This window comes from Amblyomma mixtum, chromosome 7 (assembly GCF_055824585.1).
Source record: "Amblyomma mixtum isolate Tamu chromosome 7, ASM5582458v1, whole genome shotgun sequence".
NCBI classification, from domain to species: Eukaryota; Metazoa; Arthropoda; class Arachnida; order Ixodida; family Ixodidae; genus Amblyomma; species Amblyomma mixtum.
This window is the reverse complement of record NC_143018.1, coordinates 6,452,832-6,574,727: the sequence shown is the minus strand read 5'-3', so window position 1 is coordinate 6,574,727 and position 121,896 is coordinate 6,452,832. Positions and strand designations below refer to the sequence as shown.

Sequence of the window (121,896 nt, the reverse complement as noted above, 5' to 3'; positions counted from 1 at the left end):
CTGTGGCACACGTGCAGAGGGCAAAGTTCTTGTCTAGAACACGTTCTTGGCTTGTTTCGGGCTGAACACGCGATATCTATAGATAAAATTTGGTTAAAAATGGTCTGGATGTAAGCATGGGCAGTTAAACTTATAGGATTTCATTGTCATTTTTTGACTTCCTGGCCGCAGCGGTTTTTGGGAGGTGCGGAACAGACATTTCGCTCGTTCCAGACATGCGTTTTGCCCTCTGTACAGCACACAACCACGGTGGTATGCTCAGGACGTAGTCGCACAGCTACTGAACCGCATGGAAAACTCGGTGGGCAGCGATTCCCGTAATTCACTCCAGACCCGCGAAACGCACGTAATTAAATATAATTTGATGAGAGCTTTCCTACAGTGTGCACTGATATACGCCGATGTGCCATGACCTGATCGATGCGACAGTTGTTTTGGCGAGTGACGGTCTGCGAACGGAACAGGGAAGGAGCCATGAAATGCATCGTGCATACCAGAGAAGGGTTCCGATGTAGTGCATGTCGGGAGGCATTCTTTAATTGCTCGCCAACTCTTTGCGCCCAGCGACAACAAGCACTTGGTCATTGGTCTCGTCGCCCTGTTCGCCTTCTGCCTGCTGGTCTTGTCCGTAGTCCTGATGCTCGTCTACATGAACAGCGGAAAGCAAGCCGTCAATGAAACGGCGTACGGAAAGTGGGCCGTCGTCTCCGATGCCAAGGAGTGCGCCGGCGTCGCCAAGTACGTGCATCTGGGCTTCGGGTCGGGTCATTTTCCTCTTTGGCCTCCGTTTCCGTTTCTTTTTGTTTATTGTTTCACGGATTCTCTCCGTGTAGGGGGCAGGGGTAAAGGCAAAATGCCTGACAGAGCCTCTGCGCCCCCACAGTTCAAGGCAGCATGACGTGTCATTTACACACATATTTGCTAAACATATTTTCAACACACAACAGAAAGCAATAAAAAATTCAATTACTCAGATCACATGTCTTCAAAGCATTACTTTTTCTTGAACATGATAGATTTTGAAAAGGCAGAGGATACATATGCAATAGGTATTATGTAATAACAAAATTGGCTTACATCAGAAGCCGATCAAAGAAAAGAAAAATCACAATTCATTGGTCCGAAAAATAAATAGCATATGCATTAAATAGATCAGTACATAGAAGCATTTCAGAAAAAAAGAGAAACAAGGTTTAGACTGATGTGCAGTGTACATGCTGAAACATTGGGAAATATATTTTACAACCGAAGAGAGAAATAACGACATAATATAAGATAAATAATAACACAGAAATAACATAACATAATGCCACGTAGCTGAGATTACATGTGTTATCAGGGATGAGCGGAAGTTAACAAAAAGAGAATGCAATGTCACTGCCCACTAGTAGCTTTTTATAGTTCTTTTTGCAGTTGTGGAAGGATTGTGTGTATTGTACGTTAATGTGATCACTGTTTAATATGTTAATTGTTTGATAGTTCATTGTCTGCCTTCCGTAATTACTTCTTGTTTCCCTCTGCACTCTTCCTCAGAGGCGGTAGGCACTGGTGTAGAGGGTGCAGCAGGTGGAGGCTAATTAGTAGACACAGAAAAGATAAACATCCACACTCCATTAAACCACGACCAGTAAGAACTAGTAACGTTCACGAACACTCCCTTGCCCCAACCACTGTTAAAACAAGTACTTTTAAATATAGTTTTCTCCCTAGAACGGTTGACGCTTGCAATTCCTTGCCGACACATGTATTCCACTGTGAAGATTTTTTTGGCGAATTGTAATGCCTTTTTACAAACCAAATTGTGCGAACTTGCGTTTTTTTTGTATTTCGTACGTTTTGTATGCTGGTGGACGTTGTATGTTTTTCGTTCTTTTAATTCCATGCAAAATGTATGTATTTCACTCCTGCTTCAAGCATTGGCCTGCAGTATTTAGACATAAAATCATAAAATAAATAATTGTACTACAGTAGCGACAGTAGTGTAGCAGCAGTAGTAGCTGTAATTTTGGTCCATTATTCGGAAAGGAAGTAAGGAAGGATGGAAGGGATTGGGGAGGGAGGAAGGAAATAAGGAAGACAGAAAGACAGGGGTGGAGGAAAGACGGATGGGAGGCAAGATGGAAGGAATAAGGAAGGAAGGCAGGCAGGAAGCAGTTTATGCAAAGCTACGCGTTCAGTATGAGATAGTTCACTATGGTAAATATGTGCTTTACACAAGCACAAGCCACGCGAGTGTCGCGTCCAATCGTAGAAAGCACTCAGTTGCTCAGAACCGAAGTCAGAGCTGGGCGGAAGTGATGAATGCGAGTCAACAACGACGAACCGCTCTTACGCGCGAGATATTCAAATAATTATGAGCCTGCCTTATACAAGTTCCCTGTCTCGGGGATGCTACTTGGCTGTTTCTGGATGCGCTACGCATAACCGCCAATGGGCTTTTGCCGACGGAGCTTTTTCTTTACACGAACAAAAAAGCTCTAGCTCCACGGGCGTCACCGAAATAGTGAATTTCTTTGCGTTCTAGGCAGGCAGCTAGCTTGACATCTATCACTGCATTGTCGAGTTCAGACAACTCAGATGCTGAAATCCCAAAATCAGGTCCACAAATCTCGATCTCACGACTCACATCTGGTGCTTGAGGGTATCCAGAATATTATTTCTTCTCGACATCCGTGCTCTAGGAGGTTTTGCACCTTTCTACCTCATCATCATCATGCATAATCATCGTCAGCCGGTGCAAACGTTTAATTATTCATGTTTTCAGGGCCGGGAATCTGGCCTATTTTCGTGTATGTATGCGTACCAGCAGCGGCAAACAATACACACACTTCACTTTCAAAACTCGGATGTAAATGATATTGTGCAGAGTCGTGGATTACACTGCGGACGCGGTGAAGCAGAATACAAAAGTTGAATTTGATTTCAACAAAATAAAACGTATTTATTTATTTGTGATACCCTCAGGGTACAAAGTACATTTCAGAGGGGAAGGGCAGTTGATAACAAGAAAAAGTAAACAAAGCACAATTCATACGAAACTATAGAACAACTGAGGCAAGATGAAAAGAAGTGAGCAAAATTAACTCGTAACAGATTAATAAAGTAGTTTAATAACAATACTAGTAGGTGGAGAACACAACACTACAATAAGATACAAAAGCGATCATTATGCAATCAGAGTGGTAAATTGAATTGTATCAGTGATGCTAGTTAATGATGCGGGTAGGGAATTTCATTCTTTAGAGGTTAGCGAAAAATAGGATTGCGCACATGTCACTGTGTTACAATGAGGCACTGTGACCTTTTGTTGATGATCACGACGGTGAGAAATGATCGAACGGTGCCGGTTGAATCCATCGAGAGCGAAGTTGAAAATTATAGTAGAAAATCTAATTTATACGCCAGTTAGCCATCACTGGCGTTAATGTGAAAGTCCTTCCATGAGGCCCGGATGTTGCCGGCCTTTGACGAGGTGCTCTCGTGTGCAGGGACATCTTCGACAGGAACGGAGGCCTGGGCGACGCCGCCGTCGCCGTGCTGCTGTGCATGGGCGTCACGGCTCCCCATCTGGTTGGGCTCGGCGGTGGATTCGTCGCGGTCGTCTACGACAAGTCAGTCATGCTCTCGAACACGCCGAGATTTCTCTGAAATTGACAAAAGGGAACAAAGGCGGCACTAAGGACATAAATCCGCAGCATATTTAAAGGCCCGTGTCTATCTGACCTTCAGTAGGCTTTTGCCTATCGACTGTCTTTAGACGAAACAGTCCTGAATTAATGTGTACACTCGGGTGGGGCGGAAAGAATCCATCTGAGTAAAGCGCGAAACAAACAGGAACATGAGACAAGTATTTGCCGCGAGCACGTCTTGCGTCGTTAGCCCTCAGATCAGAAAGAAAATTTTAATCAGGTTTAGGTTTAGGTTTATGGGGTTTAAGCTCCCAAAGCGACTAAGGCTATGAGAGACGCCGTAGTGGAGGGCTCCGGAAATTTATCCCACCTGGGGTTCTTTAACGTGCACTGACATCGCACAGCACACGGGCCTCTAGAATTTTTCCTCTAGAAAATTTCTAGAAAATTTTAATCAAAGAGTAAGCTCCTAAACCTACACATCGTCAGTAGAAGATCTGTAGACCTCGGCCTGTTAGACTTTCAGTAGACTTTTCTATAGGCTACGTCGCTGCTGACGAATGTCTAGCAATTATGCCAAGCTATATATATATATATATATATATATATATATATATATATATATATATATATATATATATAGCTATAGCTTATAACGAGCCCCTCATTCCCTTTCCCTTGTTTGCTTAATTGCGAGGGTCTCGGTTCTGGCAGCCCTGACGCCATAGGAAGCAGAGGGTTCTTACACAGTTTCCACCCTCGCCGTTCGATGACGTTCTACGTCACATCAGCGGTAACTCAGGACGTTCTACGTCCGCCGCTTAAGAACGTGGGTGGCGCTGATGAACGCTCTCAAGGTTAGGTTATTTGTAAACATAAATACCCCCGATTTGACAGCCATCGCCGTAGCTCAGCAGTAGAGCACCGGACGCGTATTTCGGAGGTCGTGGGTTCGGTTCCCACCGGCGGCATGTGGTTGTTTTTTCTTCTGCTTTTCTAATCAATTAGCTTTAAGCGTTAACATATTAAGTAATATTCTAAATGAAACAACAGCACAAAATAAATAAATTCAAAAATCCCCTCTGTCCCTTGGTTTCTGTGGCTGTTAGGTTCTCTCTCATATATATATATATATATATATATGATTATTGGCTACCTATAGATTGTCGACAGACAGTGAATATTCTATGTCTTAGGTATTCAAAAGAATTTGTGGACGGGAGTCTATGGGCTTCCTAAAGGAATTTCTTGTTAAGGTAAATGTCCGAAAGGCGGCACTGAGGACAAATGGAATTTGACCTACATATTTGTTTATTAACGCGTTATAATGGCAGTGAGGCAACTTTCACAAACTAAGACACAAAGCTCTCCTGAGGCATGAAAGGACAAAAAACGAGAGACAGGAATAGCTGCTACTCGCTGTTTTCATGAACAAAGCTTGGTGCCCTCAGACGCACTCTTGTTTAGTTTGCGGGTTACGTAGGCTAGCCCACATCCTCAGCCGCTCCCTTTATTGATCACAGAGCTTATTATTCTTTCGACGATGCACCACGAGTCTGCTTGGGTGGGGAAAAAGATATTTCGCTTTCAAATACCAACTCTTACAAAATAAATAATACGTCTTTTGCTGCCTCTCTTATCTCGCAGCTCGAAAAGATATGTTCGGGCCCTGGATTCGCTCGGAATATCCCCGGCCGGCGCGACAGCCGACATGTTCGGATCAGAACAGCGATCGTCAAAACACGGCAAGTTACAGCTGCGGGAACGCTGCTGAACAATGGGAAAAGAGAGACGTAGAGTCGTCCTGGTTTTGGAACTTAAGCGCTACGCAGTGCGGCCTTCCGTTCTGTACCGTGCTTCGTGTGAAAAGATAGACTTTTAGATACCTTTAGCATAGCGCGTACCGATACCGGTGCAGCTTACTGCGTACTGCGAGCCTCCACTGCACATGCCCAGGCCGCCCCGAGGGCGCAAGATAGCGCCACGTTCCCGTCAACAGTGCGCGAGCCTGCCGCGCCGAAACCAATCAGCGTGTGCGCAGTGGCGGGGCGCGGTACGCGGTAAGCAGTGGCGGTAGCGGTACGCGCTCTGTTAAAAGTGTGTAGTATCTGCTTTTATAGTTCAATGCGTACCGCCTCCTTGCGAATTAATGACAACCTATGCGAATTAATGCGAATTAATGACATCCTAGTTGAAATCAAGAAGAGATGGGCACGGGCAGGGCATGCAACGCGAAGGCGGTGTAACCAATGGTCGGTAAGGGTTCCAAGAGAAAGCAAGCGCACCCAGGGATTGGCAGAAGGTCAGCTGGGCGGACGAGATTAGGAAGTTTGCTCGCATAAGGTGGCCGCAGATGGCCCGTGAGCGTGAGATGGGCGGAAAAAGCAATCGCCTTGCAGTGAACGCAGTCAGGATGATGACGACGACCATGGTTTCCGCCCAGGCGCCAAGGCTCCCATCGTGCCGGGGGCCCTGGCGGGCTACCATGAGCTCCACAAGAACTTCGGCAAATTCGAGTGGAAGGAGGTGTTCGCGCCCGCCATCCGGCTGGCCCGCAACGGCTTTCGCATCGGGCCCCACTTGGCCGCGGCCCTCTACGACGGCGCTCAGGGCATCGAAGCAGCCTCGGCGCTCAAGTGAGCGCTTAATTCAGGTGCTGCTGTTGGCAGCTCTTACGTGGGCGTCAAGACTTACTTTGTGGGTTAGCCAAGGTACGACCAACTGTTGACAACAGCTAAGCGCGAGAGATAGCGCGCAAGAAGTACTCGGCTCCGGCGGATATCCTCAACAGAGAGCAGGTCACCACGCTCAGACGACTACAGACACCTACCCAAGCAAAGCCATGTATCATAACATATGACCGAACAGATACGCGAAAGAGTGCGTGTAGTGTGGGGGCTACGCCACAACGTACCACGCCACCTGGGGCTGTAAAAAAAGCTTTTTATTACCAAAGATAAATAGCCCTAGTCTAGAGCAGCGGGAGGCCATCCTGGCTGACTCCGACCCGAGCACACAGCTTATGCTGGTGACGAGGGCCAAGGCAGCAGCGGAGGCCAACGGGATCCTGGAATAGGGAAGACCGACCACTGAAGCTCCACATCTATCTATCCCCCACCCCTACTCCCTAACTCTTCCTTTTGCAACAATAAATGTTTTTACTACTAATGCTAGGCCTAAGGACGACATAAATCAGAACCTTCGTTTAATTATAGCGATTTGTGCAGTTTTAGACTACAGACGATATATGTCGCAAGAAAATGGGCGCTGCCTAATTTCGTTCCGTCATCGGGCAACCATTGCGTGCACTTAGGTTCTTCGGTTCCGAAGGCTACCTGCACATGTCTGGCAAGCGCTGCTCTGACTTTTGCAGGGAATAACGAGCTTGCTGTGCAAAAACTTTTGTGCGAATTGGCAGAGGGTGTTTAGTTCAGCAGGCTGTTTATCGTTATCTGATTCACCCGCATTCAACAGAATATGGCGATAAACGATCAGCCTGCTGCGCGCATTTTTAGTGCGCGAGCAGCAAAACCCCCAGTCTCATATTTCGCTGACCTTGGTCTGTCCGAAACCCCTCTCCGTGACCTCGAGGTACCTCGGCAAGGGCAACCTGCGTCTAAAAAGCCCCGCCGGTGGCAGACACCAGCCACCGCCGGGGAGTGACGCATCGCTTAACCGCTGCACCACTGCGCTAGGAATGATATGAGGACTCCCAGCGATCCATGAATGTAGAGAATGACATATTCCGCATATATGGGCATTGACCCATTGACGTTATCGCGTTATACCCTTAAACCGAAGCTTAAGTCCGGTTTCTGCGATCTTTGTCCGAATTTGGCTGCATTGCGCTTTGGCCTTTATTGCGTGTCGCCTTTTTTTTTGCGCAAGTGCTGTCGTTCTTAGAAAAAATACTCGTGTAAATGAAGGCTTCAACACTGAGGTATTAGCTCTGTTTAGTACTGCTAAAATGTTATAATCGACTTTGCATTAATTTATAACGGGCCCTTTATTGTGCCCATATTAATTTATCTTGCACTGACAACGTGGCTTCCGAAAGAAGAGTGCACGTTGGTCAAACGCCGGATTAAGTACTCAGCATCGTTCGGCTATAGGCCATGGCAGGTGTAAGACAAAAGAAATCGCGAAAGAGTTCAGGTGTCCTTGTCGTAGTCACCCGAAATTATCGATAAGAAGGCGCATGGGTTCCCACAGTAGTAAACGTGTGATCCATGCGTATTATTTCGGTGCTCCCAGTTGATAATACTTTTATTTATTTATTTATTATTCCTCAAAGGTCCACAAGGACATTACATGAGGGGTGGGCTGACAAAATTCGATTATTTTGGACACAGATGATCTTCGATGGCGGATTTGAAATGGACTGGGTTGATGATGGTCGCCACCTCGGATGGAAGGCCATTCCAGTCGTTGGCTGTTCTAAGGATGAAAGACTGCTGATATGTTACAGTACGAGATTTCTCGAGGTAGACAGCGTTTGGGTGGGAGTTACGGGATATCCGTTGAGCGCGTGTGATACGGGGGGCATCGTGGTTAAAGGTGTGAAACAATCTGCGATACAAGGAAAGACGGGCGATTTTGCGACAGCAGGCTAACGTGGGAAGACTGAGCTGGGATTTTAATGCAGAAACGCTAGTGTGATAAGAGTAGTCAGAACAAATAAATCTGACAGCACGGTTCTGGACAGATTCTAGCATAGTGATAAGGTTAGCATTGAAAGGATCAACCGCTGCACATGCAAACTCAAGTTTAGGACGTATAAAAGTTAAGTAAGCAAGAAGTTTTATGGAACGGGGAGCTAATGATAAGTCACGCCGTAAGTACCCGAGAGCTTGATTTGCTGAATTAGTAACATGATGAATGTGATGGGACCAGGTTAAATCTTTACTTAAGTGGATGCCAAAGTATTTGTAGGAGTCAACTGATATGATAGGAATAGTGCTAATATTGTAAGTATTATCCTGGTGGTTGCGACAGCGATGGAAAGAAAGAATACATTGTGGAAGTTGCGTACAAAAGTGTAGATATCTGACTGTATAGGTGTTCCGATATGGGAGCTTATGCGCACCGATCATGGCGGCCGTGTGCTTCTCCCAAGGTCCCGGTTCTGGAGCAAGAACACCAACTCACTGCTCCGAAAAGGCGAGAAACTGGTGCAGCCCGAGCTGGCCAACATGCTGGAGAAGATCTCGCAGCAGGGCGTCGACTACTTCTACAAGGGAGAGCTCGCCAAGGAGATCGAAAGCGTGGTTGGTGCGGCCGGTTAGTACAGGAGCACGCAGGCGGTCCAGGGTGACCGCACCGGGCGGGTGAGATCTTTCTAAGAATAATAAGGCGGAAGCCTTTAATGCCTCATCGTTGTAAGCAGGAGCTGTCGACAGAAATGTCACGCTTTTTGAATTGGTCGAAACGGTCGTGACGTCACAGAACGCGAATTTCAAACGGGGCGAACTGTACTTTGGCTAGTAATCATGCAACCAATTAAAGGGATGGCATAGTGATGCTCCAATTAAGTGGGACTGAGCTTAGTTACTTAGTTAATTAACCAATTAGCTTAATTAACCTTTCTAGTCAGGCCAGATAAATAAATAAAACCGAGTAGGAAATTGGTCGAGTTTGGGAATCGAACCAGGGTCTCCGGAGCAACGTTGCTCCGGAGTGCAAGACGAACACTCTAACCACTCCACCATGCCAGCTCGATGGTTTGAAATGAACAGAGGCGCGTCTAGTGGATACGGTGTCTTCATTCAATCCCATCTTCCTCCCTTCCCATTACGGCGAGGTTCAGGTGTCCACCGAGATTTGCGAGACAGGTACATTTTCTTTTCTCAAAAACCAATTTACAGACGAGCAAGGTGTAGAGCCGAACGGGCGATGGCGTTCTGTGGACTCCCTGGCAGCGCAGCAATACGCTGTCGCGTTCCACTTTTAGAGGCGAAGCTTAATATCTTAACCACACATCAGTGACACAAGCAGCAACACCACGCTTAAGGCTTCCGCCTCACCAACAAAGTGCCCCTTGAATTTTGCACCAATCGAAGCACTTCTTGTTCGTCGTCGTCACCCTTCTCATCATCGTCATTCTCATAACCGCCATTATCAGTCAGGTGAATGGCGCTGCAGGACAAATGCCTTTTCCAAATGATCTCCAATTATAAACGTGTTCGGCGCCAACCGCCGCCGCTTTATATGACACATCAAATCTGCTACTCTCGCCTCTGTTCGTGACTCTTCTAAAGTCCCTTGACTACGGTGCCTCGATGCAGCGTTCCTTTGTTAGGGTAGTGACATCTCCGCTGTGTTGGACCAAGGCTCATAAAGGTACATCAAAAAATACATTTTCGGAAATGAGAATTTTCGCTCTTTTGACACAAAAAGCGTTGAGTACTGCTTCCAGACATAGAAATCAGATTAAATTTTAGAAACGTTTTTTTCACTGCAGAATCCGGCGAGGCCCTTGCGGTTCAAAATGACGTCACATGATCGAACAGCGGGTGCCGCCACCCTACCAGAGGAACACTGCATCGATACACTCTACCTTGACATGTGGTTAAAAATGACGTCACATGATAGAACAGCGGGTGTCGCCACCCTACCAGAGGAACGCCGCAACGACTCACCCTACCCTTGACATGTGATTAAAGATGGCGTCTCCCAATCGAACCGCGAGTGTCACCGCCCTGCTAGAGGAAACCCTACCCTTGACATGTGGTCCAAAACTGCGTCTCCCGATCAAACAGCGGGTGTCTTCGCTCTATGTAGACGTCGCCAGATACAATACAAACACCTGTATAGCATGTGTTGCCGCTCCTCTCGTGCTACCCTACTCAACGCTTTAGTCTCCCCCTGCCGCAGAAGAAGTTACGATAGCGCTGGCCATCGGTCACTCTGCCACTCGCACAGCCCTTAGCGACTCCAAAAACGCCATCCGAAATTACTCCAGCAACTTCGTTTTCCCTGCCGCGGCACGCATCCTCAAATACTGCGTCCCTCCGCGACCGATCAGCCTAGACTGGGTTCCTGCTAATGCTGGGAACTCCGGGAGTCGACCACTTAGCCCGAGGTTTTACGAGTCGGGCGGCCGACGGGCCCTCCTCCCTGGATACCCTGGCGTTGGCTCCCCAGACCTACGCTGAAGTTACCAACCTATATGTACAGAGAACAACGCCGAATATACAACCCCACGCATTTCTTGGTTCTGCGCGGTCTACGCTGGTGCAACACGGCGCCACGCTGACGGGTGAGCTTGCAGTGACGTCACGCATGACGTCGTACGTGCTCAGAACGCAATGACGTCGCGTGTGGCATCGTAGTATATCATGCGCACTCTACTACGGAAGAAGACAATAATTAACAATATCCTATTCGCCACTCTGTAAACCACCGTCGGCGAATATCATGTTAAAAAGGGGTAACCGTCCTGCGATTTTTTAAAGGAAAACTGAGTAGTGAAAACATTTGTGTCGCTTAAAGCTTCCGTCGTCAGCCATTGATCTTCCTAAAGAGGCTTGCCGGCTATTGTACGCGTTTTTGAACGGCCCTTTTAGCCCGCGTATTTCAAGAATGAAAAACTAACGTAAAGCTGTAGCCGCTGTTAGATGAAGCAATTAGAGTGGCTATGAATGAAGTCATCCAACTGAAAAGGTTACGAAAAAGTCTCTGGGTCTTCTATACTCTGCTTGGCCCAAATTACGTTTTCCTCGCCTCGGTACACATTGTTACCCTGACAGATCATGGTCACCATTATTGTTGACCAGTGCAAAACAAAATATTAAAAGGCGGTGGTCCCAAACAGCCCGTCTTAGTTTTCATTTCTTAGGCTGTCCTCTCCGGAAGCCAGTGAGCCACAAACCGGGCCCGAACATTACAGCAGTTCCGCATCGATTGCATTCGAACTTGCTTCACTTTTTTGCCTCTCTGTGATTCGATGAAGTGACCGCACTCTCCGCGTCACCTGTTTGTCGTGTGCTGAAGCCAACGATAGCCCAGCCTTGGCGTCACTCGAGCCAGTCGCAAATGGCGAAGAAAAAAAGAAATAGAACGGTTATATCAGATCCATGTTGGAGCCGTATTTTGTTACGATTATTAGAGTGATAACATTAAAAGCCCCCCCCCCCCCCCCCCCCCCCCCCCGCCCCATTGATCTAAGGGGTGTGACGTCAGAGATGACGCCATCGTCTGAAGAAAAGGCGGGAAATATGGCGGGAAAATCCGCAACGACCCGGAAGACCAGCGACGACTCGCGCTGAACTGTAATGAACTGCCGGACTAGGAGGTCCACCTATCCTGGCTCGATAGCTGTATAGCTGGCAACCGGAGATATAGGTCTTTGCCCTGCTATAGACGTGGATAGGCTGCTGCTGATCGCTGCTGGTCGCTTCTGATGGCTTCGGTTATAAGTAGGGCCCGGAGCGTCAGGCATCTGCCTAAACAAGCCTATAAATGCCTAAACAGATGATTTTTGCATTTGCCTGCCTTTTTGTCGTTTTTTAGGAAATACTGCCTATTTAGCTGTACTTCTTGCCTATAAATGCCTAAATCCGGTATTTCGGTCCTCGGTGCCGTTTTTAAATTTTGAGAATCTGCTAAGTATGGTGAAAGGCGCGCGCCGATGGACGCACAAACGGCGCCGGTTTCGCCAAACGTTTTTCTTGTAGTGTAACTTGAGCGAAGTGTTTTTCTAGAAGTGTAGCAAGAGGCGTGTTTGGAAAGAGACCTGACATGCATAGTGCAAACTTCTCGACATTGACGGCAAGCATGACAAAGTTGGAAATGGCAGGACTGTCATAAGATGAATCATTGACGGCAGTCGCAGAAGTACCAGCAGCACTTCAGGGACTGGAAAGAAAGGGCGCTACTGCTTGTTCGAAGATGAAACAATTGGTACAAAAAAATAGAGGCCTGTAAACAATGTCCTAAATCAGATACTTTCTACGCGGAAACGTATGGCCACATTACACAAGGGCTGAGCCACTATCAACTCTCATGTTTTAGGTTCGCGCAACTAACTTCATGTGACGTCGAAAGAAGGTTTTCAAAGTACAAAGCACTGCTTAGCTCAAACCGAAGCAGCTTCAAATTCGAAAACCTGAGAATGGGCTTTATTGCTTCAGTTGAGGACTGCGTACGCTCCGTGCTTGACTGACGAATTTTGTATTAACAAAAAAAGAGTGTTATTCAAAGCGCCTATTTTTGCTTTATAGCGCTTATTTCAATATTTTTTAGAGCCTAGATGCCTGCCTATTTCGGGATTCTTTAGTGCCTAAATTTCCGGGCCCTAGTTATAAGTACGAACTTTCGGGCGGAGCAGCCGTCTCTCATGATTACTGCGACCGCTGTCTCCGCAGGGGGCCTAATGAACTCCACCGACCTGGCCGATTACAAGCCGTCCTGGGTGGACGCCATAGGCGTTAAGACGAAGACTGGAAGGTACCTATACTCTGCTCCAATTCCCGGATGTGGGGTGATACTCGCCGCAGCGGTCCACCACGTTGAACTGAAGCAAGTACTCGATACTATGTTATTTTCCGCTCCAATAATGAGGGGGTTATGGTGCGTGGAACTTGACCTCGCGTCACTTGGGCTCTGAAGGATGTCGTAGTGGAGGGCTACAGCTGACATGGCACGGCACACGGGCAAATTTTTGCTTTGCGTGTATGAAAATGAGGCCTACTCTGCTGGGGTTGGTCTCGCGGCCTGATACTCGGGAGCCGGCCGATTAATCACTGAGCCGTCGCAGTCTGCATGGTGTGGCATATGTGCTATGGAAGGATGTTGTAAGTTACGATGACGTTTGACGTCAGAAGGGGCTTTGGTGTCGTACGGTCGAATTCCACTCAAGAACTTTGATAAGTTAAGCCTATCCATCTTCGACCCTGGTAAGAGAGGAGCGAGGCGGGTAGTGATTGAGTCAGTCCTTAATTGGGTGTGGCGTGGCGGACTCTTTCAAAGCAAACGATTTATAAGCACAATATCTCCGGTGTCCTAGTATACCCGAAGTCTGAAAACTGCCGCGTTTACCTGCTGCATCCAGCTCAGGGGAAGGCAAGTCAATAAGATGTAGATCTGGGCCACTTGCTGGCGCATCTTCAACACAAAGGGCTCAAAAAGACAAACTCAAATGCATAAGGGGCGGCTCGAACAAAAAGATAAATAACTTCACCCGAATCCATTGTGCCCCCCTTTTCAAGGCATAGAGTTAGTAACAACAAGCCTAGAAGTTCACATTAAAGGATAACATGCACTCTTAGCATCTGCACTTCGAGGCGAAGAGCGAAAATCGTATAGAGCAAGGATAGAAAGTAACGAGCTCAGTTGAGCTCTCAGAACGACCCTGCGTGATAAGCCGTCAATGCGTTAGCTGCACTTAACGTTGGATTTTTTTTTTTCGTTTTGCAGACGCGTCTTTAATGAAGAAACAGACGGCCATAGTATTCCACGAATGTCCAAGGAAAGGATTCACAGGTTGGAGCATATCTGTCGCCTCAACCCGCTTTGCTGATTGGTAGTAGGTCGTGGCTTATCGGTCGTGTTGATTTCCTACTTCACGAGTACCGGTGCGGACAAAAGTAAGCGGAACACGCCACTGCCCTAGAACATTTTTCACGCCTTGCCGAATTGAAATTACCAGATGTGGTATGTGCACGCTGTTGCGCGTTCTCATGGACAAATAGTGCTTGTTCACTTCCGATAGCGAAGGAGTGGCTGCACTTGGCATGTTACTTTTACTTACGTCCGCACCTGTACTTCGGAGCTTATTCAAAGAGAATATCAGCTCTTATGAAAGCATACGTATTTAATAAGGGGCGTCTTTCAAAGAAATGGCAGGTCGCGGGAGTACCAGTTTCAACGTTCTTCTTGACGTTCAAGCAAACAAATATCTTCAGAAACATCGCTCTTTCAATCCCAGAAAATCTGAACAAACGCTTCTAGTTTGCACGGCTGCCACCATGTGTCGCGTGACGCTGAACACTCAAAATCAGCGCGGGAATTTTAAATATTGATTGCGTCCAATTGATTTCCTAAGACAACTCGGACAGGAATGCTCTGACGTAGTCGTGTATCCTGGGGCCGACGTTAAGATGAAGCAGTGCGTCTAGCACAGCCCTGTGGTGGACATTATCGAAGGATTCGGTCAAATCCAGCGAGCGAATGACTCTCGTGCTCTTCTTATGTTCTGTAGCCAGCACGTCGTTGGATAGCCTAAGCATCGCATCTTGATCAGACACATGAGGCCTAACACCTAAAATTGTATGCGGGAAAAGGTATTCTTCTTGCAGGTAGTTCTGGAGTCAGTTTAGAGCTACGTGTTCTACGAGCTCACCTAAACACGAGGTGAGTGAGATCGGTCGCAAATTTTCCAGGGCTAGTTCCTTACTCGGTTTTGCTATCAGCGTGGCTTTCGCGTGCCTCCAGTACTCCGGCAGTTCGCTCTTCCTCCAACACTCAGTCGTGTACTCCGTAAGATAAGCTGTTGTACCGTTGTCCAGGTTTCTTAGCGTCTTGTCGTCCACGCGGCCCTTCCCAGGGGCCGAGGCAGTGCGGAGCTTTAGCAGTGCGGCTCAGATCAGCCTCCTCCGTTTCGCCCTCATCCAGAGAGGAGTTTGGGCTCCCTTTGTAGCTTCGGAGCGGATTCTGCACCTTATAGGTGTAAAAATATCTGGATATCACTTCCTCGATTATTTCTTGATCCGAGTTTTGCTAATTTCATTCGTCTTCTTCATCTTGAATTAGATAAGATAAGAAGTTTATTTAGACAGGTACAAGTGTCTGGGAGAATGGCGAAAAGGCAGTGAGATGCCTGACAAAGCGCCATCCCCCCCCCCCCCCCCCCCCCCCCCCACCTCCCAGAAGTTGACACTTGTTCAGACAATGCAGTACGAGCACCGGCACAGCCCACAGAGAAAGCTTCAAAGACAACTTTAACATCTTATTTAAAGAGCACATTATACAAGTGAAAAGGCATTCTGAAAAAAAAAGGAAAACTTCTTTAACATGTTTCTTAAAACGGCATAAAGCACAAGTCTAAGAACTTAAAAGACAAGCAAATATGCAAAACAGGGTTTACATTAAAAAAAAACAAAAAAACGCTATCAGTCTAAGTTTGCAGTGACAGTAAATAATCAATTAAGATCAATTAATTAATCAATTAAGAAGTTTGCGGGAATACGGTGGCTGCAGCTGACAGAGGACAGGGTTAATGGAGAGACATGGGAGAGGCCTTCGCCCTGCACTGGTTGAAGTCAGTCCGATGATAATGATTTCTGTTATAGTTTTCTGATACTTGTGCAATCGAGATATACCGCCGGAGGGTCTGTAGCTCTCAGACCAAACTCAGTGGGAGGCCGCCGCGCTGCTCAGCTCGGATCCGGAAGTTCAACTTCGAGTCACGAGAAGGGCCGTAGAGGTCGCCGGATGGCATCGCCGGTCGGCCACCTGGCGTCCGGCCTAAGAGGAGGCCCACCATGGAGATGGAAGAACTGCCCCTTTTCGTGACCCCAATCTTTCTGAAAATAAAGTTGCCCTCTCTCTTTTCTAAGACCATCGGAAACAGTCTGAATTGCTTTGCAGCTCATGTCCTGATTGACTTAGCAAGGCAATGTCATCAGTGAATCGCAGATTACTTATAAGTATTCTCCTTTAACTCGTATCCCGGACTGTTCCCAATTCAGGCCTCGGAATACCTTCTGTAAACAGGAGCTGAATAGCATTGGCGAGATCATGTCTCCCTGCCTGACAGCCTTCCTTATTGGAATTTTATTGCTGACTTTACGGAGGACTATGGTAGCTGTGCAGTCGTTATAGATATCTTCCAATATTTGCGCATAAGACTCTTCTACACCCTGATTGCGCAATGCCTTCATGACAGCTGAGGTTTCCACTGAGTCAAACACTTTCCAGTATTCAATGAAGGCTATATATAGGGGTCGGTTACATTCTGCGCAGAAACTGCATGCCACGCATGAATCACCTGTCATGAAGAGTAGACATACTGAGTTCTGCTAAGAGAGAATCGTAATCCTAGAAAAGACAGCGACCAATATACCTGTCATAAAGGATGAGTGTGAGCTCACGCTGATCGCTTTCGATTTTCTTGCGAGAGCTGACAGAGAGGCTATTCCAGGCTACTTACGAGAATTCAAGACGTGGTCTCACGAGAGCTCAGTAAAGAGTGCGCAGACACTCGTATCGACGAAATTTTTCTGTTAATCTAGAAATAAGACCAATATGTCTCAATGCGCGCAAGACAGTTGAAGATACATGCATTCGGAAATCAAGCCTCTAGTCAACAATAACACCAAGGTCCCGTACATGGGCAGCGAGGGGGGAGCAGGGGACATTGAAATTTGCTGGAATATAAGGTAGCCGCAGCTATTCTGCAGCGAGTTTGCCCTGGAGTGGACGTAGATAAAGTGGCGTCGATGACTTTCTTATCTGCGCAGTTTCATCGAGAGGCTTAAGCTCGCCCTCGCCCGGCGACCCGACCTGGGAGACCAGACGGATGTTTTGCTGGTAGGTCTCGCAACGCGAGTAAACCTGGCTCGGCGATTTCAGTGGAGAATAGTGGGTGTCGCAGAAGTAGTCCTCACTTGTGCAGCGTTCAATTTGAGCTGCCGTTGACAAGGAGACCTTGAGGCAGCGCGCCTCCACATTCATTTCCTTGAACGCGACTAGCTTGAAGTCAATGCTCAGATCCCACCCAGATGCAGTTGTCACCGATTGCTTTGCGATGAGGACTGCTGAAGTCTTCATGGGGAGTCTCTACTCAATTCATGCTTCAGTAGGGACGCACTCAGTGCGTGTATTACCTAAGGACGGCAAGCATGTGTGAAGACAGTAATGTGTACTACTATTACTATTGCTATTACTGTTGCTATCACTATTACTAATTACTAATATTACTATTACTTCTACTGCCGCTACTACTACTACTACTACTACTACTACTACTACTGCTACTGCTGCTACTGCTACTGCTACTGCTACTACCACTACTGCTACTACTGCTGCTACTACTGCTACTACTGCTGCTACTACTGCTACTGCTGCTACTGCTGCTACTGCTGCTACTAGTACTGCTACTACTGCTACTACTACTGCTACTGCTAGTACTGCTACTGCTGCTACTACTACTAGTATATTGCAATTATGTACTTCCCTGCGAGGAGAGGGGCCTGTACTATGGAGCAACGTTTTCCTCCGGCTCTGTACATCCCCTGCGCAGAAGCAGGAGAGCATAATGGACGCGATAATGAGCGAGGATTCCAAGCTGAACGGCACGGTTCCCATGGCTCAAGCTTTCGACTACGGGTTGCGCCACGCGCCCGAGGAAGACTTCGGTGGCGCGCACCTCTCCATCCTGGCGCCCAACGGAGACGCGCTGTCCGTCACGTCGAGCCTCAACGGCGCGTGAGTTTGCCGGCCAAGCATGCGCTATCGCTATGAAACGCGTTGAAGAAGCGCAGAAAACGGGAAGTAGAGTGACCATTGAATCAAGACTGCAAACGAAGTCAACTTATTGCGGGTGAAACACTCTATCGCGTGTTGCGTAAATCAGAGAAAATCGAAAAAAAAATTCTCTCGGCCTAACCGCACTTTTGTTCCGGCTCAAATTTCGCCCAGAGGTTGCATTTGGCGGTCAGTTTTGTTTTATACGACATTTAGATGGGGCACTTGCCTGAATCGGTCAGAATTATTTGGAAATCCCCATCGTCTGTGGCGACGGCAAACCAAAACCGAAAGACTTTGCAGCAGTGGTACCCGTGGCGCCATCTCGCACCCACCGGAAAAACTTAGATATGCTAAGTTGGTGAGCAAATTATCTTCGCTTGGTGCTCTCTGCTGCGAAGCAGCGCAAGACATCATCGAAAATGCGGTCGTACAGCGATCAAGAGAAGGCCATGCCCGTGATTTGGCTATGCGAGTCCAACCCCTCCCCTCCGCCCACCGGAGGGCTCGTTTCTCCAGTGTGTGCGAGATGGCGCCACGGGTGCCAGTGCTGCAAAGTCTTTCGGTTTTGGTTCCCCGTCGCCACAAACGATGGGGATTTCCAAATAATTATGACGGAATCAGGCAAGTACCCCATCTAAATGTAGTATAAAACAAAACTGACCACCAAATGCAACCTCTGTGCGAAATTTGAGCCCGAACAAACGTGCGGTTAGGCCGAGAGAATTTTTTTCCGATTTTCTCTGATTTATGCAACAGTCGGGGCTGTAATGGACAAAAGATTACATGATTAGTATTATTCATTCGCCTAAGACATCTGAAATTCAGTTCAGCGTGTCGACGATATGCCGCCTCATCTTCGGTGGCTTCTCGGTGAACTGGTTCGTCTGAACGCGCGGAAATTAATTTTCCATCGCGAACCCACATTTCGTAAGCTTTTTGTCCCGTACATGAATCCTTAATGTCTATCCCAGTTCCGTGAAGAGGTAAAACTAAACTTGATATGTGAGCGCTTAAGTATTGGCATTTATTTTGGTAGTACTTGTACGCTCCCATATTTGTACGCTGCTTCCCTTCGCAACTTAAATTGCAAAGGGTGGGTGACTCAATTGAGTGGGCTGAGAAAACCCAGGCCTTAAGTGATATTCACCTGAAGCGACATCTTGGGCTTTGATTCGTTTTTTTACTTCCTTGGCACTGACTACTTACATCGCTGTCGCTCCTGAATCGTCACTGATGTGAGGTCGTGCTCTTTGTGGCATGCAGACTTCTTCGCAGTCTTGATGATTGTGCTTTGTACTCATAACTAGTAATTACCGAATAGAGCTCGTGTACCGCCAAATTTCGCAGCGCTGTTACCAATATCCTTCAAGAGAAACGAGCACAACTATCTTACTGGTACTTAGCAATGGGGCTGAAACGTGGAGGCTAACGAGAAGGATTCATTCCAGTTAAGGGCAGCCCAGCGAGCTATGGAAAGAAAAATAATAGGTGTGTCGTTAACAAGCGGGAAGAGGACATAGTGGACGACGGAACAAATGCGAGTTAATGACATCCTAGTTGTAAATCAAGCAGAAGAAATGGGCTTGGGTAGGGCATGCAATGCGAAGGCAAGATAACCGATGTTTTTCCCTTCTTCTCTCGCAATGGTAAAAGCGTAGTAGCGCAAAAAGACGAGAACTCAGAATGAATGAATGAAAAACTTTATTGTACTACAAGGGTTCTTTCTCAAAGCGTAGGTGGAGCCCTCAGTCCAGGGCCCCAGCGGCCTTTGCAGTCTTGCGAGCCCTGTCGATCAGCTTGAGCTGCTCTTCAGGCTTCGAGCTGGGCAGCGCAGCCTCCCACTGCTCCGGTGTTGGTGTGTTGTTTATCGGCGCTGCCTGCATTTTCTGACAGGCCCATGTAACGTGGTAAAGCGTTGGGTGCTCACCGCATAGCGGGCATTTGTTGTCATATGTGGTAGGATAGATTTTACTGAGTAAACTGAGATTGGGGTATGTATTAGTCTGCAGTTGTCTCCAGGCAACCGACTGCTCTCTACTAAGGTCTTTGTGGGGAGGAGGGTAGGTCCTCCGGAGGGCTCGTTGGTGTTCTAAGATGGCTCCATACCGTCTAGTGACTGCGTTTAGTTCTCCTTCTGTGCGCGCCTCCCGGTTGGTGTATGCTCGGGCGTTGGCGTCCGCACATTGGTTCCCTTCGACAGTCTCATGGCCTGGTGTCCACGTAATGAAGCATCTCGTAAAGGTGATTGTCCTCGCCTTGAGTATTTGAATGGCTGCAGTGGATATGCATCCACTGCTGTACTTTCTGCACGCCTCTTGCGAGTCTGTAATGATATGTGCATGGGGCTCGTCACTCTGCTGGGTGATGGCGAGTGCAAATGCTGCTTCCTCAGCCTCGAGGATGTTGTTGGTTTTTATCGAAGCGCAGTTGATTTCCCTGAGCTGGTGATCCACCACGCTGGCTACCGAGCCGTGTCGGTGTCTGTATGTTGTTTATTTATTTATTTATTTATTTATTTATTGTACCCTCAGGGCCCGAAGGCATTACAGAGGGGAGTGGGAATACATTTAAAATTCAACCTAAACAGCAACAACAAGGAGAGAAAACAAAAATAAACCAGGAATACACAAATAGTGAAAACACAGGAAGGCAATGAGATTAGAATGCAGTGGGGATATATTAAAACAGTGTGTAGACAGTGAAAGGCAATTTTTATACAGTAATAAACGACACATACTCGGAAAGAAACATTAAGGACTTTACGAAATGCATTGTTATCAGAAATACCTGCGATGTCGTGGGGAAGGTGATTCCAGCTGACACAAGTTCGGGGTATGAATGAGTCATGAAAACATTTGGTGTGACAAGATGGGATTCCAACTTTATGACGGTGATCAATGCGTGCTGATATGTAACATGGTCTTGACAATAACTTAGGGTTGAGAAGGCTGTTGTGGTAAATTTTATGAAAAAGACACAATGAGGCTATTGATCTGCGGTGGGAAAGAAGTGGTAGAGACAAACTTGATTTCATGGCGGTTACACTGCTTGTTCGGTGATAATTAGAAAGAATGAAACGGCATGCGCGGTTCTGCACAGCTTCCAAATCTGAAACGAGTGAATCGATGCCAGGGCTCCAGACAGATGCAGCATATTCTAACTTGGACCGTACCAATGTTTTATAAAGTAATAATTTTATTGAAGTAGATGAACGTGAGAAATTTCTGCGAAGGTACCCAAGCATGCGATCAGCGTTATTTATTATGTATTCAACGTGAGTTTTCCAAGACAGGTTACAAGAAACATAAACACCCAGATATTTATAACATGACACGGTTTCGAGAGACACGTTGTTAATGTGATAAGAAGAAGGGGCATTAGAGAGACGAGAAATGCGTACATGTTTACACTTATTAATGTTTAGTTGCATGTTCCAAGTAAAACACCAGTCAAGAACCTTGTTAATATCGGATTGAAGACAAGAGACATCATTACCATCTTTAATTTCGCGGTAAATAACACAATCATCGGCAAAAAGATTAATTGAAGAAGAAATGTTAGCCGGTAAGTCATTTATATAGATGAGAAAAACGTCAACAACGTTGACGTTGTTGCGTCAACGTATAATACGTCTTTTGCCCCGGCGAAGCTTCTTTCGTGGAATTCGGATGTTGCCTTTCTTCTCGCCTTATGTATATCTGGATGCATGTTTTTTGGAATTGGACTGATCTCAATGATCCTCCTGATTTCATCTGGAACGCTCGCTGTGCTATTGATTTCTTTCAAAGCGTCCCTCATGCCCAGCAACCGCAGCGTGTTTCTGCCTGTTGCGGACAGCATCAGTCTTGTTTTCTGCGCAAGAAGGTGGGCCTCGATATGTTCTTGTGCTATGTTGTTTATGCCAAGTTTAAGGAATTTCTCCGTCGAAGTGCTGACCGGCAGTCCGAGAGCGCATTTGTATGCTTTTCTAAGAATTGCCTCTAACTGCTTCTTTTCTTGCTCAAGCGGTGTTTGGTAGGGGACGCCGTATAAGGTCCTACTGACCACGAGGGCCTACCCGCCGCGGTGGCTCAGTGTGGTTACGGCGCTCGGCTGCCGACCCGAAAGACGCGGGTTCGATCCCGGCCGCGGCGGCTGAATTTCGATGAAGGCGAAATTCTAGAGGCCCGTGTACTGCGCGATGTCAGTGCACGTTAAAGAACCCCAGGTGGTCGAAATTTCCGGATACGGCGTCCCTCATAGCCTGAGTTGCTTCGGGACGTTAAATCCGAACAAACCAAACCAAACCACAAGGGCCTGCACTAGCCTACATGTGTCTTCCTCCTTCATACCTCTTCTTCTGTTGGAAATTCTTGCAATCGTCCTGGTGATCTGTGCTGTGGTATTTGCTAGCTGTCTGATCGTGTGATCAATACGACGGTTGCTTTGGATCCACATGCCGAGGATTCTAACTTTCGATACTTCCGGAACCTTCGTTTCCCCTGTGTAGATATCTATGGAGTTTTGCAGATCATACCCTTTTCTGTAGACTCTGAACTCAGAAAGACAGACGCACACAGCGCTGAGTCCTCGTCTTTCTGCGCTACGCTTTTACCCTTGCAATATGATCCACCAAGCCCAAGCGTCTACCTTTCTTCTCTCATTCCCTCCTTTATTCCTTCCCTTACGGCGCAGTTCAGATGTCCGCCGAGATGCGAGACAGATACAGCGTCATTTCCTTTCTTCAAAAACCAATTTCCAATTTCCTTATCGGGAACAGACTGGATTCCAAGGGAAGGGAAGCGTACCATCGGGCGGCAAAAAGTTAGGTGGACGGATGAGATAAAGCCGTTTGCGGGGATAGGGTGGCCGCTACTGGCACAGGACAGGGTTAGTTGGTGAAGTGCTTAGGGGATTTCCCCAAGGTGTAGTAGATTTGTAATCAGAGAGTAATTACTCATTGGCACCAACCCAAGCGCAGCCGTACGGCTACGAAGGAAAGCTAGACACCTTTGTCAGAAACCTCGTAGTTAAACAAAAATTCGCCATGGTCCGGGGTTCAAACCCGGGACCACCGCTTCACCGCAGCAGTCGCTCTACCAACTGAGCTAACCGAAATGGCAAGATCATGGTAGGGCGAGAGAGGATTAATCACTCGAAGTGGGATCAGTGTTGGTCAAATGGAGAGACATTGGGCCTTTGCCCTGCAGTGGGAGTAATCAGGCTGATGAGGATGACGTCCAAAAGCTGCCTGCATAATGTACCCGCTTGTGAAACAAGGAGTTGACACTTGAGCGTTATGTATGCGCTTGCGGCACCCAGGTTCGGCAGCATGTTCGTCACCCCGTCTGGCCTGCTGCTGAACAACTACATGGACGCATTCGCCAAACCTGGTCGCCGCTTCGACCTGGACGCTTCGCCGGCCAACCTTCTAGGCCCTAAGAAGCGGCCCATGACCTCCATGGTGCCCACCATAATCACGGAGGGCAAGACACCCTCGAACATCTTCGGCATCTTCGGCGCCAGTGGTGGACTGGAGGGCCTCTCAGCACTGGCACAGGTCAGCTCATCATCACATCACTGCGTGCTTGAGAAAGTCCACCCCGAATAAAACGTCTTCAAGCCGCTAGGATTCAGTTTGAGCACAGGGCGAACGAGGGAAAGGGTCCCTCCATCCTTCTGGATGCATTCAAACTTAGAGCTGCCGAACTACAAGGTCCGAACGCAGAATCCTGTGGGCTGAAGACTTTTGACGGAGGCTTCACAAACACAATTTGAACATCTGTATAAGGCGGCACACCGGCCAGCAGTACAGACGGCATTTGACTGGCCGTTTTGCTGTTAGTGCCGCAGTAGCTGATATGGAGGTAAGCTCTGCAATTGAAGTTACCAATGGCCACTGAACAAAAGACGCTGTTCACTGCTTGACGCGCTGCTGGCATCTCAGTACCGTTTTGCGGTCATATTGCAGGTTTACAACAGCGTGGAGGGGAAAAGAAAAGTATTTTTTGTTTAAGATACGCACAAGCTTCAAAAATGAATATTGTGCGAGGTGGGCGTGTAGAGGACGCAAAGCAGTTCGTCTTTCATTGTGCACTAGGTAGGTATGCAGTCCAAAAGTATTGAAGTTATAAAATTGCACATCTGGTTGAAATGGACAAGTGCAATGCTAGAAAATATGATGTGGGAACTATATTACTCCAGAAATAATTATTGAAATCGTTTAGAGAGGAATATTCTAAAAGAGGGAGATTTACAAGAGGACAGAAGGTGCGATTAAAAGTGACGTCTCTTTGTTTCCCTTTGTCATAAACGTTTATGATGTCAGGAAAAAGCGTACCGTTCTTACCGGAATGCCGCTAAGCATAGACCATATAGCGAAAAAAAAATATGGCGGTAATGTTAGAAGAGATTATCTTCTTTTGCTGCCATCCTATTATAGTAGCTTGCATTTTCCTGCCATTTATGATCACCTCTAGCGTTTTTCTTCTGTTTTTTTTTTTTTTGTGAGAAGGAAGTGCACCGTCCTCTGACACACGTAGCTGCAGCGGAAATTCTCCTTCTTTGATGACTGAAGGCCTAGAGTTTCTTAATATTACCTAGAGGTAAAGCTGCCTTTCATCCACCATGGATGCCGGGCAGATGAGGTTTCGAATTTGGCTTGGCTTGTGTTAAGCGTGAAATGTGGATTCAGCCGTAACAGTGCGACTCTTCTTGGGGCAAATCTTGAATAAATGTCGTGAAAGTTTCCACACCAGCGTAACACTTGTGCTAAACTCATTAAAGAAGTGAAGAACGCACTATTAAAATAATTTCAATCACGCGCATACGAAAGCCTCGCGGCGCATTTGCTGATTTTGAGGCAGAATTCTTGTTTTCAGCCCACCACTAGCCTAGCCTAATTATATATCTCGTCTTCCCGGCATTCCTGGCGGTGCCCTTTAATAAACTCGCACGGACGGTGGGGCTAGCTTTTGCTCTACACTCCAAACGCGAATACACCTATATATGGGAATAAAAAGGAAGCTGTCCTTAGCGCGCACCCTTTTATAAAAGAGTGTGCGATAGAGGACAATTTACTCCCTTTTTACGCCCTTCTGTTCCGGGTGTAGGTAATACTGAGAGAATCTATGATGGAAGCAGGTTCGCTTCAGCCGCTGTTGTTGTCAGACAGGCGAAACTTTCCGTGCTTCGGTGCGATGCATTACTTGCCGGCGCACGACTATTCGACGTTCTTAACAGCTAGTGAATCGATAGTCCAGTCGTTAGCCGAAGGAATGCCTCGCTAAACCACTGATGCGATCAAAGTCACGAAGTGAGGACCGCTTCTGGTAATAAGCGTACTGTCTATGCGGCGTCTAGCGCGTGTTCGCATTGGGTAGCGGGGATGCGGCACAAAACCAGACACAACTGTCGACGCCACGTTCAAGTTGCCGGCAACATGTTAGCGAAAAAACACTCAAAGGCACACAAACTAAATTTAAGTGTTCTGTCACCTAGTCCGTTGTCGGCAATATAAGCTATGCCAAATTTATACGCTTGTGATGTAATTCCCAGTTAGTTCAAGAAGTCGATCTTGGAGTCTTGCGTGCGCTAACTTTGCGTGGCGTTTGCAGCTGATCACCTGCCTGAGGGCCTATCCCCTGTGGCGGTGTGTCCGGGACGACGTCCGCATGCAGCCCACCTTCCGGGAGACAGTGAGCGGCCTGGTCTACGTGGACGGGAAAAACTCCGCCTACGATCCGGTACACACGCGGGCTGTGGGGCACACCGTATTTATTTTGCTGGTGAACCTTCATTCCAATTGGTTAGGCTACAAGATTCTTCACAGCGGCAGTTGTGTCGGGGACTTCCTCTGGTTACACGCTGTCGCAGCAGTGTACAGTGCAACTTCCGCTTTCAGTGTTCTGGCTACAGAGAATGTTGCACAGAAGAGCCGAAATACGCCACTACGGAACAGCATTGATAGCAGTGCGTCCGGAGCGGTCGTGTGATGTAGGGTGCTCCACTCCCAGACCACTTTTGACTGTGCCGCCATGCGATCACACCTCCCTCCCGAAGGAGGACGAAAAAAATGGCAGTTGCAACGTGTTAAACCGTGTATGACGTGCGAAAGCACTTGGTTTCGAATTAGCTTTACTATTGCCTAGACATTGCCCTATCTTGTCACATCACGTAACCAATCAGGTACCAGCACACTAATTAAACTTCCATACCACGTGACAGTTTGGAGTATCCACACAGTATACTAGGAAACTTTTATACCACGTGACCATTACATAGCATCACCGTACACAAGGCGATTTCTATAAACTTTCATACCACGGGGCCTGGCAGTATCGTCAGTCTCCCATTTTATTTAAACTTTTCATGCGACGTGACCATACAGTAGCCAAAACATCTCCAAGACAATTTCTTTTGAACTTTCGTACCACGTGCACCTTCCCCTAGCCACACCATATCCAAGTAATTTCATCTGAAAGGCCAAAGAGATGGAAACGCCGCGGCCAATCAGAAAAGTGAAGCTGGGGAAGAGCTGTGGGGAATCGTAAAGCGCAATCCAACGACGTGTAACACGTCAGTGGTGGTGCTAGCTCTTTTGTCGGTCAGTCCCCCTGTGTGAAGGCTTCGCCCTCCGGAGTCCACCTGCCGGTAAACACGGACTCCTCAACCACCCACCCAGACAACCCCTAGAAGCCTCGCCGTACCACTAACCGATGGTGAAAGCAAATTCAAAGACGCAGACGGGTCACCGGCAGACGCCAAGCGGACTCTAATGCTAACGCATACACCGCCGCATGAATCGCATTGTTCGTCCGTTACTTTTCAGAACGCAGGTGTTAGGCACCCGTTCCTGGCTTGCGCCTTTTCGTTGACGGCGTAACCGGCAGGGCTATAACAAACTAAAGAGCGCGGTGAAGGATTGAAGTTTTATTTAGCAATGTTCTAATGCTAAGGTTTTTGGCTTGGTTCGCGTCATTACTGAGTGCTTCATGGCATCATTAATCGATCAGAGTTTGCTTGGGGACGTCAGCGCTTACGTTCCACATTGCGACTAATAACCGTCTATTTCTCTTCAAGCAAATAGCGTACGCGTAGCTCAATGCCGATTAGTCGTGTCGTTTCTTCGCACAGTGCGTAAACGGTCACGGAATTTTCAGAGCGATACTTTGTCGGGTTTACAATGATGGGAAATGAGGAGCGGGTTAGATATGCCATATTCTTCTTCGGTCATCTCTGAGCGACAATCTAACCCCTCAGTGAAATGAGAATGATGACCGATGAGAAGAGGGCCAACCCTAGTTTCGGCTCCAAATAGAGGCGCATATGCCGGCAGTGGTGCATTACATAAGTTCACATGAAAAAGCGAAATACTATATTCAAGAAATAAGACAGAAATGAATTCACAAGGAAGTGCAGGGGATATGTGCTATGTGATGTTTAACGTCCCGAAGCGACACACGGACTGTGAGGGAGGCCGTAGTGAAGGGCTGCAGATTAATTTACACACATTGCACAGTACCCAGGTGTTTTTGCATGCTGCAAAGCACACGTGAAATGTTTACTGGGCGAAATAACATCTCTTAAACCATTGATATCAGTGATAACGTAGCTGTGTGAGCAAATAAGCTTCTAATTAAAAAAAAAAACATACATGATCATGAGGGACTTTTACCGCCCGTTGCGTTCCCCCCTGTTCTAGGCGGCGTTGCTGCGGAAGATCGGCCACAAGGTGGTTCTGCGGACCCTGAAGTCGACTGCCAACGGGATCATCTCCACAAGCAACCTCAGCTGGTATGCGACCAGTGACAGCGTCCACAGCGACGGGGCCAGCGCAGGCCGCTGACATTCCCCCGCCTTCTCCAACTGGTCGCAGACGCCTGTCAACCATGGGCGTTTCCGCGAGAAGCTCACTCGCCCTCCACTTCCGTCGTCTTCACACTGGAAAGAACTGCAACCATTGAGCAAGACATATCTAAGATTTTTAAGCGGCGTATACGCCGCTTAGTATGCAAGTTGGGTTTGGATGTAGTGCGACAGAGACGACAAAACACAACAGATGGACGGGACAAGCTGTATACTGGATCGACTGGTGACTCACATGTATATTTTGCTTTTCCCCGCCTGTGCGTGATTTTTGTCAACTATTTCCTTATTGTGTATTTTTCTTTATTACTCCTCTGTGTGGACTCCCTGTACGAAAAAGGGTTAACCAGCGGTTTTTAGTTGTATGTTCTCCTTATTTGTTTTACGCTTCATTTGTATCATGAAGCTGACTCGGTGGGTTGGATACTCCAAGCATATTTTGTTTAATTTTGCGCCTACTGTACAAACATTAAAATATTGGAACAGGCATTGCTACCTTGCATCCACTGAAGGCGCCATTCGGCATACATGCCTGCCTCTACTGTGCTCGTCTCTAGGCCTTGGAAAAGCTGTTTGTCGTCGTTTTAAGCGCCTGCCGAATCTTCTGTTGCAATATTGTTGGGCAAGCGACTACTAAAGCACTCCCCAGGTAGCGTGCGAGAAAGACAGAGCTCGTCCGTAGCACTACGCTATTATGGACAGTAAAGCGGCAAAAATATTAGCGCCCGTGAGCGATCACCGGAGATAAGTATTCGCAACTCTGGGCGCAGCAGTTCACGGACACCTCGATAGCTAAAGTTATCGGAGTGTTGGCAAACCGCAACAGCTGAATCCCTTCAGGACAGTGAACAGCCGAGACACTTTTTTGGTCGCGCGTCATTCGACCGAGAGGGCTTCCGAGTTTTAAAGCTATAGCATTGGAGTTGAGTGGTCGTCCCACCAAAACCCTGCCGATGTCCGGTGTCACAAAATTCGCTGATTTAGACAGCTCATGTGATCTTTTGACGTCATCACAACCTGGCCACCTTGGCAGCTGACAGCCTAGCCACCGGACTGTGAGCATTAGTTGTCGTCGCACGAAAACCCCGCCGATGTCCTGTGTTACGATTGGTCGAAAGAAGTCACTTGATCTTGCGACGTCACCACAACCTGCCCTCCAGATTGTGAGCAGAGTTGTTCGTGACGCGTTACAAGTAATTGATTACTTGTAATTTTGTAATTTACTAATCACATTTTCATGCGGTAATGTTCCTAGTAATTCAATTAGTAATCCAAAAGAAAGCTATCAGGATTATCGCAGGTGCCAGTTTTACTGCCCATAAGGCTGAATTGTTTATTAAGTATGAAGTAATTCGTGTAAGTGTTTTTCTTGAGTATAGCCTATTATACTATCTCAAATTTTCTTCACTATCAATATGTAATTTTTTGCTTAATATCGCAATGTTAAAGCCCATAGAAAAGTATGTTCAAACCAGATCAACTGCAAAATGGACACTTCCACGCGCTAGAACTAATTATGGTAAACAAGCACTTAATTTCCTTATGCCTATTGTTCTAAACAGCTACGAATCTAACCCGCTTAGCATGTATAACCTCCGACCACATGATTAAAAGTGTACTTTGTAAATAATATTCCATAACTTCTTTTCATATATTGTAGTTTGTGTATGTATCGGTGTCCTTTTCCCATTTGTCATCAACCCAGCAGTGTATAACTTTTAAATGCATTTGTTCAGTTTTAATTGTTTTTTCTAGTTTCAAACTGCATCTCTGTGTAGCAATCCGTTCAATCGTAAATATTATAAATTATTTCTATAGTGTGCTCATATGCGACCTGCCACCGTTGTATGTATGTGTTTATTATTTTGTAATGGCTCTTAGATGAGCCACAGGCATTTTCAAGCTATTTTCTTTAGCTTTTGGCCTGTGGCTCATTCTAAAGACTGTATGCACATTTGTGAAATAAAGTTTGGATTCAATTCAATTCAAAAATTCAATTCAATTCAATTACTTTTTCTGTAGTTGATTATTGGTAATCAGTTACTGTTTTTTCCAAAAACAAGTTGTAAAACGTTAAAGGTTTGAGAACAGCAACCCGACGTTGAACACTGGTGCTAGCAGCCATGTTTCCTTTGTAACAGAGCGACAACGGACCGGCTGTGAAGCGGCATCGGGTGCGGTCATGTCCGGACCACAACCGGGTCACGGCCGTCTTCTACGGCAGTTTTCGTCTCGAGGAATACCGCGTGTCCGCTCTGTAGGCACCTCCCGTTATGTCAGATGACACTGCAACTTGCCGCCCTATGCACGAAGCTCGCTGGATTCCACACAAAGCACGGAGCAACAGCTAAGCATGGCGCTTCGTAGACACTGCAACGAAGCATTGCTCAACCACGAGCTGGTGCTCAAGAAGTTCGTACATTATAATTCCGCACTTCCCTCCAGCGCATCCTATGGGGGCGAGGGCGTTTAGTGTAGCTTCTAATCTTCAAAATTAACAACGCGTGACAAAATATCAACCAAGCCATAGTAGTTCATAATCTCTCGGTGAATTTTTGTTTTGGCAATGAAAGTTGGACTTCAAAAACGCATTAGTTAGGGCTGTAATCGACTACTGTAATGAGTCACAGAGGTCAATTACATTCTACTCTTAAAGTCAAGTTTTTTAATTCACTTCGGTTGAGAAACCACCTTGCAACGCTTGTCACCTTTTTCAATGACATGTCTGATACTGAACAGAAATGTAGTGCAGCGGCGGGTGAAAAGGATTAACAAAAATTACCAACGACCGGTGCGGCGTGAAAAAGAAAGGAAAAAAATTGAATTCTCTGCAGGCGATGACTTTCTGCTGCAAGGCCGAGAAGGCCTTCCACTCTCGTTATTGGCGAGTTCGCGAACTGCAGCGCCGTGATTTGCGATCGCTTAGCTCCAGCGCGCTAATACTCTTTGCTCGCTGCTGTACCTTCGATCTGCAATAAGAAACATGGAGAATGGAGCTTGTGAGTGAAAAAAAAAATGGCCGATTTATTCTTTCATTTCAGCGATAGCAAGTGACGGCCGTCGACCATTACAAGCGGAACCTCCACTGACGTCGGCCTTTACGTGCTAGTGACCGCTGAAGCAACGACGGCCTTACAAGGGAAGGCCTTTCATCGCCCACAGGAAACAGCTGTTCGCTTTCTTTGAATTGAACCGCAGGCTAAAACAAGCCGACCGTTCGCCGCACACTGTGTAGTCCAAAATCACGAAGCGGTGGCGTGCAGACGAACCGCTCCACAATGTCAAGGGCCCTTTTCCGAATGGCCGTTACCTTGTGCGCGAGAGATAAAAACCCCTGACGTTTGCTAAAGAGACGCAATCGTCTTCGTGACATCTTCGCCGAACTTCGAGAGGTTCGGTCCGGTATCGGTCGATTGCAATCACAAAGTCACTACAAGAAAGCGCTGTCCAGACGCCGCCGGCCAGTAGATAGCGGTTCATCCAAGCCCCGTCATCAGGTAAGATCTCGGCGAACGCCGCAACTCCGTAGACATTTGCGAACGCGCACTGAAAAAGAAGCGAAGCCATGCAATGGAATATAGATACACAAACGGTTGTAACCATGACTTTTGTCTGTCTAAATTGCAACTGACTTAGCTTGTTCTGCCCAACGAACAAAAAGCATCGTGTGCGCTTTCTAGTGAACTTCGGATTGTTCTCCTTTGCATGTCGCGAAGTCCGCCTCGATAGTTAACGTGTCTACGTTTAAAATGGTGACATTGCACTAACCCTCTTAATGATGCATAAAAGGATCACGCTAAATGGAGTAGAGTCGAGTAGAATCATTTATTGGCAATTCAAAATGGAGATCTAAAAAAAAAAAAATCGGCCCCTTTGTCAAGCAGTCCTTCCAAGCGAAGAGGATTTAGACGAAACCGGTTTAAAAACTTGGTACAGTTGTTGATATTAATGTGTTCGGTTTACATAAGGATAGGCTAGAAGAAAAAGATATGTAGAGTGCAGTAAAACAGTTTGTGCCTCTTATGTCCGTTTGGCGCCTCGTAGGATAGGGCTGTTGAAATTATCCTCGAGTAACGAAAGCCGCTCGTGAAGCAAAATAAGCGATACAATTATAACGGAAGCTATCGTTCCCACTTGGGATTTAGGAGCGCTCAGTATCGAATTTTGTTATGCCATACGTAATTATGACCAAGCAGTTACATTTATGTTTCGGGTCCGTCCTCCCTTGACTTCACTCGTAAATGTCTACTGACGTACTAGAGGCAGAGTGCGCTACAGCGCGCACACTTGTACTGAGGTGGCTATTCATTGTCTTTATTGCAGACGACAAGAATGTTCGTGCAAGTGGGGGCAGTAGTTCTGCTTGCTGGTAAGTTTAGCCCACATCATCCCATTTGTGTAAAGAGGGCAGCATACAGCTTAGGGGAAAGTGGAGAAGAACGCATCATTTTGTTGCTTAGCGCCCCCTAACTTTCAAATGAGCAGTTGTATTAACTTGATAGTTTGGATGGTACGACCGCCATATATTTCGTACAACTGAATTTAATTTTGACCTGATTGTTTTTTTAAAAGCAGATAAAACATTGCGAAGCGAGGCTTGATGGATGAGAAAGCGGTAGAAAAAGGTCGAAATTCTGCGCGCGAAATATTTCAAAATTGCGCAGCTCAGTCAACCTAGGTCGTCAGTTAATGCAGTTAATTACACTCCTTTATTTTCCCCCTTCGGGAAATGCAGAGATAATTATTTAGCCGCAGGGTATATGTGGGGCAAAACGCGACGCTGTGGTATTCTGCAGGGACTAAATGAATGTAATGCCTTTGCTCCTGGCTGTGAAACTCTACTCCTGTTACCCCGCTCTTTAGGGTGACCCGAATGTACAAAATGAAGACAGTGAATGCTGACTTGCGAGCAGAATATATGAATAGAGTTTTACAGAGATGCAGCAGCGCTGATACCAGCAAGCGTTTCGGTGTTTCCAAAGGCACCCATCATAGAACAGTGAAGAAAATAAGGGAATATGAAAGACTGAAACTGTTCAAGAACTGCTGCTAACTTCAGAAGCGCGCTCTGTGCGGCTGGTATGCATGAGTAGCTATTTGACAACACCCTGCGACAACGGAGCAAGCTCTGCTCTGTCTCTCCTCTACTGTGATATTCAAAGCCTCGTGTTTACGCGCTACGAATCGAACCAAGTCGCGTGTTCATTCAACACAGCTCAGCGAAGGAGCAACAACTGAGACACTAAAACAGAAGAAAGTTGCGATGAAGGCACGAAATTCAATGACGTCGCGTAGCCAGGTTACACGCAGAACCCGGCAGTAGAACGGAGTAGACACGTGGTACAAAACAGTGGCCTGTTCTAATACAGTGCCAGTCACTTAAATAGGCTCACAACGGTTGTCTGGATACCCACTGATGATGATGATGATGATGACGATGCATTTTTATGGAGCAAGGGCATCTGCGGCCAGAGAGTGCCATGGCGCAAGGAGGGGTCGGAGACCCGGTCCTCAAGCATTTAACCCTAACGAAGCCGAGCACCAGACCAGGGGAAAGCTTGTACCCATTTTGTCACCGGCGGCACTGGGGATCGAACCCTGCACCTCCCGGATGTGAGCCGGATGCTCAAACCACCGCAGCCCAAGTGCGGGGGCCATTGGGAAAATTGCGCGTGCCTCATTGCGTGGGCAAAACGCGACATTTTGAAGCTTTAAATTTCATTAAATTTTCCAGCCTTCCTTTTCTGGTGGCCTTTTCATATTTGGTGATCGTGATGTCAGGACGATAGGGAATAATTCGGCAGCATTTTTTTTTATACCTGCAAATAAAATGATTTGAAATATGTGTCGCGCTTCGCCCCACTCTCACTTACGAACGAAGCGGGTCTTGAATTCTGAGGCCACTCGAGGGCGGCATTAAATGGTCATCAACGCGACCGCTTGTATTCCTTAAGCACAGCAACCATTATATCGACAGATAATAACGGCAGCAGTACTTGACCAAGAACAGGATGCGAGGTGTTGGTCGGTTCTCTGTGGTTGCAATTTTATTTCTGGTACGAACGACTGACAGTTTTCTCGCTTGCACTTAACGCGCGAATAATGCTGACAGTACTGTGCACATCGTTTATTTGAACTGTCTTCGAAATGCGCACTGTGTGCCGGGTTCACTGCTTAGCGGGTTAGTGATTGACCCAAGCTCTTTGTTTCAAATATTTGAAGGGATAAAACGGATGACGCGAAACGTCGCAATACCACAGAGTTAAATAAGCGCCCAAATGAACATGTACTCTAGATACGAGCGAAAAATGGAGTATTGATAGCCTCTGTACTTGCAAGATGACATTACGGGATGAGACTACATTTCGTTGCTCCAGAGACCGTTGCATTTCCATACACACGAACTCAGGCTCGTCGCTGCCAGCGCCTTGCTGCACGGGTTCAGCTATCGAATCACTTGATGGTGGAGGAGCTGGGTATCTCGAGAGGCTGTATCTCAAGAACACATTCTCCATAGCTCGAGCCGCTCATCTATCGGTGCCGCCTCGGTACTCTCAAAGGCTGCAGCTTTCTCTGTCGCAGCGGATGTGACTTAAAGATATTCGATTAAAAAGTCACCTTAAAAAATTCCACCCAGCACATTCGTGCTTTTCAGTTTCGCTTGTGGGGTGCGAAATGCAGGTTACAATAATAGTTGTGGTTGGTTGAGTTGTACATCCTCAACACAACTCGTTTCGTTAGTACTGTGATAGTGAGTAGCTGGAGCAGCTACAAGGCGTAACCACTCCTTTATTCCTCATGTAAATAATAAAAAAAAACTGGGACACTTAAGCTCCGCCGTAAGGGTATGACGCGATGCCGTTAACGAGTCCTTTGAGCTGCCCGGGGCTCATTTTGCATATGGCTTCGCAGACATGTAGAGTTCTGTGTATTTTTAAATTTCTTTTCGTAAATACCTTTTGTATTTTTTTATTTCAATTTCTCCTCTTTTTACCGCAAGACACACAAGGCCCTCCTTTTAATCAAGTAGAACGAACATTCATCTGTGGCCGAGGGGTAGTGCGCACGGCTCACTGCCCAAATGGCCAGCGGTTCCAGTACCGGGTTCAACCATTTTGCTTTTCGGCGCAGCTGCTTTTCTTTCTTCAGAGGCGCTACGTAATGGTGGTATGACGTCCCTGTAGGCCAGGAACTGTGTAATGACGTCATCTCAGTTGTGCTGTGCGATCGCTGCGGGGAGTTTGAATAACCCGCGGGAGGTCACGCGGTTCTGACGTCACGGACCTCTCGACCAATCCGAATTCTCTCGGCACTACGCCAACAGCGACGGCGCTAGTTTTCTAGCTGAACGGGACCATTAACACTATCGCATTAACCACTTCTGAAACTCGGGATGATCTAAGAGTGAATTCGGCGAAGAGCGTTGGGGCGGCGATAAATAGGTTATACTTTCTTGACACCTTTAGGTTTACAATAGACCTTATGCAAAAGTGCTGCCATCTACCGGAAGAAAACCGAAACAAGCAAGCGACGCCATGTTGGGGGCTTGTGGTCATGGAGTCAACGTAGTTGCTTGGTGCGGACCGTGTGCGATCGCTTTACTTTAAGTTTTTTATTTTAAGAGCTTTTGGTGGCTTTCGTGTTTTCTTCGGCATGGAGAATGCAGACACGGATGGTACAGCCGTGACAGTTAGCCTCCTGCGCCCACTAGCTATGTTCCTCAGGAAGTCATTTTCTGTGAAATGCTTTCAGCAGATGCGGGCAGTCGCAATGTTGAACGGGGAATCTCTCTTTATGGCGATTAGTCATGCTTTGCGCATGTTCAGCTCATCTGGGATGCAGTGGAAAGACACCTGCAAAAGAAAAACGCACAGTAAAATATGCTGCATAACTGGAAATATTTTTTTTTCTGCATTTGGCTCAATGCATGCTTTGCTAAACATTTTGTTTACATTGGAACTAAGAAGAGATTTTGTAATGTTCTTCTGAAAACTGCTGCTTAATGGACAATTGCAAGATAACTTCGTGTACCATGCTACAGTGAGGTTAATTATCTGAAGTAAGTCAGAACAACAATTAGTCGAGCTTTAGGGACGAGACGTTATGAGCTGTTTTCAAATTTACATAAAGCCTAAAATGCCTGGTGACAGCATAGCCACCTAGTGGCTACGGCGTTGTGCTGCTGAGCCGAAGGACGTGGGTTTAATCCCGGCTGCTGCAGCCGTTTTTCTGATGGAGGCGAAAAACGAAAACGCCAGTATATCGAAGTTTCGGCACAGGTTAAGGATCCCCAGGTAGTAAACATTAATCCGATGCCCTCCACTACTGCGCGCCTCATAGCCCAGGTGTAGCTTCGGCGCCTAAAAATAATAATAAACACGACCTGAACATCTGTGTTGCTCGCATTTCTGCTCCCCACGATTCGTATTCGGCAAATTAAGTGATCGCCCGACCTTGACTGGCGACGCTGCACTGTGGGTCATACCTTGGAAAATACGATCTTCACAAAATACGCGACGATCGAACAGCTGACCACGAACGGTAAATGATTGATTTACGCTACCTACTACGTACGCAAGTCACTGACACGGGCTACGCGAAGGTCCGTTGCGGATCCGTTCGCCTGTGACACTTCCCAAATTTAAGATTGCATAAGTCTTGCATAAAAGCAAACCGAAGGTTCAGGATAAAAAAACGGGCACATGAAGCCGAGCGGTAGACGCAAAACTAATCCCGCGTGAGAAACTACTAGCTGACCGACGCAGTGCGCCGTAACTGCTAGCAGGCAGGAGCGCTCCTTGGCAAATACAAGATGAGCAAACATCCGACTTATTAGCCTTTTTAGTTCTGTAAATGTTATTTCCGTTGCGACTTCGTCTACGATCTGATTGTTAACTCTCGAAAAGCACTCGACATCCGCAAGAGGCTTCCTGCTGCCTCGCATCGTGCTCCAGGAGAGAAATAAAAAAAGTGCACGAAGCTAGCACTCCTACCTTGTTTCCTTGGTTATCCGTGAGTCCTCTTTGTGTACAGCAAGGTACAGAGTAATATTTGGGCATCTTGGACGACGATAAATGCCAGCGTGCGCGTCGCTATTCCCGCACTGCCATATAATGCGGTATCCGTAAGCCCCCAACATGGCGGAAACGCGCGCGGTCAACGCAAGGGGGCGCCAGTTTTTGCATAAGGTCTATAAGGATGAGTGTGCCTCCAAAACAATAGTTTTTGGAAGAAGCTATGGAGAACTTCACTACTACACAGCAGGGTTCAGCTGGGACAGAAACGTCCTAGTGTCCCACTGCTGCAGTCCTCACTCTCCGACGACGTTCTTTATTTTGAGGTCGCTGCAACAACTGTGCTATCATGTGTGCTATGCTCACGCTGCTAGCATTAGTTTACGCAGCTACGCAGAGAGGGCGCCACAGATCCGTGGAATACGCGCTAGTTTGCGTATGGAATGTGCCCGGAGCGGCTGTTTACGCTAGTGATTTGTGGCATTTTAGCTGCTTTATGGAGGCATGGATCCAGGACCTTTTACTATAGTGTACTAGAATTAGGAGTAGTGGGTCGAGGGAAGGCGGCGGGCTGAAGCTGTTTGCGCCGACGCCGACAGATGGCGCTGCCGCTCCCTTCACCTGGCAAGCGCGCGCTCGCTCGCAGCAGCTCGGCGAGTAGCGGGTGATCAGGCAGGTATGCTCCTCAAGTTATTCGGGCTCTACGAGGTTTAATTTTACATCAGACATTTGTGGAAGAAAGGCAGATAGTCCTCTCTTGTAAAGTCATAAACGTTCCGTGTGACTTATGGCTGGCGAGCGTTCACTGTAGCTCACATAGGCATGTGAAAAGTCTGCATTGAAAATATATACAAAATGGCTTTATTTGCAATAATTCGCAAATATTTCCGAGAAAACGCAAAGCCGCACTGGTGGAATTGAGGGAGCCGTGGACGAAAGCAACACCATCGTAGTTCCAAAACTTGTGCAGTGCCCAGAGCTCAGATGGTTTAGGGACTTCGCTTAGCTGAAACGCATAATTCTCGCGAGGCTGACATAACTCCGCTGCTTCGTCATTCTGGGACGTAGTAATCGGTGATATATCCCCTTGTGTGCATTGCCTCTTGGCCGACAGGTCGCTGGGCACTTGCGAAGACGTTCTTTTTCTTGCTTGCCTCTCGCGCGAGGGCTTTTTGGACAGATATCGCTGCTCCAATGCCGCAGTTGTGAATTTCACTCTGCAATAGTGAATGAATAGTCGGACACTAGCCGTTTCTCTACGCACTCAAGCCCGACTCGGGTCAGCAGCTTTAAGCCCGAGCCCGGCCCGGGCCCGCCACTTCAGGCCCGGGCCCGGCCCGGCAAAAAAGATCGTGTCCCGGCCCGGGCTTTCGGGCCGGCCCGAGCCCGTGCAGTGCACTACTTCGGAGCAACCTTCACTCCACTGCAGCCGGTCCTACATCCAGGAGCAAAACAATAGCTCCTCCGCCGAGGTTTCCTCATCTCGTAATATCATGGGCTGCACAGCGCAGGAGAGGTGAAATCAAGACGCACATGAATTAACGTATGGAGGAAAAACGCTTGCCCACGACGATCTTGTTGAAACCAGCGCGCGTACCCTACGTAGATGCGTGCACGTGCTAAGATTGCCGCGCAAAGTGTTCCGTTTCTCGTACGGTCAGTGGATGGCCCCTACCCGTTTCCTGGAGAAAGTCACGGGGTACACTGAATTGTCTTCCGACAATGGAATTTGGGGAATTACAGCTATGTTAAACAGCATAACAGAGCATGACACACTGAAAATGCACTCCAAGTCAGAGTGCGCTCCCCGTGTAACAAGCCGGCGCCTATCGCAGCGAGCTCCGGAGTATGAAGGGGCTGCCAAGTGAAAGGCGCAGCAGCGCCGCCGCGCGGCGGCCCGAGATTTCGGCGCCGCCTGCTTCACGCGCTCCGCTGGCGCGGAGCTTCGCTCGCTTCACTACTCCTAATTCTAGTACACTATACTTTTACTATGCATGCGAGGAGCAAAGCGACACCAAAAGAAAGGATACAAAGGCGGATGGGTGCAATGACAACGCAGTGTCATCTCATAGTGCGAAGTGTGCGACCTAATAATTTGTTATTTTGCGGCTTCCTGCTAACCCTGCAGTGACCGACATCCTCACTTGAGCGATCCAGTAGCGTGAGCAAACATTTTTGTAGTGTGCGCGTGAAAGAGAGCAGGGGACCAAATGAGATTGAATCTGTGCTCTCTGTGAGCAATAAACGACGCTTCGGAGCTGGGGTGGTGGTAACAGTGCTAGTAGGGTCGGGAGGTGATCAATGTGGGGTCCATGATCTGTGCTATATACATTCACCACGCAACGCTGCAGAGCCATGCGGTGTCATTCGTACGGCCATCAAAGTAAAATCCACTACACCCTTGCACCCTTGCTGCGGTCATTAACGTCAACAGCTCAAGCAAACACACAGCGGACTCCTGCGCTTACGAATATTCTCCGTAAAGCAACATTGGGAATCGCATTCGCATAAGCACATTAGCTGCTAAGTGCAGTATATACAGGAAGCGTCAAAGGTTGGCGCTGGGGCAAACGATACTGATTTCAGTAGGTGCAGTCTTTAAGGTGCCTCCAAGGTTGAGTAGATGTTTAACAAAGCAGTAGCGTCTACCCAAGCGCAGCCATTAGAAAGAAATGCTATAAAGCTTCCACAGAAAGTTCATAGTTCAAGGAAAATTCCTTCTGGTCCGGGGTTCAAACCCGGGACCATCGCCATACCAGGGCAGTAGCTCTACCAACTGAACATTGGACCCTAAACATTGAATCAACATGTTCTCGCTTGGAGTTGTCGATTAATTTGCTCTTTCCATACCATATGCTAGCCGTCCCGGTTAGCTCACGGCTGCCCCAGTTAGGCGCTGGTCCCGGGTTCGAACCCCGGAGCAGGACGCTTTTATCTCCAACTACTAAGTTCCTGTGGAAGCTGTATAGGTTTGTTTCCTTTGTAGCCGTATGACTTCGCTGGGGAGCATGTCCGTAATTACTCCGTTATTATAATAATGACCTTAACTCTATCAATATTATATGCCCACTTCTCGTATGGAAGGCATTTGTGTCTAAATAGTAACATACGCGTTTGGCGTAGATGGCTTGAGGAGGTCCGCGACTTCCTGTTGACAGGCATACACGCACGCTGAGAACACTCGTTACAGTAGCAGTGAGAGCTGCGACGGACAACGTGAGCCTAGATTAAGACAGCCTGCCTTTTGTTCGATATGTACCTGCATCGCATAAGTGAGCATCTTCACGCGCCAGCCCACATACACTCTTCTTACTCTGCCCCATGACGTCATAGCCTGCGCGTGGGCCAGCCCCGGGCACATCGACTTCGTGGTCGATCAGGCGTTGGCCGGGGCCGGCGTGGACGTGCTGCAGCTTCCGGACATCTCGTTCGACGTGGACAACCAACACAACTGGACCTTCTCGGGATACGTCGAGTTCCACCTGCATAATGGCACCCTGGGAAACTTGCGCCGCAGGGTACGTGCAAGACACATGTGGGGGATTTGCTTGCTTACTAAAGGGGGGACGCTAGGAGAAAAGAAGTTGGCGTGTGTCGAGGGGGCACCGCGTTAAATCCCAGAAAGGTTACTCTCACCAAAAATGTGGCCTTTTATATGCCAGGAAAGACCAAGATACAAAAAGAAACAACAATGAAATAGAGGTGTCGCCATCACCGGCAGATTTAGTAAGTAAAATGCGGGCGCCGACACCCATTTGCGCGCGGATCTCAGAGGCTGCGTTACAACGCCATTCAGTTCAAACGGTGACAACCTGTCCTCTTCGGTAACGACGTCACGAGTTTTAATGGACTGGAGGAAGATTTTAAACGAAATTTTTCTCAGCGATAATGGTCTCTTTTGCTGCTGGGCCCCCAAAGAGCTGGTGAACAGTTTTTAGATAGGTCAGTATAGTATATGCATGGAGTTGTCCTCTGCGTACCCGTCGTGTCAAAGGAGAAAGAAAACTGTGAAAGCTTGAGCGGCGAACTCATTGGTGTCCCCAGAGAAAACTACTCGACAGGCGGTTAGAAAACTGCAGGCGTGCCTTGGCGTCTGCAGCGTGCAGCGGTCGGGCTGCATTCATTCGCCCATCGACGCACGGACCGTCCGTGTTATCTCCATTCCTTCCTTCTCTCCGATCATCCTCTCCCTCGCGGTGGATTTGAAGTGTCCACTTAGAATTAGATATGTTCCGCGGCTTCTTTTGCATCCCGACGTCCTCTTCAGTAAACCACCGTATCTTCTTGGCAAGGTGAAAGGCCCCACGAGTGCAGACAGGGCGGAGAAATTGGCGGCGTTGAAGAATAGGGTCTTATTTATATACCCCTGTCACACCAGCAAATTTAATGTCATTCGAACCTAATGTCATTCGATGCATCGAATGTCATTCGGTCTCTTTCGGTGCTACACGGAAAAAATAATGTCATTTGAAAACGATGGCATCGACGATCAGTGAAAAAAAAAAAAAATAGTCCAACTGAACGACATCAGCACGCATAAAAGATGCTTGAAATTGTTGTGCAGTGTTTCAAAAGCGAGTGAGAACATATCTGTTCCGTATTATAAGCTTAAAATATTATTTGCGGCCATTCTGCACCACTGTAGCCATCAAAAGCCTAGCCAAGTACAAAGTCAACCACGAATCCGATAAATGTAAACAAACAAAATGGTTGACATGGCGGCGCGCGGACACGCGCGGAGCTTGGAAATGTCTTCCAAAAGGTGAACTGCTTAGTTACGTCTTTAAGTACCTTCGAGCTTAACGAACATGGCACGCCAACCAGCAAGAATCACGCATCCCAAAATGACCGACGGTCGCGGGAAAGACGCTGCTTCACGCTCGGCCGCTGCTGTAGGCTGCTGAGACTGAGAGTAATAGCTATCCACGACAGCCTCTAGTGTGAACAGATTCACACCAACATTAGCTTTTTTCAGCAGAACTAAATAAATGCACTTTCTAGGTTTGGAAGTGTGCACATTATTTTTTCGCGTCGCTTGTTCCTGCTGCGTATCTGGTGTCCAGAGTACGCATTCGGTTCGAGATCGAATGCGAATGAGTCACTCGATGGCGAATGTCATTCGAACCTAATGATACATGTTCCCGTGTAGCAGTCGATTAATGGCATTAGGTGTTAATGTCATTCGACTCGAATGACATTAAATTTGCTAGTGTGACAGGGGTATTAGAAGCCAAACAGCGAATTAAAAAAGCCAAGTCACACAAACAGGGGAAACTGCAACTTTGTAGCTGGCACGCAGAAACAAACTGCGAAGCCTCACTTATTCGTTATACTAAATATTTAACGGTGCCTCACCGACCTGCCAACTTGTGCTTCCGGCCCAGTGTAGTGCAAGGTTTTCACTACGGCTGAAACAGTTGCAGTGACAGAGATTGTGGGGCGGCCATTTCCTGTAACAGGACTTAGACCTTGGTTAACCAATGGCATTTCAGTAGTGGGTGGCTACTGCCGAAGTAATTCGTCGGACCCAGCACTACAGTAAAAAGAAATAATTTATTATAGCATATGCAGTGCTCTCCACATTACTCAGAGCGGTCGCTTAGTAGCTTTGGCGTGCGGCTACTGAGCCGTGGGATCGAAATTCGATCAAATGCAGAAACGATGCCGTGCTGTGCGATGTCAGTGAGCTTGTTAAATAACCCCAGCAGGTCGAAATAAATGCGCAGCCCTCCACACAGGCGTCACTCGCAGTCCCATTGCAGCATCGGGACTTCAACCCACTCATACGATAGCCTGCATTGTTGTCCACATGAATACCCCGATCACTACGCTGATCTCACTAATCAGGCGTCGGTGTCCTTTTGACTCGATCTCTTCTGCATGACGCTTCTGAAAGTTAAGCCTATCACAGAGACGCGGTTAACAAAATAAAGTTCCCGACAGCAGCTGTCACATTAGCATGGTTGCCGCGCAATCTAAATAGATCGCTTGCGAGAAGCTAAGCAAAAACGGACAGCGGACGAAGTTGCATGCAGACAAAGCGTTGGAACTGAAATTTGAAGAGCTTCGAACTTCTCTTCTTGGCTCGCAAGCCGAGAGGAAGTTTGGTCACTACTTGCTGCAGGTGAACTTGTAACTTTGCTGCTAGGAAAATGGAAAAAGTTAGCGCAGCGTACTGTCACGACTGAAATGCATATAAGAAGAATTATTGCCAGGAATGAACGAGAATCTTCAAGTAGCAATCTCAGGTTCTGTTTTTTTGGTGATAAGAGTACGCATTTTCTTAGGAACAACAGCGCTGAAAAAAGTGTGCCTTAGTGCGCATTAGACAGTTTACTACAGCGTTGTTGTAGCACACGGGAGTTGTGAACTGTGAATTATATGAAGTGACAGCGGGAGGAAACAGAAACTGTGGGAGAAAAACATCACTGCTGAAAGTTATCCACAGCACACTCTGGCGTATGTTTTCCAGTTCTATCGTTCCTAAGGCCCTCGACCTGTTATCAGCACCGAATAAAAATAAAAGACAATGAAAACTTCCGGTATGTGCTACGGAAAGAAAAATTATAGGTGTAACGTTAAGAGATCGGAAGCGGGCGGAGTGGGTGAGAGAACAAACGCGGGTTAATGATATCCTAGTTGAAATCAAGAGGAAGAAGTGGGCTTGGGCAGGGCATGTAATGCGAAGGCAAGATAACCGCTGGTCCTTAAGGGCAACGGAGTGGATTCCAAGAGAAGGCAAGCGTAGCAGGGGGCGGCAGAAAATTAGGTGGGCGGATGAGATTAAGAAATTTGCGGGAATATGGTGGCCGCGGCTGGCGAAGGACAGGGTTAATTGGAGAGACATGGGAGAGGCCTTTGCCCTGCAGTGGGCGTATAGTCAGGCTGATAATGATGAACCGCCGGCTTGCGGCATTGCCCTTCCCAGCGCAAGTTCGCTGGTGCATTCATCACAAAAACCTCTCGCGTGTTCAGGATAGCCCCCGCGTGAATGCGCTTCGAAGTGGTAATTGTTGACACGCATGCTTTTCTTCCCGAGTATAAAGCAGCCTCCTTGTTCACGCAGGTGCGACGAGTGGGCGACTGCGGCCTGCGCGGCGTCCAGGACGCCGGCTCTCCGCTGGTGGAGATCTGGTGCAACTTGAACCTGCGCGGCGTGGTAGCCAGATACGACGTCCAGGTGATCGTCGACGACCGGTCAAGCTCGGTGGCAGCCGAACTGCTTGTCGACACTGGCAATGTCTACTTCAAGTTCGAATCGAGACAGGATAACTGCACGGAGTGTACGTGACGATGCGTGCGGACAGCTTTCAAAGCTGAAGCGTTATTACTTGCTAGTACTACCCACCATTCCCTTTTGCGTCCACCTGTTTCTTTCACATTGATGTGTAACTTTATCCACGGTCCTCGGAAGTTTTCCAAAAAACGTCTTGGTAGTCGGCGCAGTAACTGCTCGATTTCCCGTGCGTAAAGGCCATTACCTTAGTATGTGTAGCTACAGAAGTCTCCCGCGATCACCTGCCAGCTAATGAGAAATATATGGTAGGGCACCGAAGACCCCTTCAACGAATTCTTGTTCCAAGAAAAAATTATTTCCGTGCCTCTTTCTGGTTATGTTCATGGTTGCTTTGCAGCAAAAGACGCATTTGCTTGCGAAAAAGTTTGGCTTAAAAGTGAACCATTTCTTTTCTGTCCATCCGATTGATACTCGCGATGTAAACACCAAAAGAGACTCCATGATAACTGACTATATAGAAGCGAATGGCGCTGTAGCACGGCCTCACGGATTGGAGGCATCTGTTGGCGTCACCACAGTTTGCTTGCGAAAATGACCGCTGGTGGCGACACCTGTATTTCAGTGTGTGAACATTGTTTTAGCTTATAAGAAGTCAGTTTTTGGTGAAAGTAGCGTCTTTGTCATTGGAATGTGGTAATCTTGGATAAAGGCAAGCACAAATTTGTGCTCAGTGTCGCTTTAAGGTAGCAGGGTCGGGGGGAGGGGGAGGGGTAAGTGCTGCATAGTTTTTGCGACTGTATTCACCTGGGAGGCAGGCAGGCCCTGGATGCTGAAGACGTGCGGTGCAACTATTTTGTTTCACACCATGGGAGAGCGAAAAGTCTGCGAGTTGTTTTACTCCCATGTACAAAAAGTATATCGAGACAAGGGTAAAAGATTGAAAAATGTAGTGTATCAGCCTGTTCCACTGTGTGTAGAGGGCTTGATCCTATGTACAGTTGGATTAAATATGAAAAGGAATACACAGTTTGCACAGAGGAACAAATTTTATTGTTATTTCTGCATTGTAGTTGAATATATTGTCGGTATATTTAATCGAGAAGGAAACCATGTAGCAAAAGATAAAAACTCTGTCGTACCCAGAACTGATGGACAAGCTCATTTTTACCAAGGGAAGTTGTTTATGAACGTCACATCATGACATATCGTAAAATTGTAACACAGGAGACATCCGCAGGTCCCTACTCGAGATGCTTGCAGTTTATTGTCAAAAACACACCCCGTCGAATTTCTATGGCGGTCTTAACTACTCACCCGCCGCGGTGGCTCAGTGGTTATGGTGCTCGGCTGCTGACCCGGAAGACACGGGTTCGAACCCGGCCGCGGTGGTTGAATTTCTTTGGAGGAGAAATTCTAGAGGCCCGTGTACTGTGCGATGTCAGTGCACGTTAAAGAACCCCAGGTGGTCGAAATTTCCGGAGCCCTCCACTACGGCTTCTCTCATAGCCTTAGTTGTTTTGGGACGTTAAACCCCATAAACCAACCAAACCGTCTTAACTACTCGGTGCAAGCGTGGGAGAAAATTTAAAAGCAAGATTTTGCTGCGCGTCGGAATGTTATGGCATTCCGATCAGTATGTTAATAACAGCATCTTACGGCCTTCCAAAGTTGCTTCACAATTAAAAGTGATGGCCGAGAAAGTTGGATTTGTTCTCGCTCAGACTTGTAGCATTATTATTGGTTGGCTACTCACAGCGCGTTGCCTTTCAAATTGTTACATGTACGCCCTCCACCATTTTTAATAATAACACGTTTTGCATAGCTAAATGCAACATGTAAAATGCTTCTCTCTACTACTCCGCATTGCTTGTTCGCGCAGAATTTCAACGCATTTCGTGGCAATTAACAGTTCCTTTTCTCTAATAACATGTTAGGATGGAGTAATTGCTTGGTTTAGTCAGAATTGAACAAAAATTTGCATTCCCTGCAGCGAGAAAGCCCAATCAAGCATCATACGCAGCAGTCGTCCTGATCGATCTCGCTTTCTCTGGATAAATGACCACTATAAAGCGGAAGTTGCGGCAATCATCTTTTAGGGTAATTTATTTTAGGGTAGATGCACCGCAAAAATCAGTGCAGCGTATGCTGCTTGTTTGGCTCCTTGTCGCAGCAGACGATGCTGATTGTTTTTCTAATTATTTTCAACTGAATCAGGCAAATAATATTACAGAAAAGGGGCCATTAAATGCCACGTCATGCATTAAATTACAGCACGAATAAGCAAGCGCTATAGCCGAGATAAGCATTTTACGCAATGCATTTGATAATGCAACAGCTGTTATTATTAAAAAAATGAGATGGTGTAGACTGGTACATGTAGCAGTGAAAGGTTTTATTTTTTATGCGAAGAATATTACTAGAGGTACACTACAGCCCTTCGCCGTGGTTACGCGCCGTGCACACACCACGTGGTACAGTGACGTCACACCACGTGACATACCACGTGACACATGACGTCACGACAGAGGAAGACGGGGGTCCACCTCGCGCCGTCGCTGTGGTTGCACCCCGTGCAGACCACGTGGTACAGTGACGTCACACCACGTGACATACCACGTGACACATGACGTCACGACAGATCGCCGTCACGCGCTGGGAGAGGGAGAACGATGCCATCGCACAGACGCCGGAATGTCCTCGAGCGGCATTCCCGTGCATTTCGAACGCGCGTTCACACTCGGTGTAGGTGAAACGGTTGGTTGGTTTATGGGGTTTAACGTCCCAAAGCGACTAAGGCTATGAGAGATGCCGTAGTGGAGGGCTCCGGAAATTTCGACCACCTGGGGTTCTTTAACGTGCACTGACATCGCTCGCTCCACCGGGCAGGCAGACGCGGCTTCCGTGGCAATCCAGGCGCTCACCCAACGCGCGTCTCGGGGTTAGTCGGCGTTCCGCTGTAACCATGCCGTTGTCTTCCCCCACGACGAAGGCTTCTAGTGGTTGTATTAAAATGACCAAGTATTCAACCAAGGAAAGCCATGTATTACCAAGCCTAGCCACCAATATGCTTCGCATCTGACTAGGCTTAACCTTAGCTAAGCCTCAGCCATTTTTTTTAAGTTTTTCTGAATAGTGGAGAAGCCGAGACATTAATGTCGCAAGAAAAGCAAATCTGCTCTTTAAACTTTTCTTTTGAAGTCTAATAAGAAATAAACAGCTTTCTTTAAACCAGTTCCTAACATTTCATGGAGCATCAGTTACAGAACCCGGCTGAGCTCAGTGTCTATTACATATCGGCAGAAAGTTTTGGATGTATCCGCTTTAATTCGCAAAGAAAGTGACTTGCACCTTATCTGGAGCACGCAAGGAGAGACCGATGTGCGTCGTAAGCAGAATTTCGTTGTGTTCATTTGTGCACCAAATCTGCATATTGTACTTCTGGTGGTGGTGTCGGAGACCTCCACTACGGCACCTCTTTCTCTCTTTCGTCTTCCACTCCCACCTTTCTCCTTTGCCTTGTGGCGCGGTTCAGGTGTCCACCGAGGTATGCGAGACAGATAGTGTTCCATTTCCTTTCCTCAAAAACCAACCAACCAACTTCTGATGCGTTTCATCCGCCAAGTACGCATCACAAAAACTAAACAGATGCGAAGCCCACAACTTCCTTCGTCTCATCAACATCGCCTTGCACGTATCTTCGCAGGTTCGCACTTCACGGACTTCCAGGTGACTGACGTGTCCGCCAGGCTGAAGCCCCTGGGCGTGGCCATGGACTACGCTCCGGACGTGATGCAGCAGTTCGAGAGCGAGGTGGTCGCCCGCGCACCGAAACACATCTCCTACGCATTCACAGCGGCATACAAGCGGGCACTGGCGGAGAGGATCGCCACACTCAAGGCGTCGGACTTCACTGACTGAGCCCAGAGGGCGCTGGACAAACTGTTCTGGATAAGGAAGAGAATATCAACATACCGAACGCAGCCCAATAAAGCCGCTGACCACATTTTACATTTTTTTCCGCGATTATATCCAGGACGGCTCATTGTTGCAGAGTGGTACTGCAAAACGATATAAAAATACCTATTCGATTCGATTCGCGAATAAATTCTTCGGTCTTTGGTACTGCACAAGTACAAATGTAAAAGTAGCTACACTGACAGTTTGATGGCGCACACACGCATGCACGGGCGCGCGCGCGCGCGCGCACACACACACACACGCACACACACACACGCATACGCACACACGCACACAAACATGCACGAGCGGAGCAATATGCAAAAAATCAACATCAAAATGGAACAACGATGACTTAACAAATTGAAGCAATTGTGATGTGTATATGGAAGGGAAATGTATTTTACGTTTTACTACTACTGCGTGGCCGCGGTAATTGTCGCGTGGACATCGCTGGCACCAAAGATGTGTCGCAACCCCCTCAAATGATAAATGGTGCAATGCGAAGTAGGAATAATGATGGGGACTGTCAGTACTGTGTGCTCTGGCGTGAAGGCAGGCATTGCAGAGCATAGTGGGTAGCATAATCGGGATTGTCATCAGCCAGGTTTCGTTTTATAGGGGGCAAAACACTCGCACTGTCCACCAAGGCTTTCAAATTTTAAGATGAAGATCGACACTACCCTAAGCCGCAGTGTGAGTGCCGAGATCGTCACGTTGGAAGATTAAACGCCCTAGTGGGTCCGAAACCTTTCTCTAAACAGGAACGCCTCCGTGATCACAATAGTCAGACGCTCCACACTTTTGCAACGGGACACTCTACCATAGCCTGTTTCGGGTTCAGAAAGACGGGTATTTCGTGTGTTTTCATGTGTCGCAATGCGAGCAGCTGAAACACTCATGGAGGTGCACAGATGGTGCGTTTGTGCGCCTCCATTCACGGAGGTGAATGATTCCTTCCCCAATTCGTTATGCATCCACACAAGGAGGAGAGCACTATTCTCTTTTGATGACCGGAGTCGGGATGAATGCAGAGGATCCAGATAGGGGAACCAGAATCGCCGATTTGGCTTATCATTACTCTTCTAATGAACCTGGTTCGAATTTGGCGCTTTACTTTAAAGCTGCATTGAATGTACTTCGAAGTCGGTTCGTGCATCTGGTTTAAGCTGGCAGGTGTTGGTATAGTGTGTGACTGAAGGCTTTCAAGTTCTGTTCGCATGTTGCCGAGGCATTGACACTGGATTTCCAAATCTGAAAGATTGGTTACTTAGGGCGGGCAGCGTTTTATCAGTTGATGCTAGTTGGTTTTTGAGACGTTGTACTTCAGTGATGAGTTGCGATTGACCCGCTGTTAACTTCTGTAGTTCAGCCAAAATAGTGCCACTATTACATGGTCCTGGGTCAGATAGCAGTAACAATGCGCGGATGATATCTGCACATTCAATAGCAGGACAAAAGCAACACTGCGGGGTCGGCAGCTGTTCCAGGTAAATATTGCTTGTTTTTTTTAAGAGAAAAGGGGATACTTATTACTAAACTTCATTGCGAAGGTAAGCGTGTTAGCGACGTGTGCAGGGGCACATCCTCAGAGCCCACAGTGCGCGGGGGGTGGGTATCACTGATTTATAGGTGATGTACTCCAGGTTGTCGGTGACGATCTAGTTGCTGCTGCTCGTCCGACGGTCCAGTTGTCGAGGGGGGTGTTCCGAGGTTCTGCAAATATCGGTGTGCAGGGGGCAGGAAGCCATGTCGCCATCCTGAAGTGATGACACGGGAGCCAAGGTGATGGCCGGCGTGTCAACCAACAAGGCCAGCAGGAGAGCACAGGCAGATTCTGGCGAAAGCCTGCATTGCAAAGGTAAGCGTGTTAGCGACGTGTGCAGTGGCGCAGCCGCAGAGCCCACCCATTCGTGTTAAGTCTGTGGGCGGCAGTACACATGAAAGCATGCACGAATCACACGCACGCGCTTGAAGAAGAAAGTAGTGACGAAGAGGATTGATATCTTATGCAGCTGCCTGAGTGCACTTGGGAAGGAAATAAAGTTTGGCTCACAAGTGCTGACTCCGTACGTGAATCGATTCACTTTGAGACCGCCAGCAATCTTCAAAGTGGAGGATGCGTTCTTCCCGCTTCTTGTCTTGAACAAAATCATTAGCGGAAACAGCCAAGGGAACTCTCTCGAATACTTTCGAAGCTCAAAGTTAAGCCAGCGCTTGCGGTGCTCTTTCGAAGTTCAAAGAAAAATACAAACACAAAGAAGAAACCAGGAGAGGTACGCCAGGTGCGCGCTTTCCAAACTCTCGAAAGTGAGCGACCCGTCAAATAAATTTAAAATCGCGATTTGTTGCTCTCAGGCTCCTGGAAGAAATAGCAGTAACTCTAGCGCGAGGCGTTGTTTTTTCTTCGACTGACACTGTTTACATTTTTCTCTCGTCTTGGTTAGCTGTTTCAAGCGCACCCAAAAAATTTATTGCGCGAGCTGGTTCGCTTTCTCCAGATTATAACACCTTTCTGCCTCCTAGGATGTGCGCAAGACGGCTTAGCTCGCAGAATGTAAGTAAATGAAAAGAAAAAACGAAGTTATTCTTGTACTTTACCTTCGCCGTTTATTGCTGCCTTAAACTTCTCGTTCACTTGATGGTGAAAGGAGGTGCTCGTTCGCTGTAATCAATTGCGAACGTTCGCTTATCTAAGAGAATCTTCCTCTTACTCCATGACGCTGTTTACTGCTTCTGCCAGGCCAGCATGCGTTTACCAGTTTTATGAAGCTTTCATTTCATTGTTCTTTTGTTGTTTCACAATTCCAACTCTTTCTTCCACCTTGCTTTTTCTGCTGCTTGCCGTAAAGAAAACTGCGATCGTCTTGGAATGATGGCTTCAACGTATAAAACTGCTGACGCATCAGGATAAGCACTATGGTCTGTGCACTAGTCGTCGTTTCGTTTAATTTTGAGGAGCGAAAACCCAAATAAACGTGGAAACGTGCAGTGATGACCGTTTTTTTTGTCTCTAACTTCTTTCTCCCTTGCTGGACTGTACACCTTTCATAAGATGTTAAATTTTTTAAAAATTATGCCAAGATTATAACGAGCTCAAGGTCAGTGCACATATTCACGGGATGGTGACAATGCCGCGGGCGTGAGACGAGCAGACAGAAGTTGTTCTTGAACGAGTTCTGTATTGGTCTGCGTTGCGCACACAAATAACTGAACAACTCGGCGGCCGAAATAGCAACATATGAGCTCGGCGGACGCCGAAATGCAGATGTCCCGCCGCTATAGGCCGAGCTCATTGCAAAGCTCTCTTAGAACCTCCGAGATAAAGCGCCAAGAGCAGCTACAATCAACTCGTACGATACAGAAAGAGTTGTGGGCAGCTGCGATCATGAGACATCATCCATTCAGACTACTCTTATCATTCTAGTGTGACTGCCATGAAGTCGAGAGCTAACCTGCCTGACCTCGAACTGCGACGCAAAATCTGCCGACTCATCCTTTTCCACAAGTTTTATCATTCATCCCTTGCAGATCTAAAACCAGCTCATCACGTGTCCCCTCGCACCAGTCACAGCAAAGCCGTTTATCCCCACCGCGCACGCACCACTGCGCACCTTCATTCCTTCTTTTCCCAGACTGCAGTAGACTGCAATGGCCTGCCTGCCGATCCCGCACTCCACACCAGCCCCGTCCATTTTAAACAAGCCATTGAAAATGTTCTGTTTTAAACCCCATGTCATTCATTTTAGATTCATTTTGTGTACTTTTTCCCCTCATGTAATACCCCTGTTCAGGGGCATTTGAGGTGTACAATAAATAAATAAAGAAATAAATAAATAAATAAATAAATAGATAAATAAATAAATAAATAAATAAATAAATAAAACTTATGGCATCGCACTTCAAAAAGTGACAAAACCGCGTACCGGCGGCTCTCAGAAGTACCAAACGAAAGTACGAAACTTCGCAGCGATATATTAAAAAAAAAAGGTGCAAACTCAGCGAGACCCTTTATTACGTGGCGTGTACTTTCCCAGCCATCGCTGCCACACGCGTTTAGAAAGTTTGCGGATGGCAAAAGCCCGCAGATGGTGCTGCTGCATTGTTTCTCCGCGCCGCTGCGTGCGAGAGTCATGGCGTAATTAAAAGCCGATCGCCGGGAAACTTGCGAGAGCGAGAATCCAGCAAACTTGCCTGCATTGTCTGTGAGCATCTCATGCGAAGCTAAGGAAGATTTGCAACTCGATTAATGCGAACACTTCGAGCAATATTTGACGGTGATAAATCCAAGGTACGTGCCTTGTAAGGAGAAATTCGCTTAGGTGATGTTAAAATTCAAATTCAAATTTTATTTTGCCACCATGGTACAGATGATGGCGGGGACCCGTAGTAAAAGCTGCCGTTTGACAGCTTGACAAGGCCACGGGCCCCCACTTTGACAGCAATGCAGTGTTTTTTTTCACACACACACACAAAAAAAAAAGAAAATACAAGAAATACAGATAACAAAGGAAAAAAAATACATATAGCAGAGCTGTTATCAGGTTACAGTAGTCAGCATAAAATCAACAGCATTGTCCTGGTTGGAAAGAAAACTTACAATGATGGTGAAAGAAAGAATTAGGTAAACAAATCACAGAAAAAAAAAGGTTAGGTGTAGTGTAAAAAATACTCGAACAGTTTGTGGCGTGTTGTGTTTTGGAGATCAATATCGTTTTGTGCGAGTTTGTTAAGAAGTCGTGGTAGTTTATTTTCTAATGTTTGATTACCATAGAAAGTTATCCTGCACATGCTTAAAATGCGTAGAGTTTGATAGCTGAGGGCGAAAAAAAGGCAACAGACAATTATTGCCTGGTTAGTATTCGCACATGACACTTTACTGTGCATCGCACTAATCTCGTAATTTAAATATGCTTAGTATTTATTCCTAATCGGTTTTGGGGAGTGGAATATAATCTTTACAACAACCAAAAAAACGCAGGGAAAGGAACGGACGACACCAAGTTCCTTCTTGCACGCGCCTTCGTTAAAGAAGAGATTTTTCCGCTTACCAAAATCGAGATCAGCACAACCTAACACATGTTGAGCCCTTGGTTTGAACACATGGAAAGACATTCGCGAATTCTTAATTGATATTTGCTCAGCCAGTCATTTGCTAACTTGGATAAGACGGTGGAGGTTGGTTAGTTTCTTCTAGTCCCCTACAATGCTCCGAGCAAGTGTTGGATGTCTCTGTATAGGAGGGTTACTTTTAGTGTAGAACAGAAGGCGATATGTACAGTTAAATTTCGCTTCCTCAACAAGTTATAGTAAACATTTTTATTAGTTCTGGGGCGACAAAGTTACGCTTGCCGAGGCTGCAGTGGCGCATGTTACTGAAGGCAGGGGTACCTGCATGCAGAAAGAGAAATCAGAAAGCTGTTTCTTGGTTCTACTACTGTCACGAGCATTCTCGCATCAAAACTTTGTTCGTACGTGGGGCGTACAAACTGCAGCAACTAAAGTAAGTCCACATGATAAAGAAACCCTCAGAGAGTATACAGGATTTCTCAATACCAATGAATCGATTCAACAAACAAATAGAGGGAGAGCGGATGAAACGTTCCCTCATCCATAGCAGGCCGCAACCCCTTCGGTTCAGTTGGCTTCGATCTGTTTTTGACTGAGGAACTTTAATCACCAATTTCACCCACTTCCCCTCTATTTACACCGCAAAGTGTTCGAGGGTCCATGAGTTCATTGAATTCCCTCTTCCCAGATGCGGCTGCTCAACAGCTCTGTAGAATTCGACGCGCGTGTTCGGTTATTGACGTCCCAGCCGACTGTTCGCCTAGGCTCCCAACAGAATCTCTTCTGGAAACAACCATTGTCTCCCCACCAGAAATGGGAACTGCCCGGGGATCTTGGCACAGTCTTGGGGGGATTGAAAGCCGTCGACGCCGATGACCAGCGAACAATGGCCGAGGCTGCACCGCGGATGCGCGCAGGCTGCAAATTGAAGAGCGTCAATGACCTTAAATCTTGGCGCGCCGCAAACAATAGCGGCCGTTGTCAGATGGTGCCCGCAGAATCAATACCCACTCCGTCCCTTCGTGACCTGCAGCCGCCCGCACTTTACAGCGATGTTTGTGCGGAGTACCCGTTTCCTGTAACTGACGAGGGAGCATACTCGGGCAAGTCGGTAAGCCACGACATAAGAGTGTAGCGCAAAAAAAAAAACGCGAAAAACGAAACAACATGAAAACATATTGTAGAAGTAACTTGGCTTCGCACTTTAAGTAGTGTGGCTGCGTGCCGTTTCTTGATCAATGCTCAAACGTGGCCAGAAGCATAGGTCAGCTAACTCGCGCATTTGTGGAAGTTGCGCAGATCACCGCTTTGCGAGAGAAATGTTTCAGCATGCCGTCTATCTTTTTGTTAGAGTGGTAGTCGTCTCAGGGACCTAATCGGTGATTCCTGATGATATCAGCGGTGGTCCTGTCTTCTATTTTTCGTTTTTCGCTTCCCCCTTCCGGATGCGCCCGACAGTTCTTACGTGTCGTCTTCACCGTAATTGTCTTGGAAGAAAATCAGTGGGATGTTCACGCCCGCGGCGTGTGTCTGGGTACCTCGTCCTCCGTGTTTTTATTGCGAAAGCAATACTGCTCGAGGTTTCCGCTCTTGGCCGTCGTCCCAGAGAATCCACCATCGACCTTTAGCGTGACTTATGTGCGACGTCATACCAGTTGCGGAAAAGCGGGGCCCCAATTCGGTTCGTCGCGATCGTCCCAGCGAATCCTCCATGCCGCAGCTGCACGCCGCTGCCGCGAGGGGCGCTCGCTGTACGTGACGTCATGCCAGCTGTGGAAAAGTGGCCCCCCCAACTCGGCTCGTCGCAGTCGTCCCAGCGAATCCTCCACGATATGTCGGATGATGTGTATAAGGTGAAGCTGCAACGATGTGCTGCAGCTAAGAAGCGGCGGCGTGCGGAAGAAACGGATGAAGAGCGGGAACAACGTTTAGCTAAACGGAGTGCATATTATGCAGCCAGGCGAATCCGTTCAACATCTCTTGATCTGGGTGCATCTACAAGTTCAGCGTCCTTGCTTTCGCAATCCACTAGGCTTAACCAAGCTAAGCCTCTGCCAATTTTTTTGCGCTACGCTCCCCCCCACTATAGAGGCTTGGGAGACCTTCCTCCTCGAGTGCTCGAGTGCGACGGCGCAAAATGCCCTCGAACGTCGGGCTCGCGAGGCGGCGGGATATTGCGGCATCCCGGACTAGGGACGCGGGCCAAGAAGATACAGGCATTCACTATCAGCGCCAGCTAATCTCTATGTTTGTTAAAGGTTTGCGCTCTCTCTCTTATGCCGTTTCCTTTGTACGTCGGTGAAGTCTTCGATAATAACCCTGATCACCTCACAACCTTTCTTGACTGAATCTTATACCGCAGCGGTGGCATGGTGGTTTGAGCATCTGCCTTGCATGCAGAAGTGGCGGGGATCGATCCCCAGTGAGTCCGGGTACCCACTGGTTTCCAATGACCGCAAGCTTTCCCTTGGCCTGGTGCTCAGCTTCTTTATGGTGAAATGCTTGGGAAATCGGTATAAGCCCACCCTGAGCTGACGAAAACACCGCGTGCCGTGGCGCCCTTTGGTCACAGCCTCACAGGTGTCCTTGCGCCATAAAAAAAGGTTGTCGCCATCATCATAAAACAATCTGATGTTTTCTCTGCCCATTTTCGAGCAAATCCACTCACTACAACTAACATGTTGTGATGTAATGTTTAGTAAAAGGCCTTTGCGGCATGTGTAGATAATAAATTTCTCTGAGAGCACATCCGGCACTGCTGGAGGAAAGAATCAAGAATCAAGAAATCCTTATTGAGTAACACAAACAAAATGTATACACAGATATTTGGACCGATAGCCAATGAGGCTAGTCAGCGGTCCAATACAAAATAACATATAGGACAGCAATCACAAACACATGGAAGAAAAACTAACTTTGTAGCCTTGCTTCGATTCCCAAAAAATGTTTCTTGCATGTCAGTATGAAATTCCTAGCTTGCTTTATTTCAATTGGCAACGAGCTCCAAATTCTCGCTCCTGTAAATTCTATTCGTCTTTCTCCGTACGCATTATGGCAAAGAGGAAGATTAAAATTGCCATTGCTGGCTTGTCTAGTGTTCCGGACGGGAATACTGAATGCACCAAGAGGTAAGGGGTAGTTGGTATTTATAATATAGTGCCATCAATTGTCACACGCAAATCGGATGCAGCGTATCTGATACTGTCGCTGCCTCTCTCTGTCCGGGTATCGTCGGCTCGAGGGTTCCGCGATGGAGGATCTTGACACGTCCCGACGTCAGCGGCCTTGCCTCCAGAGGTCGCTGGTGTTAGTTTTCCCGACGCGGACTCGGCGAGCGACGGCCAGCAGAGCTACTCTGGCGGCCAGGGCTGGAAGAGCGATAACGGAGAGGCGAAGGGGAACGGGACTCGCGCCTTCCAGAGTAGGCAGGGTTCTGGCGTGCCCAGAGATGCTGTGCAATCTCATGCGGTCGTTCGCCGTTCTGAGGGCAGGGTGCGTCGGGATGGAAACCGCGAAGGCCCACTTGGCGGTACGGACAGGCGCGGTAGAGGCGACCAGGCTCCCCACAGTGGTAGCAGAGAGGCCTGCGGTCCGGTGTACGCCACAAATCCGACTTGCGAGGGCGTGGCCCAGCTGTAGCAGATGCGGTTGCAGAATACGTGGCGATGTTACTCACGGAGGTCGACGGGGTCACACCGTAGCCAGGCACGCTTGCGTGACATGTGCCGATGTTGCTCACGCCAGGCGTTGGGGTAATGGGACCGTAGCCTGTCGTGCGACGTACAACAGATGCGTACGTGGGTCGGTCATCGAACCAGGATGGCGCTTCGGGGACAGGAGGTGCCTGCGCAGCCTGTCGCACCTCGTCCCTGACAACTTCGGACAGCGCTGCCAGCGGCGCAGGTGCAACCTGAGGCAGATGGATCCGTTGCAGTTCCTCCCGGACAACGGAGCGAATTAGTTCACGCAAGGTGTCTGCACTGCCGCCGAGACACGACGAAAAGCCTTCGGGCACCATGCAGTTGATGTCGCGGTTGTACTGGCGGGCCCGTTGTTGCAGCGTCGTCTCCATCGTGGTCGCCTCGGTTAGAAATTCCGCCACCGTGCGGGGTGGGCTGCGCACGAGGCCCGCGAACAGCTCCTGCTTAACTGATTTGCGTGTGACAATTGATGGCACTGACATTACCGCGCTGCTCGATACCGGTGCTGATTACTCTGTTATGAGCCGTGCCTTCGCTGGAGAACTTAAGAAGGTTCTGACACCGTGGACGGGGACCCCCATTCGCACCGCTGGTGGCCACCTAATTTCCCCTGTGGGCAAGTGCACGGCTAGAGTTGGGATTAGTGGTTTTACGTACGTTGGTGAATTTGTCGTACTCCCCGAGTGTTCCAGAGACTTGATTCTGGGGATCGACTTCCTGCAGTCGAACGGCGCTGTGATTGACTTTCAGGAGGCACGTGTCACGTTTTCGACCAAACAGGCCGTGGCGCGCTTTGACTCCCGCGATCCCTGCAGCAACGCTCTGCGCATTGTCGAGAACGACGTCACGGTGCCGCCGCGGTGCAGTGTTCTGGTGCTCGTGCGGAACGACCTCTTTCATGACTACGAGGGCCTAGCGGACAGCCATAGTCCACTGCTGCTTAAGCGGGGACTTGCCGTTGCAAGAGGTCTCGTCCAACTACGTGACGGCCGCACCCACGTCCTCCTGACTAACTTTGCCAACGAATATCAGCACCTGGCCAAAGGCATGGCTATTGCCTTCCTCCACGACGTTGCTGAGGTTCCAGGTTTGTGCACCGTGGGAGGACCCTCTCCGGAGTATGCTGGCCCACATCACGTTCTTCAGTCAGTCAGAATAAATCCTGCCTTGCCGTCGGTTCAGAGGGATCTTCTGTCGGCCCTCTTGGCAAAATTTGCGGACTGTTTCGCTACGTGCTCGAAGGTCGGCCGAACTCCACTCGCCAAGCATCGTATCATCACTGACGAGACTACGCGACCCGTCTGCCAGCGCCCATATCGTGTTTCCCCGGTGGAGAGAGAAGCCATTCAGAATCAGGTTGCCGAGATGCTTGCAGACGATGTCATTCAGCCGTCCACCAGTCCGTGGGCATCGCCTGTGGTTCTTGTCAAAAAGAAGGACAATACTCTGCGTTTCTGCGTGGACTACAGGAAACTTAACAGCGTGACCAAAAAGGACGTTTACCCGCTGCCCAGGATAGATGACGCGCTCGACCGATTGCGGAACGCCAGATACTTCTCGTCATTGGATCTTAAAAGCGGGTACTGGCAAATCGAAGTGGACGAGAGAGACCGGGAGAAGACGGCTTTCGTGACGCCTGACGGCCTCTATGAGTTTAAAGTGCTCCCATTTGGTCTGTGCTCAGCACCGGCTACTTTCCAACGCATGATGGACACTGTCCTCTCCGGCTTGAAATGGCAGTCCTGCCTGGTGTACCTGGACGATGTCGTTATATTTTCGCCCACCTTTGACCAACACTTGGAGCGGTTGCGCATTGTGCTACAAGCGCTCAAATCCGCGCAACTCACCATCAAAGCCGAGAAATGCCATTTTGGCTTTGAGGAACTTCGCTTTCTTGGTCACGTTGTCAGCGCACAAGGTGTTCGCCCGGACCCTGACAAGACTGCTGCCGTCTCAGGTTTTCCACGCCCAACTGACAAGAAGGCCGTTCGCCGGTTTTTAGGCCTGTGCTCCTATTATAGGCGCTTTATTCAAGATTTCTCGAAAATCGCGGAACCGCTGAACGCACTGACCCGTGACGACACGCCCTTCCTCTGGGGGACCGACGAAGAGGCTGCATTTGTCGAGCTTCGCAGCCGTCTGCAAAGCACTCCGATACTCGGCCATTTCGACGAGCATGCTGCCACGGACATCCACACTGACGCCAGCAATGTTGGCCTTGGTGCAGTACTGATCCAGTGGCAAGACGGTGCAGAACGGGTCATCAATTATGCTAGTCGGACACTTACGCGCTCCGAGACCAATTATTCAACGACGGAGAAAGAATGTCTTGCAGTGATATGGGCCATCTGCAAGTTCCGACCGTACCTCTACGGACGACCCTTCCGTGTGGTAAGCGACCACCACTCCTTATGCTGGCTGGCGAGCCTCAAAGACCCCTCAGGACGCTTGGCTAGATGGAGCTTACGCTTGCAAGAATACGACTTAACAGTAGTTTACAAGTCTGGCCGCAAGCATCAGGATGCGGATTGTCTGTCGCGCACGCCTATCCCAATCAATACCGAAGAAACCACCGATGATTTTCCTTTCCTGGGCTCTGTTAGTACCACCCAAATGGCGCAGCTTCAGAGGGCGGACACAGAGTTGGCGCCGCTCATCGATTACCTCGAAGGCAGTGAAGCTCCCATTCCGCGTGTTTTTCTTCGAGGGCTTCACACCTTCACTTTACGGTCTGGTGTTCTCTACAAACGCAACTTTGCCAACAGCGAAGAAGTGTTCCTACTCGTCGTACCATCACAGCTGCGGTCTGAGATCTTGAGTGCCTGTCATGATGCACCATCCGCCGGCCACCTTGGAGTCAGCCGTACACTCGCGCGGATTAGACAAAAGTATTATTGGCCCAGGTTACTCCCATCGGTGCGGGCCTACGTCAAAACATGCCGTGAATGCCAACGTCGGAAGACTCCTCCATTGAAACCGGCCGGATTTCTTCACCCCGAAGACTCAGCGACACAAGAACCGGACGAGCACTTCTGACTAGGTTGGGTCGGGAGACGGAGAACCATCACAACAACAGGGAAAACATACCAGACGCACTAAGAAGAAACATAAGCGTACAACCCATCCCCCGCAACATGGACCCAAACCTCCATGCCAGCAGGAGGAGAGCCAGAGCAGAATACTATGAAAAAACAATAGGGCACAAGGACAGCACGGTATACACCGACGCTTCCCCGTACTATGGTGAACGAGGACATAAAATGGTGGCGGTAGTCGTCAACCACCAGGGAGAACACAAAACGAGCCTCACGGCCAGGGCATCAAATGTAGCAGAGGCGGAGGAGATAGCGATAGCCCTAGCAATGAGGGAGGGCGATAGAAAGGGGAGACCCTTGAATATTTTAACAGACTCACAAGAAGCGTGTCGAAACTACACAAAAGGAAGGGTAGGCAAAACGACACTCAGGATCCTCAGCGAGGGGACACCCTCGGGGAGGAGAGAGAAACATAACATAATTTGGATACCAGGCCACGCGGGGGTCTGGGGCAACGAAAGGGCGGACGAACTAGCTCGAGGGCTTACTATCCGAGCTGGGGGGTCACAAGCCCCGGAGGAGCTCTGGACTAGCCTAGGGGCTGGGTACTCTGAAACACTAAGTTTATACAGGGGGCTAAGATACAAATACCCCCCACCACACAAAGAGCTAAGCAAGGAAGAAGCCGCAAAATGGCGGAAGCTACAGACAGGCTCCTTCCCCAACTTATATATACTAAGCAAGATGTTCCCGACACAATACCGCGCCACATGCCCTTGGTGCGAAGCGAGGCCAACACTATACCACATAACATGGGAATGCGACAGAAACATATCGTTCCACAAACACGACACACCAAGTGCGGAGCAATGGGAGAGCCGGCTCACCAGCTGCGAGCTAGAGGCCCAAAGGGCACTCATAGCACACGCAAGCGAGGTGGCCAGACTCAGTGGAGCCCTGGACTAGGGGACCACCCAAGGCTAAGGAGGCAACCTCAAGACTTGAAGAGAAGACTTGAAGAAGACCTCCACCGCAGGCTAAATCTTATAAATCAATAAAGTTTCTACTCACTCACTCACCCCGTCGATCCACCGAAGACCCCTTTCCATCAAGTGGGCATGGACCTCCTTGGCCCATTTCCGAAGTCTTCGTCTGGAAAGCGTTGGATAGTCGTTGCGACTGACTACCTCACACGGTACGCTGAGACCACGTCTCTTGCCAAGGGCACTGCTGCTGAAGTGGCGCAGTTCTTCGTCCACAACATTGTCTTGCGTCATGGAGCACCCGCCGTTGTTATTACTGACCGGGGAACTGCTTTCACGGCCCGCTTAACCCAGTCCGTGATGACTCTGACGCACACGAGCCACCGACGTGCTACGGCGTATCACCCGCAGACAAACGGGTTGGTAGAGCGACTCAACCGCACACTAGCCGACATGCTATCAATGTACGTTGACGTCGAGCATCGAACTTGGGACGCCATTCTGCCGTACGTAACGTTTGCGTACAACACCGCCCTGCAGGAAACAACCCGACTGACCCCCTTTCAGCTTGTCTTCGGTCGCCAGGTGACCACTCCGTTGGATGCTATGTTGCCCGTCGACCCTTACTGCGACTCTGACGCTGACATCGACGTAGATACCTTCGTTCAGCGTGCTGAGGAAGCGCGTCAACTGGCCCGCCTGCGCATCCACCGTCAACAGGAGGCTGACGCCACTAAGTACAACTGTGGACGCCGTTTCGTCAGTTATGCTCCCGGCGACCTTGTGTGGATTTGGATACCTGTTCGTCGCCGCGGGCTCTCTGAAAAGCTGCTGCGCCGATACTTCGGCCCTTACGAAGTAGTGCGCCGCATCAGTGATGTGACTTATGCAGTTGCTCCCGCCCCGACAGCTTGTTCATCGCGCCGGTCGCACCGAACTGAAGTCGTACACGTTGTTCGCATGAAGCCTTACCACGACCGGCTACCTGACTGAACTGCGGTCCACTGCAGCTGTGTTCTACCCTTTCGCTGACTTTTCACTCCCAGCCGCATCGTGTCGATGCTGCAGAAGAGGGGGGCAGTGATACATGCATTCGAAGAAGAGACAGAAGTAGCGCATGCGCTAGAAGAGGAAGAAGTTAGTTGGCTCTCTCGCGCGCGCTCGAACCACTAGGGGACCGCCGCAGGTTTTTCGTCTCTGCGCGGGTGTTCTTTTTGGCGTTGCACGCTCCAATATTATTAACCATAAGAGCGGCGTGCGGAAGAAATGGCGCCATGAGCGCGCGCAGCTAGAGCAGCGCACTGCCCCGGCTGCGAAGCTGGTTACGAGGGACGACGGCGACGCCGCGAAACGCAGGAACGGGCGCCAAAGAGCTGCGCTCTAAAAGCCTGCAGGATGCGTGGTCCATGCTGGTGTCGTTTCTTCTGCGTATGCGAGCCAGCAACTTAGACGTGGTTGGCCCACGGTTGTGGCGGAAACGGGTTGCGCTGAAAGCCTAGTCATTCCGTCTGAGATTCGACGGCTCAACGTATTTATACGGCGCGTTTCAAGTCGTTATTTGCAATTCAGGAAGGGGCCTGGAATAGGTAGCAGTCTGTGGCCATGAGTGTTTCTCGTGCGGCTTGATTTGTTCTTTGTGTATGTACGTCGGCGAAGACTGAACGGTTCCTAACGTACTGTGAGGAAAAAGGCTGTCGCAGGAATGTAGATTGCGGGGCTCCTCGAGAAAAAAAAAAGTTCAACCTTTTCCGGAAAAAAGTGAATAAATCAGAGACAGTGGAAAGTGGCTTCTTTCCTGAGGGCGCCTGCGGCTCATGCAGCGAATCTTGTTTAGTGCCTCCCTGACAACCTCAGCACCAACCTCTTTTATCAGAGCAACAAAGTTTGCTCTCTCTCTCTCTCTCTCTCCATGAGCAATAAAATCCAGGGAGAGTTTTGGCTTGAAGTTTAAACATCGCATTTTGTTCCTTTCGGTAAGTGTCGGTACGATCGATCAACGGTGAGTCGGCTAGCTCGCAGTCGAGTGACATGAGAGCACCCGGCCTGTTAGCAAAACACCACTCTAAAGTTAAAGCGTGCTTTTAAAGATTCCGATGCATGGTGGCCGCCCCTGTAACCATAAAACACAGCTCCCTCGACACCACCATTTTCTCACTACATGAAAAGAGCCAGCTACATTTCACAATCAGAAAAAAAAAGAAACGGGCCGGGGTTGGGGGCGGGCGGCAGAGAGGTGATTCCCAGAATTCCACGTAAGCAGCGCGGTAGGCTTTCCGGCTCAGCCTATACATACAGCTAAATTAAAGTGATGCCCATGGCAAGACTCGGAGCTTCCTGATGAAAAGATAAGGCTTCACAGATGTATACTAGGCATGTCTGTGCAAGCCAGAAGCAGCCGCCACACTTCTACGAGTTCACCAGACTCTTCTTTGGAAGGACTACTACTGGAAATTTCCACAGCGTATAATTTATTTCACTTGAAGGCGTGGGCCTTCTACCATCCTTTATGTGTGCAGGCACTAATGAGCAATTCTCAGGGAGGATGTTGTAAAAATATGCAATGGCCCCTCTTGGTTGCTTCTTGAATGTCGAACATATTTTATGTTTTTGGCTGTGACCTTTTTATTAGTGATGATAAGTAGGCGCCAACTTTCAGGAAATTGGGTGTGCCTGCGAATTTACTACGCAGCTACATTAATTAAGGCAGCCATGCAATTCTATGCCAATGGCTGTCGCAGACAATGAAAAAAAAGAAGCAAGCACTTGCTAACTGCAGCGTCCCTTCGCGGCCTAAGATACTTTGCGTTTCTATCGCATGCGATTTCTTCTTCGTGGCAATGAAATACAACAACCGCTGTTCCGTCATCAGAAGTGCAGTTTCCGCCTGTCGCTTTTGCTCCTCGTTATCCACAGGCAGCTAGCCTTCGGGAACACCAATGCATACTGCCCAGAAGCCGGAGAAATCGAAACCGGGCGTACAGCCTTCTTCCCTCGCTTGTTTTCGCCGAGGTCAGCGCACCTCTCGGCAGCTAAGCGACGTGACCCGACCGAGTCGTCGTCGCGGCGACGCGATAGCCGCTGTTGTTGCGGTCGGCCGGCAGAATGTGGCCATTCAGACGCCATCTTCTTTTGCCGATGGGGCGGAGACGTTTCGCTCGCCTTTTGCGTGTGGCGGTTCCGGACCGCATGTTTCGCATACTCAGCACGTACTTCCTCTCTCGATATATCTTCATCTCTGTTTCATTTCCGTGGAACGTTTGCGTGCCTTCTTTGCCTGTCGCAGTCGTATAGGCTAGCTTTGATGTGAATGAAATAGCAAAGCTGGCCATTTCGTGTTTTGGAAGAGCCAGATACCGTGCGCATGATGCCTGCTGCTTGTGACAGTCGCCCTGACTCAGTGTACTGCTGCACCAACCTCTAGTACTGTCTTGTTTAGTTCTTAGTTCTTTTAAATTTAGTTTAAAAGTGACGTCTATGTGCTTTCGCCTTTGAAGATTTTTGCCTCAGCTTTCATGCTGATAAAAACGCGGGATAAAAACCATGAAAAGCAGCAAGGAACACACCCACTGCACACAACTTAATTTCTTACTGAAGAAAAAGTGTAAATATGCACCAAGACGGAGCACATAAGCAAAACACTGCTCGGACACGAAGGTTAATTCCACACTCCAACAGAAAAAAATAAATTAAAATAAAGGCAAACAGCATAAACGCTCTTGCCCTATCACCCCGTCGTAATAATGGTACCGACGGCGAGAATGATGCCAGAGACAAAAATTGCTCTTGTGTCAAAATTTTAATTTTAATTCAATATATTTCAGTAGGACATTGCTTTTTTCGCTCTTTATACGTGGTATTAAAAGTTAGTTTGCGAGCCTTTTTTAAAAACAAGAACTGAGCAGTACATGAAAGCCGTTATTGCACGTAGTTTACGTAAATAGGTGGCAAGAATTGAGAGGGTTAGGTTAAAGTGTCTCCTAATTAAGCGAATTTGATTCATGCGCACTCGAAGGCAAGACAAATTGCAGGTTATTTGGTTATGTTAAAGTGTCTCCCAATTAAGCGAATTCGATTCGTGCGCACTTGAAGGCAAGACAAATTGAAGATTATTTAAATAACCTTAACTCCTGGTTGCAGGCAAACAAACTTCCATTAAATCTTTCGAAGACGCACTACATAATGCGTATTAACACTATAGAACACCATGTGCTCAATATTCATTACGCTAACAATGCGACTGAAAGAGTTGCCAGTCAAAAATTTCTTGGTGTTTGATTCAGCGAGACACTGGCTTGGAATTTACATATTTTGAAACTTGCTTCCGGTCTGAGCAGAATAGCTGGTCGCCTTTACCCATTGACTAGCATTACACCTACATGGCTAAAGATATCAATATACTGTGCACTTTTTTTTACTCTGGGGAACCAGGACTTCCGGTAATTACCAAAAACTATTTACGATGCAAAAGAAAGCACTGATAATAATTGAAAGATATCACGGCCGACCACAGCATCTCCGAACTATGCCTTTGTTCATCAAACACAGCATCCTGAAGATATATTTTTTCCGACTATTTCAACATATTCACAAAAGCCGGCTATACCCTTCGATTTCTGACTGTTCTTCCACAAAGTACCACTTCAGAACGCGAAAAAAAATAACTGGTTCTTAAAACCCGGTCTAATTACGGTAAACAGAAGCTACGCCGCCGCGGTGGCTCAGTGGCTATGGTGCTCGGCTGCTGGCCCGAAAGACGCGGGTTCGATCCCGGCCGCGGCGGCTGAATTTCTTTGGAGGAGAAATTCTAGAGGCCCGTGTACTGTGCGATGTCAGTGCACGTGAAAGAACCCCAGGTGGTCGAAATTTCCGGAGCCCTCCACTACGGCGTCTCTCATAGCCTTAGTCGCTTTGGGACGTTAAACCCCATAAAACCATAAAAACCAGAAGCTACGCTACCGTGTTACTACAGCCAGTAATAATTTACCGCCACCTCTTCATTTCAATTCTTCCATTACGTGGTCCAATGAGAACAGTAAACAATACTTGATAAGTAGAAATATTCAATTTCCATAACATTTCACTCGAGATTTCCTTACAGTTACTGTGTGTGTTCCATGAGTCATGCTGCTTTCTTTGATAATAATGGATTCTGGTACGTAAATCTATGTTGTGTTGTATGTTCTGTGAACTAAATCTAAAACAGCGAGTGCAGCAAATTGTTTTGCAATTACTCCTAATTAATTAATAATTAGTCCCTTATTACGAATATACTACACCTTGGGGGATTAACCTAAACATTGGACCATTACCGTTACAACTTCGATCTACTGATCAAATCGATCTAGTTGTACCACCCGTCACAGTTTTGCTAAGTTGGTAGAGCGAAGACCCCGATGAGGCGCTGGTCCGTGGTTCACACCAGGGCGAATTTTTCTTTAACTACAATGTTTCTGAGTAAGCTGTTTCGCTTTCCTCCGAAGCCGTATGCATGCGCTTGGGTGTGAGCTACTGAATAATTACTCTCTTATTATTCACTAACCGAACTGAACCCTCCTTCTCTTTCGCTCCCTTTAGCCCCTCCCGACACGTAGGGTAGCCGGCCGCACACTGCCTCGTTAATCTTGCTGCCTGCTGCTACCGTCTTCTATATAGGTCTACCTCGAGCTCCGCCTCGACAAACGCCGTTACCCTCCTCCTCATCCATCACTCACTGTGCCGGAGGCTCACCTTCTTCGGCACATCCAAATGAATGCAGTCATCACCCCGTTCCGCCTTTCTCTATCGCTGTCGATCGGACCCTTCCTGTCCCAACTGCCCCTGTATCTATGCGGACCTGGCCCATTGCCTCTTCTATTGCCCGGCTGCTCAGCAGTCGGGTTCAGTTCAGTTCAGTTCAGTTCAGTTTATTTCCAGAAAAAAAAATTCTGGTGGGACACCTGGGCTAAAAGCTGCTTTTGTCAGCTTAACGAGGCCCAGGGCCCAGCATACAAGGCAGGGCAAGTCATAGAGACATTGAAAAACAGCAAAATAAAGGAACATAAAAAATATCAATACTTAAACACACAGCACAGAAAGACGTGTAAAATGTGGTAACAAGTAGAAACGTGTGTACAGTTTTGAAGTAATGTAAAAACTGAAAAAAAAACATACATATGAATAATTTCAACACATTCAAAATCAAAATAAATAACATCAGTCGAACACAAGAGAGAAAAACAGAGCACAAGAAAATAACAAACAGTTATATAATGTGGTTACAATGATTGTATGACGTGGAACAAAAATATAAAGAAAGATAATTGGGGCAATGGAAAACAGTTATTCACCAGAACATCTATACGGATAAAAAGTACTGTCGCAACTGGTTAAGGCTGGGTTTCGTAAATTGCGAGTGTTTATTTAAAATTAACGGGAGGTTGTGCTTAAGGGACTGTAGTTTGTAATTGGTGCGGAAACGGGGAATTTGCCACAAATCAGTGCTACGTGTAAATGCATTATTGCTGTTATGTTGAAGGGATGCGATTGTAGAAATAAATTGTCTGAAAGGGCGTGATGAAACATAAAATGAGCGCAACATGCGAAATTCATACATATTTTGTATCGGGATGATATTGTACTGACGGAAATACTGTTGAGTAGAAGAAAAGTAGTCAATGTTAGCTATGTTGCGCACAATCTTTTTTTGTAACATGTGGATCTTTTGAATGTTCCCTTTAGTAGTTGTTAGCCATACTAAATTGCAATAATTAATATATGACGAGAACAAGGCGTGGTATATTTGAAGTTTAATATGAACTGGGAGAAAAGAACGGCATCGCGATAAGGCGCCGGCTGTTCTACAAAGTTTTGTGCACATGTTGTCAATGTGTGAATCCCACGTTAATGTTTCTGAAAAGGTGACTCCTAGAATTTTATGTTCCTTAACAATAGCAATTTCTTCCCCTTCGCACTGAACAACTTGTTGTAGATTCACCATTTTGTTTCGTGGCCGAAAAATAATTACTTTTGTTTTTCTCGGATTAATCTTTAGTCCATTAGACTGTGACCAGAAAACCAATTTTCCGAGCAGGTCATTACACCATATTACAAGTTTATTTTCATCAGGGCCAGATAACAGTATGTTACTGTCATCGGCATAAATAATAAATTGAGCTTTTGAATCAATGGTTACAATGTCATTAATGTATACATTAAAGAGAAAGGGTCCTAAAATACTGCCCTGTAGCACTCCGGCTTTAATGGGTAGAAAAGAGGACTGCTTATTACTAACATGCACAGACTGGCTTCTGTTGCGTAAATAAGATCCGATGAGGTTAAGGGGTGTTCCTCGTACTCCGTGTAGATGTAATTTGTGTAAAAGAATGTCATGGCTGAGGGAGTCAAACGCCTTAGAAAAGTCGATGAATAGGCCGAGGGTGAAAAGCTTATCTTCTACGTTTTCCAGGATTTTTTCTTTCAATGTTAACAAAGCATTTTCAGTAGATCTCCCCTTTCTAAATCCATACTGCGCGTCAGAAAAAAGCTTCATCTTATCAAAAAAATGTGTTAATCTAGATGACAGTATTTTTTCTAGCCCTTTCGAAAACACCGGTATTACTGATATTGGCCTGTAATTCTTAACATCATTTCGGTCGCCACCTTTGTGTATGACTGTTACCCTTGATTTTTTCATTTCCATAGGAAACTCACCATCCTTAATGATCAAATTAAAAATGTACGTGAGAACAGGAACAATTAACTGCAAAACATGCTTTATGGGTTTTATTTGTAAATTATTAATGTCAAGAGCTTTGCTATTCTTAAGTTGCATAAATGTTCTAGATACTTCTTCCTCGGTAACTGGGTGACAAACAAAACTATTAACTGGGCTATTGATTAAAGGTGCTGCAGAGAGCAGACTGTCATCTGGCGTTATGCTATCGACAAATTCTTTATTGAAGTGATCAGTCAGTTCTTGGCCAGAAAGTTCACGGCTATTGAATATTATCTTATCAGGCGCGGAATTTTTAGTCTGACGACCTAAGACTCTGTTGATCGCTTTCCAGGCGGCTTCTGGTTTTTTCTTTGTTACGTCAAGAAACAGGTGCTCAAAGTAGGCAGTCTTTGCACGCCGAAGTTCACTGTTTAACTTATTTCGAGCAGCTTTGAATTCTTTGAACGCATTCAGTGTGCGCGCAGTTAAAAATGCATGATACAGATTGTTTTTCTTTCTTATCATTGCTAAATGAACAGGAGTCACCCATGGCTTCTTTATCTTTTTTGATTGGTGAAATGTTCTGAAGGGAAAGTGCGCACAATATATTTTTATAAACGTTTCAATGAAACCTGTGTATGCATCATTCGAATTTCGCTTCCCAAGTATAAATGACCAGTCTTGTGCTTAATGTCTTGCTCGAAAGATTTAAGTGCTTCGTCTGAAATGTGTTGGAAAGTAAAAGCGTCGGGGCGCTTTTTCTTCGACATTTTGGGTGAACGATAAAACATGAAAACAGGGCAATGGTCACTTATATCTGCAGTGACCGTACCAGCGAGGTGCACAGCTGTTTCAATATTTGTGATTAACAGATCAAGAGCAGAGGATGTGGACACTGTGACACGGGTTGGCGTCGTGATCAAATTTGTGAAACCAGTTGAAGTGAAACTTGTCACAAAATCATAGGTACTGGCGCTAGCGTCTAGCAGGTTCAAATTAAAATCACCGCCACAAATTAGCTGACAATTATTCGCGCACGAATATTCCAAAAAGCTCTGAAAAAAATAAATAAACTCTCCATACCTGCCATTGGGGGGACGGTAAACAACGGCGAAGATTTCAAGGTTATGCTTAAGTGTTAAAATTTCATAGTCATTCGTAATCAGGCAGTACGCAGGTACAGGCTCATAATCCCAGGAATCATCAATATAGATGGCTACGCCTCCTCCACGGCGGCCATCACGATTAATGACGAAGCTTTTGTAACCATCAAGGTGAACCCTATCGCCGCCATCATAGTACCAAGTTTCGGTAATCATTATAACGTTATATTTAAATGAAAACTTGCTCAGTAGATCGACAATATCATCTTCTTTGTTTATAGCGGAGCGCGCATTGAAATGAAATACTGAGTTTTCTGATGGGAGAGGAGATCGAACACTGTGGGGAAAAACAAGCTCGAGGTAATTCATTTCAGGGAAGGCAAAGATGTAAGCCTAGTGGGCTGAACTGTCGGGGGTCGGCGGCGAGACTATCTTAACAAGGTCTTTCTCACTGATGATCTGAATACTTTGTGATGAGTCACTTTGGCGAGCGAAAATCTTCCCGTTTTGCGTCCAAACAGACTTCCAGCGTTGCTCCTTTTTACGTTTGATTGCCTGTCCAAGAAGCCGCTTCAGAGTTGGGCAGAGGTGCTCATTAATGTAAATGGCGTCCGTGCTGTGGAGTCCAATGCTTTCATTACTGATTCTGGCCTTCCTAGCTTTATAGAGAGTGGTGTCTCGTTTCGCACGAGACTTGAATTTAACTACAATATTTGATGTGTTAGGTGTTCGAGTTGGAACACGGTGGCAGGCTTCAATATCGCACTCATTGATAGGCTCCTTGATGAGTCCTCCAATTTTGGATACAATTTGCAGAACATCCTCATTGTCAGTCTTCGCGACTCCTTTAATCTCCAGATTGGCAGATCTTGAATACTGTTCCAGACCTATCAGCTGATTTTCAAGGTCGCTAGCTTTGCTTTCTAATTTAGAGCATTTAGCTTGTAGTACCTCGTTCTCTGCGGCTAGCATTGCATTTTTGTCAATTTCAGCCTGAAGGTTTTGCTTTAACTCCTCAATATCCTTATGAGCAAAATCCAGACTGTCAGTCATATTCCTCTGCTCAGTCCGCAATTCCCGTATCTCATTGCGCAGGTCTCTCTCCAGTGATTCTCGTGCCGTTTTGATTTCCAGCTTCAATTCCTCTCTCAGCTTTACAAAATCATTTTTGAGCTCTTCCTTATATTTTGCAAGATCTTTAGTCATTGTTCAATCTGTTCCACGCAAAAAGAGCACTCAAAAACACCACTTGGCAGCAGCGACGAAAGATCAGGAAGAATGTAACAAATGTGCAACGTAACATGCAGTGCGAACACCAACCTGCAGCGGAAAAGCAGAGCGATGCTCATTCCATGCTCACAGCGGTTGTCGCCACTGCCAAGTGATGGTCCGGTTCCCGAGCGCGCCCTTTTGTAGCTGTTGGGATGACGTCACTGGCCGCGTAGCAGATAGCAGGTGTCGCTGATGCAGCCGATGTCAATGATGTCGAGGATGCAGCCGATACGTTTCCCAGCAGGCACACACGGCTGATGACAGTCACGGTTCCTGTAGCAGCTGCTGATAGTGAAAACACCACCAGTGCGAACACCAACCTGCAGCGGAAAAGCAGAGCGATGCTCATTCTATGCTCACAGCGGTTGTCGCCACTGCCAAGTTCCTACCCCCCACCTTCTTTATCCATCACCACCTGGCTCGACTGGCTTGGCGCTGAAGGGGAGGAAGAACAGCGACTTCTGGTCGCCCAGGCGGTCGACATGCTCGGCCTGTAAATTATGGCCGAATAAAGGTCTTCTACTACTACTATCTATATCCCGTCAACATGCAGCACTCTCGGGGATATCCACGCCACTGGGCTCGGTTGAAAGCAACAATGAAATACTTTGTTGACCAAGACAAATAGCGGCCGCCAACCTGCCATGCACAGCCTGTCTGCATGTTGGCTAATCGTGTTAGCAGCCGTTACGGTGACACTTGCTGATAGCCAACCTTTCCTCTCTGGTCAGAGCTCAGGGCATACTAATCTAAGGGAACAAAGGTCAGGTGATTATTAACGGGTAGTTGACGGCGACAAGAACACAACTGGATGCCGATCCCTGCAACCGTCTTTGCCCACTGTATCGTGTTCTCGATGCGAAGCACACAGAATGACACCGGCGGGTGAAAATGACAGACAAGCACACGAATGCGCTTTATGTTGAACAAGAGTCACCAAGCTGCGCACACCCACACTCTACTTATCTTATTACGATCACTAGGCATACTCTTACTTATTTGTTTTTCATCATAATCATCATCAACAGCCAAATTCAGTCCGCTGCGGTAACTAGCAAACACTTTTATTCCTGCATACTGCCATGGAACCTGCTATTGCAGCGAACTTAGGAAGCTCCTCCATCTTGTTGAGGAGGCCATCTTCGTTCTCGTTCTCGTCTACGCCTTCCCATTTCTTTTTTAAGAACGTAATTTCCTGCTGATCAGCTTTCCCCGGCCTCTCGAATATTGGCTGATCCCTCAGTGTTGGTATGCGGCACTTGACGACTGCAGAACGGCCAATTCTCATCTGAACCTCTCTTTTATAGTTTTTCTGTCGTAATAGTTTTTTTGTCCCGATTTTGACCCGGTGCAAGATCTCCAAGCCTTGAATGCCATTAAGCCTTGCATTGTATGCACCGAGGAGACAGTGTTCCTTTCAGCAGTGCAGTCTTCCTAACCGCTGTCGAGTATGTGGAAGTGGATGCCCTCTATTAGGTTGAGTTCGCATCCCACCATGATGACGTCAGCGACACAAGGCGCTAAGGCATCTTTGCGTCACAGCAGCTCCTATGGCAGTGTGCGTAATCGCCGGGAGCGCCAATCAGCTTGACCTTTCGCGGGAGGTGGCGTTGCGCTGTTGATGCGCCAGGATTTTGTTTCATTCCTTTGCATGTAGTACTTGCAGCTGTCCCGGCGTTGGGAGCGACGATCTTCACGCTTCGTTCAAGAGTATAGGATGATGGAGAACTAAGCTAGACGGCGCTATAGCACTGTCTGACATATAGGCTCCTACAAGGTGGGTCAAGTCCTTGGTTGCCTACATTCCACGCAGGTGTTGTGTGGCTTTAATGCTCTTCTTCGGGAGTTTGATTTGCCGCGGTGGAGGCGCAGACTGCAAAAGAAACTCAAAATATTATTATTGCGAACGCAATACTACTCGCACTTTCAAGCCTTCGCGTGACCCGGCCGCAGTTACGTTTGACCTTTAGCGGAGTGAATATGGGCGACCGACTCGCTCCTTCAGATAGCCTGGCTGCAGTTACGCCGCGCCGCGCAGCTGTGGCGCTACTGCCGCTGTGACGTCATACCAGCTGTAGATTATGGACGACCAACTCGCTCCTTCAGAGAGCCCGGCTGCAGTTACGGTGTGTGTTTGCCGCACTGCGCACCTGTGGCGCTACTGCCGCTGTGACGTCACGATAATGTTTTCTTTCTCTCTGTCGCAACAACACCAAAAAACAAAATATAAAAAAAATTACCGAAGACACTTTGAGTCGTCGCGCAGCGGCGGCCGGTAGCCACGCGTGACCTGTGGACGCGGCGCACTGCGTTCCTTCAATTGGAGGCGCTGCGCTTTTGCTTTCGCAACCTACCAGACTTAACCACAGCTAAGCCCCCGCCAATTTTTTTGAGCACGATGATGCCACGGTGCGTACAAGCATATTTAAACTGATAGTTTTCCCAAACCGACACACTCATTGGCTTATTATGATGAGAATAATGTTTTTCTGACTCAAGATGCAATATCGATTTTTTTTATTATTCCGTAATGGCAAGCGGATAAATTATTCCTGAAATTTTTTTCAAACTCAGCGCAACGCTTCAAAAGTTAACCCTCTATACCCACGCCCCCCCTTGCGGGAAGATATGTCCACGACAAACATGAAATGGAGAATGCAATGGCCGCTAACCGTGCGTAATTGACCAAAGAAAAATGCTTCACACAAATACGCATGCAAAACGAACAGTGCGTTGTACAATTTCGGCGGTGTTCTCGCATGCAAGATATCGCGGTGACCTCGTTCTTGCGGCAATATATGGACATGGCATCTGTTTATTGCTTCTTCTTCACAGAATCTAGGATCCATCCATCTTCACATTGAGTATCATCGTATCAACCTTTTTTTTTTTTTCACACACGTTTGCTCCTTCAGAAAGCGTGTTCATGTATCCTTTCTAACCGCCGCGCTGGAAAAGAGCTCGCATTTTCACCGCAGCTCATGACCTAAATGGAAGCCCTGTGAGAAAAAAGCGCAATCCAGCAGAATATGCGCATCACGCTCGTTCCCAGAAGAGACAGCCCGGGGCCACGGCACCAACGTTCATCAAATGGGCGTCGTCGCAGGTCACGAAACATCACCCAACGCGATTTGAAAGCCACGGCTACCTCGGCCCCGAAAGCTATTTGTCACCAAAGGCAAATATGTACGCCTTCCTGGAAGGCGCCGACGCCACGGGTTGAGCCTCGAGCTTAATGGCGCTTCGCTGGCGAGCCGGTTCCGCGGTGTCCTGGCAAGATAGAGGCGGACACTAAAACCCTGACGACACTCACAGCGTCTTCTCTCTCCTCCTTACTTTTTTTTTTCTGGCACCAGGCCCGCAAAACCACCGCGCTGCCCCGCGACACGAACGAAATGATCGATATCTGCGCCTCGCGAAGGGGTCGCCGACGACTGATAGTTAGGCCTTGGGGCAAAGTGCGCGCAGTTCACTGTGCAGTAAATCGGCTGCGGTGTGCACTCCTCTTCAGTGCCGTCATTTGGCGTCGTCTTGACGTTCTTTTTTTTTATTTGATAGCTCAAAGGCCCCTGGTATGGGGCATTACATGAGGGATGGGCATGGCAGTTAAACAATAATGGTCTTGATGGCGTTCTTAAAATGGATGGCGTTGATGTGATGCACGGCGTCCGGTGGTAGATCATTCCAGTCCCGGGATGACGTGACGAAAAAAGATCGAGAATGAGCGGTAGTTCTTGCGGTGGGGCGTAGACGGCCTTATGGTGGTTAATACGGCTTGAGAGGCGATAAGCAGGTGATATGACCGATGCTCCTAAAGACGAATGATAAAACATATGAAAGAGGCACAATCGAGAAATTTTTTTTCGTCAGTGCTATCAGTAATAGTATTAGTAATAGTAGTAGTAATAGTAATGCCCATGGCAGTACGAAGGTCTCTCAGGACAGTCTGCCCAGCCAGAGCAATTTCTGCCTGTGCCTGGGCGCTACACAAACGCATCTCAGTTTCTGTGCGGCCCTCAAGCGAGGTAAGAAAATTTAAACAAGAGCCTGTGTAGGCATAGAGCCGTTATGCTTAAAGACATATCTTTTTTTTCGCTATGTGAGGCTTTAAAGGTTGCGGCGCAAGTGTAAGGAAGACGACAGACCGTGTTCTCGCCAGAATGTATGCGCCAGCCTGTGTACCGCCAGACACGCAAATATTTGCTTTTGGTTTTACCTACGCCATGTTCGTATAAGTGCCTATTGATCTCTGGATTTTCCTGCAGAGTGTGTTCCCTTCTCTGGAACGAGCTTGTAAATCAGGCAATATGTGATTTTTTAGCGAATGTCTGTCATTTTATTACACGCAGACACTACTCTTCTAATGCGTTTTCGAGAAATCCACCACTCTCAGTTAACAGTGCCCAGTGTACGCCACTCAACAGCACACTGAACCATTTGGGTGAGCTATCTTCAGCAATGCATCCATTCTGATTGGTAATCTTCGTTCGGTTCACGCGATGTGTCTTCTTGCACCGAATGTTCGCTATCAGTAATCGCAAACCTGCCTTGAATGTGGAGTGCTCACTGAATAGGAAGGGGAACACGTCTGACACCATATTGGATGACAACGCTTTTCGCAAATAATTTGTTTTCTCTTCTTTTCCATTGGACAGCATAACCTATGATGCCGGAGCCAGTGACTGACATTCTTCAGTTAACTGTCAATCATGACGCCATAAGGCGCAGCTACCATTGGTAGGGAGGAAAAACTTATTCGGAAAGATAATCGTTACTAAATACGATCCAAGTCATTTTTGTACAATGATCTCCACAGGTTTAGTGCGAAAGAATACGCTATAAAGGCGTGGAACGGGAGAAAAACAAAGGTCGTCAAATGCAAGTCAGCTGGGAATACGAGATGAGACGCAGTATGTGAGCATGGGGTGGTCGCTGCTGGCACAGGAAAGGCTTAAGTGGAGATGTATGCTAGGTGCTTTTGTCCTGCAGTGTACGCAGTTAGGCTGATGATTACGATGACAATAGTGATGACGCCTCTTTTATTGATTCTTCATAAAGCTTGAACACCGTAGTTGATTTGTGAAATGTACGACAAAAGCTAATTCCGGGGCTTTCTGATAAGGCTGAGGGAAGCCCCCATATTCATTCGCACGTCATTCTGTATTCAACCTTTTCAACGTCACGTTACACTTGAAAAATAAAACGCCGAAAAAGACAAATTCTGACTTCAGACCTGACTGAGCCCGCACGGCCATACATATAACATTCGTGGCGACAATTCACTACAACAACAACAACAACGAAAGGAAGATGGAAATTCATTGTATAAAGTAGAATTGAAATATGAAACAAGGATCCGAAACTCCTCCGCAATACCATTCCGTCGTCTTCAGCATACGCTCATTTTTTTTCTCTCTTACGGCGGCACCCAGAAGCTGAAGTACTGGAGCGCCGCTTCCGTACAGGCAGGATATGGAGTTCCACGCTGAAAGGCGATGAATAAGTACTTGGGCGAGACAGCGCCAGCGCCAGGTTCGTACGCGTCGCCTCGTTCGCGTTGCTTCTGCACGGCTTTGTTCTGAGCTGCGCCATATATCCTCGGGCGCAGAATCTGTCTCCTCTCTGCTGTTTTTATTCAAGCGGTAGAAAGACACCATGCGGCAGCGCGAATCCCGCTGTGGTGACGCTTTCACGGGCTGCGCGCGCCCTTAGAAAGCGCGCACGCGAGATACAACTCTATAAAAGCGAGTGCTAAAAACTGAGAGATTTAAGCGAGGTACATAACACGAAACACAGTGCACTGCCACCTCTTACTTTCCGAAGCGAAAGTCTCTATATTGAAATTCGAGTCGACACTACTTCATCGCAGCAGAGCCCATTGTGGGATGAAATTTCAAACAGCAGGGAGAGAAACGCGGCGTTTTTGGTATCGTGTGAACGAAAGGAGAAAAAGTCGTATTCCGTTCGCGGAAGGGCTGCCCTGATTCAATCTTTAGGTCTTTCTCTCCCTCCGCGCCTTTTGAATGAAGCCTCTCATTCCCAGCGAACGGTTTTATGCGCCTTCTTCGAGGCACAGCTGTGCAGCGTTCGAGGCTACACTTGCGTCAGTCAGGCACGTACCCTGGTGCACAGCGAGTCATACGAGCGAGTCCATACTTACTTCTGGGCAATGCTGTCCGGAGCTGTTGCGGAGAATAGACTCTACTATGGTCACATACAAATCAAGAACGAGGCAGCGAATGCCCCTCGAAGGTGGCCTCCCCAACCTATGGCGTTGACCGACACTCATGACGTCGAGACTGATCCCATTTCACGGAAGCAGCTGCCAGCCGCCATTGGTTTGGAGGGCACCTTCGAGGGGCATTCGTCGCTTCGCTCTTGAGTTGTATGGGGCCCATAGTAGAGTCTACTCTCCGGAACAGCTCCGGTCAGCATTGCCCAGGAGCAGTATAGAATCAGTGGTGTGTTTATCAATGATTAGTGCTGAATTCATAACAAGTAGAATGTGGAGGTTAGACGGAAGAGACCCAAGCGGTCACTGGACTTAAGTAACGAATTATCAATGAAATGCATGTTATCAACGTACTCACGCAATTTTATTGCTACAGACGTGAAAGCGGCATATGAGAGGAAATATACGAAAACAAAGAACCCATTATCATGAGCTGTTCTTTTCAACATTGCGACTACACAACGCATCGACAGTCATACGATTTCTAGTTCATCATCATCATCATCAGCCTGACTACGCCCACTGCAGGGCAAAGGCCTCTCCCATGTCTCTCCAATTAACCCTGTCCTTCGCCAGCCGCGGCCACCATATTCCCGCAAATTTCTTAATCTCATCCGCCCACCTAATTTTCTGCCGCCCTCTGCTACGTTTGCCTTCTCTTGGAATCCACTCCGTTACCCTTAAACACCAGCGGTTATCGTGCCTTCGCATTACATGCCCTGCCCAAGCCCACTTCTTCCTCTTGATTTCAACTAGGATATCATTAACGCGCGTTTGTTCTCTCACCCACTCCGCCCGCTTCCGATCTCTTAACGTTACACCTATCATTTTTCTTTCCATAGCTCGCTGCGTTGTCCTTAACTTAAGCTATACTTAAGCTGAACCCTCTTTGTTAGCTTCCACGTTTCTGCCCCATAGGTGAGTACCGGTAAGATACACCTGTTTTATACTTTTCTCTTAAGGGATATTGGTAAACTGCCATTCATGATCTGAGATAACCTGCCATATGCGCTCCACCCCATTCTTATTCTTCTAGTTATTTCTCTCTCATGATCTGGATCAGCTGTCACTACCTGCCCTAAATAGACATATTTCCTTACTACTTCCAGCACCTAGCTACTAACTGACTGCGAACTGCTGTTCCCTTGCTAGGCTGTTGAACATTACTTTGGTTTTCTGCATGTTAATTTTTAGCCCCACCGTTCTGCTCTGCCTGTCTAATTCATTGATCATGCTTTGCAGTTCATGTCCTGAGTGACTTAGCAAGGCAATGTCATCAGCGAATCCCAAATTACTTAGGTATTTTCCATTAACTCTTATCCGCAACTGTTCCCATTTCAGGCATGTAGCTTATATGCGCTAGTCAAGTTGGAGGATAGCTTGCGACAAAGATGATTACGCCTTCCCAACCTCTTTCCTTAAGGCGGAGTTGAGGTGTCCGCAGAGATGTGACAGTGCACCATTTACTTTCCACAAAAACCAATTTGCATATCAAAATTGTGATGCAACCGTTCGTACAGCATTCTGGGTGGTGTCATGCGTAGGTGTATGGGTACTGTGAGTGTGACTGGGCCTGAATGCACCCATGCACGGTAATGCTTCCTCATTCCCACACGTAAGCAGTATTAAGGCTATTGAGCCGGAGCATCCGGTTTCGAACTCCGCCGCGGCGGTCGCGTTGCGATGAAGGCGAAACGCATGTTATATTGCCCATGTTATATTGCTGGTGTTAGTATTGATGATAGTAATGATGCTAGCGATAGGGAAAAAATTACCGACGATTACGTTACTTCCTAATGCGAAATTTGAGCGCAGCAAAAAGCTGTTTCACCTTTTCGATAGATTGAGGCAAAGAAATCGAGCAACACATGTATGCGCTATCACAGAGTTTTTTTTTTATTTTTCACACGTATTCCTTTAACAAAGATTCGGTTTGGTTTGGTTTATGGGGTTTAACGTCCCAAAGCGACTAAGGCTATGAGAGACGCCGTAGTGGAGGGCTCCGGAAATTTCGACCACCTGGGGTTCTTTAACGTGCACTGACATCGCACAGTACACGTTTAACAAAGATTCCACTAACATTTCTTGACAGTCATGAATGAAGCTTTGTGGTCGGAGAAATAGACTGATATATGTTCGACTTGGTACACCAATGCTTGATTCTCAAAGACGAGATCTATACAAGTGCCTCGCGAGGTTGTCACAGCCGTGGGACGCGTTACGAGCGAGAGGAACGGGATGTTCTCCCGCATAAGTGTTAGGAAATTGCTGTTTGTCTTTATGTCAACATTAAAGTCCCCCACTACTAACATCGGTGTGGATCGATGGACGGTTAATGCGAGTTGCAGGAAGTGCACGACGTGTTTCGTGAGTGCGGTAGGGGCGAAGTAGGCAGCTACTACCAGCAAGCCGTTGGGCAACTTTGCGGCGCACAGTTCGCCAAGTTCATGTGACGTGCCAAACATTTCGACTGGTATTGCAGAGAGACCTGTGCGCAAGTAGATAGCGACTCCCGCCGCTCTGTTGTGGTCTCTGCGAGCACCACAGCAGTATAGGAAATCTATGATTTCGAGAGGCTCTTCGGGATCCATCCAGGTTTCAGCAAAGCAAAGTACAGAGGAATGGCGCAGAATGTGATCGTGGTGTACGTCCTTGGCATGTGCGGCAAGGGAGCGTACGTTAAGAATGTGGTTGTGAATGATGAATCAAGTGCTGCCAGCGAATGACGCATCCATTGGCTGTCTGCGTGTGTTACTGATGTGTGGTTAGCATGTTAAGCTTCGCCTGTAAGAGTGGAACGCGACAGCGTCTTGCAACGCTGCCAGGGAGTCCACAGAACGCCATCGCCAATTCGGCTGTACGCCTTGCTGGACGGTAAATTTATTTTTTGACGAAAGGAAATGTATCTCTCTCGCATATCTGGGTGGACACCTGCACCTCGCCGTAAGGGGAAGGGGGAAGATGGGAGTGAACGAAGACGCCGTATTAGTTAGACGCGCCTTTGTTCATTCCAAACCATTCAGCTGGCATTACGGAGTGGCTAGCGTGCTCGTATCGCACTCCGGAGACCCTGGTTCGATTCCCCAACTCGACCAATTTCGTTCTCGGTTTTATAGATTTATGCGGTCTAACTAGAAAGGTTAATTAGGCTATTTCATATTTACATTATTGCATTTCTATCCATCGTGTTCTGTCATTAACCTGTCAATTGTTGGAACTGTCTAGGATGTTCGACACAACGTATATGAAACGAGCAACGTCTTACTGAGTGGGGAAGTGCGTGGTGGTGGTGGGAACGCGGCTTCGTACTTATCTGTTTTTTTTTTCAGCAGCGTCTCCTTCCGCGGACGCTGTTGTCGCTGCGGCGCGCGTCTTTCTTTTCTTTTCTTCTGACCTCTTCATTCTCCTCTATATTAATTAGGCTAATTGATTAATTAAGCAATTAACTAAACTCAGTCCAACTTAGTTGCAGCATCGCTATGCAATCCCTTTGATTGGTTGCATGGTTACTAGCCAAAGTACAATTGGCCCCATTTGAAATTCGCGCACTGTGACGTCACGAGCATTTCGACCAATTGAAAAGCATGACATTGGGGGCGGAGCTGGTTACGAGGCCGACGCCGACGCCGACGACGACGCGAAACCCAGGAACGGACGCCAAAGAGCTGCGCTCTAAAAAAGGTCGTAGGATCGAGTCCGGCAAAGGTCGTGCATTCGAGTCCCGTGAAGGTCGTTCGGACGTCAGGATAGTGATGAACGTCGACATAGTTTGCCCGTCTCGGAAACACGTCACAACAGCCATGGGCGTCGAAGCCTACTCCCCATAACATAAGAATGAAGAAGGGAAGGCGAAAGAGAGGAAAGCGAAAGGTTTCGCATTTGCGCTCTTAGCGGGTCTTGAAATGATCAAAAAATGCGAAAATTTTTATTTTGCAAAAATGTCTTATTCGGGATCAATGCACTCTAAAGTTCCCGCCCAAAAAAGTTTCAAGGTCCAAATTGGACCTCGAACTACTAAAATATCTGCACATTTCGCACCTACGAAGCCAGAAAATGGCGATTTCGGTCCGAAATTTGGCCGGACTTCGCGCGCGTCGCTTCCCACGACTTTTTTTTTGTCTTGGTTTTATTTAAAAGCGGGACCCCTCCCCCACTACCTGATATTACTCACTACTGCGAACTATATTTGGAACGCTCCCATTCCGCTCTTTTTTGAGGCCTCTATAACGACCTCCGAATGGCTGGCGCGCGTACTTCAAATGCGATTTTCTCAGTTTTTTTGCCAACATGGCTAGCTTTACAGAAGTTTTATTGCGTAAGCAATACTGCGCCAGGTTTCGAGCCGTCGCGTAGCTCCGGGCGATGGCCACGGTTGACCTTCAGCCGCAGCGAGGTGAGGAGCGCCGTTGCCATAGCAACCGTTTCATCCGCGCTCCACCAGGCGGCAGGGCCTTCGCTGCGCCGCCGCCGCTGCCGCGCGCCTCGTCGCGCGCTCTCGACGCATGTGTCGGAATGTGGAGAGAGGAAGAGGGAGGGAAACGGGAAATAAATACGCGCGTTCGCCTCGGGCAAAACATTAAGCGCGGCTACGGCCGCTTATCTGTTTTTTCAGCCAGCGTCCGCTCCGGCGGACGCGGTTGTTGCTGCGACGCGCGTCTTATCTATCCTTTTTCTCTATCCTCTGGTCTTTTAACTCTCTTCTATCTGCACGTGGCAGTGGTGGCAGGCCCGTGCAATTTCCTTTTCATCCTTCTCTTAGTCGCAACAACAACAACAGCGGGCAAAACATTCTCTATCCTCTCGTCTTTAAACTCCCTTCTATCTGCACGTGGCAGCGGTGGTGGCGGCTTGAGCCAGTCGGCAGGCCCGTATACACTTTCCTTTTCGTCCTTATCTCAGTCGCAACAACTACAACAACAACAAAACATTTTCTGCTTGCTTACGCAACTTGCCCGGTTTAACCGGAGCTAAATCTCAGCTAATTTTTATTATGTTTATGGCAAATTTTCAATTAACCTTGTACCGTTAAATTCAGAAAGAACTGAACTGCGGAGTTTTGCTGTTTTTGTTTGGCTGAGTCAAACATTTCAAAGTTTGTTCATCTTAATGTCACTTAACTATGCTTCATAATTATGGTGCTTGGACAAAATTTTACATTTTTAGATGATGCTGCACTTCAACAACAATATAATTAGCATAGCTTCAGATGGCAGGTCTTTGGCTACAACCCCATTTCAATGAAAACCAAAAAGTTTAGTCTCAACTACCCATAAGAATTTATCTAACTAGGCTTCAGTTATTCTTCTCTTTTATGGGAACTAATTAGGAAAAACCGACACTAATTATATTTTCGAAAACAATAAGAAGAAACAAACTTACATACGTAAGTTTATTGTGCTATTTTTAATAATAAAAATGCTAATTTCAAGAACCACGTCTCCCCTTAGCAGACTTAAGTGCAATCCTGCAATTTTTATACGTACGAATCCTGTTCATTGGCCCTTTCTATCTATGCAGTTAGGCTGCCTCGATACGCGGCACTTTCACCAGAACAATACTCAGGGTAAAAAAAAAAAAACTTATGACCTCGTCATTCCATGAGGCGAATTCGGCAGATCTTGAAATGGACTGTGTTGTGTTGTGTTTAATGGTTCATAGGCTGCAATGAGCTGTTTGTGAGGAGGGGCGCTAGTTTGAACATATGCGGTGAAGCTGACAGCTGAGGGAGAAACCGCGTGCAACACAGGGGGCACACTACTGCAAAGCGGGCGTTCTTGTCTGTTCGCAAATGACGTGCTGTTGATTGGTTTATTGGTTTATTTTGGTTTATCGTCCCAAAGCAACTCAGGCTATGAGGGACGCCGTAGTGAGGGGCTCCGGAAATTTCGACCACCTAGGGTTCTTTAACGTGCACTGACACACAGGTCACGGGCCACTTGAATTTCGCTTTCATCGAAATTCAGCCGCCGCGGCCGGGATCGAACCCGCGTCTTTCCGGTAAGCAGCCGATCGCCATAACCACGACGTGCTGTTGAGGGATAACACAACAGAACCCACACTATACTGCCGCACAACACAACAATTTATTTTCCCTCGCATGCGTTACACGCTTATCCGTGACGCATAACTTGAAATATCGATAGGAAGTGCGCCCGCAGTAAGTAATGCGAGCTTTCCACAACACACCTCTCCATCCACAAGATACCTGTGTGGACGCGGTTGGGTCGCCACCACTCACTGTGCTCGGGGACGCAGCTTTCGGCTGGTGCTGAGTCGGTCCCCTGAGTCCACCGTGCTCGGCCGCTGTGCACTTCGGAGACAACGTCGTTCGACGCCCTTCTTTTCAGTGATCAAGCCTTGCACGGCGGTTGCAAGGCGACGCTTCCTGTAAGTCGCATCGGCCTTCTTTGCTTCCGGAATTCGTCCCTCCTTCCTTCTTTTCCCCGTGCTGATGACACGGCTGGCCATGAGCAGCTTCGATGACGTTCACTTCTTGGCTGCAGGACTGCGGCTCGTCTTGCTCGTTCCTGGGCGGACGGGACAGAGCTGCCCATCTCCCTTGGCCACATGCCGCACACTGCGCTTTTTCTGCGAGACCAGTTGTTGCTGACCATCGTCGAGTCTAGGTTTCCCGTCTTGCGAAGATGGTCCGTCCATGCAGATTGGCGCACAGCCAGCGTCGGCTTCCGGTCGTTGCTGGTCGCCAACGGTTTCTCGCTTCTTGCTTTCGTGGCGAACTCTGGAGCCGCCACGAGTAGGCGGCCGCTCCCACTGGGCGTCTTGCCTGGCTTGAGCCTCCAGCTCCTGCTTCCTCCGGCGGCACTCTCTCTCGTAAGCGGCCTTGGCCAACTTGCGCTTGGAGACAGCGCTGTCTTGGCCGTCGTCGCATTCGACGACATCACCTTCCATGCTCGGCTGTATAGTGCGTTTCACCGTCTCGAACATCCAGCGAATTCGAAGCACTCTCTAGCTTGGCGGAGACGCGGTTGCCACAGGCCCCACGGAGGCGTCAAATATGTCCGCCAGCTCAATTCCGCCGGTGTTATCACTAGGGCACGTATACATAGTACACTTATATGTGCCACACCTCCGGTGGCATCCGTTAACGGGCCGTCTGGGTGATCCGTTGCTGACCTCCGTCTACTGTGCGATGGAAAGAAGCACGCGTTTGTGACAGCGTCCACCTTCCCGCTCGTCTACGGCTTTGGGTCGGCGCACATACAGCGTCTCATGTGGTGTCGCGGCACAGGAGGGGGACACGCACTGCGCCAGAACCTTTCACGTGAGTGAACACGGAAGGACGTCTGATCGCTGTTGTTGTTGTTGCGACTGAGAGAAGGATGAAAAGGAAATTGCACGGGCCTGCCAACTGGCTCCAGCCGAGCCACCATCGCTGCCACGTGCAGATAGAGGAGAGTTCAAAGATCAGGGGAAAGTGAAAAAGAAAAGAAAAGACGCTTGCCGCAGCAACAACCGCGTCCGCCGAAGCGGACGCTGGCTGAAAAAACAGATAAGCGGCCGTAGCCGCGATTCATCACCGCCTCCCCCCCCCCCCCCCCCGTCTGATCGCGTGAGTGATCTGACGTTAATATTATACATAGCGTGGAATGCCAAAGCTAGCATGCTCCTGTTTCTCTTTCCTCTTTCACTCCCACTTGACTCCCATCTCTTAAGGCGCATTTGAGGCGTAAGAAGAAAATTTTCGTTTTCTTCATTGCAGCCCCTCTTCTTTCACCCCCCACTTCCTCCCTTCCTCTACAAACGGATGACGGGTGTCCACCGATATGAGTGCTACAGTTACTGCTTTATTTCCTTTCCTCAAATACAATTTTCATTTTCTTCCTTACGCCCCTCTTTCTCTTCCTTCTTTCACTCCCACTTCCTCCCTTCCTGTACGGTGCGGTTCGGGTGTCCACCGAGATGTAGGAGAATTACTGTGCCATTCCCTTTCCTCAAAAAGCGCTGCGTTCAAAGGGCGAGGCATCGCGCCGAACGGGTGGTGGCGATTCGTGGACTCTCTGGCAGCGCTACAACACGTTGTCGCGTTCCACTCAAAGACGAAGCTTAAGCGTCATTAATTAGCAGATAAGAATTTAGTCATTAATCAGTAGTTAACCATGTGTAATTTGTCATTACTTAGTGATTAGTCATTAATTATGTGTTACGTCATCCAGTGGTGCCGTCACCAGTGCCACAGAGGCAGTCAAAGTGGTGCGGAATACGCTTTCGCCTCTAAGCGCTTTAGACAGTCGAAATGCCCCCTGAACTTTTGAAGGCTTTCGCCTTAATAATGAATGCGTTGCCTGCTGGCTTATTACAAGATACACTTGCATTGAGCTTGATCAAATGCGCTCTCATATTGCTGACAGTACGCTGTCGCTTTCCCCTGCCCTAGACCACTCGAACAAACGCGGTGGTGGTGGTGGTGGTGGTGGAACTTTATTTCCAGCGGATATAGAGGAGCGACCCGAAGTCGCCCCCCGCTTAAACGGCGGCCGCTATCCCTTGGGCAGCGGCGGCGTCTTCAGCCAGCTGGAGGAGCTTGATCTGTGTCCCCGGGTCAGGGCTGAGCAATAGAGCCTCCCAATGATCAGAGTCGGTAATGAAGCGACTCGCGGGTAGGGACTGCGGGCAGTTCCAGATCATATGATTTAGATCGGCTTTGGCATCACAATTTTTGCATTTGTCTGAGTACAGTCCATCCGAATAGAAGCTACACAATTGGGGATTTGGATAGGTTTTAGTTTGAAGTTTACGCCAGGCTTTCGCCTGTTGCTTGGAAAGCGTTTTATCTGCTGGGGGAAATCTGAGTCTTGCAAGCCTGTAGTGCTGCAGGATTTCTCTGTAAGAAAACAACCTGTCCTTGCCGGAGTATAGGGCGGGTGTACTGCACGACCCAGCTCGGCGGGATAGTTCTCGAGCTAGGTTATGAGCCGCCTCATTACCAGCAAGGGAGGCATGAGCAGGCGTCCAGATTAGGCGAATGCGCCGCGTGGGCTGATAATTTAGCAGAATCCGTGCCGCTTGTGGAGAGATTCTTCCAAACGTGTAGTTACGTATTGCCAATTTTGAGTCGCTGACAATGGTTTCTGCCGAGGATCCCGCAATGGCTAGAGCAATGGCTGTTTCTTCTCCAACATGTGTGTGCTGAGTGCGTATAGTGCCCCCCGTTATGAGTGTACCACATTCCGTGGTGACCGCAGCTACCATCTTGTCAGCCGAAGAATCTGCTGCATCAACATATACCACAGAGGTATCATTAAGGAAGCGTTTGCATAATGATTTGGCTCTCTCTGCACGACGTTCAGCGTGGAAATCGGGGTGCATGTTCCGAGGTAGTGGAGGAATGACCAGAAGCTGGCGTATATGTTTGGGAAGGTCAGTTGTTGGTCCGCCTTGTCGTTCGTATGTTATGCCGAGTGTGGACAGAATGTGTCTGCCAGTTGGGGTGGCCGTTAGTCGTTCGTACTGCGAGACGGTTACCGCTTCAATAATCTCACTTAGGGTGTTATGAAGACCGAGACCTAAGACTTTCTCAGTCGCTGTGTGCATGGGTAGCCCAACTGCCTGTTTTACGCATTTTATGATTATGACTTCCACTTTCTCTTTTTCAGCTGACTTGAGATGTAGGTAAGGGCATACGTAAGCGATGCGGCTGATCACAAAGGCTTGTACTAAACGGAGAGTATTGCTTTCCTTCAAGCCCGAGTGGCGGTTACTAATGCGGCGAATGAGTCGCATAATTTGCTGCGAGGTTCCCTGAAGCTTCTGAATTACGTCACCATTGAAGCCGTGTTCTTGTAGAATTAGGCCCAAGATTTTAATTTTGGGTACTCGAGGAATGGGGACTCCACGAATACTGAGTTCGATGGCCTGTGGGGGTTGCGCAAGGGATCCGATTTTGCGGTATATGAGAAATTCAGATTTGGCTGGAGAGCACCGCAGCCCCCTGGGGTCTACATAGCTCCTCACGATATCGATGGCACGCTGGAGTCTCTCTTCGATTTCGGCATCACTGCCCTCGGCGGTCCACAAGGTGATATCGTCAGCATAGAGGCTGTGGTGGAGTTGCGGGATCTGCGCTAATTGGTGTGGAAGTTTCAACATTGCATCGTTGAAGAGAAAGGGTGACAGGACCGATCCCTGCGGGGTACCCTTGTTGCCGAGGGGGAAGTCACGCGAGTGGAGACCTCCTACTTGAAAATGCGCCTTTCTACCTGAGAGAAAGTCGCGGATGTAGTTGAAGGTGCGGGCTCCCACCCCGAGTTCATGAAGGTTCTCCAAGATCGCATCATGTCTGACATTGTCAAAGGCCTTTTCCAGGTCGAGTCCAAGAATTATTCTGGTGTTCCGCGTTTTTGCCTCAATAATCTGATGTTTGGGCTGAAGCATTACATCCTGCGTAGAAAGTTTTGGTCGAAAGCCAATCATGGTTTGGGGGTAAAGCTCGTTCTCCTCCATAAACCGGTTGAGGCGGGTATGAACTACGTGCTCCATGAGCTTACCTACACAAGACGTGAGCGAAATTGGCCTGAGGTTCTCAAGGCTGAGTGGCTTCTCAGGTTTTGGAATGAGAATGATCTCTGCCGTTTTCCATATTTGTGAGATTGAGCCCTCCGACCAGCATTTCTGCATATACTCAGTTAGTGATTGTAGCGACTGTTCATCTAGGTTGCGGAGGATCTTGTTGGATACTGCATCTGGGCCAGAGGCGGATTTACAGTTTAGCCTGGCAATCTCTGCCCTAACCTCATCCACAGTAATCGGGGAGTCGAGCTGCGTGTTTTCCGGACCAGCATAATCTGGGAAGGCTTGGATAGGAGCATTGCCAATATATCTGTCTTTAAGTTCAAGGAAAAGGTCCTCTGGTGTGCCTGCGTATGCATGCACAAGCTTTTGCAGGTTCTGCCTCTGGGTGGTTTTGCTACCTGCAGGGTCAAGTAGATGACGGAGCAAGTTCCAAGTCTTAGAGACTCCCATATTGCGATCCATGCGGTTGCATATGTCCTCCCAGTTTTGCCGAGTAAGTTTGACCGCATGATCCTCGATCTCCTTGTTTAGCCTAGCTATTCTTCTGCGCAGATTGCGGTTCCACCGCTGTCGTTTGAGTCGGTTCTCGAGTCCTCTCTTTGCCTCCCATAGGTGAAGAAGCCGGCTGTCCGCAATCTCCAGGTGGTCAGCCTGCTCTAACGTACGGGTGGCTGCCTTGGTATCTTGACAAAGATCCTGTGCCCAGACATCTATGTCTAGTATATCGGGGGTATCAGCTTCTCGGGCGGCCCTTTTAGCGCGGAACATGTCCCAATCGACAAGGGTGGGAGCTCGAGCGCTACGACGCTTGGGGCCAGTTGAAGCCACTATTTTCAATATGTAGTGATCGCTGCCGAAATTTTGTTGAGTGTTTATCCATGTTGGAGTGCCCGAATTTTTAGCAAAAGTCAGATCGGGAGTCGTATCCCTGGAAACACTGTTGCCGCAGCGGGTGGGGACTACTGGGTCTGTAAGAAGAGTCAACCCACACTGTTGTGCGGTGAGCCACAATTTTCTACCTTTAATGTCCTCCTGTGGGTACCCCCAAGCCGGGTGTTGGGCATTAAAGTCTCCCGTGAAAATGACGGGGTGATTGCCTGCAATTTTCAGGGTCGCCTGAAAGAGCGGGCCAAAGCTTGCTTTCCGTAACTTTGGGCTGCTATAGACATTCAGCACAAACAGACTGTGGTCAGGTTTCCTAGGCGGAATTAATTCGACTAGCACGTGTGTGACATTTGTGACTGGGGTATCGTGCTGGACAACCGTAATATTTCGTTTCACGAGAGTCGTGACTCCAAGCGTTTCACCCCCCGATGAAAAGGATTGATATCCAGCTAGCTTGCTATTGGTTTGTGCCTCTTGTAGTGCGATTAAGTCCGGTCCGTCCCTATTGTGGAGGAATTGTTGGAGTACAGCTCGTTTACGGCTAAATCCTCGGCAGTTCCACTGCCAGATGGTGTAGTTTGGTTGTGGCGCCATATTGTGCTAGTCTGATACCGCTTCAGAAGAAGCGGATTTGCGAATTTTGACGGGAAAAAGCCTACTCTCTGCTTCCTGCTGCCAGGTGCCTAAGTTAAGTAATTCCTGCCGGTGTGTGCATAATTCTTCCATGATGGAAGTCATTGTAAGCTGCATTTGAATGAGGGTGTTAGTAGTCTGCGTTAGCGCTTCTTCAATTTTGTGAATGCTGTCGGCTAGTTTTTGGTCTTCGGAGAGGAAACCGCCCGCTTTTCGCTTAGGCAGGGGTGCCCGCGGTGATTCAACATGCATGTCCGCTCCGGCGGAGGTAGAGGGGGTAGGGTTATTGGCGCCACCGGTCATAGGCGGTGACCCAGTCTGCATTTGTTGCTGTTTTAGAGCGGCATTTTCTTTCTTTAGTTCCTCCACCTCGCGAAGTAATTTCCCTACCAGCACTTTCAGGTCTGCTAGCTCAGAGGGGTTGGAGTTAGATTTCTGGGAGGCTTTATCTGCCCAGCCTACCTTTTGCGTGCCGACGGCGTCCTGGTTCAAACCGGGGTTCCGTGCCTGGTGTGAAGGAGTCCTGGGTTTGGAGGCGGACAGGCCTCTCTGTTGCAGTCGTGGAAAAGAGCTGGATCGATGTCTAAAGTCCGTCCGCCCCCTGCTTTTGGAGCGGCTGCGTCGCTCTTTAGACTGCGGCGTCCCTTGGCTATTCTGGGTCTGATGTTGGCGTTCCTGTTCCCAGCGGCGTTTGGTCACAATGTATGGAGTGCGGTAGATCTCGCGGCATTTGTTGCTGCCCAGCTCATGGCCCTTACCGCACAAGGCACACTTAGGCTCACAGGTATGCGTTTCAGGAGGGTTGGTCATGCCGCATCCGCGGCAGCGAGCGTTTTTCGGGTCCGGGCAAACGTCTCTGCGATGTCCGAGTTGTCAGCACAAAGAACACACTTCGTATTTTTTTTTTGTAGAGGCAGCAACGAATCATGCCACCGCCGAAGCTGATCCAACGGGGAACTCTCTCACCGTTGAAGAGAATGAGGACCGTCTGCGACTGCGCACCCATGCGCCGGACACCACATATTGGAGGATTTCTGGGATGCTGAAGGTTCGCTAGGATGACAGCGTCCGATAGATGTTTGGGAACGCCTTGGATCACTCCTTTACCACTGCCGTCCGGCGTGGCGACATACGAGGTGATGGCGATCTTGTTCTCGCCGTAGGTGTTGTTGTTGTTGTTGTGACTGAGAGAAGGATGAAGAGGAAATTGCACGGGCCTGCTACTGGCTCGAGCCAAGCCACCACCGCTGCCACGTGCAGATAGAGGAGAGTTAAAAGATCAGAGGAAAGAGAAAAAGGAAAGGAAAGACGCGCGTCGCAGCAACAACTGCGTCCGCCGGAGCGGACGCTGCTCAAAAAGAAGCGGCCGAAGCCGCGCTCGCCGAAGCGAGAACAGATACTCTCCTCGCCGTAGGTGAGCTCCTGGATGCTTAAGTAGCGTTCCACTCGTGCCGCGGTATGGGTGGCCACCAGTATGGTGTGTTGCTTGAAGTTGAGGAGCATGCAGTCTTCAGAAGATTCCGCCAAGGTTACACCCGCGGCGTCACGAATGAGTTGAAAGATTCCGAGTTGGCCACAGCTCTCGAGTATACGGAGGCCGCCCGATGGCCGGAGTATCACTTTGGTTACGCCCTTGGGTAGGCGAGGTAGGTTCGACGCCACCGATTGTCGAGCAAGTCGTCGGCCAATCTTTTTCGCAGAGGAGTCGGCAGATTGCCGCATGCTGCCCTGTCCCTGGGCGCTATCGGTTCCATTGTGTGCCGCGGGGTCAGTCCTTCGGCGTTCGTGACCGGATCGTTGAGATTCACCGACGGTGAACCAACCATATTGGTGCGAAACTTCTTCGGGGGCTATATCAGTCCCCTCCACGGTGACTTCCATATCCAATGTTGGGCGAAGATCCCACTCAGAAAATGCGGCACAGCCCCGTCAGAGCGGGGTCGCTAGGCCTGGCGTAGGCCTAGCGGGCCGTGCGTACCGGCGAGAGCCGAATCGCAAAAAAGTCCGCACAAACAGGCAAAAAGGGACTTGCCGATGCGTTCGACGGCGTTATCCGAGCTTCAAACACGAAATCCAGGCGAGAGGGGTGTTGACCGTCGCTGAATTCAGCGGTGGGCATGGGTGAAGCGAGGAGCGTTTGCACGAGCGTCCGATCCACGCCACGTCCAGCCAGCATTTTCACAAACGCGGTGAAAACCGCATTTGTTTTAGAGCGCAGGTCTGGCGCCCGTTTAGGCGTTTCGCGGCGTCGCCGTCGCCGTTGTCCCTCGTAGTCCGCAGTGGACACCTTAGTCGCCCTTTAAGCTGCGAAACCAATGGAGCGGGAGCTTGGACGGCAGAGGGAAGAAGCATAATTGTCCTCTTAGAACAGTGGACACCTCAATAATGCTTTATAAAAGATACGTGGCGGTAGGTGGTGGTGGTGAAAACTTTTATATTGTAAAAAAGAGTTTGGGAGCCACAGAGTGGCCCCGCTACATGGTCGGCGTCCCTAGTCCGGGACACCGCACGACGAGGCCCCGTCTCTCGCCCGTTTCACCAGAGCCCTTTGGGACTCAAGCGAGGAGCAGTTGAGGAGGGCAGTCTCCCATGCCTCTCTGGAAGGGGTAGGGGAGGGGGGGAGGTGGGGATTTTGAGTACATGCCCACACCATGTGGAAGATATCACAGGTCTCCCCACAGTGTGGGCATCGCCCATCCGTGTTAGGATCGTAATGTTTTATTATTGCAGGACAGAGTAGAGTACCTGTCTGCAGGCGCCTTAAAGTTCGCTCCTCCGTCTTACTCAGCCCTTTTGCAGGGGCCGGGAAAAGGCGGTGGTTGTCGCTATAATGTGTTAATATTTCCCTGAATCGCAGCAGCGGCTGGTTAGTCTCCGAGCCAGAAGAGCTGGGATGAGGAGACCGGTGAGTAAGCGCTCGGGCAGCCGCGTCAGCGGCCTCATTACCTCGTAAGCCCTGGTGGCCAGGAGCCCAAATGATTCGTTTGGGTGTTGGATCAGTGGCAGTCCGTCGTAGAATACAAGCAGCTAAGGGGGAGATCTCCCCTGCCAAGTAATGTTCACATGCTTTTCGGGAGTCCGTGATGATTATTCTCGAATTGGCGTGGGCGGCAGCAAGCGCTATCGCTACTTCCTCGGCCCGCATTGAATTCGGGACTCGAAAGGAGAGTCCATCAACGTGCATTTCCTGGTGAACGACAGCGGCCGAGTAAAATCCCGTGGGCGATGGCCCTGCTACGTCTACATAATATACACCGGGTCGGGAGCCGTGTTGTCTCTCAAGAGCCCGAGCCCGCGCTTGTCGTCTGTTTTCATGCATGTCGGTGTCCATGTTACGGGGGAGCGGGGAGACCCAGAGCATATGGCGCCATAGTACTGGGATACGCTCCGCCTCCTCTGGAGTGCAGTCGTGTTGGATGTGTAAGCGGTTTAGCAGGCGGCGCCCAGGAGCCGTCTGCGTGAGCCGCGTGTATTGGTTCACGAGGTGGGCCTCCCGCAGCTCCTGGTAGGAGTTTAGCACCCCCAATGCCTTGAGTTTGGCATTAGAGGTAGCCACCGGGAGATCCAGGACTCGCTTAGTTGCCTTGCGGATGACGGCGTCTATTCGCGCCTCGTCTTGCTTAGTAGTGCGGACATATGGCACGGCGTAGAGGATCCGGCTAGTCACGAAGGCATAGACGAGCCGAAGCGCGTCCCTGCCCCGCAGACCACCCCGCTTGTTGGAAACGCGGCGGATCATGCGCCCTACCTGTTCGCCTACTCTCTTGAGTTTCGCAATAGTGGAGTCCGGTCTGAGTCTCTGGTGAATGAAAAGGCCCAGAATACGGAGCTCCTCCACCTCTCTAATAGGACCTCCTGACAGAGAGATGTGTATTGCTGTCCTATCCTTTGGGTTCGCTCTGACATGCAGAAGCTCTGATTTCGCTGGAGCACATTGGAGCCCACAGTCATTAGCATACGCATCGACTATGGAAGCAGCCTGCTGAAGGCGGTCCTCCATGTCCCCAAGGCTCCCCTGAGTGGTCCAAATTGTAATATCATCTGCATATAACGCGTGTTGAATGCCTTCCACCCGGGCCAATTGGCTTGGGAGGCGCATCATAGCAATGTTGAACAGGAGCGGTGATAACACTGCTCCCTGAGGGGTACCCCGTGTTCCCATCATGTAAGGGCCGTATTCCTCGCCCTCAATCCGAAGAAAGGCCTGGCGATTAGACAAGAAATCTCTTACATACGCGTAGGTCCTAGCCCCACAATCGGTAGAACTCAAGTTGGCCAGGATGCTTCCGTGTTTCACATTGTCGAAAGCCCCTTTCAGATCAAGGGCGAGGATGGCTTTGTCATTGTGTTGCATAGTTGTGGGTCGTATTACATCCCTGTGCAGCTGGAGAAGGACATCCTGTGCAGACATGTGAGGGCGAAACCCGAACATGGTGACTGCAAAGAAGCCCTTACTCTCCAGGTATGGAGAGAGGCGATCCCGTACCATCGTCTCCATAAGCTTGCCCGCACATGAGGTCAGTGATATGGGCCTCAGGTTGTCCGTATTCACGGCCTTACCTGCTTTAGGGATAAACGTCACAAGTGACGTTTTCCACTCGGGAGGGAGTGGACGCCCGTCCCAGATCTGGTTGATGTATTCTAATAAATGAAGGTAGGCTGAGTCCGGTAGGTTCGCCAACAGGTTCACTGTTATGTGGTCCCGTCCCGGAGCCGTACTCCGGCGCATTTTTGCTAAGGCCGCCTTAAGGTCGTGCAACTTAAAAGGGGCATCGAGTGTTTCATTAGGCCTGCCAGAGTACATGTACTGTGGCCCAGGCGGGTCCTCCATACGACAGAGATATCTGTCGCACAGAGTGTCCGCAAGTTGCGCCGTCGTACCTTGATACCCTTGCAGAGCCCGCCGGAGCTGCTTTTGCGTCTCCCCTCTCGTTTGGGAGGGGGTCGATTAGACTGCGAAAGAGACGCCACGTCCCCTTCGAGCTCATCTGATGAGCTGCGGCGTCGCAGCGTGCTATCCAATTTGAATCTGAGAGCTCGGCAGCATACGCTGCAGCCTGCTCTGTGAGTTTGGCTATGCGGTCGCGTAATTTGCGATTAGTTTTCTGCTTTTTCCACCGTTTAGTTAAGCTCCGGCGCGCCTCCCACAAATGCAGGAGGTGGGTGTCCACTGCGGGGATCTCTTCGGTGGTTTGTAGTGTTGTGACGTGTTGTTTCTGAATGTTGTATATGTGGTTAGCCCATTCCGCGTAGCCGCCGGAAAATAGTACGGGAGGGATAGTGTGATTCCGGAATTTGTGCCAATCGGTCAGCTTGGCCTGGCCCCATTTTTTGCGCGCTGCCTTTGCCTCGAGTGTAATCCGGAGAAGGAGGTGATCGCTGCCTAGAGAATCTCCCAAGTTCTCCCATGCAGCCGCTCTAGCATTTTTAACGAGAGAAAGGTCTGGACACGTGTCGCGGGTTACCGAATTCCCCACTCGAGTGGGATACGCCGGGTCCGTGAGCAACGTGAGGCTGAGGGTGGAGATGAGATCCGCCAGCTTACGTCCTCTTGCCTGTTCGAAGTGGTAGCCCCAATGAAGGCTGGGAGCATTGAAGTCTCCAACGATCACTAGAGGCTCTTTGGCTGCCAATTTTATCGCGCGAAGGAAGATTTCATTGAAAGTTACGCGCGGCTTACGCGGAGGGCAGTATATGTTGAGGATATGTATTGACGGGTCGCGGCGTCTGAGAGGCAGTACTCGGACCAAGTACTCAAGTCTAAGTCGACCTGAACCACGGTGTAAGCCTTATTCACCAGGATGCACGTAGAGGGGCCCCCCTGAAAGGTGCTGTAGCCTGATAATTTAGCGTCTATGCCGGGCTCCTGTAGGGCAATGAGCGCCGGCATGTCACCTAGGGACTGCAGGTAAAGCTGGAGGTGTGACCGCTTTTTCCAAGATCTGAAACCCCTGCAGTTCCATTGGATGATCTGGAATTTTTCAGTTTTTAGCATTCCTATTACATCTGCTAGCCATCTTGTCGTATTTATTTAAGGGTGATCGGAATAGCTCTGGCCGGGAGCCGGCGCAACCCCAGTGAGGGGCCGCACCGACCCACCAGCTGCCGAGCCTGAACCATGTTCCTCCGCTGCCTGACGGAAGGCTGTCTTACGTTTGAGGTGAGGGGATTCGCAGCTTGTGGCGTTCTTAATTTGGGTGCTGATCCAGGGCTGCACGGCTTTAAGGACCGAGTCAGTGACCTGGGCCATAAGGTCGGGAAGTGCTTGCGTTAAAGCTGCCTTGAACATATCCTGGAAGGACTCGCGGACTGCTGACATGATTTGGTTCGGGAGGGCCGCCACTTGCTCCTGCAGTTGCTCGGTTTGGCGCTGCAGTGCCTCTAGGCCGGCGACGCGACCAGCTGGTCCAACTACCGTGTCCTCGCTCTGCCGCGAGACGCTAGTGAGGCAAGATGTTACGGATGATCCGTTATCCTCGTCGTCTGGCTCAGCTTCTTGCATTGGTTCAGATGACCCGGCCTGTTTGGCCTCTAATTCGGTAGGCTTAGAGAGTCTCGTTAAATCTCGTTAAGGTCCTCGCTTCGGTGAGCGCGGCTTCGGCCGCTTATCCGATTTTTTCAGCAGCGTCCGCTCCGGCGGACGCAGTTGTTGCTGCGACGCGCGTCTTTTCTTTCCTTTCTCTCTCTCCTCTGATCTCTTAATTCTCCTCTGTCTGCACGTGGCAGCGGTGGTGGCTTGGCTAGAGCCAGTAGCAGGCCCATGCAATTTCCTTTTCATCCTTCTCTCAGTCACAACAACAACAACAACAGTTGCAGATAGATGTGCGCTGGATGCGTTGGCATTGACAACGTTCTGTAAGAAACGCGGCGCTGAAGCCATAGGCCTACTCTTTCTTCTTTTCTTCTTTCACTCCCTCCTTTATCCTGTGGGATGTCGTTTCTGCTGAAGGACGGATCCCCACATAAAAACGTAAAAACTGTTTATTCGATTATCGGTGGCGGCGGACGAGCATACCAACGCTACACTCGTCTCGGTAGCAAAAGGAAAAAAGATGCCCAGGCTTAGCTTGGTTAAGCCAAGAATGCGTTGCATATTGCGCGGTCTTTTTGCGCGAGGTATTGCTTGGCGGCACTCGATTTTCTCAGCAGCTTTTCCTCCGTGACGTATGAATGGACGGACAGGAGCGCCCCCTTTGAAACGGGGCGGTGGCCACCGCCACCACGCTCAGCCGTTCGTTTTTTTTTTATTTTTTTTTATTTCTTTTTATTTTTTTTAAAAATTTCTATTTCTTTTCTCTTTCCTTTTTTTCTCTTTCCTGTTTTCTTTTTTTTTCTTTTTTTTTGCTTACTGCGTTTGCAATTATCACCAGGAATCGCCATCGTCTTTACCTACGGTTCTTGCTCCTGCTGTCACGTGGTTTGGTGGCTGCCCGGCCGCGCCCAAGGGCCGAACTGAGTGATTGCAATATGCTGCGCATAAAAGCCGCCCTTCCCAGCCGGGCAGCCTGTTTTTGTAGCCACCGTCGGCGACGAATGCCTCGGGTGACGCAACTGCGCGGTTCGGGCGTCCACCGAGATGTGAGACAGTTACTGCTCCATTTTCTTTCCTCAAAACAAATTTCCACTTTCCATAGGCCGTCGGCGTTCATTGTGTTCATTGCCGTTGGCGTTGATTTACAGTACGATCATTTTAAGGAAAGAAAGTGTGCATAACTGGCTCCATGGGTGGTGGTGGTGGTGGAACTTTATTTCCAGCGTATATAGAGGAGCGACCCGAAGTCGCCCCCCGCTTAAACGGCGGCCGCTATCCCTTGGGCAGCGGCGGCGTCTTCAGCCAGCTGGAGGAGCTTGATCTGTGTCCCCGGGTCGGGGCTGAGCAATAGAGCCTCCCAATGATCAGAGACGGTAATGAAGCGACTCGCGGGTAGGGACTGCGGGCAGTTCCAGATCATGAGTAAAAAAATTGGCGGGGGCTTAGCTTTGGTTAAACCTGGTAGGAAAGCAAAAGCGCAGCGCCTCCAACTGAAGGAATTCAGTGCGCCGCGTCTACAGGTCACGCGTGGCTACCGGCCGCCGCTGCGCGACGGCTCAAAGCGAACCCACGACCTCCGAATTACGCGTCAGGTGCTCTACCAACTTTGATACTCTGCTTTCGAGGGTATTTATGTGTACAAGTGACCTAAACCTGACTGTGTTCATCAGCGGCACCCGCGTTCGTAAGCGGCGGACGTAGTACGTCCTGAGTTACCGCTGGTGTGACGTGGAACGTCATCAAACGACGGGGGTGGAAGCTGTGTGAGAACCCTTTTATGCTTCCTATGGCATCAAGGCGGCCAGAACCGCGGCCCTCGCTAGGCAGTTAAGCAGACAAGGGAAGGTAATTCGGCGCGTAATTCGGAGGTGGTGGGTTCGGATCCCACCGGCGGCATGTGGTTGTTCTTTCTTTTGCTTTTCGAATCAATTATCTTAGGCGATAACATATTCAGTAATATTCTTCTTTGATCAACCCCACAAAATTAATAAATTGAAATAAAATCCCCTGTGTTCCTTTGTTTCTGTGGCTGTTGGCTTCTCCTAAAAATTGTATATATATATATATATATATATATATATATATATATATATATATATATATATATATATCATCACTCTGACGAAGGCCAGACCCTGGTCGAAACGTCAGAATAAAGTTGTTTTTCTACCGTGTGTCAACCGAATTACGTTTATATATATACATGGTCTGTTCTGAAAGTAGTAGGACTCATTTTTTAAACAAAACATATTCAAGAGAATAGTACAAACGATTACAATTTTTCAAGGTAGCACCCTTCCGCACCTACACGCTGCTGCCAATGAGTTTCACAGTTTTCGTACGCTTCCAGGAACGCCTGGACCGGAATGCTGTTTAGCTCCCTCGTCACGGCCTGTTGAAGCACCTGTACCGATCCGTGATGTTTCCCCTCGAGCCTCGATTTTATTCTCGGGAATAGAAAAAAGTCTGGCGGGGCCAAGTCGAGGCTGTAGGGGGGCTGAGGCAGCGTTGCCGCCTTGTGCTGGGCAAAAAATCGAGGTCCTCATTGACATCATGAAGAAGATCCTACCGGTTGGCCTTTTCCTCCTCTGACAACACTCCCGGCACCAACTTCGCGCACGCTTTCTTCATGGATAAGTTTTCTATCACGATCTTAAAAACTTGGGTTTTAGGAATGCTTAAGTCATCAGCCATCATTCTGATACTCATTCTACGATCACTGTTAAGTAAACGTTTCACTCGCTACACATTTTCGTTGGTATTGCTGATCGAAGGGCGTCTGGAGCGGTCGTATTCCTCCACTCTTTCCTTACCTTCTCGGAACACCTTGTGCCACTCAAAAAACACCTGATCTACCCATGGAAGCCTCACCGTAGGCCTCCTTAGTCATGTTGTGAGTCTCTTTGCCCGTTTTACCAAGATTTACTCAAAATTTAATCGCGTATCGCTGATCCAGTAAACGCTCGATGATTCTGCGTGACGAGACGTTTCGACAGGGGTTCACAGTACAAGCGACCTCCTCTCTTCAACGGCCGAGAGCCGATTGCCGATTTTCTCCAGCATTCCCAATATCCCCCTTCAACGATCCTGCACGCGCAGACCACCTCTCGTCCGCCCGTTCGCCCAGGAAAAAACCAGACCTACTACCTTCAGAACAGACCCTGTATATATATATATACAGGGTGTTTCACCTAAGACTTTCTGCAATTTTTAAAAATAAGCTATTTGAATTAGATGCGCGCTTTTTCTGGCATAGCATTGTCAGTGGTGTAGTACATCATAATGCAGCTAAGACGTGCTAACCTGCAGGCTGGTTAACCAATATTTAATAGTTAACTTTTAAACTATTGCCGTTTGGCTCCTTAATTATTGAAAGGCATGCAGCCCACCGTAAGTAATGTCCATATCCGTTTTTAGAATTTCGAGAACGCGATTATCCTCGGCGCTGTGGCCCAACAAATTTCGCCTACATCGCGCCAAAATACATGCGGTTTGAGAAGCTTGCAGGCAAAGCAACCTCTCCAATGAACCTAACTCGTCGAAATAGCCAAAATTAGTTGGGCCACAGCGCCGAGGATAATCACGTTCTCGAAATTCTAAAAACGGATATGGACATTACTTACGGTGGGCTGCATGCCTCTCAATAATTAAGGAGCCCAACGGCAATAGTTTAAAAGTTAACTATTAAATATTGGTTAACAAGCCTGCTAGTTAGCACGTCTTAGCTGCATTATGATGTACTACACCACTGACAATGCTATGCCAGAAAAAGCGCGCATCTAATTAAAATAGTTTATTTTTAAAAATTGCAGAAAGTCTTAGGTGAAACACCCTGTATATATATATATATATATATATATATATATATATGTATATATATGAGAGAAGCCAACAGCCACAGAAACCAAGGAGCACAGGGGATTTTTTTAAAAATTAATTTATTATTATTTTTTTGTTGGCTTCTCTCATATTTATAACGAGCCCCTAATTCCCCTTCCTATATATATATATATATATATATATATATATATATATATATATATATATATATATATATATATATATATATATATATATATATATATATATATATAGCACAAAAAATAAACGTACATGGTTGCTAGAGGCAAAATGCAAAATTCAGAAACGCTTCATTTAGGTAAAATTTATTGCTAGTCAACGTTTCGGACAGAGCCTGTCCTTTTTCAAGACTCAAAAAGGACAGCCGCCGTGGTGGCTCAGTGGTTATGGTGCTCGCCTGCTGACCCGAATGACGCGGGTTCGATCCCAGCCGCGGCGGTCAAATTTCTATGGAGGAGAAATTCTAGAGGCTCGTGTAATGTGGCTATGTCAGTGCACGTTAAAGAACCCCAAATGGTCGAAATTTCCGGAGCCCTTCACTACGACGTCTCTCATAGCCTTAGTCGCTTTGGGGCATTAAACCCCATAAACCAAGGAAGGAAGGGAAAACTTTATTTACACGAATGGTTTTTCCTGCGGTTTGGGGGAATCTTCAGAGACGTCTTGGTTCTACCCCCAGGAGACTTCTCTGTCGAAGTCGTCCACCTCTAATCAGTGGTCGGTTTCCCTCAGCCCAGGGCTCCGCTGGCCACTGCCGCCCGTTGAGCTCGCTGTACCAGACCTTGTTGGTCTTCACAGCGGTCGCTAGACAGCAGAGTCTCCCACTGCTCCGCACTCGGGTTTTGTATTTTGGGGACCACGTGTATGTTTTGGCAGGCCCATGCGATGTGGTATAGAGTAGGTTTTTCGTCGCACCAGGGACATTTGTCCGTGTATATCGTAGGGTGCATTTTGTTTAGTATATGTAGGTTTGGGAAAGAGCCTGTTTGTAATTGTCTCCAAGTGACAGCTTCCTCTCTGCTGAGAGATTTGTGCGGTGGGGGATATCGCATTCTTCTGCCTCTATAGTTTTGTAGTATGGCCGAGTATTCCCTGGGTGCTGGCGCGAGTTCCGCGGTCTCGTCGGATTCTCGGAAAGTAATGTATCCTCGAGCTATCCTGTCGGCCTCTTGGTTCCCTGCCACCCCCGTGTGCTCCGGTACCCATACAATTTTGTGTGGGATCTTGTCGTTTTGTTCTTCCTGGTTTTTAATTCTGTCGCTCGCTGCTAGGAGTATACGGAGTGAGTGAGTGAGTGAGTGAAGAAACTTTATTTCCGCCAGAAGAAGACCCGTGCCCCTCCGGGTCCGCACGCAGGCGTCCGGGGAGGGGCAGCGTCGCAGCTGGAAGACTAGCAACGGTATAGTCGCGCAGCTTCTGCTGCCAGGCGGGTAGCGTATCGTTGTATGCTAAGGTCGGCACTTCTGAGTATGGTCTCCCATTCCTCTGCATTATTGATTCTGCCATATCCTGGGGCACTGGGGCATCTCCATAGTATGTGTTCGAGTGTAGCGGTATGCCCACAGAACTCGCACACCTCCGCATCCTCCCTCGTGTCACCTCCTGTCCAGCTCCTCCAGAGCGGGGATGCGAAGTTTCTAGCTTGGAGTCTTCTCCAGTCATAGGCCTCAGCAGAGCTAAGCGATCTATCCGGAGGAGGATAGATCCTTTTGTTCTTTTTCTGAATGTCTGTGATGCTATTAAAGGTATTGGTTTCCTCTTTAGTGCTGAATTCGTATGAGGTGTCCACGGCTCCCCGAGGTAAAGAGGAGCGGGCGAGCCTGTGGGCGGCCTCGTTTCCAACCAGACCCGAGTGGGCTGGGGTCCAGATAATTAGAATATTGTGGGCTGGGATAAAGTCTTTTAGATATTTAGCCGCCATTTCGTGGATGCGTCCCTTGCTGTAATTTCTAATTGCGGCTTTGCAGACGGAGCGCGTGACGACCTATCCTGCCATTCATGTAATTTCGGCAGGCTGTTTGAGAGTCCGTGAGTATTGTTCGTGACCGCCCTGTTCTATAGCCCTCCGCCACCGCTAGAGCCACGGCTACTTCTTCGGACTCTGCAGCTGTGCAGCCTCGGGGAGACGCGCTGGTCATTTCGCGTAAAGACGAATCGACCACCGCCGCTACAGCGATTTTGGTATCTCCTCCTCTCCAAGACGCGTCTGTATAGACGGTCGTGGCTTGAGGAGCGTATGCTTTCTCAATGAATTCGGCCCTCGCTTCTCTTCTGCCTCGATGGAGATTGGGATCCATGTTTTTTGGTATTGGCGCTACCTTGAGGGTCTTGCGAAGCTCGTCGGGGATCGTTGCCGTCCTCGACATTTCTCGCATCTGCTCGCGGTATCCGAGCCTCTGCAGGAGCGCTCTTCCAGTCGCTGTTTGCAACAGCCTGAGTTTTTGCGACTCAAGCTGCGCCTCTCGTAGCTCCTCAAAGGTGTTATGTAATCCCAGGGCCATGACTTTTTCTGGAGGCGTGTTGCGTGGTAGTCGGAGCGCTGTCTTATACGCTTTGCGTAGCAGGGCATCCGCTTGCCCATAAACTAAGCCAAAAAAGGACAGGCGCTGTCCGAAACGTCGACTAGCAATACATTTTCACCTAAATTAATTTTACCTAAATTCGCGCATATATATATATATATATATATATATATATATATATATATATATATATATATATATATATATATATATATATATATATATATATATATATATATATATATTACCGGGATGCGTGTATTATATTTTCTAGGAGAGACCGAGCCGCTGTGGAGGATGTTGCAGCGTACAGGCAGGTGGAGCCAGTACCGAAAGAGCGGGACAGCTTCTTCGGGCGCATGCCGGTAGCGGAACCCGCCACAGTTGATATACTATTGACGCGGATCTTCGTAGCATTCGTTTGTAGTATTTGTTTGTTCATGCTTCAAGGCTGCCGACGCGTCGCTTTACCGCTTCGATTGAGCGCATCCTGACGGAGCCGGTTCTAGTTTGCGCCAGAATGTTCTAGTAACTTCCAAAGCTTTATCTCGAATGTTCGCTATCAGCTTTAAAAAGAGCACGGCCGACAGCGGCGGGGATTCTGTTCGACGACCGCCGAGCACGCTTGTTCTACGCCGCCGTCGAGTGATTCAGTTCTTTGCGGGCGCAAGTCAGCCCAAATAAAGAGGTCCGTTTCGAAGACATCCTCGTTGTTTCCCTGTTCGCCGGACTGCAGTGACCACTACGTGACGCTATAGTACATCCGTGGGGCTTGAGAGGTCTGTTGTTTCAGCCAGCGTCTGCGCTCCGGCGGACGCGGTTGTTGCGATGCGCGTCTCTTCTTTTACTCTCTCCTCTCATCTTTTAGCTCTCCTCTATTTGCACGTGGCAGCGGTGGTGCATCGGCTCGAGCCAGGATGCAGACACTTTAATCCTTCTCTGAATCGCAACAACCACCCAGGCGGCTCTCCTCACCAGCCACGGCCCCAGAAAAAAAAACAAAGAAAAACAGATAAACCACAGGTATTCATGGCTTCACGTCGAGCAGAACAAGAAGCTCAAGCTGAGACTACGCGCAGGAGATTGATATAGAAAATGCAGTCGGCTTCTCAGTATCCCGGAGGCGAGAAGTCAAAGCAGTTGGGGATGGGTATAAAGGTTGTTGTTGTGAGCTTTCGTGGCGGAGTGGTAGCGTCTCCGCTTCAAACGGCAAAGGCCCTGATTAGATGGGTATAGAGAGCCCGCGTTCGCTTATATACTCATTCCCGTGGAACAGTTCCGGTCGATTTTTCCTACGGACGGGACTCAAGGCCCCGTGCGGAAAAACAGACGTCGGCGTGACTGGAAAATCCTGGTTGGCTGAGAGAGTAGTGACGTAGAAAAGCAGTTTCGCCGAAAACAAAGAAGGCAATTGTAAGGGATCGTTAGTGTACGCGGGGCCATCGGAACGCGGCTGGGAGCGCTCAAAGCGAAGCGTCTCCTTCCTTGAAACGCGGCCGCTCGCTAACGCGCCGGGAAGTACGGGTGTCCCCCGCCCCGCGGTACCGACTCGCGCACGTGCTGGCACGAATGTATATTTGTGTTCGTTTTTATATTATTTTGTGGTAGAGAGGGTCGTCTACCTTGTAAAAGCCGGAGGGCTGGCCATGCCCTTGAAGAGCCAATCATGTTAATAGTGCAACATGATTGGAAGTTACCGAATGTGGGCTGGGCCTTTAGGGCTTTAAAACCGGGCCCCGGAGCTGGAAGCGGGGTTCTGGGCTAAGGTGAGATGCTACGCATCTTCGGCTACGCCGAGTAGGGGCGTCCCCTAGTATTAGCCAGATCCAGCTTTTGGTCTTTGTCTTGTTGCCGTTGTATCTAACTTGTATATTCTGTAAATATTTGCATATAAATCTTCAGTTATTGCCTTTTTTTATCCCTGCGTCTCAACTGAGCACAAGACCGTCTCTGACGGGCACCCCTGGTGCGAAGAAATAAGCTTCAGTCTTCGAGTTGGAACAAACCGTCTCTGGCGGGGCACCGCTGGTGCAATAAGGAAGAGAAGAACCTGATCTTTACTGCAATCAAGCACAAACTGCTGTCCTTCGGTGGCCGGGCATACTAGCTGTTCTACTCTGAGGAACGTTCGTTGAGCGGGATAAATGGAGGCTTTGTACGCGCACCACCACGCAGTAGGCGAATCACATTTAAAACACTTACTTAATTAGGGTTACTAATGAGCGTCGGCAATTGACGCTGATAATTGCATCACTGGCAAAGCAGAGTAGGCAAAGTAAGATAGAATCAAATGAGAATGAGCAACCCCGCATACATATGCGGGCAGGCAGAGCCTAAGCGATAAAGAAGGAGTATGTGTGCTGGACGGATCTCTAATGCCACCGCATTGTACTCTTAAATAAAAGCTCACGTCTTGTAATTTTTTTTTCCTGCCAACTGTGAGTGGTGCAGCTGACAGGAAGGACACGTGTGCCATGAAGGAAAAAAAAGAGAAAAGAAGGAATGAAGAAATCTTTGTGCCTTGGAGCGAAACACCGACGTATCTCCGTTTTGCCTGGCCGATTATTTACCCGGAGAATGTCAGGTTCCGAAGGCGCTGTCGAGCTGGAAAACGAATGTGGCGTAGTGTGTATGAAGGCAGGTTTTTTTGCAGAAATGTTCTTTATTCGCAGTGGCGCGTGCGGAGGAAAGACGTGAAAGAATGAAAATAAAGATTAAGTGCGCTACGAGGCTTCAGTGAGGCAAGCTGCACTGTGCGTAGCATAAGGGAGCAAGCTGCACTATGCGCTGCATAAGGGAGCATGCTGAAGGAAAAGAAAGGAAAAAATTATTTCTGGCCGCGTTTTAACCGCTCCTTACCGAGTGTGCCTTAGACGTGCTGGATTAGAATCAGCAGTAAGCGTAGTGTATGGGAGTAGTAGAGCCGAATAGAACGAAAGTGCTCGTAAGCGAACATGGACTCATTGCAATCCAAGTCCCAGCATTTGGGGTCTTCGTAGTTACCTCAATGAACCCTCTTTGCTGCTTGGGTGAAATGCCAAACAAATAAGGCAAAAATGTTTATCGCCTGCCTTCACTTTTCATTCCAAATGCTTCAACAGTCGCATCATGAAGTTCCCATGTGTGTTCTAACAGCGCGGGTAACAACCTATTCCGTTATTTCTAACATAATTGAAACATGTGCATGAATTTTATGCATTTGTTGTTTATTTACTCTCTCTCTCTCTCTCAGGTTGTATATTGATTCCGGTAGAAAAGCAAACATGCACAATAAAAGGAAACATTGTTTTTAGCGAGATGAATGTCAGGTTCGACCACCTGGGGTTCTTTAACATGCACTGACATCGCACAGTACACGGGCCTCTAGAATTTCTCCTCCAAAGAAATTCAACTGCCACGGCCGGGATCGAACCCGCGTCTTTCGGGTCAGCAGCCGAGCACCATAACCACTGAGCCACCGCGGCGGCATTTCCGGAGCCCTCCACTACGGCGTCTCTCATAGCCTTAGTCGCTTTGGGACGTTAAACCCCATAAACCAAACCTAAACCAAACCGAATGTCAGGTTCGGTAGTGGCATGCTTGGTACTAAAGAACGGGCGCCATGACATATCTGCAGTTGCAATTCTGTTGGGTGTATACTAGGACACTAAAGTAGCGTTGCTTCAGCCATGAAAAATACCGAACCGCTTTAGAAGGGCCAGTTCGTGGTGTAATTGCTGTCGAGCTGACCACAGTAAAGGCGTGGTGTAAGCCCATGAAAACGCTGCAGTATGGAAGTATCGCTTCCGTTGGAAACATTTGGTGACAGCGGACGAATCCACTTCTTGCAACTGCATACCGCCAACGGAAGATGTAAGATACAACTCTATGCATCACTGTCTTTTTTTCCCCTTTCAGATTCGATCGTAAGATACGTATTCAATTAAACAATAATGAGCACAGCGCCGATGCATACCTTTTAGGCATGTCGTTTGTTATCGGAGAAGCAGGCACTTCTGAAACATACGGACAACATGCCGCCATGACTGGTTCAGTTTAAAGATAGTAATCATAAGCATAAGCTTCTTTTCTTTAAAAAATATTGTTATTTATTAAAAAAATATTGTTAACTGCAGTTAGCCCTTTACGCTTCAGGAGTTTTGTTCTTGCGTTCATTTCCAACAAGGTTATCAACATCCAAGCGTTGGAAAACGGACTCCAGAGTATAACACATGTCCGCTCTTTACTACCTCTGAGTGTCAGACTTTTAGTTTATAATGCACTATTTCTATCTAATCTCATATTGTCATCTGGTGTGGGGTACAACAAGCATAAGCTCTTTTCGCATAATTAAAAGTAACTCCAATTAATGACATATGTAATTTATTGTTAAGTAAACGATATGCAAGAAAACGGAAAAATCATGACGCATTCTTTGATAGCACAGTTAACTTACGGCCCAAAGCGAATTTCTACCCAACACGTAATAACCACGTATGGTGTGTGCCATCCTTTCGTACTAATCACGGTCGTCAAATGCTGCGACATACAGGGTGTTTCACCTAAGACTTTCTGCAATTTTTAAAAATAAGCTATTTGAATTAGATGCGCGCTTTTTGTGGCATAGCATTGTCAGTGGTGTAGTACATCATAATGCAGCTAAGACGTGCTAACTAGCAGGCTTGTTAACCAATATTTAATAGTTAACTTTTAAGCTATTACAGTTGGGCTCCTTAATTATTGAGAGGCATGTAGCACACCATAAGTAATGTCCATATCCGTTTTTAGAATTTCGAGAACGCGATTATCCTCGGCGCTGTGGCCCAAACAAATTTGGCTATTTAGACGAATTAGGTTCACTGGAGTGGTTGCTTTGCCTGCAAGCTTCTCAAACCGCATATATTTTGGCGCGATGTAGGCGAAATTTGTTGGGCCACAGCGCCGAGGATAATCGCGTTCTCGAAATTCTAAAAACGGGTATGGACATTACTTACGGTGTGCTACATGCCTCTCAATAATTAAGGAGCCCAATTGTAATAGTTAAAAAGTTAACTATTAAATATTGGTCAACAAGCCTGCTAGTTAGCACGTCTTAGCTGCATTATGATGTACTGCACCACTGACAATGCTATGCCAGAAAAAGCGCGCATCTAATTCAAATAGCTTATTTTTAAAAATTGCAGAAAGTCTTAGGTGAAACACCCTGTATAATTCCAACTCTTTTTAATCGGCGTAATGAGCCCTGAGGACCTAACGACACGTTTTTTTTCTTACTGCAAGTTTTCTCCTCCTTTATCCCTTTTTCTTTTCTGATTGTTATTCTCGGTTTTGCATTTCTCAGTGTCTTTGAGCGTTTCGTGTTAATCTTGCCGACTTCACTTATCTATTGTTGCAAGAGGATGTTCAATAATTTTTATTGATTATGATGTTTACCTATGCACTATAGTCTTTTTTGTTGTTCTGTCTGTGTTCTGTTGCTGCCGGTTTTTATGTACGGGGGTGCGCCCCTCTGTCAAGCCAGCCATAGGCTTTTTGGGTGTACCCCTAACATCTCTGATATTGAAATAAAGGTATTTGTATTTGTAAACAGGCTACGCGAACTGAAGGTATTAAACAAAGCCCAAGGCGCTTACTCTTTCCGGCCAAGAAATTCCGATATTGTTTTGTCTGGTGCTACAACGTTTCGCTACACTGCGTCGCGTACTTTCATAAGTAGCTTGCACTCGGCGTTCGTATATACATTGTTGCTTCGGCCGGCGAAGAGCCACGTTAGCCAGGGATGAACGAGCTCACGTTCCCGCCGTTATTGCAGAGGCCCCGGTGATCCATTACGACTGACGGGAGACGACTCTCTTGTGCCGTATGGGGCACGAGACAAGCGAGGAGGAGAGGTCATACATGTCAGGCTCCCTCCGTCGTTTTTCTTTGTTCCCGCATGTGGGAAATTAGGACGGGGCAATCTTACTCGACTGCCACATTTGTGGTTCTGCTTGTCTATGTGCTCATCACTAGCTTTCATGGTTTGCTGAAGATATACAACAAAACGCCACACTTACAAAGGATCTGTGCTCTCACCTGATAACTTTTTCGACGATTCATTTTTCCCGGGGTCTAACTTTAACTGAGCTGCACCGGCTGTCTAACAATGGAACTTCACAGTGACCTGTCGTACCCATTCCGCATCAGTGCCAATTAATGGTCATTGTTTAATTCGTATTATGGTTTGAATTCGTTCATAGGATAACAAATTATCATCATGATTTCGTTCTCCAGCTGCTTGAGCTTGTTCTCATTGTTTACTCCATGCATTTGTATTTTTTGTCATTGACTTTCGGTTTTTATTCAAAATTTGTAGTGTATTTTCAGTTCCCCCTATGCATTTCCGCTCTCCAAAAATTGAGTTTCATGTTTGGAACATAAGCTGATAAGTAGAATTAAAGAAACAAAACATAAAGGGGGTTCAACAGGCATATAAAGCGACAGAGCAATGTAGGATAGGTTGTGCTGGAATTCAAGGTCTTATCCTTACCCAGCACTTTGAAATGAGTTTATTTCCACGCAGAGTAACGTGAAAACTGCAACAAGTGGTAGAAATTAATATCATTACCTTATCATTTACCACGAAAGTCACAAACCATCTAAAACGCTAGTAACGGACAATAATTGCTTTGTATAAGAAAAAGATTACTGAACATGTGTTATGAGGCACGATCCTGCGCTAAACCTGTCTTCATCAAATGACATAAATTTTATGGGTCTATCCGGCCACTGCAGCCCTGTTGTGATTTAATACGGATGAGGTACGTTTTTCTACAGCCGCAGAGGCAAGCTTACTAAATATCTTGGGCGTATAATATAGCCGCGCAAAAATAGTACCAGGAGAAAATTCTGTGTTTGTTAGGCTATGCTGCGCGAAACCCTTGTAAAACATGGCTGTATATAGTGCGGAAGGCGCATGGTTTGTTTGGCGGATTTCTCGCGCTGAAAACACGTTGGAGTTATCAGCCTGCATCGCTTACAAGAATTCCTGAGAAACATCTCAGAACCCACGGTGTTAGCAGGTTACCTATGCCGAGTAATTTATTGAGTTGATTGTATGCATATTTCCTTGCAGTTAGTGATACTTGCCGAATTGATATTTTTGGTGTCCTTTTAATATAACTATATGTTCACCGCATTTACTTGAATCCATGATACTCATTTGTTTCGTTTTTGTATCAACTATTTGCTTCTCGATGTATATGAATATTCTTTTAATGTATGCTGTTATGCCTTGTAACGGCTGGCTGTGCCTCGTCAAGCTGTTTACGCACAGCTTTTAGCCCCAGTCAGCCGACCAGAACCTTCTGGGAAATAAATAAATTGAAATTGAATTGAGTTTATTGTCACGCAGCAACTACAATCTCATAACGCGCGAGACACGCAGCTTGTCGGAACACAAAGAAAAGCAAGGGTCGACTACGGCCACTGTCTTTGTCGAAGTGGGACGGAATAAGGCTTGACTGTTATTGGCTAACGAAGTGCGAATGAGAGCGGAATAACAACAAAAAAAAGAGGAAATTGAACGTTAAGTCTCGTAAAACAGCTTTCAAGACGCAGTCGTTCCGTTTTCCGCCTCTGCAGGGAAACGGCAATTACTAACTGCGGAAGCGCGTCTTCGCTACGACTCTATTTCTCTGTGCCTCGGGGAAGAATCGGGAGTGAAGTCGTTCGTTCAAATAACCAAAACAAGAACAGACGGAAGGCGTGTGCAGGACCCGGCGTCAAGAAGGCGCGAACGTGTATCTGTGACCAACGAAGCGAGAAAGGGAGGCCCTCAAGGAGCGTAATTAGCGCCGGTTTGACGCCACGCTGACAACGCACCGACCAGCGAGCTGACAACGCTTTCTATACCAAGACGACTCTGTGAGCAAACTTGTACAAATTCCCCTCCTTCCGCTTCCTGCTTCTGCGTTGGAAAGAAAGCGACAGGAAAATGCGCACTTCGTGGGGCAGTATCTGGAAGCTTGGTCTCGCTCTGTGCAAAATGGAGAAAAAACTTTCTGAGCAGACGAACTGGCATGACAGTTACCACTCTGCAACGCGAGGTTCAGTGACAGCTTTATGCAGTGGGGATGTAGTCTCGTTTATTCTTTATTTGTGTTTTTATCTGGTAAATTGCTCGTGACGTCACCACGATGCTACTCGTTACGGGAGTGCGTTCGGAACACTCAACGGGCCGGTCTGCAGCAACGTCACGCATGACGTCACATGCTTACTGACCAATCAGCGTGGTGTCATCCCCCCCCCCCTCGCTTTGCTCCCCTTGCCCTCTCGTTCTCCCACTCCTTCGCGTTATGCCAGCGCCGCAGAATCGAGAAACGCGCCCTTAACAGCTATGTAAAAGCGTGTGTTGTCGTGCCCGGTATATGATGATTACTTGACAAGAGCACATTGCAAGAACACATCAGTCCTTACAAGTCGCCGCATGAACCGAAGCCGAAAACGAAAATACATCGGACACCGTCGGCACTAAATAAAGTTAAAGCGATTAAGGCAAGCACATCAGAGAGAGAGAAAAAAACTGAAACATAACAGGCAAACATAAGTAAGAAAAAATAAAAATGTCACGTTAGTTGCAGCATAGTAAACAACAAAAATAAGAAATAAAAAAGATTTCAACGGAGGCGAGCTAAGTGACGGTTCCAGTGAAATGTGTGAGGAGTTGAGTATGGAGAGAATCTAGATTAGACGTGGAGGCAATGTTGTCTGGTAGGCCATTCCATAATCTGATGACTCGTGGTAGTGCTGGTGAATTGAAAGCGAATGTATCACCATATATCCTTGCGAAACTGAGCTGGTTATATAATCTTTTCGACGTGCGGGATGGGACAACGAGGTGAAATGAACTTGTTCTGTTCAAGTTTACATATCTGTGAAACAGTGTTAGGAGAGCGATGATTGTAGAGAAAGATCGGTTTTAATCAGTGTGACGCTTGAACAGTAGTTATAGTTTTGTGAAATGAATCATGCTGCCCTGTTTTGAGTACATTCTAACGCTGTGATCATGTTCTTATGGTAGGGAGACGAAATGGAAGAAGCAAATTCAAGTTGTGGATGAACAAAAGTGAGGTATGCTAGTTTTCAAATGTTAGATGGTGAATTACGGAGATTACGGCGTAGGCAGCCTAATGACTTTGAGGCGACGGCGCATATGGATGAGATATGGAATCACCATGAAAGGTCTCAAGAATGGTTAACGCCCAGGTAACTATAATTGATACGTGAGAGAGTAGATCATTTTGAATACGGCATGTATAGCTATAGACGTGTTACTTTTACGGGGGAAAGAGATGACTTTGCACTTTGATACGTTAAAAGTCATTAACAATCAGTTGCACCAGACGTTAATAATAAGAAGATCTGATTAGAGCGCCAGGTGGTCATTACTAGATCTAATAGGCCGGTATATAATGCAATCATCCGCGAAAATTCGCATACTGGAAGTTGTATTATTAGGTAAACCATTCATATAAATAAGAAATAAGAAGGGACCAAGCACACTGCCCCGCGGCACACCGGAGCTAACCGGGAAAAGGTTAGAGGACAGATTATTAACAACCACAAACCGTTGGCGACGCGAGAGGAAGTTGTGAAGCCATGTTAAAGTAAGCGAGTCTAGACGGAGTCATGATAATTTTGAAATACTGCGGCAGTGAGCTACGCTGTCGAACTCTATGGCAAAGTGAAAGAATATACGTTCAGTTTGAAGGTTTTCCTTCAAATTAAAATGCAAATCCGTATTTAGTGCGAATAATTGTGTTTCGCAGGAGTGACCCTTCCTAAATCCGTGTTGATTAGCGTAAAAAAAGTTGTCCTGTTCAAGATGACTGAAAACATGCGATGCAATTTTATGTTCCAGCATTTTGCAGCAGATGCGCGCGAAAGGTGCAGGTCGGTAATTTTCAGCTGAGTTTTTGTTTTCAGATTCAAAAATTGGTACTGTTTCAGCTATCTTCCAGTCTGAGGGCAGTATTCTTGTAGTTAAAGATTGGTGAAAAATATTAAACAAAATTTTGCTTGCCACTGGAACCGCTGGAACTATGGGCATTAATTAAGCCATTAAATCTACCGCATCATACTTTTAAGGCGGAGCTTGAATGATCCCTCCAATTTTTATATTAGCTGCTCGTACGAAAAAATTACAACAATAACTGATGGGCGCGTTCTCGTCCTCTGGCCTTGTGCCGTTGCGCTGTTTCACAAGAAATAAAAAAAAAATTAGCTGAGGTTTAGCTCTGGTTAAACCGGGCAAGTTGAGTAAGCAAGCAACAACTGTTTTGCCCGAGTCGAACGCGCGTATTTATTCCCCGCTTCCCTCCCGCTTACTCTCTCCTCTCTCCACGTTCCGACACATGCGTCGAGAGCGCGCGACTAGGCGCGCGGCAACAGCGCAGCGATGGTCCTGCCACCTGGTGGAGAGCGGCTGAAACGGTTGCTATGGCAACGGCGCTCCATCTGTTTGACCTTGCTGCGGCTGAAGGTCAACCGTGGCCACTGCCGGGAGCTACGCGACGGCTCGAAACCTGGCGCAGTATTGCTTACGCAATAAAACTATACGGGGAGGGAATTGAGTTTATTAGGAGCACCCAATTAATGTGCGGAGTGCCCACGGCTTGGAGCACTGAAGCCAGCTGGCCCTCTTAGGTCAACCGGCCATGCAAGTATCTCGCTGGGGCTGGCTTGCTTCTTGTCACAGAGGGGTCTCGGAGTTAACTCTGTGAGCCCAATTTCACCTTCACTTTCTCCTTCGTTTCAACTTTTAAACATTATCTGCAACAAAAGCTACCTAGTGTGCGCGCTGATCCAGTGATGCACTGATCCAGCGAACGAATTTCGAAGCAGTGGGTGAGCTAATTCTCTGCCCGAGATCCTAATGAAAGCCGCCACTATATTGTTCGTAAAGCGTTTGGCTTCCTTGATTAATCTTTCTTATTGAGAATTTTTTATTCAAAAGGTCAACCTTTACGACCGCCAGAACCGTTCAATCATTTCTGAAGGTCAAGCATTTAGTAATGACTCCAACTTATTAAGCGAACAGCCCATACGTCTATGGGAACAGTGTGCAGCCTCTTTCACCGTGTTTGGCAATGCGAAAAGCGTGCCACCGGGTTTAAATTCGCAGAAAAATGATGCCTGATTGTTACACAGGTGGCTGTAACTGTTTCTCTCTCTTGCTATATGTAATATCGATGACCGAAGAAAAACGTTCCTTCAGTTCGTCTCAAGGGACTCAGATTCTATGCCCTCGTTTTGGTTAACTGGAATGTCATATTGTGTCTTTCTGGGTCTTCCTTACCCGCTTGCTGCGCGTTTTTCGTTTTTAGAAAGAGCCACCACACGTTTAACGTCTTCTTTGTTCTTGCTAACTTATCGATACACTCTCTTTAGTAATTTCGTTTTGCCTCACCCCAGCAAACAGCCGGCGGCGACCGTCGGGTGTTGTTCAGAAAAAATAGATTGGCGTGTGGGCAGTGACGTCATCAGAGCAGAGAGCTCCCATTGGCTGGAGGCATGCGATCTCAACAGCCTGGCAGTGACCATGCCCAGGAATATTCTCTGTCGGAATAGTTTTCTAAAAGAGTGCGTGATATAAGCAAACTGGTCGGAAGAACGCACATGAAGAAAAGGCGAATGGTGTGAAAGTAAGCTACTATATTATAGTGTCATGTATGGATTGGATCAAGAAAACGGTTTTCTTTATTGGCTTAATGTAAAAACATGAAATTGACAAAGCAGTACACACAATCGCTCGCATAATATGGTCGATGTTAACTCTAGGAACGTATTTAACAAGGCTACTGAGTTAAAGGGACTTCCGTCGGCATAATGCAGATATTGCTGCTCTCACAGAAACGGTGTTGACAGATGTCAGTTATGACAGATAATTTGTACCATCTGGATATCGTCTGTTTAGAAAAAACCGCGGCACGAGAGGTAGAGGCATGTTTAAGGTCTTCAAGACATGTCTGAATATGCCGAAAATGCCAGATCTACCTAATAATAGATATACCTTTCTGTTTGCAAGGCTTACTACGTTAATTTTGGACATCTGTTGGGAAGAACGTACACGCCTCCTTCGCCTGCCGCAACGTTTCTAGAGGAATTATTGCAATATATGAGCACTTAAGTCCAGTCCGATGATCAGATTATTTTTGCATGATACTTCAATTTTCTTAATGTGAACTGGTCCTCAATGTCACACGTTAAGCGCAGTGATGCTTCAGCAGATATACTCTTCGATATTGTCTTTGATTTTGTCCTTTGTCAAGTAGTCAAGAAACACACAAGGGTTCATGGTACCCTTAAATCGATCCAAAATTTTTTTTTTCCTTAGCGGAGATATTGTTCCTCAGGCACACTGCGAAGTAGTGTCTGGAAATTCTAGTCACCGTGCTGTACTGCTTAACGTGTCTTGTGTCTCTACAAATCTAATCGCAACGCTTTTATACTTCCTCACTTTCTTAAAGCAGATGACATGTCAATAATAGACATCATTTATTTTTATTTCGATGACTTCGCCAATAGTACTGACAACATACACCTCGTACTGCGCCGTTTTAAGCAAACTGTGAGCAGCTGTATGTCATTGCAAAGAAGACAAAAAGAAACAATCGTGGGTTTCTGAAGTTGGCTAAGGAGTTGGCTAAAAAAGCTTAAAAAAAAGTTTTGCTCCAGCGCTTCAGATTCTACATATACTTCACATTTGTCCTCTAAAATCGAGAATCGAGTAGCTATCCACAAAAGAAACGGTCTATGGGAAATTCCTGCCTAATGCTATTAAGGCATCACCGAAAAAAGTTTTGGAGAGGTTTTTCACCTAAATCCTTGGACTGGGATACCTTCGAAATTAACAGGCGGCTGGTAACTGATTTTAGTGAATATCCAATGCATTTAATGAGCACTTTAAATGTGTTTTAATGAAGATTATGGTGCCATATCTTATTATACTGTCTCCTTGCCCTATATGTGAGACATAAAAATTTTGGAACAAGTTATTTATAACATGCTGTTAAAACTGGATGTACAGAAGTCCCCAGGCCCGACACCATTAAAATTTGTTTCTTGAAAATTATGCTGAATGGGTTTCCACGAATTTGCACGTATTATGTAAAAAATCACTGCGCGGCTGTGAACTACCGAATAACTGGGGAACCACCGGGATAAAACCGTTACACAAAAGTGGAGACACCGCATTAAAAAATATCGCTCAATATCACCAACATCAACAACTTGCAAATTACTAGAACACATCATATAACCAAGTGCGAGAATTTCTTGATAAACAATCTTCGAACCAAATATCAACACGGCTTTAGAAAAGGTTCCTCGACATATACTCAGTTGATTGAAACAGTCCACGACTCTGCATTCATTAATGATACTACACAGACTGAATCAATATTCATTGAGATCTCGCTGACATTTGATAGTTTCTCATAGAAAGCTACATATAAAGTACCGTACGTTTTCAAAAATACAAGTTAACAGAATGGATCGCAGCGTAGGTACTAAAAGAAGACAATTTGTTTCCTTTCATGACATTTTCCCCGCATCAATAACAGTGGATTATGGTGTCCCCTGGGCATCTCTTTTAGGGCCGCTTTTGTTTCTCCTATACATTAAAAATATTGTGCAAGATATTCCTTTCAACAATAAACTTTTTGCCGATGACTGTGTTCTATACTCTGAAATGACCAACAAATCGGATCAATTATTGTTGAATAGCGCGCTTGAAAAGATTCCATCTTGGTGTCGTGAGTGACAGATGGTCATTAACGTTGGAAAAAATGCTTTCATATAAATAGAACGGAAGAAACCTTCGCATTTCGATTGCAACTATTAAATCAGATTAATTCTTCCGGCTCCCGCCTTTTTTTTTTTTGGACTCACCTCCAACATTAAAAGGTTAATGGTTGGTTGGTTGGTTTATGGGGTTTAACCTTCCAAAGCGACTCAGGCTATGAGGGACGCCGTAGTGGAGGGCTCCGGAAAATTTCGACCACCTGTGGCTGTTTAGCGTGCACTGACATCGCACAGTACACGGGCCTCTAGAATTTCTCCTCCAAAGAAATTCAGCCGCCGTGGCCGGGATCGAACCCGCGTCTTTCTGGCCAGCAGCCGAGCACCATATCCACTGAGCCACCGCGGCGACAGTGGCTCAGGACATTAAAAGGAGTCGACCAATGCGTGAAGCGCCTTTCAGGAAGACGCGTAGCAGCTTGCCTCTCTGCCATCGGCGGAGTGAGACATAATAACACGCGGAGCGATCTGCGAATGCAAATAGTCCATGGGTATTTTTATTTCCGTGTGGCTATGTTGTCTGTGACTGAAAGTATTTTTTTCCCTCTCCCTCGAGACCTACATTTCATCTGCGTGTTCCGGCTGTCGACGCCGAAGCTGAGGCTGGAAAGTTTTTTCGACACGGGGCTACTGACGCTGTCGTGTTAAAACATCGGGGTGCGGGTTTTGTCGGCATATTGGGGCCTATTCCAGAGTAAATAAAGTCGCTGAATTGAACATTTTGCACCACTAATATATACTATGCTCATTGACATGAAGTTTTTCTCATTGTCAGCAATATTTTCTTTCTTGCTTAGGTTACTATCTTCCACCAGGAGGTGCGTAATGTACACAGCGTCACTGGACGCTGCTCATAGAGTAGAGCGCCGCCAACTCTCCTGCGGTCAATCCGACAGCGCACGCGATGTCCTCGAAATAATGGAATTAAATGGGCTCTCAATAATCTTTACAAAGAAGCGCGGCAAAAATGAGGCCAAAGAAGGAGTGCGACGACACAAGCGCTAAGTTTCAACAGTTTATTGGAAAGCTCGTCAGGGATATATAAGTGCAGCCTAACGACACAACAAAAACGGCCTTTTCATAGTTACGATGTGTTTAAAACACGAGCTCTTCCTTGGTAAGGTCAACAGAAGGGCCACTAGCACAATTATTTTGAATTTTTGCGATTTCAACAGTTTAAAAAATCTCGCGCGTAAGCGTATCCTAGTGCCTATCCCGGGCCGTGCATCGCGTAAAATTAGCCTTGCTGTGTGCCCCCCCCCCTTCCCCCCCCCCCTTCCCCCCACTCGGTATCTCCGCCAGCTGCTGACACGCGCGGGAGTTCTCCGGCGGCGGGGCGGAGCTTTGCTTCCGTTTTAGGCAGTTTCCTGTGAGGCGAAAGCTTCCTTACAGGACCTCGGGCTTCAATCGCGGACCGTCTAAATTTGACCCTGAGCTTTGTTATAGGTCAAACCACGAAAAAGAACAGATCTCCTTAAAGGGTCGTTCAGCCTAATCCCTAGGCTATTGCCGCAGCCAACACGTCTCGTGTTGAACTGCACCACACTCTCGCGCTGTGCATTGGAGAGCATCGTCTTCATCAACTTCCACCCACTCCGTCCCGCGGCACTGCCTGCTCACCGTCGTATTCCACGTAGCACAAATCCGTGCTTTCGCTCCGATTCGAATGTAGTTAACACTCTCTGTAGTCCGGTTATTGGTATTCATTTTAGAGTAATTATAACCTTGCTTTCGTGTTCCCACTGGTGGTCCATGGAGTGAAGGCGGCGTACTTATACCCCGTAGCTGGCCTGCACCTTTGCCCACGGCCTAGGTGTGCGATGAAAGGCGGCCAGAGAGAAAACTCGAGCGCTCTCCGGCCCGTCCGAGTTAATTAAACTCTCGCCTAGCAGCCAAGGGGGGCGCCACACTCTATGCCGGAGGAAGTCGGTTCCGGTGAAAGCGGAAACGAGGGGGGTGCGCTATGCACGAGTCGAGTGAACTTTACAAGGGAGCTGCTCTCACCTGCCGCCGGTGAACGACAGGCTTCACCGCTGCTTTCAGCTGTGTTTTGACCGCCTCGCTTGACCAGGCTTTTCCTTTCGCTATTCCTGTTGATGTAAAGGGCTTGGAGACGCAGAGCGATTTTTTCCTGTCCGTCGAACGCGCGGGCGCAACAAAAGGAAACGCTGGAAAGAAGGACGAGAAATGTTTTGCGGTTGTGGGATAAAATACGAGGCAGAAGAGTCCTTTTCAAAGCCGCGCCGGCTCTGCACCACAAGTCGTGGAGAACAAACCGGTCAGCATTGAGCTCGAGAGACCCTACGGAAGAGAAGGAAGAAAACATTGAGGAGTACGAACCCACGTACCACTGGTCGCTGTGGAGCTCAAACACTTCAGACTTATTGTGGCTAGTTTTGAGTTTGAGTGTTTTTCACGTAGAGTGGTACTCTACACCTGTCCAAACGATGATGGTCATGAAAAACGGGTTTTAAGGCTTGAAGTCTATTGGTGAATGAAGCTTCTTTTTTCCTTGTGGCGACTAGATCGAATAAGTGATGCGCTCTTTGGAAGGAGAACATCCTTAGTTCCGATTTAAACTGAATATTCCTTGATTTGCATCTTATAAAACGCAGTAAGAGCGCAGGAGGTGAAACTTTCAGCGCTTTTACTCAAATTTCTGCTCCTGTCTAGTCCTCCCCGCAACTTATGGGATCGTCACTTTCTCGCGACTTTAAATCCGAAGAGCCTATATTTTAGCCGTCAGAAACTGGGTTACTGGCCAGAGGAGCAGCTATAATTCATTGCAAAGACATGTAAATACCGGAGTGCAGCTGCATGACTGCAAAAATAACCACGTTGGAAGTGAAGATTTAAACCGCACTGAATTCATACCCAAGCTGCACCAGCTACCATGTAGCGTAAGAGATGTGTGCCTGGAGCTATGTGCACAACATGATCGTAAGCTGAGGCATTCCATGTTGGCCAGGTGCAGTGATAAACATTGTGCAGTGTAAAGAATGTGGTGTACAACAAAAATATTGCTGTTATAATCATTTATTTGACTAGAATAGTATAGCGATCACTATGTTAGCAGAAATTAACAATATGTTATGCTGCATTTTGTGGCACGAAACGCTATCATGCATTATCGTTCCAAATAGTTTGTACAAAGTTTCCTTGGATGAGCAAATAAAGATTCTTTGATTGACTGATTGATTGATTGCAATCACTTGTTTTTGTGTTTTGTAAAAAGCCATTGGTGCTTGAAAATGGAAGGGGCAGAGTTTAAATGAATATTTACTGAAGATTGTGATTCATTTGTCGGAGCTTATTGTATGCGTAATAGAAAGAATCAAAACGCTGCTGCTTTGACTCGCTGCCTGTTCCTTGTTTTTCGCCGCTGCTTCGCGACACTTGACCGTTTCGAGTCGGATTGACGTTAATCACGCGAGCGAAATTGATCCTTTCGAGCTCCAAATCTTTCATCCGCTCCTTTCGATTCTTCCTTTCGACATTATTTTCTTTAGTTCCTTGTTGCTGCATCTGCTCTTCCTTAAGTTTTCCTCGCTCTGTATATCTTTGCTTACATCCGCTATTCCGCCTTGTCAAAAGCTTAGCAGTACCCAGGTGGCTTTGCTTCTATGCCGTATAGCCTCCATGGAAGTCCTAACCTACGGAGAGGAGAAGACCAGATTCCTCTTAGCTTCAGGAGATTCGGAACTCTAAGGATGCATAACGGGCAGTCGCGGGGCACTTAGGTGGATACTAATGAGTAATTACTCCCTTATTATACACTCCCTCTTTGGGGATTGGCCTAAACGCTAACCGACATCGTTTTCACTTCGAGTTATTGATCATTTTACGCTCACCCTACCATGTTCCAGCCGTCTCGGTTAGCTCAGTTGGTAGAGCGACTGCCGTGGTGAGGCGATGGTCCTGCGTTTGACTCTAGGACCAGGAATGGTTTTTAAACTACGAAGTTTCTGCAGAAGATATATAGCTTCCTTTTGTAGCCATATGGCTGCGCTTAGGTGAACGCTAATGATACTATTACTAATCTAGATTCTACCTTGGGAATATCATAATTTTAGGCCCATTTTTCAGAACCCAGCGCGCCGTGATAGAAATCTCGCCCGCACATGCCGCATAACATACGAGAAGCTTGGAGAAAAATCCTCCGTCTGACGTCTTAGAGCGCGTAAGATTGAGCGTTTTAATTGATGCCCTCTCCACATGGCTCAGAAGCGGCAGCGCCGGGTCGGGGGGGGCAGCGACCCAGAACTTCTGGACTCATCGCTTGATCAATCGCGGAATGTGCACCGATGGGGGAGTAAAGGAGCGGTTGTACGGTCCACGTTACGCGTGTGTGGCGCCTGTCTTGGCGCAAAGTGACACACAGATGTGCCGGAGGCCAGCCCGTGCCGTAGTTTAGCCGTTTAACTCCAAAGAAGTGCTCGCGCACAACTGCTGAGTCCACGCCACTGACGCCCTGCCACGGACCAACGAGGGAGCGAGCGCGTCAATTTTGGTGTCCCAACGTGCTTTCGCACAATATTTCGTGCTTAGCAATGCTAAACCACCGCCAATTTTTTTTCTTTTGCTTCCAGGTTCCTGTTGGAAGTCAAATGTTTCAGGGGAATCCACTAAGATTTAGTTGATGTTTGATAAGGGAGTAATTACTCATTGGCATCCACCCAAGCGCGTCCATACGGCTAGCCATGCTAACCGTCTCGATTAGTTGAGATGGTAGAGTGACTGCTCCGGTGAGGCGGTGGTTCCGGGTTCGAACCCCGGATCAGGACGAATTTTTCTTTACCGGTGATGTCTCTGTGAAAGCTCTACAGCTTTCCTCTGTATGGCTGCGCTTGGGTGGACGCCATTGACTAATTACTCACTTACTTCTGTTGAAAGTTGTATAGCTCTCCTTTATAGTCGTATGGCTGAGCTTGAGTGGATGCTAATTACTAATTACTCCCTTGTCACAAGCGAGCCACTGGCAGAGAATCTGTCAGTATTAAACTGCGCTGCTGAAGAATATCCGGTCTTGTACTAAAAGCTCGCTGAAGCTGAAGAACGAATGAACCGGACGGAACGATTTTGAAGATTCCAATGCAGTGATTAGATATGCTTGATGTGGGTTCCAGATGGCAGATGCATATTCCAATTTCGTTGTTACCAATTATTTGTACGCGAGCAGCTTTACCTCAGGTGGGGCAAGACGGAGGTGACGCTTAAGGAAACCTAGTGTTTTATTTGATGCTGAAAGGATGTTACTGATATGAGCGCGCCATGAGAGATCAAGAGAGACGGTGATTCTGAGATATTTGTACGATTCTGTTAGCTCAATCGGTTCAATCGGTTCAATAGAGCTCAATAGAGCTTAGCACTTCTAAAAACGAATCCGTGCGGTCTAAAAAGGCTGGGCGTTTACTTTGCAGACGATATGCCGTGGAATAATCACATTAGTTACTTAAGAAACCAAAACATTTGGTATCATGCGCCGCAAATTGCTTTAATCTTCCTACTTTGGTTCACATGCTACTCTACAACTCTTTAATCTCTTCAGCCGCCGCGGTGGCTCAGTGGTTAAGGCGCTTGGCTGCTGACCCGAGAGATGGGGGTCGAATTTCGATGGAGGCGAAATTCTAGAGGCCCTTGTACAGTGCGATGTCAGTGCTCGTTCAAGAACCCCAGGAGGTCGAAATTTACGGAGCCCTTCACTACAGCGGCTCTCATAGCTCGAGTCGATTTAGGACGTTAAACCCGCATAAACCATAAATCAATTTTAAACTCATCTGTAGTTGGCTACTGATGCCTTATATGGGCAACATCAACTGATAATATTAATAAAGTCACTATACTGCACAAACGAACTGTACGTGTTGCATG

At 47.8% G+C, this 121,896-nt stretch overlaps 3 protein-coding genes and 1 long non-coding RNA gene across 8 annotated transcripts; 3 read left to right on the top strand and 1 right to left on the bottom strand.

Annotated features, from left to right (window-relative positions):
- Positions 1-2,881: 2,881 nt before the first annotated feature.
- LOC149334853 (uncharacterized) lies at positions 2,882-90,447 on the bottom strand. 5 transcript variants are annotated; one of them, XM_089551483.1, is made up of 3 exons: positions 83,480-83,709; positions 71,058-71,329; positions 2,882-3,644 (listed from the first exon to the last, which is right to left on the bottom strand). In XM_089551483.1, the coding sequence occupies exons 1-2, from the start codon at positions 83,707-83,709 to the stop codon at positions 71,083-71,085; spliced, it is 477 nt and encodes a 158-aa protein (XP_089407609.1). In that variant the 3' UTR covers positions 2,882-3,644; positions 71,058-71,082. The 5 variants fall into 5 exon arrangements, 4 of the variants coding, with proteins under 4 accessions (XP_089407609.1, XP_089407610.1, XP_089407608.1 ...); XM_089551484.1 differs by lacking the exon at positions 2,882-3,644 and adding an exon at positions 27,306-28,029; XR_016283972.1 differs by lacking the exons at positions 2,882-3,644; positions 83,480-83,709 and adding exons at positions 48,472-50,000; positions 89,752-90,447.
- On the top strand, positions 3,526-27,924 carry LOC149334855 (scoloptoxin SSD14-like). The gene is made up of 8 exons (XM_089553679.1): positions 3,526-3,611; positions 6,029-6,265; positions 8,746-8,909; positions 12,995-13,076; positions 17,090-17,159; positions 17,872-18,056; positions 23,400-23,637; positions 27,781-27,924. The coding sequence occupies exons 1-8, from the start codon at positions 3,547-3,549 to the stop codon at positions 27,922-27,924; spliced, it is 1,185 nt and encodes a 394-aa protein (XP_089409805.1). The 5' UTR covers positions 3,526-3,546.
- LOC149334854 (uncharacterized) lies at positions 31,314-48,203 on the top strand. Its single transcript, XM_089551479.1, has 5 exons — positions 31,314-31,441; positions 32,268-32,313; positions 40,292-40,476; positions 44,025-44,241; positions 47,899-48,203. The coding sequence occupies exons 2-5, from the start codon at positions 32,277-32,279 to the stop codon at positions 48,111-48,113; spliced, it is 654 nt and encodes a 217-aa protein (XP_089407605.1). The 5' UTR covers positions 31,314-31,441; positions 32,268-32,276; the 3' UTR covers positions 48,114-48,203.
- On the top strand, positions 89,949-91,366 carry LOC149334852 (uncharacterized). Its single transcript, XR_016283973.1, has 3 exons — positions 89,949-90,073; positions 90,201-90,452; positions 90,704-91,366. It is a non-coding gene; the product is annotated as an uncharacterized LOC149334852 (long non-coding RNA).
- The last annotated feature ends 30,530 nt before the right edge of the window (positions 91,367-121,896 follow it).

Coding starts and splice junctions, on each gene's coding strand:
- LOC149334855 (XM_089553679.1), top strand. CDS start 3,547: ATGGGCGTCACGGCTCCCCATCTGGTTGGGCTCGGCGGTGGATTCGTC. Junction 8,910..12,994: donor AAGCGTGGTTGGTGCGGCCG/GTTAGTACAGGA, acceptor CTGTCTCCGCAG/GGGGCCTAATGAACTCCACC. Junction 18,057..23,399: donor ACGTCGAGCCTCAACGGCGC/GTGAGTTTGCCG, acceptor TGCGGCACCCAG/GTTCGGCAGCATGTTCGTCA.
- LOC149334853 (XM_089551480.1), bottom strand. CDS start 90,099: ATGACCAACCCTCCTGAAACGCATACCTGTGAGCCTAAGTGTGCCTTG. Junction 71,330..89,751: donor ACGCCGTCGGCACGCAAAAG/GTAGGCTGGGCA, acceptor TTTCCGCTGCAG/GTTGGTGTTCGCACTGGTGG.
- LOC149334854 (XM_089551479.1), top strand. CDS start 32,277: ATGTTCGTGCAAGTGGGGGCAGTAGTTCTGCTTGCTG. Junction 32,314..40,291: donor GGCAGTAGTTCTGCTTGCTG/GTAAGTTTAGCC, acceptor ATGACGTCATAG/CCTGCGCGTGGGCCAGCCCC. Junction 40,477..44,024: donor TGGGAAACTTGCGCCGCAGG/GTACGTGCAAGA, acceptor TTGTTCACGCAG/GTGCGACGAGTGGGCGACTG.